We start from the raw sequence: 128,672 nt of genomic DNA, 5'->3' as shown, positions 1-128,672 counted from the left end.
ATATATCTTAATAAGCACGTCTTTATTTGTCTGTCCGTGCGCCTAGATCCGACCTATACGAAAGTTTTTCATATGGGCGAATAAGTCATAACAATCGCAAAAACAACGGTTTTGACACATTTGATATCATATGACAAATTTGATTTTAATTGATATGTTTCTAATCATACTAAATCGATCTGTGCCAATAGACATGTGTGAAAATGCAAAATAGAAGGTTTTGTTCTTTTTACTGAATATCGGGTGCGACTTTACCGATCTGCATATCCTTGCTACGTGAATCTACCATTGCCGTTTTGCGATCGTACTACATATTTCGATGCTATTGCTATATATCTAAAGCATATAATTAAAGCCGTACAACTGTAAATAGTATGTGTATGTATCTTATTAAGTATATCTTCCTTTGTCTGTCATTTCGCCTAATGTCTTCCTATACGATCGTTTTCCATACAGGTGAATAACTCATAACAATAGTAAATAAACCCCGATTTTGACAAATTTGATATAAATTGATAGGTTTCGCATCAGTCTAAATCGATCTGTGATAGTAGAAATGTAAGAAAATGCAATATGAAAGTTTTGGTATATTTGACTCTGTATCGCTTGTGAATTTAACAATCTTCATAACCTTGATACGTGCATCTTCCATTGCCGTTTGTCTCGGTATCACACACTTCAATGTTTATAGTATAAATCTGAAGCATACAAGGAGAGCTATACAACAGTATATAATATGTGTATGAATCTTATTAAATACATCTTCATGTGTCTGTATGTCCGCCCAATGTCTTCCACAGCGAGCGTTTTCCATATTGTGTATTGTTCCACTTCCTATTTTTACACTACCTAATTTTGACCTAGTTTAATAAACACCCATTTCTACAGAGGACACATCTGTCGCAGCCTCGACATTTTTTTACACTTATCAGCATTGAGTCACTCGGACAAAAAGATTTGTCAAAAGTCATATCATTATTATTAATGAAGTGAAACAAGGACACATACGATGAAAAAAATAATACATTTCTCCAATTCACTTTTTTCCAACCAGGAAGTCCTCTTAAAATCTTTACCAACTATTCTGACAAGGCAAATACAATTTGTTCCATACCAATCATCCAGTCTGCTACTCAACATGTGTTAGCTATGTGACTCACAGCTGATAACTGCATCTCCATCACCTTTTTAGAATTGTGTTTTGTGTTTTACGTGAATATGTCATTACTGATTTTCTGAGGTGGTTCTTGGGTATTTTACTTTGGAGTAATGAACATGAAACACACGTTTATGGTATATTTCATAAATAAATCAGCATCCTCTACATTACTGCTAATTTAAATAAAATTACGTGTATTACTATTAGGATGTTTCTCTCAAAAATAGGCAATTTTACTTTAATAGTAAATTTTCAAACGTCCATTAAACTAATCTTGATATTTAACTTATTTTGACAAATTAATTCTTTCTAAATGTCTTCTGTCTCCTATTATTTGCACTATTAGAGAAATAAGTTATGAAGTATGCAAAACAGTTTTGTACCTTAAACAGTACATGTACATTAAAGAATTGGGGTTCTGCATATTCACAATGCCATTTAATTATTGCAAGGATGTTGTACACTAAATCCAGTATTCTTTTATTATAAGTAAACAATTGTATTATTATACCATCATGATTTTCCCCCAATTTTATTCTTTCAGCTTTTCCAACAAAATATCTGTTCCAAAACAAATTTTTTGATAAATATAGGAACAAATTCTGAGTAAACACCATTTTTCTTTTGTTGTCGTTGTTAATGGTAGACTGAGAGAAGAAAATGCAGCAGCATATAATATGAACTTAAGTGAAGTTATGAACTTACTAAGCCTGGATTTAAATAAATGGTATCACTTGTATTTCTAATGACAGCCACAATCCTCTTAGTTTGGGCTCAAGACCAGCAATAGTGAATAGAGGTATTTCGAAAGACATATAACAGCTCACTCATTATAATGTTACTAATTAGCATTATTGAAAACTTCTTAGATATCAAAATAAATAGTATATATGTATGGTGCTTGTTGGCGACATTGGCAGATTATTCACTCCACATCCTGGTTCCCGGGCAGTTTTGATCTCTCACAATAATAATCACGGGCATAGTGGCTCGTTACAAAGAAAATCAACAGATTTGGGTTCTAACCTGTAACACTATTAACATATTATATTGTTACAGGTTAGAACCCCATCCCTTGATTTTCTTTGTAACGACCCCCTGTCATCATGGGCAGTAAATTTGAAACATACTACTTCCGGGTCAATCTATTTTTAAGGTGCAATATATACTAGTACATAATGGGAGGTAACTCAAGTTGTGCTATTCAATTCAATTCATTAATGAAAAAATGGAAATAAATAGATAAAAAGGCAATTATTTATTTTGCAGATGAATATTTATCGAATATTTAACATTCAGCAGCATAAATATGCATTTATTTTATTGATATTTGTGGCAAGAGTGCAGAAAAGGACGACGTGCTTCGTGGGCAGATGGAAATCTGCCCACGAACTTTTATCTGCCCACGAAACCGTCTGAGGACGACAAAACTGCCCACGACCCACCTTAAATAATAGTATATATATATATATATATATATATATATATATATATATATATATATGCATGCAACATTATCACGGCGATCCCATTGATATTTCAATTAACAAAAACACGTCTTACCAACTGAATCCTGTCTTAAAAGAGAGGTTCAGCACATGAAACAACTGCGTCTTGAGCGAGATAAAGCAGGCACATCATAATACTTGTCGGCTGTTCAGTAAGCCTAACAGGTAAATAGAGAAAAAGGTGAGTTTCTAATTATTTCGATTAAACGGAATCATTCCAGTTATTGTTAATTGTGTTGTAACTTTGCAACTTTAGTCCCCTGTCGCTGTTTTAACTCAGACTTGAACAATGTGCATTGTCTGATTATGGCATATGCTTTCTTGGACGGGTATTGGTTGAACTGTAAATTACTTTCCTATTACTATAGTTACACCTGTACAACCTTTATCCAGAGCCGACAATTGCTCTTTTACTACATGTAAATTGACAAGAATGATTCCTTTTTGTTGAATCATCTTATCACTTCAGCATGCCTTTCGTACTAGAATACTTAGGACTTTGATTTACAATGATTAAAAGTTGGAACAGATCGGTTCTTTTGGGGAAAGTTAGATCCATCTGTATCAAACTCCACAGAAATATCCATGTAGTTTCTAGTTTGGCCACCTGTATCATATTCTTGGCGGAGGCTGGAAGAAGGGGTAACAAATTACCCAAACTGATAAATTTGCAATCTCCCCGTAAGTGCTTTAGAGGTCAAACCTGTACGCAAGTGACCTCTGTATGCAGGTTCGCCATTCAGACTTGAATTTTCAAGAAATTTGATGCACCGAGTATCATTATTGTTATTCTTATTCCTTACTCATTAAACTTTTTATATGCACTATTTTAGAAAATCATAACACATATGTATATCTTATTCTCTCTTCAATTTATTATTATTATTATTATATATATATATATATATATATATATATATATATATATATATATATATATATATATAGATAGATAGATAGATAGATAGATAGATAGATAGATAGATAGACTGTAATTTTTCTCCTTGACATAATGTCTAATGCTGTTTTACTTTTGTCACTATTTATGAACCTTTTCAGATTTTGATTAATAAATACATAGCTTAAAATCTCTCTCTCTCGAGATCGATCGATCGATCGAGAGATTTATAATATTTGTAGATTTGGTGTCAAGCATAAAAATGTCAAATGTAAGTAATGTTAATGTACATTTTTCCGATATATTGTGGGAGTCGATTTCGCCTTTTGTAAGACAGGAATAATATTGATGACAGTGGCATATGTCGAATCAATAAAACTTAAACTTAAAGGATTTTTAAAATTATTATTTGACTGCAAAATGGCCTACGTATAGAATAAAACGATAGGTAACGGCTTTATGTAGAATTTTAATACAAGCAACAGGAATATATGAATATATACGCGCGCACGCAGACATACACAGACACACACTAAAACAAGCATGCACATTAGTGAAATTTCTTCAGACATAAACAGAATTAAGAAAAACATCCATGGCAGGAAAATATAAATCTGTATATAATCCTCTCAAAGATACCTAAATGTATATCATCATCTCAAAGGTACCTAAATGTATATCATCCTCTCAAAGATACATAAACGTATATAATCCTCTCAATGATACCTAAATGTATATAATCCTCTCAAAGATACCTACATGTATATCATCCTCTCAAAGATACCTAAATGTATATCATCCTCTCAAAGATACCTAAATGTATATCATCCTCTCAAAGATACATAAACGTATATAATCCTCTCAAAGATACCTAAACGTATATAATCCTCTCAATGATACCTAAATGTATATAATCCTCTCAAAGATACCTAAATGTATATCATCCTCTCAAAGATACCTAAATGTATATCATCCTCTCAAAGATACCTAAATGTATATCATCATCTCATTTGATACATAAATTATCATCTCATATATACCTAAATATATGCCATCATCTCATTTATTCCTAAATATATATCATCTCATTTATACCTAAATATATACCATCATCTCGTTTATACCTAAATATATACTATCATTTCATTTATACCTAAATGTATATCATCTCATATATACCTAAATCTATACCATCATCGCATTTTACCTAAGTATATATCATCTCATTTAATACCTAAATGAATATCATCAACTCGTTTGATAACCTAAATGTATATCATCATCTCATTTATACTTAAATGTATATCATCATATTATTGATTATATATATATATATATATATATATATATATATTCATCTCATTTATACCTAAATGTATATCATTATCTCTTTTGATTTCTTATTGTATATCATCATCTCATTTTATATCTGAATGTATATATCATCTCATTTAATACCTAAATGAATATCATCAACTCGTTTGATGCCTAAATGTTGTTGTTGTTGTTGTTGTTGTAGAGTTTAACGCCATTTTTCAGCACACGATAGGCTATACATGGCGGCCAGTATTAATGGTGGAGGAAGAACTCGGGGAAAACCCCGGAAAGAACCACCGACCCACGAGAAGCTACTGGCAAGCTTTCCCACATACCCACATTGGCCGAATCGGAGACTCGAACCCACGCAGACAGAGGTGAGATGGCAATGATCCGTAACGGAGAGCGCTTTAGACCACTCGGCCACTCGGGGCCCCCTTATACCTAAATGTATATCATCATCTTATTTATATTTAAATGTATATCATCATATTGATACCTAAATATATATCATCATCTCATGTTATACCTAACTGCATATCATTATCTCATTGATATAAAGGATATATGGACTATTCAACTGCATGCATTGATTAATCCTCATGTTCTTTTTTCTTTAATTGATATTTTCTACAGCAATCAACGATGTAGTAGACCACACAATCAAGCCCAATACTTGTTTACTAAAATAAGCAATTTTCACTTATCCCCAAGTCCATGATATATTGTTACAGCCTCATAAATTTACACCTCAGTGGCAAAATGCCCATTTAACTAAAATAAACACTCTTCACCTATCCCACTGTAAATTATCAGTTACCTCCTTATTACTGTCTTTACACCTGTCCAACCTATATCTTGAGCCGACAAATGCACAGGTAAATTGACAAGGATTATTAATTTTTGTTGAATTATCTTATCACTTCAGGCAGTTATCTATGCTTGAGTGTGACTTTCGCACTAGTAGTAAGTCATCATTCATTCGTGAACCTTTGTTAATTCCAGCTAACCTCAGAAGTACGTTGGTCATTTCTGAAGAAGCGTCGTGATCCATTATTTAGGTAATGTGATATTTTAAATTGTATTTTTTAACATTGGTTTACTGCATGAGGGGAGGAATTATTCTGATTTTGATTTTTCTTTTTGTTTCAGGACTGAGATCATAATATTCGTAGTAGCTTTCTCTTTCTTTCTTTATATTACATTTTCAAATGTAGATCGAATATGATAAAATTTTAGCACATATTACATGCAGTACCTAAAGCAGTTATCTCTTTCATGAATGATTACAGGGTCCAACTTTCCACGTGCACTAAAATGACTTGGATTAGTGGTATCCGACCTGTGGGCCGCGTAGCCCCGGGGATCCTATAAGTTATTCCAAGGAAGCCTAAAAGTACAACTATTAGCTCGTGAGGGTCGGCAACATTTTAGGAAGGAGTTCTTATACTCGAACAGAGTGGGGACCACTTACATACGGTATACTCTGGATGCCAAAATTTTCGGAGAGGTTATTTCTTTATGGCAACTGGTGTTTGATTGACTCAGGATATGGGAGACGAAAATATGTTTCTTTCTCTATTTTTGCATAGGGTGAGAGGTGCGCGTACTATCTCATTTCAGGTGTAATGTTCATATAGAAAATGGAAAATGTGATAAACTTGTTTGTAATTGGAGGTACTTACGTGTATTTAAATTTAATTTTTAAAACTAATGCTAAATAGTATCGGATGAGTTTCTAAGTGTCCACACCAAGATGTGGCGACCCTACTGTAATCATGGATGAGTTTCTGAGTGTCCACACCAAGATGTGGCAACCCTACTGTAATCATAGATGAGTTTCTAAGTGTCCACACCAAGATGTGGCAACCCTACTGGAATCATCAATCAATTTGTATGTCTGTCCGTCCAGTCACACCTCTTGTAACCACCTTACCTCTACAACCCTTACCTGTAGTTGGATGTCTTGTTGGTAGGCCCAATGCCAATGACAGGTACACGTGTCGTTTAATAGTTTTGTCTCTTCAGGTTCAATTTAGCAGGTGGCATGATAGAGTTATTAGGTACCGATTAAACCATCATTGCTATTAACATTACAATTTGTTTTCAAGTTTTATCTTTCATTTTTAACGAGTCATGTTAAATGTATCACAATTCACAATATTTGTGAGAATGCGCTTCATGGAAACCTGGCATTTACATTTTTTTTTAAATTTAAAAAAAAAATTTTTGTTGTTTTTTGTTATCTTTTTTTTTCTAATGACGATGTTTTGTCAAGTTTTAATAAAAATGTTGTTTTTTCAAGTTAAAATTTAATAACGATTGGATGAAAATTATTTAAGTTAAAATGAATTGAAGTTAAATTTGTTATTCTGACTTAATACCCGGGATGTTTCCGTAAGTAGTGATGAACTTTTTCAGTCACAGGCAGAAAGAAGTTTAGAATATTCATCACATGACTGCCTGATGGTGGCACAGACATTGCGCTTGGTATTTGGTAGCTCATGGTTCAATTTTAAGGTATGAACGGCATATATTACAGATAATCAGATACAGTCTTACAATAACACACCGTACTTTTAAGTTGGGTCCAACTGCAAACTACACAGACCCAGATCCGCCATCACAGAAGGCGAATTTATACAGAAGTCGATGCAGTTTTTTTAAGGAGTAATCGGCAGAATAAACAGCATAGACCCTTATCTGCATGCGCATTATTCCATGACAGATCAGCGTATATGTTTGTTGCATTTAGACCAGTCAAATAAGAGAGTCGATACGGTACTTGTCTATAATCTTTTTACTGTCTACAACAAAGTGTTGCCCTTTAGCTTGACTGCTAGGTGGTAGGCATGTAATGTAGTGTAAACGATGGTAATTAGTGCATGTACTCGTTTTATTGAATTTGCTGTCACTTTTAAATTTGTTTACATAAACATTGTTAACTTGGGAAACACTAGCGATTAAAATGTTGGACATATCTGAGGGCCTTGCATTGATATGTCACAAGTTAACCATCTTTTACGTATTCCGTTCTGTTAATCTGTTCACACTTCTTACAACCACCAAACTCTTAAACTTTTACGCATAACTGAATACGATTAATGGTAGGTGACACATTTAATACCATTATTGGTAGGCGAATTGTTTTTCGCATGCAGATGTTTTAAATGTTTATCTTTTCAAGTCTAACTTTGATGGAGTTATTTTTTTTTTTCCTTTTTCCATCAATTTTAAATTCCATTACAGCCACCAATCATCAGGAACCATGCAAAATAATATGATGCCCGTTTTGTAATTTGCCTCATCAACTCCATTTGGTACACAGTTGTGGATGGAGTTTGATGTGACTTAATGCATTTTGCCTCATCAACTCCATTTGGTACTGAGTTATGACCCTTTACAATTGACTTCGTATATTCACCTGGGATGTTACCTGCAACCAGTACAACTCAAGAACCATTGAACATATTTGGATACAATCTTGTATGTCAGTTGTCTCACACACCTAAATTTGCCTTCTATAGGTTTTGTCTCGTCCACTCCATTCTGAACAGAGTTATGTCTCTTTTCGATTGACTTCATGTTTTTTAATGGAATGTTCCTTATAATCAGCATAACTCAAGAATAATAAAAGTACATATATGTTAATATTATTTCTTAAGCATGTATGTCTATTTTATGGGGTTTCTTGCATCCGCACCATTTTGGACATTGTTTTGTCCCTTGTTGATCAACAATGTTCCATTACAAGAGCTGTTGATTGATGAGTCCTAGAGGAAATTGGATTGTAAGCATATTGCCATTTAAGAGAAGTCATGGCTCCTGATTGCCCATCTTGTCCTAACTTTTGAAGCCATCGATAATAATTTTGATCAGGAAATTACTCCTTTACCTGACATGTATTGGTCAGGCTTTTGATGAGGTCACTTTTACTTCTAGTTTGGATCAAATGCATTAATCACAGTGATCCTCCTTTTAACTACCCATTCTCTTTATTTTAATCAGGGTGACAAACAACAATCACTCATTGTCGAAAAGGAATATGATCCTGAGATCTCTTGTTTATTTCAGAGGACTAATACCGAACATGAAGCCATATAAATACATGTTTGTTATTTTGTTTACGTTAATGCTAACTTACTTCCCTAATTTATTTAGGTTCAACAATGCTGTATCAGAAGTTGATTTTAATGTTTGCTTTAATCTTGATACCATTCATGTCATTCATATAATCAAATGAATGACCATTTAAAAATCTGAACTGATTACAAGATCATGTTAAAATTGGGGTCATAATGAGAATATGGAGATCACCTGAGGTGCTCTCTGGTGACGAATGGTCAGTGAGCTATGAAATTGTTGTTCCTAAGTCGTATAGACAGGAAATTCTCATTTGGAACTCATTTGGATAGTGATTTAGGGGTCAATAGGACTTATGACAAGATTTTGAATCATTTGCATTGGCCGAAAATTAAAAGTGTTGTTTGTAAATATTGCAGATCATGTCACACTTTTCAAATGGTAGGAAAACCCAATCAGAAGATACCTAAGGCTCGCCATCTGCAACCTATTCCTGCACTTCACGAACCATTTAGCAGAATAATTGTAGACTGTCGGTCCCTTATCAAAGACCAAGTCAAAAATGAAATTAAGGTATGGCAGATATCCAAAGGAAAGGTGTTTTTGGCATAGTAATATAATTCCGTGTCTCTTCCCCACACCTGAAAGTCCTCTTCAGGCTAAGTATTATGGTTCTTAGACAATTGAAAAGAAAGTAAGTAACTTAAACTATATCATTAACACTCATGGGAGGCGAAAACAAAAAACAAATTGTGATACAAATATGTTAAGGAGTATGTTGCTTGAGGTACCCCTCTTAATCATTCAGTCAATTTAGCTGTACCTGTCCCACAATGTAAGGACTTTTGAAGTAACGGAATGAAATCGGACTGTAGTTAGAAAGAAGGTAAGTGACTTCAAGAAAAACTATAATATTCCTCCATATTGTTTAGAGTTATATTACTTTTATCATTATTTAAGAACATTTTCAGATTTTGATTTGTAAATGGATAACTGATAAAATTTCACTTGGTTTTTAATATTTTATTTCTTAGGACTGCCTGAAAACAAACATGTCAACTAAACAAATGTTATTAATGTAAAGATAATCTAGACAGCATTTTGTAAGAAACGAATAGTATGATTGATACAGTGATCTAACATTAAAAGTCACATTTTATTTTGTTTTTTTTTTAATTGGACTGTGCAAAAGTGGCCTACGTATAGAATCAAACGATAGGTAACAGCTTTAGGTACACTTTTAATAAGAGCAACAGGAAAATATGCACACACACACATACACACACACACACACACATTGACACGCACAGACACAGACCAACACACACACACACGCGCACACACACGCAAGCACATTCAGTTATAAACACAATTAAGAAAACCTTCATGGCAGGAAAATATCATTCTGTGAAAACGATGGCGTTTCTGAAGGATGAAACCTTGTCAATCAGAGAATACACGATTAAGATATCAATGCATACGGATAAAATGTTCCTAATGTTAAATTCAGCTGATTGCAATAACATGATCTTGTAATCAGTTCAGATTTTTAAATGGTCATTCATTTGATTACATGATATGGTTTTTAATTTGATGATAATCATCTTCACTTAATTAATAAAAATTGCACAATCATTTGAGAGACAGAGAGAGAGAGAGAGTTTTGACTCTGTGAAGATAAAAGCATTTATTCCTAGGAGCTAATAATCATATACTATTTGGAAAAACATCAGAACAGTAATGAATCTAAATTCATTCTCACAGTTCGCTTCTTAACATGATAATTTTTTGGGTGTCCGGTATTCTTGAGTTCAACCCTTATTTGCGGGACATATTTCTACAAATTATCAAATAAAAAATAACATTAGTTGTTGCACAGCTAATATGATGAACCATGAATTTTAAAATTTAACAAACTTTCCAAGAGCATACAACAATGAAGGTGAGAAAGCCCGTCTCCTTATCTCTTCTCTGTTACAAATCTTACAACTAAATTACTGCCCTGGGCTCTTTATTTTGAGGACACTAATATTAGTATCAGTCACCACTTTATGTGATGTGTGGGAGCGTGGCACTGCATTTATGACCTTATAACATTATATGTGTAGACGAGTCCCTTAACCGATGGAAAAGATAGAAGGAACTTTTCTGTCACCGTCAGACTCAACCAGAACATGTCTGCTAAGTAATATGTATTTTCGAGGTCAGATGTCTGCTAATTGATACAAATTATCCATTTTTTGTACACTATCCGTAAGGTTGAACATATTACATTTTAATGAAGTCTTGGTGTCCATTCATTGGAGTAAAATGCAGCCTGTTGTTTTCGAAATCAAAATGTCAAAGGTCAAGATCACTGTTACAAAGGCTGTCATGTTTACAAACAGAAAAATGCAAGCGTTTACACGATCACTGGAATACAAAACGATTTATTCCAAATGTAAATTGTTTCCATATACAAATAAACGCAAAGTTTTCTTAATTAAGTCCAAATATAAACATTTTCGACAATACTTCAAATTCCTTGACAGAACTATTTAGCAAGGCATTCACTTGAATTTTGACAGAATAACAACCACAATGTGTATCAAGAAACGTTAGCAACACGAGGTGTATACAAATGATTACATAAATGACATGAATGCTATCAAGATTAAAGCAAACATTAAAAATTCAATTTCTGATACAGCGTTGTTGAACCTAATCTGTTAAATGAATTAGGGAAGTAAGTTAGCATTAACGTAAACATAACATGACAAGTTTTTTCTGCATCTATAAAGTCAGCTACATATCTTTGTAATTTTTGTAGTTAACTCATCGAGTGTTATACGTCCACGTTTGCGTTGTCGCTACGGTGCACGTTTGGTTACACCGTTTTCCTATTTGGTTTTACAACCAGCTAGCTAAGACGTTTAGATTCTGTTTTAAACTTGTGTAATTCTTGCCATCTTTTCGTTTGCTCGTCTCGCCACTGTTTGTATTCTCCAGGTTAGCTACATTTGGGTCGAGATTGTTGTGCTAACCACCTGTTAAATTCTCTTAAGTTTATGTACTTCCTCTTGCATATGTTGTTCCTCTTTTTTGTTGTTGTTATAAATGGAATGCCAGGGTCGTGGCCTCCAGGAGTTTGCATCACGCTGAGGTACTGAATGTTCAACAAATCACTCCAGGACGAGTCACCTCTTTCAAGCTCCCCATTACTAAATGCATTCAGTATTTCTATATATAAAAAATGAGTCTGCAGAGCACGGGTATACTGTTTCTTTCCAGTAAACTCCTTCAATACCATTTTAGGCCATTCCCTATCCAAGTATTTATCACGTGTCTTTGATGGCATTTTTAGCATGAGCTCTTTCGAGTCAAGAGGTCAGTTAAGAGCAACGAATACACGATTTGAAAAGATCTACTGTCTAACCCCTTTATCAAGTTCACAAGTACCTTTACGAGTAAACCAACGGCCCCTCCAATTGCCTGTGGAAAACGCGTGATAGTCCATGCAGTGCCTTTGTTGCTTTTATGATAGCCTCGCTGAGTTTGGCTATCTTTTTTTTTTTTTTTGGGTGGGGGGGGGGGGAAACCGACAGATGCTCTCCCTCCCATTTCCCCAAAAAAAGGTGAAAAGTGTTTTACGTGTAAATATATCCCCCAGGTATGTTGTTTGTTTTATTTTTATAAAAAGAATTTTCAATCAAAATTTTAATTATTTTAAATTTTTGATGGGGTATTTATTTTCCTAGTGTTATTTATAGGGGTGTTCATCCGAGCCAAGTTTATTTCACCTAGCTCGAATTCGCTCCCCTAGTTCGTGTTTGTGGCCTTTGCAAGAAGTCTCCTAAGTTTCGTGTTTGCTATATGTGTATTTTTATGTATGTGAATGCTATATTAGTTTCCGTGTTGAGACAGCATATCAGTCAAATTTCCCCAGTTTGCCTTAGTACTATTTAAAAAAAATACTTTATTAATTTTTGAAAGGGCAACTAAGCGGTGTACTATTTTCAATATAAAAAAGAAAAAAGCCTAGTGTTTTATGTGCGTGCTTAAATATGTGTCGCTCATCGCGTAATTTTGAAATGAGGCGGGCTGCACTCGAGTGAGGACCCATACTTTATTTATTTGTCGCAGGGCCGGCGCCAGACCCGGCCAGACTATATGGCACCCTAGGCAAGGTTAGATTCTGGCGCACCCCCCCCCCCCGAAAATATCAATTTCAAAATTTATAAACAATACATCTTTTTTTTTTTTAAAATGCGCCCCCTTTGAAATCAGCGCCCTAGGCGGCTGCCTAGTTTGCCTATATGGTAGCGCCGGCCATGATTTGTCGTATTTCACCCGACTCGAGTTTTCGCCCCCTCTTTTATTTATTGTGGCCAAAAATTCCAATTTATATTAGTCAACTATACAGTACGGGGGCAAATTTATTAGTGTTTAACGGCATATTACATTTATATGTTTGTTGTGTTTTTTCGGGGGGTAGGGGCTAAATCCAGTTTATATTTAAATTTTGAGAGATGTCAAGTAATTTTTACTGGATTTAATTAGTCCATAATTTTTTTAATTTTAAATAATTCTATCGGTTATGATGGCCTATGTTAGTTATTTCTTAATTGTTATTACCTGGCCACAGGCCATCATTGTTTTTGTAATGTAATCTGTTATCTTAATTATTGGGGTTTTTTTGTCGAAATTCCCGTCCAAATATAGAATATGTTTCCTTTGATATCTCTTTTTTTTTTTTAAATATCTCCAAAATCAATTTAATCCGGTCATCCTTCCTTCTTTCACTTTGTGCGATGGCATTATATTTGGTGAAGTTGGATGATTTACACTTGGTACATTTGATTATTGTGCGAATCATCATTCTTCTCAAGGCAGTATCGCCTGTTAGCCACGCATTATGCAAATATTTAAATATGGGACTTTGTATTTTAATTGATCCGATGTTGGGCCAGTGCCTCAACACTCTATCCCACTCTATGTGGATGTTTTCCTCCTCTACTTTGTTTCTTTTATTTTTTGCTTCATATTCCCTAATCCAGTTATATGTCTTAGGTATGTCCTTTTCCCAGAGTTCCGTTTTGTCCCTAAACTTGCATAAAAGTTCTTTTGTTTGTCTGAAATGTCTAGGTACTTCTAACTTTTTGCATAACTTGTTATTTTGTATAAATATCTTGCCTGTTCCTTAAGGTGAAGCCGTACCAATATAGGTATGGGGCTTCCCATGGACTTTTTAGTATTGTCGGTAGTCTTTTGAATCTGTTTATAATATTTGTATAATTTTTTTTAAAATGGGGCATGGTAAGGCTAAGCGCCCTTTTGTTCTAGCTATATAACATTGATTTTTGGACGTAATGTGTCTTGAAGTTCCATATATAGTTTATAATTTCCTTATCCATCTTATCTAAATTTGTATTTTCTAAATCTACGGAGTTTATTATATAGTTCATGTTAGAGTACATGTATGTTTTTGCTACTTGTGCACGCTCCATTATGCATAATGGCGTTAGTGCCCAGATTTCGATTTTTTAAATATATTTTTATAGTTTTCTCTTTCTTCGTTTTTTCCAAAGAAGATTCCTAAAGCTTTAACAGTTACCTTGATCAAGTGTGTTAAACCGGGGTGGTTTCCCCTCCAGTTCCCTATTTTTAGTATTTCTGTTTTATCATGATTGTTTTGCGACCCTGATGCTTTTCCAAATGATTCGTATTCCTTTTGCAGGAATTTTGGTCTTTTATGAAGTTAGTATAGTCATCGGCATGTTGGATCATTTTGAAATCCTCTTTCAGATTGGGGATTTTTATACTATTTTTTTAAATTCCGTATTTTGATAACTTAGTATTTCAATTCCTATTACGTATAATAGCATAGATAGTGGGCAGCTTTGCCGCACCGATCTTTGAATATCAAATTTATCCGTGACAGCGCCGTTTACCTGTACTCTAGCTGTTATTTTATTGTACATGATTTTAGTCCAGTTTTGGAAGTTAATTCCAAATCCAAATTTCTCTAATACCTTATGGGTATAGTTATTTTCCAATCTGTCGAAAGCTTTCTCTTGGTCAAAAAGTACCATAGCACCTTGTTGACCTGTTTCGTTTACATAATCAATTATCGTTCTTATATTTAAGACATTATTTTGCACATTTCGTCCCTTCCCCCCACACGACTGGTTTACATTTATGATTTCATTTAGACATAATTTAACTCTATTTGCTAAAATTTTGCTCAAAATCTTGTAATCTATATTTAGGAGGGAGATGGGCCTCCAATTTTTTTTAGGTTTTCCCCATCCCCTTTCCCTTTGTATATAATTGTTATTAACCCTTCTCTCATTGTTTCCGTCATCATGTCATTTTTTAAAAGAATGTTGTTATTATAAATTTTCCAGAATCGGCGCTAACTCACTTTGGATTTTTTATTTTTAGAATTCCGCCGCGAGTCAATCGATCCCTGTGGATTTCCCTTCCGCTAGCTGACTGATTGTAATTTTTATTTCATTTTTTGATATGAAATCATCACATAGGTTACTGATGATATCTTATCACATATAATATAGTTTAGATATTCGTCTATATTTAGTTGATCAATGTTTTGTGAAGTTTACAAGTTGGTATACAAATCCTTAATTTTCTCAAGTATTTCGTTTTTCCCTGTTATTTCCCTCCCATTTTCATTTATTTTCTCTAGATGCCTCCCCCTCTCCTTAATTCCTCTCTTTTATATATTCCAGGTTAGACACTCCCAACCCCTTGATTCATGGATGGATACTCCTAATTTTCTTTGTAACGAACCCCGTAGTCATCATCACAAACTAGTCCTACATTGTAAGACATAGCACATGTTTTTTAGTGTTATGTCTTACTACCCAATTAGCGGCCTTGTATAGCGTGTTCCTATGTCGGTTGATATCGGAATGAGTAGTCAAACTTTCAGGAATATCTCACACATTTTGCAGCTTATGTCCACACTCTTACACAAATTTATGTGTAAGTAATATACTTACTGTGCTGTCTTTTTCCTGGCGGAATATAAATATGACACTTGCAAATGGACGCATTTTCATGTTCCGTTGATATACAGTTGAATTTGTTGCAATGCGATGGTCGTCGAGGTATGCCGAAGTATGTTTAAGTAGGTTCATGGTGGGGAATATAATTTTTGAACGAAACGAAACGTTGCTTCCAGTTCCAATAAGTATAATATATTTTAATTCGTTTTGTTAAAGAATAATATTTTAACTGAACCCGATTTCGGCATTCCCGGCTTTCATCGCTTTCCATCCAACTGAATAGTAGGCCAACGAAACTTGAAAATAAGGAACTTTTCTTTTGTGAGAATATGATTTTATTAAATAAAAGGCATCACGGTAAGTAAAGCCTGACAAAAACAGTATAACTTTAATTGTATAAAAACTTCGCTATTAGTTGTTTATTGTGTGTGATATTTCTGCAAATTTGACTCTCGTTACACTGTTAGTCGACATCAAAACACGCTACACAGCGCCGTTTGTTAGTCAGTAAGACCCATTTTCCCCTCCAAAAAAAATAACGGGTGATGTGTCTTAGGTTGTAGGGCCCCCCTCCCCCAAAATATCCGGTGATGTGACTTAGGTCTCACTGGACAGTTTATCTGGTGAATTTTCATCTGACAATGACCTTTTGCAGAAAAATGAGAATACTTTTACACTGAAGATGCAAATAAAAACAAACTAATGAATGTTGTAGAAAGCATACATGTGAGATTTTGACTGAGGCAACCAGAATAAAGTGCCTTGCCCATTGACACATCATGGTAACTGGCAGCAGATCTTATTCCGTTTGAATCCTGTTAAATAACCACTGTGCCAACACAGCCCCTGCCTTCTTTATTCATGTCTTGCAGGAATGCACAATGAGCATGTGATATGAAGCCAAGGGGGTTGATTGATAAGCTTAATATTTTGGTCAAATTCTGGCAAAATTTGTCAAACTTTTCTACTTGCCATGTATTCTGATTTACTTCAGAGTATGTTTACATTTGTGTTTACCTGATAGATTTTTGTTGCTAACATAACTCTTAATAAGGGCATAATAAAAGCAGTTTTAAGCCATTTTATTGTATCCAAACAGTTTTCAGTAAATATCCAAGAGAAAGATGGAAGGAAAATGTAAATGCTTTGATCAGTTTGTTCTGGAAATTCATCCTATCCTGCAATTAATTTATGCAATGATAAAAGCTGTGCTTGTTATGCAGCTTAAACTATTGTCTTGCCTCCAAAGCATAGGGATCACAATTCCAACAGAAATTCACTTGTTAGTACATTTGTCTCACCTGCAAAGTACTTATTTCCAACATTATTATTGTTGTTGTAGATGTTGTATCTATAGTGATGAAACTTAATGGGTTTACTCATCTTGGAAGTTGCTACTAATCATGGCCGCACCGGTGGCCTAATGGTTAGAGTGTCCACCTTGGAAGTGCAAGGTTGTGGGTTCGATTCCTGACAATTGGTCATACCAAAGACTTACAAAATTGGTACTAACAGCAGCCTTGCTTGGCGCTCAGCATTAAGAGGTTAGTGTTAGGATTGGTCGGCCAGGTGTCAGGATAATGTGACTGGGTGGGACATCATGCTACATGTTTGCAGCATGATGCGCCAGTGCTAGACATCACTATAAACTGCCACATTGCAGACATCGTAGCAATATAACTGAAAAATTGTTAAAGCTACGTAAAAAATCTAAATATCACACACACACACACACACGCTACTTATCATGGGCAAATGTATTCAATGTTTTTTATTTTTCATGCTGAAGTCATTATATTCAGTTTTTGCATTTTGCTTATTTTCTGTCGTGTTGTATGTGCAGACATAAAGCTTGATGGGTGGAATGCTTTTCATACTGCAGTGTTTATGTTAATCTATACATTTAGCTCAATTTCTTTGACACCATTTTATTATAGTCATGAAACTTGATCTTGGAGAGTACTTAGTACCAGGGACATAAAAGGTGGTCATATTGGTTTACTTTTTAGACTCCAGTGATTACGTCAATTACTTTTTAGACTCCATTGAATTGATCAAGTCAAGCTATTGCATTTAGCTGAGTTTCTCTGACACTGTTGGATGTAGATTCATGAAATTTGATGGGTGTATTCATTTCAGTGGGTACTACTCACGGTCACCATATACAAAAATAGGTTACTATAGCAGGTTTTAATTTTTTGTATGCAGGATTCTTGTACAGTTTATTTAAGTATGCAATACAGTCCTAATACAACAATCTGTAGGATTCTTGTACAGTTTATTTATGTATGCAATACAATCCTAATACAACAATCTAGGATTCATGTACAGTTTATTTATGTATGCAATACAGTCCTAATACAACATTCTGTAGGATTCTTGTACAGTTTATTTATGCATGCAATACAGTCCTAATACAACAATCTGTAGGATTCTTGTACAGTTTATTTATGCATGCAATACAGTCCTAATACAACAATCTGTAGGATTTATGTACAGTTTATTTATGCATGCAATACAGTCCTAATACAACAATCTGTAGGATTCTTGTACAGTTTATTTATGTATGCAATACAGCCCTAATACAGCAATCTGTAGGATTCTTGTACAGTTTATTTATGTATGCAATACAGTCCTAGTACAGCAGTCTGTAGTATTCTTGTGCAGTTTATTTATGTATGCAATTTTGTCTTGATACATACACATACTGTAATGCAGTTTGATAGACAAGACCCAGCTTAAGGTAGCATCATGCTCAGAGCCTGGTTTTCCACTCCTAACTTAAGGCACTTTAAAATAAGGAAACAATATAGTGCATGGCCACATTATATCGGAATTAAGACTTATAACTTTTCTGAATTCATTGATGGTATCATTCTCAAAAATATTTAGATTCTGTTCTGAAGAATTTGAAAGTTACGTAGTACTGTTTCTTGGTGATTTTTAGCTATACTGGTAATTGACCAGGAGAGAAGCTTGTGGGATGGCCTGTTGTCGTAAAATTAAAATGCTGCCAGTTACACATTCAATGTGGCTTTCACAGTGGCACTCATTCCCCCTTAATAAATGGTCTTTCAAAACACGGTTTTTAATAAAAGAATTCTTATGACCTTCAGTAGGTCCTATACTAATCATACATACCAAAATATGGCCACCATCGCAGCCATCATAATAATGTTATAACAACTCCTCCTGGATTGATGGTTATATCAGCATGGGGTTTTCAGCAAAATACTTGTTATGATGTCTAGTTGTTTGTATATGAAAATGGTGGCAGTCTGTCATCTGATATGGCCACTATGATGGCCTGCTTGAAAATCTTGTTATAGCTATCTTATCAAGAATGAAAAGTCATATCCAGATTGTTTTTATTTTACTAAAGACTTCTTATGATGTCTAGTTGGCGCTAAAAGAAAATGGGGCCCAGGGTGGCTGAGTGGTCTGTGGCCTAGGGTTGGCCAATATGGCTATGTGAGAAAGCTTGCCAGTAGCTTCCTGTGGGTTGGTGGTTCTTCCCAGGTTTTTCTCAGCTTCTTTCACCTTTATACTGGCCACCATGTATATCATATCATGTGCTGAAAATGGTATTAAACCCACAGACCTAAATTAAAAATGTGGCCATCACACACCCATCATGGCCACCACAATGGCGATAATTAAAATCTTGTTATTGCTCAAGAATCTCTGATGGTTACATCCCTCAGCAGTTATCATGGATACATACAATTTCTTGTCAGCCAATAGGGTGTTGGTCCCTTTGAAGGACTCTTACACCTTGTATTTCACAGTGACAGAAACTTGTATGTATACATCTTGCCATCTTGTCATGGCGATAGTTTTAAATGTACCTATATGTACTGTCTTTGACGCGATTCCTGAACTGTGTGATTGCAATTCCTGTACTGTGTGATTGCAATTCCTGTACTGTGTGATTGCAATTCCTGTACTGTGTGATTGCAATTCCTGTACTGTGTGATTGCAATTCCTGTACTGTGTGATTGCAATTCCTGTACTGTGTGATTGCAATTCCTGAACTGTGTGATTGCAATTCCTGTACTGTGTGATTGCAATTCCTGTACTGTGTGATTGCAAAATTCTTATTTATGTAAATTTAAAGCTCATCATTAAAAATGGCATGGTCACAAAGTCATAAGCAATTTCAATACGAGGTGCATGTCCATGCTAGAAAAGTTATCTCCCTTTTCACATATTTGGAATTCTCAACTGGGAAGTCATATCTCAGTCAAAATGGACTTGCGGAATAAAAGCACATCTGAAATTCGTTTTTGAAACTGAGTTTTTTTTACTTTTTTTTTGTTGTTGTCAAGTTACCATGAATCCCACAATCACACATCCTAGAATAGACCAAATATGACATTTTATATGTACATATAATGTGGACTCTTGGTTTGTGACCTGAATTAAGTGTACACTGTGGTTGATAGGAATAACAGCAAAATGCGCACATTTGTGCATTCTTCTGCTAATATATGCATCATTTGAGTTTAGTGTGGTGGTTGAATCCACCTGATTATCTTTTATGTCATATTCAGTTAGATAAATATTCAAGTCCCCTGGTCAAGAAACATCATCCAGCAATAAATAAAATCCATACTTTAAGTTTAAATTACCACGGAGTATGAATAGTTACCATAGATTGGTTTCAGTATGTATATTCAAACTTTTGAATGATAGTTCCAAATAAATCAAAATAATTGCATCTAGTGAACCTCTTGGTCATCAAGACCACTGTGTCATAAACTTAACATTGCCAACACTGGAATCCATGCACTTGTCTGTCCATACATCTGCATTCTCAGGCCATCTACACCTTCCACTAAACTGTTATATTTTGTTTTTACATAAAGTTAGTGTTAAAGTGCAAGTTTTTACTTTATTCCTTAAAAATGAGACAGGCTTGACAAAAACATTAGTGTTGCAACTTAAGCGAGTCTTGCACTCTCAACTATTGTTCCTTTCTCTTGATGATTATAGAAGGAAAGAGGTACTAAATATTCCTCTGATATTTCATGCAGGGTCCAAAAATGGTCATCTCTTGTGTTTAGTTGGTCAACGTTTGATATTGATCAGTCACTGGTAGGCTTTTGATCATAATTATTGATTGTTAGGCTTTTGATATTGATCAGTGATCGGTAGGCTTTTGATATTGATCAGTGATTGGTACGATATTGATCAGTGATTGGTAGGCTTTTGATATTGATCAGTGATCGGTAGGCTTTTTATATTGATCAGTGATTGGTAGGCTTTTGATATTGATGAGTGATTGGTAGACTTTTGATATTGATCAATTATTGGTAGGCTTTTGATATTGTTCAGTGATTGGATATGTAAGATAGGACAATGCCTAAGGATATGTAAGACCCCAAAAGAGAACAGGGTACACTCCAAATGAGCATGGTACAACTCAGAGAGTAGGGAGAACCACAAAGGGATGACAGGGTTCAGCATCCCTCTAAACAAGTTCGGGGCAACATTACCAGTATATTTTAAAGAATCATATTGATATTCTTGAGTAATATTGAGTTTGTATGTCAAAGCAGTGTAGAAGGGGCTGTGAGACATGAGTTTGTATGTCAAAGCAGTGTAGAAGAGGCTGTGAGACATGAATTTGTATGTCAAAGCAGTGTAGAAGAGGCTGTGAGACATGAATTTGTATGTCAAAGCAGTGTAGAAGAGGCTGTGAGACATGAATTTGTATGTCAAAGCAGTGTAGAAGAGGCTGTGAGACATGAATTTGTATGTCAAAGCAGTGTAGAAGAGGCTGTGAGACATGAGTTTGTATGTCAAAGCAGTGTAGAAGGGGCTGTGAGACATGAGTTTGTATGTCAAAGCAGTGTAGAAGGGCTGTGAGACATGAATTTGTATGTCAGAGTAGTGTTGAAGAGGCTGTGAGACATGAATTTTTATGTCAAAGCAGTGTAGAAGGGGCTGTGAGACCTGAGTTTGTATGTCAAATAAGTGTAGAAGGGGCTGTGAGACATGAATTTGTATGTCGGTTGTACATTGTAGCATCGACACCATCAGTGTTGCATATGATTTTGAATGTTGACCACACATGAGTTGCATCATCATCATGAAATTCTTTCTTATCATAACAATTACTTTCCATCGAGTTTCCGTCAGATCAACCAGAGCTTGTCTTCGTGGGTCAGGGGTTCTTCTATCAAGATTGAATCTATATTCAGAAGGTTTAATATTAATTTCTGATAATCTTAAACTCATCCATATTATAATTAAGACAAATATATATTTAAATTGAAATATATATATATATATATATATATATATATATATATATATATATATATATATATATATATATATATATATATATATATATTTATAATGATACAAACAAAGAATAAATGCAAATGGCTTCTGATAGGTTCTACAACTTCCAGTAACAAAGCTTGTGTAAATGAATTCTGTGGACTTCACTTACAAAGTGTACGGAGGGGAAGTTTAGGACCAAAACTGTGTTTGAAATGTGGTGTTGGGGTTAGAAGAAAAAAGGAGTTGCGTGTGCAATGTGGTGGTAAAAAACACAGAGCTGGAAAGATATTATGATAAAACAAGATTATCTCACCAGATTTTCAAAATAATCATTTAGACAAATGATATTATTATATAAATGGAGCAAAAAGAATTTGTAAAACATCAAGAATTATGAAGCATCACGTGATGGTGTAATGAGGCACTGTCGACTAAAAAACCAATTGGTTATGTCAGTAATACTGGGTATCTCATAGTCAGAACCGGGGGAATAAAGTTTATCTTGCTCATAAATTTATCTACAAGTGTTTCCACAGTCTAATCGGAAATGGTATTGTGATCAATCATATTGATTCAAATCCGAAAAATAATCCTTTGTATAATTTACGAGCTGTTACACATAGTCAAAAGTGCAAATTTGGAAATACTGGGAGATGTAAAACATTTGCAAAAAGGGTTGTTAAATCCGTAAATACAGAGACTGGTGAAGAAATAATATTTCAATCGATGAACGTAGCTGGCAAATATTTTGATATTTGCATGCCTTCAGTACAAAACGTCGCGAGTAATATTACAAGGTCTGCGTTTTCGAAGAAATATAAACAAAAATAATATTTCATTATTGCTGAAGGAAGATAACTCTGTTAAGGTAAGCTCTCTCCGGTAAACTAAGTAGTTATCTCGCTTGTTACTTCGTGACTAACTAGCGCGATTTTTTATGTGTCATTGTAAATAAATTATATACAATAATTTACATGTCTGCATGGTAATTAAGACAACACATTTCAAGAAAATATTTCACTTAACTCGTTCACTCCCGAATACTCTTCCAGACTGACTGGGAGAGAGAGATTCTGGCTGTCTATTATAGTCTACGCAGAATTTTCTAGAAAATTATGTGATTTTCTAAACCTATTTGAACTCCAGGCTCATTTTTGCACTTAATTTGTTGTATGTACTGATTTTTGGACCTAAGTTTGTGGCATAGACTGATTTTTGGACCTAAGTTGGACTCGAGAACTGAATGATGTGATTTTCTGGAAAATTCTGCGTAGACTATAAAAGACAGCCAGAATCTCTCTCCCAGTCAGTCTGGAAGTGTATTCGGGAGTGAAATATTTATTTGGTAATCTAGAGGTTGTGTTTGCGCTATACTACAAAATTGTATTATATCGTATTGGTTGAGGAATACAATTTAAATATATTTTTATTATATAATGAACTTTGAAAATATCAATGCTATTATTTCTGCAAGTAAAAAATTAAAACATGACGGTTTAATAATATCAGATGAAATTAATGCTGAAAAAATTATTTGTGATTTTAAGTCATTACGACAACATAATTCGAGGATAGATATACCAGCAGAATATATATTTATTAAGCTAATTCAACAGTCTATGTTACATTCCCTGGCTGTGGTCAAATATATAGAAGTTGAGAAATTTGTCTCGCTTTCACGTGCGATCGCAGAAAACTAAATTAGAATTGTCTCACGAAACGAAACAAAAAATTATGAACACACGTGTGAGACAATTAAGAAAGAGTATGTCAGATCGTGAAAGTGAAAGCGCTGTCATTAGTGATTGTGAAAGTAGTGACAGCGTTTCTAAAGAGGATTGTGAAAGTGAAAGTAGTGACAACATCACTAGTGATTGTGAAAGTTATGGCAACTGGGGTCCCTGTCGCTAGTGATTGTAAAAGTGAATAATTATCCTTTGACTTTATTTCTACCTGAGAAATCGAGAATCAGTATTTTAAAAAAATCGGTTGTTGTATTTGCCTGGACTTTATCAGGGATTATTATGTAATTTGTTTTCGATGAAATTGTTTGGTAATGAAATATTATGGTAATATACCCTGAAATTGTTAAGATCTTGATATACATTTATGCTCAGAATTGCTGGTCTTAAATCAAGAAGATGGCCGTTCTGATCAGTGAGTTTGAAATGTATTCTTGATAATAACGGATTATGACATCGTAGATAAACCGGATTAATAGGCTTTTGTAAGATCGAATATCCAGGGGGTACTTGAAGTGTAAATGTATATAAAACATATCCTTGGTGGGCCTGGCTGGATTTTTCAAGATGCCTTCAATTACGTCGCATACAAGATTAGGTGTGATTGTCGAAGTTTTATTTACAATTCCTGGCGAATTATGATGACCTTCACTGTACGGATCATTGTTATGTCTGAGAATAACTGCTAGTGGGGCTATTTTTCTCAACGACTCGAAGAATTTAGGAAAGTTTTTATTGACAAGATCGTTGACTGATTTTGTTAGTTCGTCGGTTCTAAATTCTGGTATTACAAATGTTGGTAATTTTGCTTCATTTATTTTGTAATGTTCAGCAAATAATTGTTTACGGGGTTTGCTAGGAAATATATATCGTCCAAAGATTACAGACTCAATAATAACTAAATTGCCGCACTCAAGGTCTGATGTAACTTGATTCAGATGTTGTATTGCTTCAAATTTTTATTGTTTTACGTCGTTATTGTAGTATTGTATGATACTAGAAAATAAATTTTGTACAGTATTAAATATAAGTTGATGTTCATTTTTTTATTCTATTAGCACATAAATTAATAAATTCTTCGTTCGGAGTTTCAGACAAATGAATCTTCAGGTAAGATAGAATGAACTCTAACAGTTTTGGGAGTAGGTAAAACTTTTGTTTGGTCAGAAACCTTTTCATCAAATTCAAAATGATGACATCCACTATTCCATGGATATTTTTTTTTTCTTCAATATTCTGGATCCTTTATGAATATTTTCTTGTCTATATTAAAATGATCCAAATTTGGTTCTGCTGGTCCTTGATGAATTTCTAGCCATCCTAAAACACTTTGGATTCATGAAGAATATTTATCTACAACGTAATCTTGTGCATTTATTTCTATCCTACCTGATAATGTTAGTTCGTGAGCAGTTATAGCTATTTTAGATTCTCTTCCTATTATTGATTATTTCTGCTCTTGAATTCATCGTTGATTTGTTCGATTTAATAATTACCTCTAGGAATTCCAGCAACATGCCAGTCAGGAGATCCATCATTTTTATTCTTATTTGCAAATACCAGTGAATTATTTGCTGTCATTCCACCAAATGATTTTGATCTGATATTTGACCAGCTGTAATATATTCGTAATTGTGCTAGCGCTATTTCTTTCGCTAGAATTGCAGTTGGAAAGTTAGTTGAGCTCACTGATATCATCGTTGTTTTTGATGAAGTTGTATTAACGACAGTTTGCTAATGTATCTCGTTCGGAGTTGACATTATTATTTAAATCCTGATTTTCTAAATCAGGCGTGAATTCTCTCACAGTCATTACTCTTGTAAATTTTAATCATCTCCGTGAACTCAGAATTTGATATTTTTCCATCACTAAGGTTTGATGATATTAACGAGGATAATTTGAAGTATGCTAGCGTCGCTGTGTGTAATTTTATTGCATTCGTCAACGATATTTTTTAGTTTCGGTTGATATTCATATGCGTGATTGTATCTAAAACATTGAACGTTGATTAGAATGCTCATATATTTTAAGTAGGTGGGAATTTGGCTACTAATTCTAGACACCAATAAAAAAATCAAGCCAATTTTTTTTTTTCTTTTGGTTCCGCTACAAATATTTTCTTGTTGTTTTGCTCCCACATCACTAACATATATCCAGATGATCCAGTTAGTGGATAACACCGTGAAATTGTGGTATATATCATAAATATTGTAATACCAAGTACTGGGAGCCTGTATATACTGGTAACTTCAGCGCGATGTTTTATAGATTTATTGAGTGGTGACCATAATGCTTGTCCAGATGCTACTGGATATACTACAGTCAGTAAAAAAAAATTATGTCAGAGAGGTTAATATCGATGGCTGGTGGACTTCCAAAATATTCATAAATTGATCTATTTATGTTTCTACGAAAACTCTAAACAATTGTACATGATTAGAATAATCAGCTCTAAATGAGATTATTTCATAATTAACTGAAACTAATGAGTTCATCATTATAAGGATGTATTTCTTCATGACAGCTGCATTGTTTAATTCTGGTTCCAGTAATTTTATTGCTAGACAATGAGAGAACCAATCATTTATCACGAATTTTGTACTCGACCACAAACATTATCTAACATTGTTGATATAATAACACTGGGTTTAATTTTCCCATTTCTATCAAACATAGCTATGCTGTTTTCAGTTACTCAATAGTATCTTTCAGTGAAAGATTGTTTGTTTTTAATTTTCCATGCTTATCTTGAAACACAACTTTGTTTGGATCCACATTTGCAAGATTTAATAATTCAGATATTTCATCACTAATCTGTTTACTTATATTTTCATGGGTTATTCCATCGGTTTTTATTTTTGGTTTAGAAGATCTTCTGTAAATATCAACCATTATACTTTAAGATCTGTTTAACATTATGCATCTACTTGTATAATCGTGCACGACTTTATGAGGTAGTGATGTTGATACAGCATCGAGTACATAAATTACTTCATAGCCACATATTGGCAGATCTGTTATTATCTGATTGGTAATGTTGAATACCAGACTGGAGTTTTTTTTTATTGTGTTTATGTAATTTGTAAATTCTTTTTGTGGCACCAGTCCATACAAATCAAAATAAATAATTCCATGTGGATCAGTTGTGTATGCCACCCAATGAGTACCAGGACCAGAACTTTTATAGAGATTAATGATACAGGTTTCAATATTGTTTGGTTGTTTTGATAATTGGTCATGCATAATATTTTTTTTAGCAGCATCAAGTAAATCAAAATTTGACATAGGAAGAATCAGTGTAGTGTCACTGGAAGTCTCAGACCTTTTCTGTACCAGTGAGGGGTTCCTGGTAATCTTAGACCCTTTACATTTTTTTAGAAGTCTTTATTCCTGTTCCTAGTACTTTTTTTTAACACTGCTAATCCACCAGCAGCTCCAATAGCACCAAGTGCAGAAGCTTTTGCAACAGTTGGGGCTGCAGCAGCTAATAAAACTGGTATAGCTGCAAGAATTGGAAATATACCACCAGTCTTGATTGAATCTTGGATGGCGCTCACAAGAAAGATTGAGTTTAACGCCTGTTTTTGATTGTTTGGCTTCATTGAAATGCCTGAGTTGACGTTCTGACAATGATAGTTTATTTTGATGACCTGTGATCTGATCTTTTTATTAGTGATATTTGTATTCCACAGTTTTTTGCTGAATTTGATTGAAGCTTTTTAATCTGACCAGGAGTCAGAATGACACTAAACGATGATATGCATGTGCTGCATGATTTTGTTCAAAATTTAACAATATATCTTCAGATGGATCTTGATGTCAGTTTATCCTTAATGAAACATCACTAACTCCAAGGTTGTAAAATATCATATGACTATGTAATTGTGAATTTACTTGTGCAGCATCTTGTAAAGCAATACATATATGTATTTGCACAATATGCCATGTAAGTAAACCATTAACATCATTCTGAATGGTATCTGTTGTCATTGTCAACCATGATAACAATGATTTTCCACCTGAATTCATAAAAGTAATCAGGTTTTCTTCTTCAGAAATTGATGGGGTCATTGCTGGCATCCACAGTGACAGTTTTGTTAATATTACTTTACCATCATCACCGATTAGATGGCATTGTGCATCATCATCAGTAGCCTTTCTTATTATATGCTAAAAAAAATTCTCCGTTAACTTTACATTGTCAGAATCATTCAATATTACCCGATACTGAACTAGTGTGCAAATACACATACTGCATTCACGTGCATAAGCGAACTACTTTTTATTGTAGACAAACAATGGACGCAGGCGCCAGCACTTTTAATTTGTAAACAGATCATATACACTCGCGTAAGAGGTGCTTTACATTGTGGTTGTTTAAATTTGATTCTGAATGAACTAAAACAGATGTTTCATGGACTGCCACATACCAGCTGCTTTGGCACATTCCATGTTAAATTTGTTAATACATTGTACAATGTTTCAGATTCAGGCTTGCTACAGTATACAACAGACACGAGAAAGGGTCCTTACAAATAACATACAAGTGACAAGTCATTATACTGTCTTCTTTAGCTGGTGACTTACATTTTTACATCCTGGATTTCCTCAAAATGTACTTTCTTAGTTCTGCAAACCTGAATTACATGAGCCATGTCATAGGTTCTCAATCTTGATATGCATTTCAAAATTGTACTGTAATTTCCATGATAAGTGCAATGACATCCTCCTTACTGCACTCAAAATGAAATAAGCATTTAATTCCATAGCATCTTTTTGAAAATTGCAATTGATAAACTTCATATTTTTCCCACATGATTTCAAACATTCAATGACAGAAACAGAAACACATTTGCAGATGTCAACACGCATCTCCCAAGCTTCTTCAATCCCATGTATTTCACATGGAATTGTCACATATAAATCCAGTCGATATTCACGAAATTTTGTCGAAATCGAAAAAAATACCAAAATCTATTTATTCCAGATCAATTGGAAAAGTTGTTGCAATGCACATTCATTCACAATATGACTCCATATTTCAATTTTAACTAGACATGCCATTTTTTCCTGAAAAGCTATGTTGAGCATGCGACTAAGTTCAAATTTATCTGGACGGAGTTATGTGCGCAGTTATAATGTTGTTGTGTAATAATGAATATTCGCTTGTGTATTTAGTTTGGAATGCAGCATACATTCACTTACTTTGTTTCGTTTAGTGTATTTTGTTAATACAATTAGCATTAAGTAGAATAATTTTTTTAGCATATAATAAAAAGGTTACTGCATTTGTATGGGAAAATATGAACTCGTTTTGTCAGATGGATATACTGCACTCTCAAGATCATGCAGTATTTCCATTCGAAAAACTCGTTCATATTTTCCCATACAAATGCAGTAACCTATAATTGCTATTACAACTGTATGTTTCACCCCAAAGTTAACTTTTCTAACATTTGTATAAAATTCAAAGATATATCACTGCGGAATTGCACATGAAATTCAGCGATTATCTTTTAACATTGATCGACATACATTGAATCCTAAGTTGAAATTTGCGTTCATCGATGCATTTAGTGTTTTGTTTATATATTCAGTATGATTAGTTGTATCTTTAGCAAACATCATTGATGGACCAGCTGATCTTGAAAAATCATCTGAATATCTTGCAAGACCAAGTATCGTAGCAGCATCAACATCATTTTAAATTGTTTCAATATTTCTTCCATCAATCATGTATGTAGCGTTGTCAATTAATGCCATGATACCATTGTTAACAAAACCAACTCTAACATCAATTGCATGTGTTGTATCATCTGCTCTTATAATTTCTCCTTCTACTTCAATAAACGCTTCAGCAGGCAAAAAATATCTTGTATCTTGAACTTGTAATTCAGTTTGGCCATGCTGATTTGGTTGTAGTGCATCATAAGAATAATATTGATAATCACGATCAGATTTTGTCTTTAAGAATCGGTGTGCCCATATAAAATGCTGCATCAAATATGCACTTGAACATTTTTATTATAATTGTTATCATCTAACACGAATCCCACTTCTGCTATTAAACTTGATGTTATATTTTTGTCTCTTCTGCTTCTGACTGAGGTATATCAACCAGTTCCAGTAATTTTTTCTTTGCAGCTTGATTTATTATTTTACTGATATTTGTAGGCATAATTTCAGTGCTGGGTAATTTTACTGGTTGTGGTTTTCTTCATACTAATCAAGTTAATCTTTCTTTTATTGCTGAAAATAATTTACCGGCAACATTACAATAGCACTGATACCTTTATCATGAGTAACGACAATAGCTTTCATTCCTAATTGTATTGCTTTTGGAGCTATTCTCTTCAGTAAACCTTGAACAACATCACCAAGTTGAATCTCTGTAAATAGCTTTGTATGTTGGTAATCACAATTTTACTATTACAGGTCCAATACATTTGCAATAGCACTAAAACCCTTAATCATAAATTACTTCTAAGTTCATCTAATTATTGCTGAGGAGATTGAGGTTGTTTTTGTTTTTGTTTTTTGTTTGTTTTAGGAGGTTGAGGTGGAGTTTGTTTTTGGAGTCCTCATACAATTTATTTATTTTTACAATATATTGTTGATATTTTAGATCACTATCTCTAGCCTGTTTTTTTTTTTTTTTTTTAATTTTTTGGGGCCCCGAGTGGTCGAGTGGTCTAAAGCGCTCTCCGTTACGGATCACTGCCATCTCACCTCTGTCTGCATGGGTTCGAGTCTCGGATTCAGCCAATGTGGGTATGTGAGAAAGCTTGCCAGTAGCTTCTCGTGGGTCGGTGGTTCTTTCTGGGGTTTTCCCGGGTTCTTCCTCCACCATTAATACTGGCCGCCATGTATAGCCTATCGTGTGCTGAAATATGGCGTTAAACCCTACAACAACTAGCCTGTTTTTTGTTGTAATATATACGATATGCCCATTAAATTTTTTTATCAGCGTTTACACCAACATACCCAGGTTTTAAAAGTTCTGACTTTCGAAGAAAACCTATCATTGCAGCTTGAGGTAAATTTTCTTCCTTAACATTTTAAAGTTCTTCAGTAGCACCGTCTCTACATTTTTTAATAAATTCAATATTTTCTTTTCTTACTTTAGGTTTTGGTGAAAGATCTTGTTTTATTTCACCAATACCTTCAAGTATATCTTCTTCTTTACCAGGTGGATGAGCAGCAACTATTTCACCTGGAAAATCTCATAAAATCTTTTTTGTCTGTTTAGTTATTCTTGCTATCTTTTCAGTTTGCTCAGCAGTTTGTTTTAACATGGGAAGAAGACCCTAAGAAGCTTCCGCAACTCTTTCAGTAACCTTTGTAACAGGTCTCAAAAAGTGTTCTTTATCTTCTGCATATTCAACTTATACTTCCTGGTGTTCTTACAGTTTTTGTTTAAGAGCATCATGAACAGGAAGAAATCTTCTGATTGCTTCTAATTTTCTCGAGCTAATCTACTAGTTTAAGATTCCATTATTGATATAATAATGATTTAATTAGTTACATAATACGGCATGCAGAGAGGGTGCAACCACAAATGAGTGTCATGGTGGGTAAATAAAACACACACAAATTTTGAAAAACACGAACGACAAAGATAGAAAAAAAAAAAAACTAACCCAATTAGAGAAACTCTCAGTTTTTATTATAGGCTTTGGTTTGACATTATTGACCTTTTATTTTCATTTTTCGTAGAAAGCTTTATTTTTCAAAACTGGACCTTCCAGCAAGTGATCTGTTCACATTCTCTGTTGCTGATTAGCACTAGATAATTACAGGCATTGATGCACACAAATATTTACATGTACTGTATGATGAATAATTGCATTGTACAAATTTCTTCTTTGCCCCAGGTGTTGTGTTGTTGAGTCACTCTCATCTTTCACCATTTGTTGATTTTGCACCTTTAAAGGCTGTACTATAAAGGCAGTGCAAATATGATTAAAACAGTAGCTGGGTGAGAAGATGATGGGAAAAGGTCAGTAAAGTTACTAACATGGAAGCTAATTATCACTTACCATAAACAAACTTGCATCTGTTCAAACACTGAGAGGTATGCTGAAATAACAATAAACCTTTGTTTCAGTGACAAAGAAAGGTGAGCAGTCTGATTGGGAAGTTGACGTACATGTAGTTAAAATTTAAACATACCTGGTTTGCCATTTGTGATGGAATCTGAATTCATGGGGAATACATATTGTATGACTGAATAATTAGGACTATGTATTAGGCTATATGTAATCAATAGGCATGTTTATGGGACTGCTGTGCATACTCTATGTAATCAATAGAAATGCTTATGGGACTGCTGTGCAGACTCCATGTAATCAATATAAATGCTTATGGGACTGCTGCACATACTCCATGTAATCAATATAAATACTTATGGGACTGCTGTGCAGACTCCATGTAATCAATAGAAATGCTTATGGGACTGCTGTGCAATTTTAGCTACATGGTTTTCTGATGTTTCTCTCCACTCTATTAAGTTTCTCTTGTTTCATCTCTCCCATCCTTCCCTTAATTTTCTTTCAAATCCATATATATATATATATATATATATATATATATATATATATATATATATATATATATATATATGCCAACACCCACTTCCCTTACATACAGATTATGGCTGGCTAACCCTTACTCAATGAAGGACAGGCTCTCAAGACCATACAGTAGGTAAATGGTGCGAACTGAGTATGTACAAAGAATACGACCCAGTTACCTAAATGACACAGATTTATGTGTATATGTTTTGGATCTTTTCCTTATCAGTAGTGATTAACAATATTAAGCCTCTTTATGCTGGGTAATACTTTTTCATTACAAATTTATTTACATTTTTTCATTTTCTTTTCCAGAAATGACATGGGCATTTGGAATGATCCTAGTCATTGTCACATTGCTATACACGGTTTTGGGTTGCTATGGATACAACTGGGACCAATTAAAACTACACCCAGAGCATATTCCATTTTTCTTCAACAGTAATCCTGAAATCAAGCTTCTCTGCAATCAGACTGAAACTTGTCCTTATAGGGTAAGTCATAGTAGAAAGACTTATCATGATAAGGTAAGTCATAGAAAGACTTGCCATGATATGGTAAGTCATAGAAGACTTGGCATGATACGATACATCATAATGGAAAGACTTGTCATGATAGGGTAAGTCATAGAAGACTTGTCATGATAGGATAAGTCATAGTTGAAAGACTTGACATATGGTCAGTCATAGAAGACTTGTCATGATAGGATAAGTCATAGTGGAAAGACTTGTCATACTAAGGAAATCGATTGTAGAAAGACTTAAACTTACAGCCTGAGCCACCATTAAAAGACTTGTCATTTTAGGTAAATACAAGTATAAGGACCTGTCATTGTAGGATAAGCCTAAATAAAAAGACTTGTCATTATAAGGTAAATACAAGTATAAGGACTTGTCCTTGTAGGATAAGCCTAAATAAAAAGACTTGTCATTATAAGGTAAATACAAGTATAAGGACTTGTCCTTGTAGGATAAGCCTAAATAAAAAGACTTGTCATTATAAGGTAAATACAAGTATAAGGACTTGTCCTTGTAGGATAAGCCTAAATAAAAAGACTTGTCATTATAAGGTAAATACAAGTATAAGGACCTGTCCTTGTAGGATAAGCCTAAATAAAAAGGTTTGTCATTATAAGGTAAATACAAGTATAAGGACTTGTCCTTGTAGGATAAGCCTAAATAAAAAGGTTTGTCATTATAAGGTAAATACAAGTATAAGGACTTGTCCTTGTAGGATAAGCCTAAATAAAAAGACTTGTCATTATAAGGTAAATACAAGTATAAGGACTTGTCCTTGTAGGATAAGCCTAAATAAAAAGACTTGTCATTATAAGGTAAATACAAGTATAAGGACTTGTCCTTGTAGGATAAGCCTAAATAAAAAGACTTGTCATTATAAGGTAAATACAAGTATAAGGACCTGTCCTTGTAGGATAAGCCTAAATAAAAAGGTTTGTCATTATAAGGTAAATACAAGTATAAGGACTTGTCCTTGTAGGATAAGCCTAAATAAAAAGGTTTGTCATTATAAGGTAAATACAAGTATAAGGACCTGTCCTTGTAGGATAAGCCTAAATAAAAAGACTTGTCATTATAAGGTAAATACAAGTATAAGGACCTGTCCTTGTAGGATAAGCCTAAATAAAAAGGTTTGTCATTATAAGGTAAATACAAGTATAAGGACTTGTCCTTGTAGGATAAGCCTAAATAAAAAGGTTTGTAATTATAAGGTAAATACAAGTATAAGGACCTGTCATTGTAGGATAAGCCTAAATAAAAAGGTTTGTCATTATAAGGTAAATACAAGTATAAGGACTTGTCCTTGTAGGATAAGCCTAAATAAAAAGGTTTGTCATTATAAGGTAAATACAAGTATAAGGACTTGTCCTTGTAGGATAAGCCTAAATAAAAAGACTTGTCATTATAAGGTAAATACAAGTATAAGGACTTGTCCTTGTAGGATAAGCCTAAATAAAAAGACTTGTCATTATAAGGTAAATACAAGTATAAGGACTTGTCCTTGTAGGATAAGTCATAGCAGAAAAACTTGTCTTTATAGGGTAAGTCATAGTCAAACTGAAAAGTGGATTGAAAACTAATGTCTGAAGAAAGACTGTGTTTATGCCGCCACTGCATGCAGCAAGGTAATATTGATTTTGTCCTCTTCATCTTGCCATGGTGCTCATTCACTATACTCAACAAATCGACAGTGTCAACAAATGAAATTTGGTAGACATTTATATATATACTGATTAGATTTTCAGGCCATTACATGAAATTGTCTAGACAATTTTTTATGAAAACCTGAATGTTGGCACAATGAAAAAAATGCAGAAAGTAATTTTTATTCATAAGTAGCTGATTGCAGATGAAAAAAAATATGTGGCTTATAGGTCGTTTATATTCATCATGTATTAAGGGCTGTTATGTGACCATCTACTATACTTAAATTATAGGTCACTTCTAAGTGAAGGATTAGGAGTTTATATGCAAATTAGGCATATAACTTGTAAATGAAGTATACTCAACTTATATGTGAGTTTTGCAGGTGCTACACTTATAGTTCATTTAGGTGACATTTAAATGCAAGTCATTCTCTTACTATACTTACATGCAAGATAAACGTTGAGTTCACACAAAATGCAGTGAATTATAGCTTTATAAAGCTACTCCCCCATTCAACAGGAAATAGTGTCCTAATATAAATAAAATCATCAGTTTTATTGACTGTCAACATAAAAAAAGTATACCTTGTAAGTTTTTTACCTTTTAAAAATTCTCGTACATTTCAATTTAAGTGAGAATTTGTGAGATGACACATTAACTGGCTGCCTTGAGCATCCAGATTTGAAACTGGTTGCACTGTATAAAAATATTAGTTGAAAAGACACAAATAGGTAATTTATTCTGCAAGTAATAAATAGTATTTCTCCTTCAAATACGTTCCCCGATCACATTAACGTTAGGGATATAAGCCTGCTACCTCTCGAATCCAGCCCTACTAAAAGATGAAAATTTGTCTTTTCTGTCTATCTCATATAGACCAAAGGGCAATAACTCTTGCCCCTTACCTACCCTTGCCACCGCCAGGTGTCACTAGTTTTTAAGCTTCGCTTGTACTGATAACACGTACATTATACCTCCAAACAATCCAAGCCATCTTAGTGTTAAATTGGACCATCCGAAGTTAAATTTGGATTTATTGCGTTGGACAATCATTCTTCTACAGGTTGTATACATTATTTTAACAATTTTTTTCAAAATTGAGTGACTTTGTCACCCTTACGGATTTGGTCTACTGAAAACCATGTTACTCATGCTATCGCTGAACTCGTGTTGTCAATTAAGAGTTAACGCGACACTGACTAATTTCGTTTCCTCCGTTAGTAACGGTTGTGGTATTAGCGAATTAATAACATGCTGAGTTGCTAATTTGTGCTTTGTTTTCTTTTCTTGTGTCGTTTCAGTAGAAATATCAACCAAATGCATGAAATGCAAAAAGTTCAAAGCAAAAGAAGACAACCATGACTCTTGTATTGTATGTACCAAGTGTACATCATCTATACCATGCAGCGTGTGTAATACTTGGACAGAGCAAATGTGGGCTGATGTAGTCCAGAAGGCAGCAAAAGGGAGGGATAGACGGAAGTCCTCAGTATACATCCGAAAACAGCCTCCATTGCGAGTCTTGTGGGGGACGTTGGGGTCCCCCCTCCATCTAAAGTTCGTCGTTTGCAACTGTCAGCCACAGTAACATCAGCGGCAATGGAGGAAAATAATGTTGACAGGATACAACAGTCCACCTTTGAACAGATGCGTCGTTTGGTCCAGGAAACGATGACGCAGCTATTGACATCAGGCCAGATATTACCCTTATTTCCCTTGCTTGCTTCCGCAGCTTTTTCTGACTCTTTGGGGGAATGTTCCCCCAATTTTAGGCTGCCCAGTGGACATAAGTCCACCCGCATGTCCAAGGATGGCCTTCGGGCCTGTAAGTCAGGACGCATGGGTTTTTTACCGGATCCAGCGGATCCATTTCATTATACAACCTCTACGTCACTGGCCGTCCAGCTGTCCCAGCATGGGGACCCTATTGCTAAAACGGTCCGACCAAATATGACTTATGGGGATCTTAGTGATAAATCCGTCTGTCAAGCTGTACCTCCGGCAACATACCAATACTATGGCGGAGATTTTAGTGAGAAATCTGTCCGTCCAGCCAGGCCATTGGAGCAGCCGGGACCGGTGATAGCAGGACCATCGCCAACATTCAGGCCAACCACAAGCCAGACAAACCATCCAGCAGGGCCGTCCGTCCATATGTTCACGGCTTATCCACAAGGGAGAGTTAGTGACAGTGTCAAGGATGACAGAATCGCGTCATCTATGCCACCTGGTATGCTCTATCCAGAAATGCAAGCTATTCCAGAACAGGACTCGGCACACAGTGAGGGTGACGAAACTCCTGCAAATCAGCCGTACACAGATCCAACCATGGAACGGACTGAGTTTGGCTTCAAGGCGGCAGTGGAAGAAATTTATAGAGTGTTGGTGTCTGTAGATCTTGACGGGGAGGAAAAGACGCCGTCCTTCCGGCTCCTTCCCCAGTCGGCAAAAATTAAGGAAAGCCAAGTACCAGCGACGTTCTCGTGTCACTGGTACAAAACTCATTCAGATGCGTTCAGTACGGATCTTCCGGCCCTGGACAAAAATATGGCAGCAGTTCACATGTCCGCTCCACTGTTTTACAGAGTGGACAAAAATGTGTTCCATGCCACGTCAAAGCTAGTCCGGAACGTAGTCGCTACGTCTTCAATGTTAGACTTGGCTTCATTAGCCATTTTCTGACTCGCAGAAAAATCCGACAATGACCACGCTTGGGAATCGACGGCCCAGATTGCTAGAGTTATTAACAGGGCAGCTTACCATTTCATGGCTAATGCGTTGGCTGCTTCTGCCAACTTAGACCTGATACGACGTGATGCATGTCTGCGGTCCACGTCACTCAAGCCCCATCATACTCTGTCTTTATGGATGACTCCGTTTGGGTCGCCTTTACTCTTTGGAGGAAAAAAAAAATTGAAGAAGTCCGGAAGCAGGCAGCTCAGGAACTGCCCCTCCAACTCGCCGCCAAACCCTCGCAGGCATTTAGAAAAAAATCAGCCCCTGCCACAGCGGAGGGATGATTGGCGGACCAGGGACAAGGGATCCTTACAATCAAATGTGCAGTATAGATCCCAACCCAATGCCAGGAGACAACAGTCTAATCAAGCTAGGAGGCAACCATACAGAGGCAGTAAGAAACAAAGTTTCTCCGTCTTCAAGGCTCCTAACTCTAAAAGTTGACATACCCTCCCCACCACCCACGGACAGCCTACTGAAATTTCAGGACCACTGGACCACCTTTTTTCCTCAGAACGATTGGGTGATCCAGGTCATTTCGGAGCGGCTTCAGATTTCATTTATCCAACCCCCTCCCCTGTCCTCCTCTCCCCTCTTCATGGACGTACTGTCCGGTTGGGAGAAGGATACCTTTCTACAACAGGAGATATGGTTGCTCATAGAAAAACGGGCGGTGGAGATTGTGAAAAAACCGCAATCGCCGGGGTTTTATTCCAGGCTGTTTCTTATCCAGAAGGCAAGTTGAGGCCGATCATCGACCTGAGTCGCCTCAACCAATACATGTTACCACCGAAATTCAAGATGGAAACGGCGAGATCAATCCGTCTTTCCATTCGGCGGGACAAGTATGCCGTCAGTCTAGATATGACCGATGCATATTTTCACGTCCCTATCTACCCCGTGTCACAGAAATTTCTCTGATTCGCTTACCGCAACGCGGTTTATCAGTTCCAGGTCCTACCCTTTGGCCTCAACATCAGCCCTTGGGCTTTTACCAAGGTTATGGATTGCATCGTCACCCTGTTCCGCTCGACTTCATCTACAGGGATGGCAGTGTACTTGGACGACATCCTCCAGAAACATATGGCAAGTTCTATTCTGCTCAAAGGCAGAAACGATCTTTTAGCACTTTTAGATCATCTAGGCTTTCTTGTGAACTGGAAAAAGTCCGATCTCCGTCCATCCCAGTGTTTTGTCCATCTGGGTGTGGAGTTCCTCACCGATCTGAATCTGGTACGGCTTCCGCGCGCTCGCGTAATCCGGATCGTCAAACTCGTCGAGTCCATTTCCAACAGGACGTGGATTTCAGCGAGAGAATTCTTGCAACTCCTCGAATTATTCAATGCAGCGGCTAACTTGATCCCGCTTGGCCGTCTTTTTATGCATCCCTTACAAATGACATTACTGGCACAATGGCGCCCCTTTTCAAGTCCCCTTAATCAAACAATAATGATCACGCCCAAGATACGATCATTCCTGCGTCAGTGGCACAACCCTGGTTGGCTGTCCATGGGGATTCCTCTGGAGATGCCCCAAGCGGAGATAACAGTATGTACCGACGCCAGTACCTACGGTTGGGGTGCCCACCTGTTGCCGGACTTCGCTACAGTCAGCGGTACGTGGGAGCCAGGGGAGAGGCCTCTCCACATCAACCTTTTAGAAATGAAGGCTGTCATCAATGCCTTTCATTTGTGGAATGTTCAACTCTCAGGAAAAAACTGTCCTCATTATGTCAGACAACTCTGTGGTGGTGACTTACCTCCTCAAACAAGGGGGCACCAAATCACCAGACCTGTGCATTCTGATCTGGCAGTTTCTACGTTGGTGCGACAACCTCCACATCAACATACAAATCAGACACATTCCCGGCAGACTCAATGTCTTGGCCGACACTCTGTCCAGGAAAGGTCAAGTCATTCACATGGAATGGTCACTCCATCAATCAGTCTTTCTTCGGATTTGCACACTTTGGTGGTGTCCGATGATCGATCTTTTTACGACAAGGTGGAATCGCAAGTTGCCCACCTTCATCTCTCCGGTTCCAGACCCAGATGCTTGGGCCGTGGACGCTCTGTCAATCAGCTGGGAGGGGTTGTGTGCATTCGCCTACCCTCCCATGGTTTTGGTACCAAAAATAATCCAGAGGTTAAGGGGTCAGAACTGTCGGATGATTCTGATTGCCCCTCTCAGATGGAACAAGTCCTGGGTCACAGATCTACTCGATCTAGTGATAGATCTACCCAGGAAGATTCCATCCAGCCCAGATCTTCTCAAACAACCGCGGTCACAGGTGTTCCACCCATGCCCGGACTGTCTTCTTCACGCTTGGCTCTTGTCCGGACAGCCTTGTGAGACAAACAATTTAAACCTTCGATTGTGGAGAGAATCTCAAGAGCAAGAAGGCCCTCCACTCTGAAGGTTTACGAGGGAAAGTGGCGTGTTTTCAGGGACTGGTGCCATATCAATAACATCGTCCCTTTGAGTGTTTCAATCCCTCAAGTGGCCGAATTTTTTCTCTGGTTTTTTCAAGGAGAAACAGTTGGCCCCAATTACTATCAAAGGCTACCACTCCATGATATCAGACACATTCTGCCATCATGGTAGATGTGATATTGGGCATAACAAAGATCTATCAGATCTTTTAGCCAATTTTGATTTCAATTGACCAAAATCCCTCACCCTGTTTCCAAAATGGAATTTGTCCTGGGTTTTAACATGGCTCAATTCAGACAAATTTGAACCTTTAGCCCACACTTCGTTAAAGCTACTATCATACAAAACATGTTTCTTGATAGCCTTAGCTTCAGCATGCAGGGTGAGCGAGTTACATGCCCTTTCCAGTGACCCGAACTTTCTTCAGTTTAGATCAGATGGTTCGGTGGTCCTTCTGATGCAACCAGGCTTTGTAGCCAAAAATAGGTTACCATCCATGGGCAATCAAAGAATCGTTATTCGCTCGCTCTCTTCCATAGATAAGTCAAGAGCAACAGCCATGCAAGATCCTGTCCGTGCACTCAAGCACTATTTAAAACGCACAGAGGCATGTCGGGACACACGTAAGCGCCTCTTTATTCCGGTCAAAGCTGGTAAACGGGATATCACCCCTCAAGCCCTTGCTTCATGGCTGAAGTGGGTTATACGCTCAGCGTACTCTGAGGTCTCACAAGATCAGAGTCGCCTCATGAAGATTACAGCTCATGAGATTAGAGCAATCTTGGCGAGCCTTGCATTTGAACGCAATGTTTCGATCCGAGATATAATAGAAGCTGTTGGCTGGCATGCAGAGTCAACCTTCTCCAGTTTTTATCTCAGAGATTTGGCTTTGCAGAGGCAAACCTTGAATCTGGTAGGTCCGGTGTCGGCAGCCCAGGTGACCACCAGACCCATTTAAAACAATCAGCACAGCCTATCAGCTTCGCTGGATTCGCCAGTGAAATTTCGGTAGGTAAGAAGATTTCAATAACTATCTTCTTAACTGTATATAGGGGTCACATATCATGGGACCGTAGGCTGTGTTACTTAAAAACCCTCCCAACCACCCCGCTATGTGAGCATCCTCGTATAATATATATCGCTCAGCTTAAAAAACTAGTGACACCTGGCGGTGGCAAGGGGAGGTAAGGGGCAAGAGTTATTGCTGTTTGGTCTATATGAGATAGACAGAAAAGACGAATTTTCGTCTTTTAGTAGGGCTGGATTCGAGAGGTAGCAGGCTTATATCCCTAACGTTAATGTGATCGGGTAAGTATTCTCGGAAAAACATAATTTACTAAAAAATTTGCTTTCTCTTTCAAACATGTATTTGGACAGAATCAGTCATCATCAAGTAGGCCCATATAACTGAATTCAAAAGTGGATTTTAACTCGAGGGTTTTTCAGAATCTGATAACCTTTCTACTTCAGCTGGTAAAAACAAGGCTGTCCCAGATTCAGTTGTCAACAGGCCAGCCTTGTATTTTTGTATGTACAATGTGATGCTGGAAAGCACAAACATGAACAAAACAAAACAGTGATAGGGAACAAGTCAGAATAACATAATTCATCTGATGCAGACCACCAACGGTTTAAAATCTGGAAATGGAGGCATGGCCAAGTCTAAATTATAATAGTGTTCACTGCAAAAACCTTTTGGGCTCAGGACTTGCCACTGAAACATGTTGCCAGTGTCAAATAATTTTAATGTCCGACAATGAATGACATGATTTCATTACTATATGCACAATTGAATTGTGGTGCCAAATAATATTGTTTTAAATGAAATTATAGAAAATAATAATAATAATGTTTTAATAAAATTATAGAAAATGATACTGTTGTTTTAATTGAAATTATAGAAAGTAATAATAGTATTGTTTTAAATGAAATTATAGAAAACAATAATATTATTTTAAATGAAATTATAGAAAATAATAATAAAATATTGTTGGGTGCTGTGAAACCCATGTTTACAAGCAGTATAGCCCATTTCATACTGAATTTAACCAAGTTGTTCCATAATTATCCGAATAACCTCCTGAGTTACTTTATACTCCAGCCAATCAAACGTTGGTGGGCACATGTACATAACAAAATGGCATCCATTGTTGTTTAGAAATATTTCAGAAATAAAATTAATTAAATGATTGAAATTTATATGTAAATTATCCACAGACTTTCAAAAACAAATCTAATAAACTCATACTTTCAAAAACAAATCTGATAAACTCATACTTTCAAAAACAAATCTGATAAACTCATATGAAACGCATTTTTTTATAGTGATGTTTCGGATGCACAGAAATAGTTTGAACAACTTGCTCTTTGATTGTCAGGATTAAATTTGTTTACTTCGACACTGTTTCCTTACTTACATGTACATGTCCAGATGTAAATAGCTCAAAGCTACTCTCTCATATGGGTTTGAAATCCGCCCTGGTTTCCAGAAAATAAGACAGGATGGTTCCAATATTAAATTTCGTCAGTATATGTGGCAGCATCGCTGTTGAATATGCATTTTTCAACTCGATAGACAATGTTGAAGTAGTTACAGAAGTTGAAGCTGATGCTGAAGCGTCCGCCATATTTTGCCCACCACCTATCAAGTGACTATTACAGTCAGCTGACCACCCGCCATGAAGTTCACCAAAGTCTGCATGAAATGGGCTATAGATATAATAGTTGTGTATGTACCCAATTTGAAATTCGCACACAAACACATTGCTTTATTCTATCTTTAAAAGTTGGAAGTTTGAAGTGTTTGTCACCTTTAATAGTGAAAATATTTAAAATAAAAAAGCTCATGTGTCTGTGTTGTTGTTGGTATGACTTTGTGAAATTGATAGATCTGGTGGGAAGTCAAGAATTTTGGAAAAGATTCATAGTAGCACCTTTCTTGACTAGTATTTAACATTCAACCTTGGACTTGAGAGAGTTGAACATTAAACCTTGTACTTGAGAGTATTTAACATTAAACCTTGAACTTGAGAGTATTTAACATTATACCTTGGACTTGAGAGTATTTAACATTAAACCTTGTACTTGAGAGTATTTAACATTAAACCTTGAACTTGAGAATATTTAGCATTAAACCCTGTACTTGAGAGTATTTAACATTAAACCTTGTACTTGAGAGTATTTAGCATTAAACCTTGGACTTGAGAGTGTTTAACATTAAACCTTGAACTTGAGAGTATTTAGCATTAAACCTTGTACTTGAGAATATTTAACATTAAACCTTGTACTTGAGAGTATTTAACATTAAACCTTGTACTTGAGAGTATTTAATATTAAACCTTGGACTTGAGAGTATTTAGTATTTAACCTTGAACTTAAGAGTATTTTGCATTTAACCTTGAACTTAAGAATATTTTGCATTAAACCTTGAACTTGAGAATATTTAGCATTACACCTTGCACTTGAGACTGCATTTTGCATGAAACCTTGGACTTGAGACTGTAATTTGCAATAAACCTTGAACTTGATACTATGTTTTGCATTAAACCTTGGACTTGAGACTTTTGTACTAAACCGTGGACTTGAGACTGTATTCAACATTAAACCTTGGACTTGAGACTATATTTAGCATTAAACCTTGGACTTGAGACTATTTTGCATTAAACCATGGACTTGAGACTGTAATTTGCCCGTGGTCAGAATCCAATTTTGTGTCCGGATTTTAGACTTTTTGGTCTCAGATCTAAGGCAAACTGGTATGAACTGCAAACAGACAGATGAACCTTTGCAAAAAGTAGGATGAGATGGGTATTTGGAATAAACAGTGGTCTCCATGCAAAAATAATTGCTCCGTTTAGCAAAAAAGAACTCCAACTTTAACCCTTCTGCTCATGCGCAAGTCAAATAGCCAACAAAAAACTATGTTTCTAACACATCTAGGCAGTATGTTATTGGAAGATCACAGGGGATTGGGTGTTTTGGGATCTATTCAGAAATAGCTTTCAAAATGTGTTTCCTACTCGATTATCAGGCGAAAATGACAAAAAGCTCCAGGAGTTAACATGTTAAAGGCTGCAACTGAATAGGCATCAGTTGTGAGGCAAGATTATGAAATTCAAATAACCACCCTCTGCTACTAGGCACTGAACAAGTACCACATTTAGGGCTCAATCAAAGGGTTGTCACAACAGAAAACAAAGAAGGTGCTGCCTTTGAAACCCAAGCAATTGAAGTCAAACATACAGAGAGTTGTAGGACTCTACTTGGCATCATCAGATCTGAAACCTAATTAAAAGGATTGTCTACAAAGTGAGTGGTGCCTTTACAAACCAAATGTTTATCATCCCATGTGCATCAGCAGATAACTTAAGATATATCACTTGGGAATTAGATCTGTATATGGAAAAGGAAAATATAAATAAAATGAAAACATTTATTGTATCAAACACGGTGTTTATAAAACAAAACACATATAATACAAATACAGGTTGTTACACAAAATGGAATGATAATAATCTGCCATCAAATATGGCCACTATTACTAAAAGTTGAAATAAAGACAATAAACATCTTCTCCAAAACTGCTGAACATAATTTGATCATGTTTAACAGAAATAACCCTGTCAAGAAGACCTTTCAGATTTGCAAACTTCTTGCCAATTCACCATCAGTTGATGTTAAAAGAATTATATAAATCTTGATGTGCCTTTTCCAAAACTATTGATTAGAATTTGACCAAACTTGACAGAAATGATACTGGCATGGAGACCTTCAGTTTGTGCAGAAGATTCCAATCTACCATCCAATATGGCAACTGTTACTAAAAATATAAAAGCTGTAAATAAGTTAAAACAGAATTTTTATTTAAACTATGTTACCAAAAACTGACAAAACAGAATTTGACCAGATTTAACTGAAAATATTTGGGCATAAAGACCTTTCTTGAATAATCGCAAATGATGTCATACCACATCAGTAATGGCTGGCATACAATAAATAGCCAAACCACCATTATAAATGGCTGGCATACTAGTAATTAAAAAAACCTTGTAAACAACTTCTTCCCAAAACTTGCTATACATGAATTTGATCAGATTTGAATGTAAAAATTTCGGCATTTAAGCCTTTTTAATCACTGGTTCCTAATTTGTATCTATCAAAGTAACACATATTTATGGATTTTTTTTAAAGGAAAAGAAAAAGTATCAAAATGGAAATATTTAATTCATTTTTTAAGAGAGTTGTTATGTCATTTATTAATGTAAAAATAAAATTTCATGATTGACCTGGGTTTGTTTTTAAAGTTCAATGGAGTATCAAATCTAAAAACACAAAACTAAACTGTAATCCTATACACAGATTATAAAATTTCATACAACATTTTTTTCCATGTTGAAAAAACATAAATGTTCAGTTCTTGAAAATATGTGTTCTGCAGTGGACCCTGTCAATGAAAAAATGTTGGGGATATGAAGAGAACTGTTCTGTGTTAGACAGAATGAAAACACCAGAGTGTGATGGTGACAGCCGTGGATGGTAAGTTATTTATGATTTATATTTTTGCAAAACAATCCAAAATAGCAACACAAATAATGTCTAGTCAGCCATCCCCAAATAGTAACTAGGTATATAATGTGCTGTTCACAGCAATTTTGTTGACCTTGGGACATTTTCATTTATCATAGACTTACATTGACCTTGCGACATTTTCATCAATAACATATATACCTCATTGACTGTGGAACATTTTCATCAATCAGTCATAGACATGCATTGACTGTGGAATATTTTTATCAATCAGTCATAGACTTGCATTGACTGTAGAATACTTTCATGAATTCTACATAGACTTACATTGACCTTGAAACATTTTCATCAATAACATATAGATTACATTGACCTTGGAACATTTTCATGACTTATACATAGACTTACATTGACTGTGGAACATTTTCATCAATCAGTCATAGACTTGCATTGACTGTGGAATATTTTTATCAATCAGTCATAGACTTGCATTGACTGTGGAATACTTTCATGAATTCTACATAGACTTACATTGACCTTGAAACATTTTCATCAATAACATGTAGATTACATTGACCTTGGAACATTTTCATGACTTATACATAGACTTACATTGACCTTGGAACATTTTCATCAATAACATATAGACTTACATTGACCTTGGAACATTATCAGGAACTATACGTAGACTTACATTGACTGTGGAACATTTTCATGAATTCTACATAGACTTACATTGACCTTGGAACATTTTCATCAATCATACATAGCCTTACATTGACAGTTGGACATTTTCATGAATAATACATTGACCTTGGGACATTTTCGTGAATCATACATAGACTTATACTGATTGGACATTTTAATACATTCTACATAGACTTATATTGATCTTGGGACAATTTCATGAATTATACATAGACTTACATTGGCCTTTGGACATTTTCATGAATCATACATACACTTATATTGACTCTGGGACATTTTCATGAATTCTACATAGAGTTAAAAAAAAATGGTACTGACAGTTGCCTCACTTGACACTCAGCACTGAGAGTTTATTGTTAGCACTGGTCAGCCTGGTGTCAAGATAATGTGACAGGGTGGGACATCATGCTACATGTCTGTGGCATGATGTCCCAGTGCTAGACATATAAACTGCCACACTGCAGACATTGTAGCGATATGAAAAATTGTTAAAGCTATGTTAAAAATTCTGATCACACACACACACACACACATTGAACTTTGGACATTTTTATGAATTCTACATAGACTTTAATTGGTCTTGGGACATTGTCATGAATTATACATGTACTCACATTGACCTTTGGACATTTTCATGAATCATACATAGACACATTGACCTTTGGACTTATTTATGAATCATTCATATACTCAAATTAACCTTTGGACATTTTCATGATTCATACATAGAATCACATTGACCTTTGGATATTTTCATGAAACATACATGGATTCACATTGACCTGTGAACATTTTCATTCATCATACATAGACACATTGACCTTTGGACATTTTCATGAATTATACATGTACTCACATTAACCTTTGGACATTTTCATACATCATACATATACACATTGACCTTTGGACATTTTCATGATTCATACATTGACCTTGGGACATTTTCATGAATCATACATGGACTCACATTGACCTGTGAACATTTTCATAACTCATACATGGACTCACATTGACTTGTGAACATTTTCATGAATCATATATGGACTCACATTGACCTGTGAACATTTTCATGACTCATACATGGACTTACATTGACCTGTGAACATTTTCATGACTCATACATGGACTCACATTGAACTGTGAACATTTTCATGACTCATACATGGACTCACATTGAACTGTGAACATTTTCATGAATCATACATGGACTCACATTGACCTGTGAACATTTTCATGAATCATACATGGACTCACATTGAACTGTGAACATTTTCATGAATCATACATGGACTCACAGTGACCTGTGAACATTTTCATGAATCATACATGGACTCACATTGAACTGTGAACATTTTCATGAATCATACATGGACTCACATTGACCTGTGAACATTTTCATGAATCATACATGGATTCACAGTGACCTGTGAACATTTTCATGACTCATACATGGACTCACATTGAACTGTGAACATTTTCATGACTCATACATGGACTCACATTGAACTGTGAACATTTTCATGAATCATACATGGACTCACATTGAACTGTGAACATTTTCATGAATCATACATGGACTCACATTGAACTGTGAACATTTTCATGAATCATACATGGACTCACAGTGACCTGTGAACATTTTCATGAATCATACATGGACTCACATTGAACTGTGAACATTTTCATGAATCATACATGGACTCACATTGACCTGTGAACATTTTCATGAATCATACATGGATTCACAGTGACCTGTGAACATTTTCATGACTCATACATGGACTCACATTGAACTGTGAACATTTTCATGAATCATACATGGATTCACAGTGACCTGTGAACATTTTCATGAATCATACATGGACTCGCATTGACCTGTGAACATTTTCATGAATCATACATGGACTCACATTATCCCAATTTAAGAAAGATTCAGATTGTGGGCATGATTCACACATTTTAATGAGTTTACTTTTTTGTCATCTAATTTGCAGAAATTGCAACCACATTTGGAGTCTTTATTTCTGGTCCAATTTCAGTTAAACCTAGAATATATGCTTATCTTGGCTAACCTGTCAGTGTGTGATTTGTAATAAATTTATGATACTGCATCTTAATTTTGAAATGGCATTTTCACTGTACAATTTGTGATGACAATTGCTACTGTCAGTGTTTCCTGTAGATGTGCAAGATTGTGAGTAAAAAATCCCCTTGGTGTCAGAGCTAGGATCAGATAGAATTATAAACAAACCTTGGTGTCAGAGCTAGGATCAGATAGAATTATAAACTAACATTGGTGTCAGAGCTAGGGTCAGACAGAATTATAAACAAACATTGGTTTCAGAACTGAGGGTTGTATAAACAAATATGCATGCAATGGCACAAATTCCATCCACAGACAAATCTAGTAATCAATGGCACAAATTCCATCCACAGACAAATCTAGTAATCAATAGCACAAATTTCATCCACAGACAAATCTAATAATCAATGGCACAAATTTCAACCACTGACAAATCTAATAATCAATGGCACGCATTTCAGTCACAAACAAATCTAATAATCAATGGCACGCGTTTCAGTCACAGACAAATGTAATAATCAATGGCACAAATTTCATCAATAGACACAGGGCTGAGCAAATTTTTTTTTTGACCACTAGTCCAGGACAAGTGGTTTCAGAAAATTCACTAGTCCCACCTTTCTCTTGACTAGTCCCACCTTACTCTTCACTAGTCCCACCTTACTTTTTACAACTCCCAAAATGGTAATCACTTGCCGAGATTTGATGAGACGTATGTACTTAATCCATAGAAAAAAAGAAACGAAATAATATACAATATAATAATTTCTTAAAAGAATTTAATTTTTCAAAAACATTGGTTGTTATACATTTGGCTTCTTCAGGTTCATGTATATATGTTTTTAGCTGATGGATTTGAAAATATGTTCATGTGTATGTCTGCCACAGGCACCAGCACTAAGCCAGTAGTTGACAGCTGTGTCTGGGTTAAAGTCCTCAAACTCTGGTCCATTTGCAGAAATGTTCATTAGCATTTGTAAACTCTCATGGTTTAAGGAATTTCTTAAAGAAGTATTGATTAAGTTCATTGAACTAAATCCTCGTTCACTCTTAGCAGTGGATGGGCTTATTACAAACATGATTTCTAATAGTTTGCATAATTGACTGAGGCTAGGTGGAGTATTTACTAAGAGTGTGCCAGTTTTGGATATTGTTTGCAGTAAATGCAAAACATCTTTCCTTCCGAGTCAATATATTCAAGCCCGGGATGACAATCAATCCAATGTGGCTGAAAATTTCTCTGTCTCTTAGTAGTGTCATATTTGACATTTTTTTCCATCACGGATTGTTGCTTGTGTCTCTTTGGAGAAATAGCTACCGCACACTGAGTATCTATCTTATGTTTTATCCCTCCATTTTCAAACAAATTTACCTTCTCCGAATCGCAGTTTTTACCTTCCTTGTGAAAATAATTTAACAAACTCATTTTATCCACAGAGTAACTATCAGCCTGCTTGACAATGACTTCTAAAGTGATCATAACATCAATTTTCTCTTTTAAATACGAATTGAAACAGCTCATTAATTAGCGTAATTGTTTCACTTCAAACACAATATCGCACGTGGAAGTTAATCATCTGTATAATCAATTATAATTTAAAGGATCATTAATGTCATTTAATCAGTTCATAAAGGAAACCAACACTGATGTCAGTAAAGTACCTTTCATTAATTTAATTACACTGACTCGCTGGATTAAAATCATAGTGAGCCGCTCGTTATGATCTAGATTGAGTAAACTCATTGCAACAAAACCGCATACAACACTGCTAATTGATCATACTGGCTTTCTTTTGTTTGACGTGTTTTGATTTGCCGATAATTTGGTCGTTTAGTCCAATATGCAGTCAAGCTGTAACAGGATGTAAATGTATACACGAAGAGGGGTAGAATCAAGTATTCAGTATGCCCGGAGGGCATGATTGGCCAAATAAAGATAGATACAGTGATTAAAGCACGAAAATAAGGACTAGCCCGACTTTTTTAAAAAGCACTTGTCCCAGACTAGCAACTTGGAAAATTTTACTTGCCCGACTTAAAAAATTACTAGTCCGGGATGTCGGGCTTTGGGATTCGCTCAGCCCTGAGACACAACTAATAATCTTTTTCACAAATTTCAACCACAGACAATTCTAATAATCAATGGCACAAATTTCATCAGTAGGTAAATCTAATAATCAATGGCACAGATTTCAACCACAGATGGGGCCCCGAGTGGCCGAGTGATCTAAAGCGCTCTCCGTTATGGATCACTGCCATCTCACCTCTATCTGCGTGGGTTCAAGTCATGGATTCGGCCAATGTTGGTATGTGAGAAAGCTTGCCGGTAGCTTTTCGTGGGTCGGTGGTTCTTTCCGGGGTTTTCCTGGGTTCTTCCTCCACCATTAATACTGGCCGCCATGTATAGCCTATCATGTGCTGAAAAATGGCGTTAAACCCAACAACAACATCAACTACAGACAAATCTAATAGGTCAGATGGCACAAACAGCTCTCTTAATTCATCCACACATACCGCTCCAGTGGCCTAGTGGTTAGAACATCCACCTCGAATGTGGGAGGTCATAAGTTTGATCCCCAGCTGAGTCATACCAAAGACTTACAAAAATGGTACTAACAGCTGCCTCACTGGGCATTCAACATTAAGAGGTTAGTGTTAGGACTGGTCAGCCTGGTGTCAGGATAATGTGATGGCTGGGACATCATGCTACATGTCTGCGGCATGATGCCCCAGTGCTAGACATCACTGTAAACTGCCACATTGCAGATTTTGTAGTGATATGACTGAAAAATTGTTAAAGCTATGTTCAGAATCAAAATCACATCACATCACATTATCCACGCATAAATTTAAAATATCAAATCACACAAATTTCATCCACAGACAAATCAATAAATGGTTCAGATGGCTTGTTTAGTTCCTCCACAGACAAACCTAGGAAATCAGCTTGTTCATATGACTTGCTTTTTGCATCCACAGATAAATAGAATAAATCATATGGCCCAAATTTTATTCGTCGACAAGTAGTAAATATAATTTCTGAAATGGCTTGTTTAATCCATCCATTGACAAATTAAATATTTCAAATGCCACAAATTTCATCCACAAATAAATTGTTCAAGTGGCATGTATAGTTCATTGAGAGATAAATTTATTAAATGGCTCAAATGCATGTTTGGTCAATTGACAGATAAATCTAATAAATCCAAAACACTGGCATCAGCTATGTGAGCATCTCACTGTTTACAACAGAAATTAGTTCCTAATACTCAGTACTCAGTTCTATTTTTAGACACATGTCATGCAGTAAGAAGGAGTTCAGAATGGAAAAATACTGTTTGATTCTGACAATGTAAAGTTAATGGGTTAAAAAATGCAATATAATAAATACTGTTTTGCCAGTTTTTTAATTTTGTTGAATCTGTTATTTGAACCAGTTAACCAATCATATTTTAAACCAGTAAGCCAGTCATATTTGGACCAGTAAGCCAATCATATTTTAAACCAGTAAGCCAATCATATTTGAACCAGTAAGCCAATCATATTTTAAACCAGTAAGCCAGTCATATTTGAACCAGTAAGCCAATCATATTTTAAACCAGTAAGCCAATCATATTTGAACCAGTAAGCCAATCATATTTTAAACCAGTGAACCTGTCATGTTTTAACCATTAAACTAATCAGGTTTGAAACAGTAAACCATTCATATTTCAATCATTGAACCTATTTTATTTGAACCAGTAAAACATATATATTTTACATCTGCTTTGCATTGGTCAGTTTGAGGTTTACTGGTTCAAGTTCACCTCAACACAGGTCAGTATCAAGACTGAGAAAAGTTTATGATGAGATGATCCAGCATCTGCTTTATTGAGCCTGTTATCACTCCTGATACTAATTTTTAAAATAGGATTTTGGTCATTCTTTGTAAATGTTGAGTTCTCAGATTAGGTGTAATTTTCTATTTTGATGATTAAGCTATCTTTGAACAATGCTGTTGCCGTATAGGGAAAGTTCGGATGAATGAAAGTTGAAATTAACAAGATTATTCATTACCTTAATTGTAGTATTTAGAAGTATTAACTGACATGTGAAACTGAATGTAGCACATGCCATCTTGACTTAAAACGGAATGTAGTTCATGCCATTTTGACTTAAAGCTGAATATAGTGCATTGTAGAATCATATGAATACAAGTATTTTTCAGTTTTGAGTGGATTGATGTGAAACTTAGTCCATTGTCAGATTTGTCTCATCTTGACAGTCACATCACAGGTCCCATGGATATGATGGTCATATCAACACTGTAGTATCAGCAACAGATTTCTTATGAAATCAGTTCGTCCTAAATATAAATGGTGCCCTGCAGTCATCCAGTAGGACTGCCAAAATACATATTGGAAGTATTGTTGTCATATATTTTCCTGAATGGATTTTTATATTGGAATTCGGTTTTCAAAAAATCATGTGCCATTGTTGTGGAGCACTTAATACAACTCTGCTGGTCAGGTACGTTCATAAAATTAAGAAGTTTGCAGCCTAATAAATGACTTCATTAAGCCAAAATTGTGTGGTCATTGTCCATACATATCATAATAGTTGGTGGTCTGGGCCAGAACTACAATGCCACACATAGCATGATAGTTGGTGGATTGGATTTAGCCAGAACTACAATGTTATGAATATTGTGATAGTTGGTGAATTGGGCCAGCACTACAATGTCATGTATATCATGATAGTTGGTGGATTGGATTGGTCCAGAACTACAATACCACACATAGCATGATAATTGGTGGATTGGATTGGGCCAGAACTACAATGTCATGAATATTGTGATAGTGGATTGGGCCAGTACTTCAATGACATGTATATCATGATAGTTGGTGGATTGGATTGGACCAGCACTACAGTACCATGTATATCATGATAGTTAGTGGATTGGGCCAGTACTTCAATGACATGTATATCATGATAGTTGGTGGATTGGATTGGACCAGCACTACAATACCATGCATATCGTGATAGTTGGTGGATTGGGCCAGCACTACAATACCATGCATATCATGATAGTTAGTGGATTATGGGCCAGCACTACAATACCATGCATGTCGTGATAGTGGATTGGGCCAGGACTACAATACCATGCATATCATGATAGTGGATTGGACCAGGACTACAATACCATGCATGTCGTGATAGTTAGTGGATTATGGGCCAGCACTACAATACCATGCATATTGTGATAGTGGATTGGGCCAGGACTACAATACCATGCATGACGTGATAGTGGATTGGGCCAGGACTACAATACCATGCATGACGTGATAGTTAGTGGATTGTGCCAGCACTACAATACCATGCATATCGTGATAGTGGATTGGACCAGCACTACAGTACCATGTATATCGTAATAGTTAGTGGATTATGAGCCAGCACTACAGTACCATGCATATCATGATAGTTAGTGGATTATGGACCAGCACTACAATACCATGCATATCGTGATAGTGGATTATGGGCCAGCACTACAGTACCATGCATATCGTGATAGTGGATTGGGCCAGGACTACAATACCATGCATATCGTGATAGTGGATTGGGCCGGGACTACAATACCATGCATGTCGTGATAGTGGATTGGGCCAGCACTACAATGTCATCTATATCATGACAGGTTAATTTTGGCTGAAAGCCAGTCATATCTTGTTATTGTGCTATGACTAGTAATACCTTAGTGCTAAAATTCCATTAAAAAAAATATCACCACTATCATCTTCAGCAGCTGTGTGCTGATTAGTATAGGTGAATTCCTAAATGCCTTTAAATTCATTCAAAAACAATAAACATTTTATTATAAGTATACATATTTTGGGTGTGTGTGTATAAAATGCAAGTAAATGAATATGATTTGTTTATGAAAAGAAAGTACAAAACAAAGGAGATTTTAATAAATGTGCATCTCTGTCATGCTAGTAGGGGTGGGATATTGGAGGGGCACTGTTATATTTATGTGAGAAAATTGTGCACCATACCTCTTGCTTACATGCAATACTTTCTTTCCTTGACAGGACAGCAGACCCTGCCAGTCAGTTGGACATGTTCTGGAAGCAAACAGACTTTGGTTATGTAAACGAGAGACTAAAAGAGATGAAGAGTCTCTGTACACCAAATACTCAGGTACTTAGAAGAGATGAAAACACTGTGCATGTCAAACACAGGTATTTAGGAGAGATGAAATCACTGTGCATGTCAAACACAGGTATTTAGGAGAGATGAAAACACTGTGCATGTCAAACACAGGTATTTAGAAGGGATGACAACACTGTATATATCAAACTCAGGTATTCAGAAGAGATTAAAACACTGTATGTAAAGCACAGGTATTCAGAAGAGATGAAAACACCGTTTAACAAACACAGGCATTTAGAAGAGATGAAAACACTGTATTTAACAAACACAGGCATTTAGAAGAGATGAAAACACTGTATTTAACAAACACAGGCATTTAGAAGAGATGAAAACACTGTATTTAACAAACACAGGCATTTAGAAGAGGTGAAAACACAGGCATTTAGAAGAGATATAAACACTGTATGTCAGACACATGTATTCAGAAGAGATGAAAACACTATTTATTAAACACAGGTATTCAGAAGAGATGACATTCTATATATAAGAAACACAGGTAGTCAGAAGAGATGAAAACACTGTAAATCAAATACAAGTATTTATAAAAGATGAAAAACAATGTGTATGTCAAAAACCAGTATTCAGAAGAGATAAAAACACTGGATATCAAACACAGGTATCTAGAAGAGATGAAAATACTATGTCAAATACAGGTACATGTATTTTGAATAGACCTACATTCCACAGCCAAGGATGTAATTTAAACAGACCTACATTCTATTACAAAGTATGTAATTTGAATAGACCTACATTCTGTTGCAAAGGATGTAATTTGAATAGACCTACATTCCATTGCAAAGGATGCAATTTATATAGACCTACATTCCATTGCAAAGGATGCAATTTATATAGACCTACATTCCATTGCAAAGGATGTAAGTTAAACAGACCTACATTCCATTGCAAAGGATGTAATTTAAACAGGCCTACATTCCATTGCAAAGGAATAGACCTACATTCTATTGCAAAGGATTGCAATACATTTTCACTTGCAGTGATTTCACCCTCTATGTCTGTGGAATAGTATCCATTCTCTTTTTATCAAATATGGTTTGTATTGATAATTATTTTAATAAAATTTATGAACTTACTAAAATTAGATATGAAGCATAGAACCAATGGTTTTTCTTGTCAATTTTGTATGTCAAGAGAGGGAGGCAACTCAGGTTTAGTTGATTAATTAGATGCCATGGTAGTTATCTCCTTTGAATATTTTCTGCTGCTTGTGGCACTTGCCACAATAGTAGGAAATGTTTTATCAAATATTTTTGGTTTTTAATATAATTGTCTAGTTAAACATACTGAAAATGAAAACATATAGAAAATATATTTAAAGGCAGTTTGTTTATGATAGTAGAAAGGAGTGATATCTCTCGAATTCTTTCAATCAGGTAAATTAGTGTCACTTCAACTAGACCTGAATACCACATAATAAATGTATTTTTTTGGTTTACCATGGCATGACACACCATGATATGTACCACTGTATACTGCAATTATATTAGGGACCAACTATTTAATATTCTCAGGTAATGGCCAGACTCCTCTTGTTTCCTTTTTTAGCATTTTCATCTTTCAGTAGCTGGAAAGAGTATATCACTCTGATTTATAGCAAAAATTGTATCTAATATATCATTCAAAGAAAGAAAAAAATAAAATATCTCATTTGAACAGAAATCACCCACCCCCAGTTGAGTTTTTGCCCGAATATCTTTCACAACATCCAATTTGACCATGTTGGCATATATGACAGTTGTCAACTTTGATTAAAGAATTGTAAATATAATTATATTCAAAATTATTTTATAACACATGCAGCTGCTGTGAAAAAAAATGAAATCATTTTTTTCATTATTATGTCCTGAATATAAAAACATGCAGTTAAATTTGTAATAAGATTACTCTTGAATTTCTGTACATTTCTTACTGACAGAAAGAAACTAATGAAGTATATTTACAGTGAAAACATACAACTGGAAGAATACATTGGTATACTGGCAATATGATGGAACTCTAACTTCTATCCTGTAAGCCACTGTTTTCATTACTCCTTGACTTTTTGCAAGAAAGAAGTAATAGTTCAGAAATGTAGATCAGAATATGATCTCTAGTTGGTCCAAAATGAAAATGGCACTAATCAAACATTTATTATGGCCACAGTGGCAGCCATCTTGAAATTCTTGCTGTTGCTAGGCATCATGAACATCAAGGCATGTCAAAATGGAGTTTTCATCAAAAGACTGCTAATGAAGTCTCATTTGTCCTAAATGAAAATGGTTGTTTGGATGTCCAGTATGGCCACCACAGTGGATCTTTATATTAACAAAGACTTCTGATGATGTCTGCTTGGTTCCAGCTGAAAATAGTTTCAAATCGACATCTTGTATGGCCAACACAGGAGCTATCTTGAAAATGTTGTTATTGTTTTGTCTCCTGAACAGAATGCCATATTAACATTAAAGGTTTTCACCAGAAGATTTTGCATCTATATAAGATATGGCCACCACAGCAGCCATCTTGAAAATTGTATCATGTCATGTCTACATTGGGTTTTTACCAGACTTCTCATTATGTCTACTTGGTCTTGATTGAAAATGGTACCAATCTGTTACCCAATATGGCCACCATGGCAGCCATCTTGAAAATCTTTTATTACTATTCCTCATAAATGTAAAGTCAAAGTGATATGGTATTTTCACAAGAAGACTCATTGGGGTTTCAGTTGGAGCTGAATAGAAATGGTATTGTTTTCACCACAAATATGGTTGCATATTGAAAATTTACCACTAATTTTTCTGAATTGATGATCATATCAACATGGATTTTAACTAACAGCCTTGTAATTGTGCCTAGTATGTCCTAAATGAAGATAGTGCTAATCCGACATCTAGTATGAATGCAACTGTGGGTAATTTGAAAATCCTGTCACTATTGAATATCAGAGATGGTTTTTACATTTATCAGTTATAAAGAAGAAATAATCTTATCTTGAATTCCTGGATTTTTTTTCAAACAGCATAGAGGGAAAGGACGATATTTGAAAACATATGCAAAGGAGTAAATTTGAATGGCTTTGACATGAAAATTAACAACAGATGAATTTTTGGAAATAATATAACCACTTTGAGATCCTTCTGGATCTGAAACACAGCTTTAAACACTTTAGGGTCACCATGGTTTTGAAAATTCTTTGCATTGTTAAAGAAAATCCAACTCAAGCTGTAGACTTCAAAATATTTTTCCTGGTCTAAAAGCCATTGAAATTAGAAGAATCTTGGAATAATGAGGAAGTTAGAAGAATCTTGGAATAATGAGGAAATACATTCAGGGGATTTGATAATTAAAGTAGTTGGCTGCCAAGTAAATTCTATAGTTATTCCAAAAAATATAGTTATTAGCAAATGATTATTATGGTGTCTGTTTGGTCCTTAATCATAATATTTTCTGTCTGATCTACAATATGGCTACATTGGTAGCCATCTTGACAATCTTGTTATCACTAATCCATCTGGATGGATGGTTGTCTAAGAATTTTGTTTTCAACAAAGACTTTTCATGGTGTCTATTTGGTCCTAAATGAAAATTGTCCTGATTTGACATCCAATATGGCCACTCAGCAGTCATCTTGAAAATCTTATTATTACTACTTTCCTAAAGAAATATCATATCGGCATATTGTTTTCACCTGAATATTCTTATGGTGCATAGTTGGTCCCAAATGAAAATGATGCCAATTTAATATCCAATTTAACCACCATAGTGACAGTCTTGAATTTTGTTTATTGCTACTTCTCTAGAAATGATGGCCATATCAACATAGTGTTTTCACCAGAAGACTTCTTATGATGTGTGGATGGTATTGAATGAAAATGATGTTGATCATTGTAAAACATGGTTTCCATGGTCACCATCTTGAAATCTTGTCACTCAAGAATAGCAGAGATGGTTTCAACAATCAGGTGTATAAAAAAAAAGTCCCCAGTCTTATTTTGGATTCCTGAAAATTGTTTTTGGTCAGCAGAGCATCTGTCCCATCAATGAATCATCATTAAAACTTTAGTAAGAATCATAAATGTGCTTTAGGATGTGTGAAAAAATTAAAATGGAACTATTTGGCTGCATTCTGAAGACCTCATAGAGATGTTATAACAGCCATCATAGTGCATGTTTTAAGGACAGAAAAGCTTACAGAATATAAAATATTGTCACCTTGTATGATTCAGATGAATGAGCATTTAGTGTACAAAATTTAAAGATATTTTTTTATGTTTCAGAATGACTCCAGTTTGGAATGTGTTAGATATACTCGCTTTTGCAGAGGAAAGAATATTTATTTTGATTTTAGAGATGCCAGTTTTTCTCAATCAAGAGAAAGGTATTTATGAAATATTTCCACATTTTAAAAGTTATAAATTTACTAGCTTTTATCCATAAAGTTTTTGTGTTAGGTTTCGTAAGGTCTAAATGGAATCCAAACTTAGGTGAATGTTAATGGCATGGATATGACCTATACCCTTTGGCATGATGGCATGGATATGACCTATGCCCTTTGGCATGATGGCATGGATATGACCTATGCCCTTTGGCATGATGGCATGGATATGGGCAATACCCTCTGGCATGATGGCATGGATATGGGCAATACCCTCTGGCATGATGGCATGGATATGGGCAATACCCTCTGGCATGATGGCATGGATATGGGCAATACCCTCTGGCATGATGGCATGGATATGGGCAATACCCTTTGGCATGATGGCATGGATATGAGCAATACCCTTTGGCATGATGGCATGGATATGGGCAATACCCTCTGGCATGATGGCATGGATATGGGCAATACCCTCTGGCATGATGGCATGGATATGGGCAATACCCTCTGGCATGATGGCATGGATATGGGCAATACCCTTTGGCATGATGGCATGGATATGAGCAATACCCTTTGGCATGATGGCATGGATATGGGCAATACCCTCTGGCATGATGGCATGGATATGGGCAATACCCTCTGGCATGATGGCATGGATATGGGCAATACCCTTTGGCCTGATGGCATGGATATGGGCAATACCCTTTGGCATGATGGCATGGATATGGGCAATACCCTTTGGCATGATGGCATGGATATGGGCAATACCCTTTGGCATGATGGCATGGATATGAGCAATACCCTTTGGCATGGTGGCATGGATATGACCTATACCCTCTGGCATGGTGGCATGGATATGACCTATACCCTTTGGCATGATGGCATGGATATGAGCAATACCCTTTGGCATGGTGGCATGGATATGACCTATGCCCTTTGGCATGATGGCATGGATATGGGCAATACCCTCTGGCATGATGGCATGGATATGGGCAATACCCTCTGGCATGATGGCATGGATATGACCTATACCCTCTGGCATGATGGCATGGATATGGGCGATACCCTCTGGCATGGTGGCATGGATATGGGCGATACCCTCTGGCATGGTGGCATGGATATGGGCAATACCCTCTGGCATGGTGGCATGGTTATGGGCAATACCCTCTGGCATGGTGGCATGGATATGGGCAATACCCTCTGGCATGATGGCATGGATATGGGCAATACCCTCTGGCATGTTGGCATGGATATGGGCAATACCCTCTGGCATGATGGCATGGATATGGGCAATACCCTCTGGCATGGTGGCATGGATATGGGCATTACCCTCTGGCATGATGGCATGGATATGGGCAATACCCTCTGGCATGATGGCATGGATATGGGCAATACCCTCTGGCATGATGGCATGGATATGGGCAATACCCTCTGGCATGATGGCATGGATATGACCTATACCCTCTGGCATGATGGCATGGATATGGGCAATACCCTCTGGCATGGTGGCATGGATATGGGCAATACCCTCTGGCATGATGGCATGGATATGGGCAATACCCTCTGGCATGATGGCATGGATATGGGCAACACCCTCTGGCATGATGGCATGGATATGGGCAATACCCTCTGGCATGATGGCATGGATATTGGCAATACCCTCTGGCATGATGGCATGGATATGGGCAATACCCTCTGGCATGGTGGCATGGATATGGGCAATACCCTCTGGCATGATGGCATGGATATGGGCAATACCCTCTGGCATGGTGGCATGGATATGGGCAATACCCTCTGGCATGATGGCATGGATATGGGCAATACCCTCTGGCATGATGGCATGGATATGAGCTATACCCTCTGGCATGATGGCATGGATATGGGCAATACCCTCTGGCATGGTGGCATGGATATGGGCAATACCCTCTGGCATGGTGGCATGGATATGGGCAATACCCTCTGGCATGTTGGCATGGATATGGGCAATACCCTCTGGCATGATGGCATGGATATGGGCAATACCCTCTGGCATGGTGGCATGGATATGGGCATTACCCTCTGGCATGATGGCATGGATATGGGCAATACCCTCTGGCATGATGGCATGGATATGGGCAATACCCTCTGGCATGATGGCATGGATATGGGCAATACCCTCTGGCATGATGGCATGGATATGACCTATACCCTCTGGCATGATGGCATGGATATGGGCAATACCCTCTGGCATGGTGGCATGGATATGGGCAATACCCTCTGGCATGATGGCATGGATATGGGCAATACCCTCTGGCATGATGGCATGGATATGGGCAATACCCTCTGGCATGATGGCATGGATATGGGCAATACCCTCTGGCATGATGGCATGGATATGAGCAATACCCTCTGGCATGATGGCATGGATATGGGCAATACCCTCTGGCATGGTGGCATGGATATGGGCAATACCCTCTGGCATGATGGCATGGATATGGGCAATACCCTCTGGCATGGTGGCATGGATATGGGCAATACCCTCTGGCATGATGGCATGGATATGGGCAATACCCTCTGGCATGATGGCATGGATATGAGCTATACCCTCTGGCATGATGGCATGGATATGGGCAATACCCTCTGGCATGATGGCATGGATATGGGCAATACCCTCTGGCATGATGGCATGGATATGGGTGATACCCTCTGGCATGGTGGCATGGATATGACCTATACCCTCTGGCATGGTGGCATGGATATGAGCTATACCCTCTGGCATGAAGGCATGGATTTGAGCAATACCATCTGGAATGATGTCTTGGATATGAGCAATACCCTCTGGCATGATGGCATGGATATGAGCGATACCCTCTGGCATGATGGCATGGATATGAGCAATCCATGCCATCATGCCACAGGGATATGAGCAATACCCTCTGGCATGATGGCATGGATATGAGCAATACCCTCTGGCATGATGGCATGGATATGAGCTATACCCTCTGGCATGATGGCACAAATGAAAGCTAAACCCATGGTAATTAGTGTATTCGTGTAAAAAGCTATAATTGCAGAGTAAGAGGAAATTTGGATCCTTCATGTAGTTGTTAGTTTGTCAAAGATTTTGAAAAATGTGGCAGATATTGTTCTCAGCATGCTATTCTTAAAGTCATTGATGGAACAGACCTTAGCTGCTGCACTTGTCACTGACAACCTGGAAAAGCTGTTCATATGCTGTGCATGACTTTTTTTTGGAGTAAACTGTAACCATTAGTAACATAGGCATTTGTGAATGGGACTCTCATGGTATATCTGTGAAAACAGTGGTTGGACCATGTCAGAGGTACTGTCCATGAAGATGGTTACAGCTTTACCTGAGGGTATTTTTTATATAGCTATTTTAACAATGGTTTTTTAAAAATACCAAGTTCAGTTTACCTACTGCTTCACGTGCAAATGTCTGCAGTGAGAAACCCAATTACCACGAGTTCTCTGGTGACATCGTAGATTTTACTACAACCAGGGTACTTATAGCCTATGATATCTCTGTATAATCTTAGTAAGAGTTCCATCAGGAATCAGTCAACAGCTCCATATTTCTTTATAAATCTATATGTTGATCATCCATGGTGATACATTGATTTAAGTACACATTTATGGTCTGATTAATTCCATTTAGCAACGATATCATTTCCGTGCATTGGTTGTTGAACTCAGTGCACATCATTTTTTTAAATCCATTGTTAGACCTTATGTGTATGAATGTGGTATCAGATTCATTAGTCATTCAATTAAATTGTAAATAAACATCTTGTTAATGAAATTGTGTTCAAAGTCTATGCTAGATCCAATTCCAGTTGACTTCATCCAGTTACAATAAAACATTTCTCCATATTTAAGAAAATTTGTAACTGTTTAAGGAGTTTGTTGATACTTTTGTTATTGGTTCAAAGCAAAGTTTTGCCCATCTTCACCTGGTTGCTTGAGCCCTATTTTTCAATCTTTTTAAACATGGTGAATACAATTTTAAATATTGAACAGTTTAGATCGATGGCCCAAGAATTAAAAACTCAACATATGGTGAACAAAATCTTTTACACAAGAATCTCCCATTTTATGGAATGAACTACCTAATCACTTTAGAGACCATGAACTACCTAATCACTTAGAGGCCATGAGCTACCTAATCACTTTAGAGACCATGAACTACCTAATCACTTTAGAGACCATGAGCTACCTAATCACTTTAGAGACCATGAGCTACCTAATCACTTTAGAGACCATGAGCTACCTAATCACTTTAGAGACCATGAACTACCTAATCACTTAGAGACCATGAGCTACCTAATCACATTAGAGACCATGAGCTACCTAATCACTTTAGAGACCATTCAAATTTTAATTTATTTAGATCATTGATTTTATCATGGAATTTTAAAGACAGTAAATGTAATATCTGCAAAAAATACTTTCCCCCATGCCAATTCTCTTGCAGTGATGACAGCAACTGATAGTATTTGTTACCATTTTGTTTTACTGTCCTTGTCTTATCTGTCATGAAGTGTCCGTCTTTCTTTTTATGTAAAGCTGAATCTGTGTCTCAGCACACTTCTAGTCCTAAATTGGTACTTGGTCCTAGATTGTACTTTTAGTCCTAAATTGGTAATTGGTCCTAAATTGGTACTTAATCAAATTTAAATTTTGATTGAAATCTGTAGTTGATAGTTACTGAGACATCTTGTTATTTATCTGTTTGTATGGGTCCTTTTGCATTCTTCATGTTTTAACCTTTGTTGTTTTCTGCCACTTGTTTGGTTTTGATTTTTAGCTCACCTATATGTTAAAGTTAGTGTTTTTCAAAATGAGTTTTGCAATCTTCTAACAACTCCATATCTTGTTTTGTTTATAAAAGGAGATTTGCAGCCCTGTCATTTTTTTGCAGTCTTATCATTTTTTTTCTTTTGGTTGTCCAAAGAGATTGCAATCATACCTTCTCACAAGACCACTCATTCTGCATGAAAAACCAGCCTTATAAATGGGGTAGCCTCTCATAAGGGGGACAAAATAGATAAACTATACTGTTTTATGGTTGGACAAGGTGGCCTCTCTCAATAAGGTCAACTCTGATGGGTACCACAGTTGTAAGAAAATTGTTTTCTGTTTTGTCCAACAAGCAAAGTCATAGTATGGACCTCTATTTGCATCTTGACAAAATCTTGTGTAGTTTGCTGCTATTATCAAAAGCAGGGCTGTTTTTGTCTAGATACAAAATATGTCTATTTGAGAGAAAATATGGCTTTTTGATATGCTCTTGACAGAAATTCTATTTGGATCAATTGAAAAACCAAATCTCTCCAGCTGGTTATCAGAGTTTTTTTTAAACAGCTAATTTAGTAATATAAATTTTCATTTAAATAAGATTGAATTTTTGTTGTTGAAACGATTACTGAATATTAAACACTTTTTTATGCTGTTTTCAGATTCCGTGAGGATATATTTAAAGCAGGTCAAATAGGTGGTCACTGTACACTAGATAGTGAAGTACTGAAAGCTGAAGGAGAACACAAAAGTGCCTTACAATCATGGTAGAGTAGTCCCTCAGTATACCACTACCCCCTTATAATGCACACATAATATTATGGATCTTTTAAGAATTGTTCGGTTTTGTCTTATCATTGCTGTTTAATTTATTTCACTGTATTTCAGTAATGAGAACCAATTATAATATGATTGTGTTTTTATGGACAACTGTGACACAGCTTTTTTATTGGACTTAATTTTATGTATTGGCTCATGACAACCTTATGATTTTACATCAATAAAAATACCTTCCATTGGTGTGATTTTATGCACAACTATGACAGCTTTATTATTGGACTTAATTTTATGTTTTGGCTCATGACAACCTTGTTATTTTATGTTAGCAAATACCTCCCTGGGGTGTTTTTATACACGATTATGACAGCTTTGTTATTGGACTTAATCTTACATTTTGGCTCAGACTACCATGTGATTTCTTTATATCAATAAATACCTTTGGTGTTTCATGCTGCATGTCTGCGGCATGGTGCCCCAGTGCTAGACATCACTATAAACTGCCACATTGCAAACATCGTAGCGATATGACTGAAAAATTGTTAAAGGTACGTTAAAAATCCAATTCACATCACTTCACTGCTTTGGTGTTTTTGTAGACAACTATGATACAGCTTTGTTGGAAAATCCCTCAGTATAAGACTTCCTCACTTATCTTGCAAGTCAGTTTATGGTAGCCATGAAAATCATTAGAAATATAGCCTTATAGTACAGGGAATATTTTCAGCTTGTCTTCTGCTGTGTCATATGTTAAACTGGTTCTTGTTAAGAAGAATATTCGGTATTGATTTTTTTACATTCTGTTCAGGACGCAATTTTATTAAATGTCATCACAGGGCTATGAAAGTATTATGAATCAGAAGATGTGAGAAATACAGATGTTTTAAATTCGTCAGTCTGTGTTCCTATTAACCAATGAGTGACTAAAATAGTTTACACTTTTTATCATTAAAACGTCTAAATTTTGTAACATTTAATAATTATTAATACACTTTTGTAATTAAAGCATTTAAATTTTGTAACATTTAACAATTATTAATACACTTTTGTCATTAAAGCATCTCAATTTTGTAACATTTAACAATTATTAATACACTTTTGCACTGAAATATGTGTGCACTTTTATGTTTACACTCATCTATGTGTATTTTCATATGTGCATACTATTATGTGTGCGATGATCTATATGGGTACTTTTATGTGTACTCTGAGCTATTTGTGTACTTTTATATGTGTAACTGATTTATATGTATACTTTTTGTGTAATCTAATATGTGTACTTTTCTGCTTACTCTGATCTATGTCTGTACTTTTCTGTGTACTCTGATCTATGTGTGTACTTTTATGAGTATTTTGATCTATGTGTGTATGTTATGTGTACATGGATCTGTTTGTCCTTTTCTGTGTACTCTGATCTATGTGTGTACTTTCTGTGTACTGTATAATCTATGTGTGTATGTTATGTGTACACAGATCAGTTTGTGTCCTTTTATGTGTACTCTGATCTATGTGTGTATGTTTATATGTGTACACTGATCTCTATGAGTATGTTTATATGTGTACTCTGATCTATGTGTGTATGTTTATATGTGTATGCTGATCTATATGTGTACTTTTATGTGTACACAGATCTATGTAAGTTTATATGTGTACACAGACATATGTGTGTAGGTTTATATGTGTACACAGATCTATATGTGTACTTTTAAATCTTTGCAAACCACTTTAAGAGATTGTGACAATATTGATTATTTGGCAAGGACATATAATTAACTAAAATATTACATACACTAAAGCGTAATGATGAAAATAAAGGATGCATTAAAACCTGGCCATGAAAATCAAGGAATTGTATTTTGAGACGCATTTGCTAATCATTAAAATTTATTTAAAACTGGAAAGAAAATTATATGATGTTGATAGATTACTTTATTGATTAGAAATCTCCAGCATCTTTATTTCGTACCATAAAAACTTGACTTTTAGTTGCTTCATTGACAGGTTTGCAGAGTTAGAGCAATTTACTTCCCTTCCTTTTCATCCTGTTGATGGTCAACAGTGTGATGTCATCATAGACAAGCCGACGTATTTGATGAAGCTTGATGCTGGTATGATCTCATGTTTTTTTTGTTTGTCTCCTTGTCTGCTGGTGCATAATGTGATGGCAAATCAGGTCTTTGTTGTTTGCACTTGGATTTGACTTATAAGCAAGTATATGCAGTACATATTAATACCCTAATGGCCAGACAGGTATGAAAAGATTTTTTATTCATCCTGCATTCACTAACCTCTCCTTCATGAGTTTGTAAAACAATTGTTTCATTTGATATAATACCACTGAGACATCATAGTTTCCATAATCTCATTCATTTAGACTGTCACATGATTCTCATTCATTTAGGCTGTCACATGATTCACAATCATTGAGACTGTCACATGATTCTCATTCATTTAGACTGTCATATGATTCACAAAGATCAATGCTGAACGTCAATCTGGTAAAGGTCTTTACAATTGATTATCATCCCTCAAAGACTATGGCAAGTGGTCTGCTCTCTGTTACTAAGAATAGTTTGTGTTTCTAATAATAAGGTACTTAATATATTTAGTTCTTGAAAGACTAGTCAAGATATGTAAAGGGACTAAAACTAGTCAAGATATGTAAAGGGATTAAGGACTAGTCAAAATATATAAAGGGACTAAGAATAGTATGTAAAGGGACTAAGACTGGTCAAGATATATAAAGGGACTGAGACTAGTCAAGATATGTAAAGGGACTAAGACTAATCAAGATATGTAAAGGGACTGAGACTAGTCAAGATATGTAAAGGGACTAAAACTAGTCAAGATATATAAAGGAAATATGGACTAGTCAAGATATGTAAAGGGACTAAGACTAGTCAAGATATGTAAAGGGACTGAGACTAGTCATATGAAGGGACTATGGACTAGTCAAGATATGTAAAGGGACTAAGACTAGTCAAGATATGTAAAGGGACTAAAACCAGTCAAGATATTCAAAGGGAACTCATGTTTCCATGTTCAGTTTATGTCCGATAACATGGAGTATCTGTCCGTATATCTGAATCATCTTCCATGGACACTTTCGGCCAGGCCGTGGTTGGCACAGTTGGCGGGTACCTAGTCAGTATTCAGGCTAGCATTTGTACAGCCACCATATACCTGTACGGAGCGAGGAGCTATTCTGATCTAGGTATACTTTACCATGTTTGACGAGGGTGCCTTCTGAAGAGACATAACCCTCTCATGGTAGGCTACTGTTATGTGACCAATAGTTTGTCTAATCTGTGATTTGTCTATTCAGGTTGTTTCGAGTCTATGATCAGTATATTATTTTTCTGGTGTATGAGATGGTGTTGTTGCTTCCCCCATTTCCTTCATGGTGCATTTAAGCCATCAATTCCTGCTATGCCACTTTGGAATGGGGCCTGCTGTCAGCACCACTCTATTGTTCTGCCTCGCATTCTAGGATGGGGGCAGGCACTGTTCCTCTGTGGCTAAGTTGGCTTGGTTGTCAGCATGCTCAGTTACAGTTGGAGCTGCATGCCCCCCTATACCTAGGTATCCTCGTCACCCTCCAGCTTGATGACCTAGGTCTCTTGGTCTGCCTCTGGGTTTAGGGTTTCTCCAATGTCTGGGACCTGGTCTCTGCAGCTAAGCCCTGAAAATGCTTTTAAACTGCGAATTGAGTATTTTAGTACCCATTCGCACAGATCAGTGATGAAAGTCTCCTCACGAATCATGCAGTCTGTAAAGTCATCTGTGCCCTGAATGCAGAGGACCAAGCCAAACGCCCCAAAACATATAGTGTCAGTTTGTCTTTCCACCACATCCCAGAGGCAATCATATTTCCTACTCTTTTCTGCCTTTGCATGATTTGCCCTTTCTTGGAAGTTGTTCCCCTCCCAGATGACCGTGGGGTCAATGATCCATGATGGGCCTTGCTTCGTAAACATGAGATCTGGTTTTAGCAAGGATCCATTGACATGCTAGTGTGGCTCCTCATATACCATGAAGCCTTTACGTCTTAGCCTGGCTGCTATTAGTTGCACTACCTTATCATGTCTCTGGATTCTTAGTCCTAGTGTCTAAGGGCAGGCATATAGGACATGGCAGATGGTCTCTCTGGGTGCTTTACAATGTCGACACCTCACATTCTTGGCCTGTTTATGAATGCCCCTGTTTGCTGTGACTCTTGTGGGGAAAGTGCTGGTACATATGATCATATGGGGATTATAACAGAAAATAAATCCATGATCATATGGCGATTATAACAGAAAATGAATCCATGATCATATGGGGATTATAACAGAAATATTTTCCATGCCTAACATTTTACATAGAATATGGTTGCACAGACATATTTGGCACAGAAGGCCATGAATTTGAATACATCAAATTAACACCTTCATATCGTTCTTCAAGCACTTTACCTGATCACATTACCTTAGAAGAACTATTACTTCCTCACAAGCCCAGTCTCCCAGATTAAAACCTTTTGCCTAAAAATCTAAAGGCTTTCTGCCCACCTAGGTGGCAGTTAGGTAGAGTGATCTCCCCTTGATACTGGGATTGGTATGAAATGATCAGTTACTACCATCCATTCATGTTCAGTAGCAAGCTGTCTACAAACAGTGAGGCCTCATAAAATACAAGCAAGCAGTTTTCTACCTTATAAAAAGTTGGAGGAGTTAAATCTTCAAAGCAAAATATACTCCATCTGTAAATTTCCAACTTTTCTCTTCTTTATATTGTTGATGACAAAGTTTCTGGCTCTTTAGTCTGAAATATCACTGTGCCATTGTCGTATACTTAGGTTCCTTGGTACATACCTGCACAGGTTGCGATGGCATCCCCTCACATTGCTATAACCATAGTAATAAATTCATATCTGTTATGTCATTTAGAAAACTCACTAATATTGCTTTATAATTTCTGCTACATAGGGATACATGTAAGTTTTCTATATTGTCTTAGTGTCCACTTCATAGTTATATATGTGCTACTTTACTGATCTCAACTGTATAGAATTCACCTGGCCTTTCCTACAGGTAACTGTTTCATAATGGATATTGCAGCTAGAATTGATTATTTAGTGTCCACTTCATAAGTATTAATAGATTAATAGCAATGCTCTAATTCTCTACCTGTATAGGTCATGTGCACCCTTTTAAGGTATTTGTCATAGTGCAGAACTCAAAATGGACACTTCTAAGTTCATAAGGCAGGACACTACACCTGTATATATTCTGCTCTGTTTTGTGTTAGAGATTTAGACCATGGGCCAAACCAGACTGGCAACCACTCTACATGTTTAGTTTTCTCTGGTTGTCATTCTTTGAATACATGTCAGACTTTCATATTATTGACCGAAGTCAATGGGCAGCAATTCTACGGGTGCTAATTGGGAAGGTATGGAAGCAAACCTTGAAGGACAAAGACATTATTAGCTTGTATGGAAAAGTTCAAGAGTATTTACTCGGAAGTGAGATATAGACCAACAACGGTTACCTTATCCCATACTAGAATTATGGATCAATATCTCATGTCCGATCCCAACCTTACAACTGGACATCATCATGCCAGCCAAAAGATAGTCATGTTAATTCACGACTGGACTTCCATATAACCCATATTGCAGTGGGCATTGACAACAATTAATCATACAGTCCAATAGGCCATGACAACAATTAATCATACAGTCCAATAGGCCATGACAACAATTAATCATACTGTCCAATAGGCCATGACAACAATTAATCATACAGTCCAAGAGGCCATGACCACAATCAATCATACAGTCCAGTTCTGTGACTCATTGTGCTACTGGGCACTTCCTGTATATGATATCTAGCTTAGTGTCTCAGTACCCAAGAACCCAATTCATAACCCAAGTTATACAGCAGTGTAACCCACATAGTGCTGCTAGTCACTTCCTGAGGATAACATCCAGTTTATATAGGCATTCTCATGGATCAGTCTAACCAGCATAATATCTCTAGACATTTCTGATATATGATGTCCACTTGGTGCTGCAGTTTCCAAGATGTCTCTTCACTCTTCCTCGTGTCTTTGTCACCCATAGCGAGCCTTTACTTAGTGACACCTTGGAAGTATCAAGATCGAACTGGTACTGTGCTGAAAGTGTAGTGAGCCACCAACCTAGACATTCTTCTGCAACTACTTTGCAGGTAGCACAAGAGACAATGGCTTCACTAACTTAATCCAGAAATGACAAAAACTGGTTCTTAAGTTCCCTCCTCATTATTAGATCCTATATTGATGTGTGAAGACTCGGTTTTATAGGCTTGGACTGAAGATTTCTATTAACTCCCATCAGAGCTCTGTCCTCATTCCTCTACAAAACCTGCCTGGTCTATTCCAGCATCAGGTAATCAGTGACTAAGGAAGAATCTACTTTCAATTGCTTCCACAATCTTACTTAGTTACTGACATTTTGGGCTCCTTACTTCATCAGTTACAAATCCCAAGCATCAATGGAATGCTTTTTCTCACAGATGCCTTCCCTTGAACTGTTGTCAGCAGTTATGCAAGCCCCACACACCAGTGTTCAATCCGGATACCCATCCGTGAGCAAGGGATTAACATTAGCTTCTGTGGCAATCTTTCAAAAGGCAGAACACAGCCGACCTTCTCCCTACTCAGAATCTCACTGGATATGCATGATAGTCTGTTGATAGAATGACCCACTTCATAAAGGCCCAACATAATATGGATATGGTCATAATAGCCACTAAGAACTTTCAACTGGTGTAACAAGATTCAATGCTCTCTATTTCTACCTTCTTAAAGACCATCATATGCCGTACTACACTCCCAACCTTAATCATATAATCTCTTGAGTGGTCAGATTGACACAATTCAAAACAAGCTACCAAGGATACCTTCTTTCCATCCTTCATAGTCTCAGCTACAAGTAAATCAACAAAAGATCACATGGACATACCTAGAGCACTGGCCATTGGAAAACAGGCTTACCAAATTTACAACCATTGAAAACCACAGTTTTCCTGAATGTAATCAGAAAAGAGGCAATGGGATGGTGGTCATTTTCACCTGTGTTTCTCTCCATGAGACCCTCCCTGTTTCAGATTTGATCATTTTCTTGTCCTTCATGCTAATCACAGATTGCACTAATGGGAAGGCTCCAGCCATCACTGCTGAATGGGGAAGATTTGCCATGACAACATTTGGACATGATAAGTGGTTTCTGGGGGACTCTGTATCATGTTCAACACACCTACAAAGCACACCTTTGTCCAGAGTTTCTTCGGCTACAAACATGGCAGTCTTCCTGTGGTTGTCAACGTATGTGCATTCGTTTGGTTCATTCATGATTTTGGGTTCATGATGGAATGCAACAATAGGTTCTAAATGCCATCAATTGGGGGACTACACAATCATTGTGGATTTTAAAGAAGTGTGACTTTATGTCCTACTCACATGGGTTCAGTAAGTCATGTGATTTGTCTACAAAAGCAGCTGACTACAACAGCAGGAAAATTATATCTCAGAGGAAGACATGATATCATTTATTACAGCCTTTCACTGCAGGAATTTTGGGGGCATATGGGTAAAGCCAAGTGATAAGTGCTGTGTGTATATGTAAAGCAAAGTGATAAATCAAGTCCTTTATTGTGGGTAAGGCCAAGTGATGGGGCCCAGAGCGTCTGAGTGGTCTAAAGCACTCACTGTTACAGATCACTGCCATCTCACCTCTGTCTGTGTGGGTTCAGATCTCGGGTTTGGCCAATGAGAGTATGTGGGAAAGTTTGCCAGTAGCTTCTCGTGGGTCGGTGGTTCTTTCCAGGGTTTTCTTGGGTTCTTCTTCCGCCATTTATACTCGCTGCCATGTATATCCTATCAAGTGCTGCAAAATGGCATTAAACCCAAGAACAACAAGGCCAAGTGATAAATCAAGTCCTTTGTGTATGGGTCAAGCCAAGTGATAAATCAGATGCTGTGAATATGGGTAAGGCCTAGTGATAAATCAGGTGCTGTGAATATGGGTAAAGCCCAGTGATAAATCAAGTGCTGTGTATATGCGTAAAGCCAAGTGATAAATCAGGTGTTGTATATTTGGGTAAGGCCAAGTGATAAATCAAGTCCTTTGTGTATGGGTAAGGCCAGGTCATAAATCAAGTGCTTTGTTTATGGGTAAGGCCAAGTGATAAATCAAGTTTTTTGTATATGGGTATGGCGGAATGATAAATCAAGTGCTGTGTCTTGTGTTTGTTGAAAGTTGTTGGATCAAAGATTGCTCTACAAGTCCCCAAGTTTTACTGATGGTGGGGACAATGCTGTTGACTTACACATAAAAAAAGTCTCAAAATGGTTGCTTTGATTATGGAATACAGTAAAATATTTATTGTTAAAATTGGTCAAAAAATACCAAATAGAACTAGCACAGAATATTAGAGTGTGGGGATCTGCAACTCTGTGAAAACTAATCATGTATTTTAGTTTACATTATCTCAAAAGTCACCCACCATCGGTATAACTTGCAACTTAGAGAGCTATGGTAATGTCCACTAAATCCGTGAGTGAAAAAGCTCTGAAGTCCCGTAGCAAGGGTATAAAGCATAGTATGAATGAAATATTTTGACAAAGCTCTGAAGTCCTGTAGCAAGGGTATAAAGCATAGTATGAATGAAATATTTTGACAAAGCTCTGAAGTCCTGTAGCAAGGGTATAAAGCATAGTATGAATGAAATATTTTGACAAAGCTCTGAAGTCCCATAGCAAGGGTATAAAGCATAGTATGAATGAAATATTTTGACAAAGCTCTGAAGTCCCGTAGCAAGGGTGTAAAGCATAATATGAATGAAATATTGACAGTAGGAATGAATTAGAATATTTTTGCCTAAACTTTAAAAAAACTCATGGAGTCAGAAACTCTGGTAAATGGGAATGTTAACACGACACTGATGTAGATGAGATGGTACCACCTCAACCCTTTTGCCCCAAAGTCCGCTTAACTTCAGCTACTTCTCAGAGGCATGAATTAGAAATAAATATTCTAGAGTTGTCGTTTAAGAATGAAATGTTTAATTTTGAAATTTTGTGTCTCAGCATACCATAATGAGCATTTGTCCTAAGTTTATACATAGTAAATGAATTATACGGCTTGAAAATAAAATGTTCATCCTTGAAGAGGCTTTAAAGACTGCTTGAATTTCTTGATGAAATATCTGTATGAACCATGATTAAGATCTTGGACAGGTTCAATAATGTGCTAGATTATTGCATGTTAATCAGGTGATCTTGGATCTGGTTGAGGTTATTACCACCATGGAGGCCATATTTCTGATCTGATTTTGCAATATTATTTCATTTAGATCTTGGACAAGTTTAGTATTAACTGAGATGTGTATGTTAATGAGGTGGTCTTACTTCTGATTGGCCAAGATTATTACCAATCCAGAAGCCATATTTCTAACCTGATTTTAACCAAACTTGGAATATGGGCTGATCTTGCTTCTGATTGAGCTTGTTACCACTCTGGAGGCCATATTTTCTGTTTGAGCTTGTTACCACTCTGGAGGCCATATTTTCTGATTGAGCTTGTTACCACTCTGGAGATCGTATTTTCCAATTGAGCTTATTACCACTCTGGAGGTCGTATTTTCCAATTGAGTTTATTACCACTCTGGAGGACATATTTTCTGTTTGAGCTTGTTACCACTCTGGAGGCCATATTTTCTGATTGAGCTTGTTACCACTCTGGAGGCCATATTTTCTGATTGAGCTTATTACCACTCTGGAGGCCATATTTTCCAGTTGAGCTTATTACCACTCTGGAGGCCACATTTTCTGATTGAGCATATTACCACTCTGGAGGCTATAATTTCTGATTGAGCCTCTGGAGGCCATATTTTCTGACTGAGCTTGTTACCAAACTGGAGGCCACATTTTCTGATCAGATTTTGATCAAACTTGGAATATAGGCTCATGTGATCAATATCTCACACAACTTTTATCAAGAGTACAAAGCATGGATAATAATGAGATCCTGCATCTGTTTGGCTGAATTGATATCATTCATTGACTATATTTCTGATTCAGTTTTAAAAAATCTTCATAAATAGAAATAAATCCTCATGATGTCAGGTAAGTTTTGATGTCAGCAAGATCTGCATGTATTAATCAAAATCAGTCAAATTAAAAATAGCTGTCAAATTGTTTGCAATGTAAAATTTAAAAAAGGAATGCCAACCGATGATATTATACACTGAGAATCACAGGTTTGATTACAGAGTTCTCACTGCAAAAATATACAAGATGCATTAATTCTAATTGAACAGTTTATACAAATTAGCAAATCAATACACCTTTGGGATTAAAAAAATATTTGTTATTTATAAATGAAGAAAAAGGAGGGTAAGAAATATGGTCAGAGAAAATATACAAGATATGCCTGTGCATTGTTGTAGTTAAGGATCAGAATTTCTTTAGGCAATTTTAGATTTGAAAAAATTACAAGCTGTTTTCTAAAGAGAACAGATTTCTTGTAAAAACCATGTTTATAAATTTATAATTTAAAGAGTTTATAAATTTATTTCTAAGATTTTTGCCACATTTGAAAGTTAAATTATTTGAAAGCCGGTTTTGTATGCTTGGTAAAATAAAATTTGACTGTCTTTTAATTAAAAAAATACTTCAGGATGCTTTTCTCTTAAAAGATTACCCGATTTTTTTAATAAGAATAATTAACTTGTTATATAAACCAAAAAACACCTGAATTATAATTTCATTTTCTGTGAAAGCCAGGTGACTCTTTCAGGATGTAGTACAAGAGGTAAAATCAACAAGTTTACAAACTTGGGAGACAGTTTATACAGGCTTTATTTTATAATACTTCATGTCTACACCAACTTAGTGAAATGGTCAACTGTTAATTTTATGCTAACCCATCATTTATATAGGTCAATTTTGGCCTCTTGTATTATAAACATTTTTCTTTTTTAAAACAAGTTATTAAAGAATGCATTTTTCATATTGAATAATCATTTTTTCTTGATGATTTCATCACTTATTTTCTTTCCGGCTGTTGGGTACATATAAATAAAGTATGCAGCTAGCTGTATTTTAAATCAAAATTGCCTATGTCTACAAAATAAAATAAAAAAGGATTTCTAAAAAAGTAATCTTCTTTTTTCAGGAGTGAACCTGTTTCATCATTTCTGTGATTTTATCAACCTGTATATAACACAGCATGTAAACAACTCCTTTTCAACTGATGTCAATATTATAATGTGGGATACCGTAAGTCTAATTTTAGCATCATTCATTATGTGTAGGTCAATTTCCATTTTGTTAAATTTCCACAAATATTCTATTTTTGAGACATAACAATATGCATTTACTTCTATTGGTCATAGACCAGAAAAACTTATTGGATGGCCTGTGTTCCTTCATCTGTTGTCCATTGACTTTCTATCTGTTAGCACAAGTTTGTTGTTGCTACTCCTCCTAAGCTACTTTGAAGATTGCCATCAACCATTACAGACACATTTATCCCTTGGTCCAGTTGGTCCTAAATGGTACTGCTTTGACATCCAATTTGGCTACTAAAGTTTTCCATTTTTAAAATCATGTTATCACTACTTATCCTGAGTAGAATGGTCATATCAACATAAACTTCTTTTGATGTCTAGCTGTAACAGAATTTGTACAAATTTGGCAGAAAGCATCCTGGCGTGAAGGGTGTTCAGTTTTGTACAAATGCTGATTCACCATTAAATACGTCCACAGTTACTGAAAATAGAAAAGCCTATGAAACTATTTCTTCTAAAAAAAATTGCTGAACAGAATTTTACTAAAAGCATTTTGAAGTGAAATGCTTTTGTGTCAGTATATAAGTGGCTGATTCTCCATTAAATATGCCACTTTTACTAGAAATACAAGAAACTTTAAATGACTTATTAGAACACATACAATAAAATCTAAATGAAAGAAAGTATCCTGGTATGGTATCTTTTCAGTTGTCACCCATAATGCCAGTCTGGCATCAGTACTGACAGTAGAAAGAAAACTTCCAATTGCTTCTGATCTGCCTTCAGTTATTAAAAATAGAACAATCTTTAAATACTACTTATCAAATGCTGCTCAACACAACTTTACCATATTTCATAAAACTTGACCAGACTTCAGAGAAATAGACTGAATTTCACAGAACATGACCAGATTTCACAGAAAGCACCTTAGCTTGAAGGCCTTACAGGTTTTTACTAGAAAATTGTACAGGAAACACCCTACTGCCCCATACTTCTTGACCAACTGCTTTATTTTCATCCGGTTATTAGGCAAACATTAGCCAGATGAGCAATCTCAGGCCCACCTGGACCTCTTGTTCTTATATTGTTTTATTGTCAAATACGTGCCAGTAGATTTTGTATGAGTTTGGAATTCAGTCAGAATATAGAATGTAAGTAAATTGCATTTATTGCTACAGTTATTGTTGTTATCTCCCCTCATTGTAAGTTAAACTAATTTAGTTATTGTAATTGGTTACTTAATGTCTGAAATTGAAAAATGATAGAATGACTTTTGTTGTCAATACATTTTTTTCTTTTCTTCAGAGCCTTATGGCTTACAGAGACTTCTTTGAGGACACATGGCGGGCTTTCACAGATTACTCTGTTAAACCATTGAGCAGCTATGATGGAAAGAGGGTAAATAAAGTTATGACATAATAAAATATAAATTTTAAAACTTAAGTGTTTTAGGTGTGAGTATTTGGTTGTTTTATGTTTCAAAGTTTATGCTGGGACTGAGTGAGTCCATTACTAATACAGAGTATTCAGTTTATTCATGATATTTGCATTTATAAGTCTTTAACATAAGGTAGCAATTTTGGCCACATTTAGAACTACATGTATTAAAACTTTCCAATGTGCACTTGAGTTGAGAACCGATGCCATATTTCAGTATGACGATGTGTGTAACATCTGTATCTTCATGCTTTACAGTTAAAGCATTGAGCAGTAAGTAAAGAAAATTATACTTGCTCTGGCTGGAGAATAAATATATAAATATATTGAGCTTTTGATAATTCTGAGTTTTTTTAAATACTTTATATCACAGAACTTTAGTGCTTTAGTACTTGGTCATTGCTTTTTATTTGGACTTTGTTTAGCACTTTCTTGAGTTTGGATGATTAGAATTATGGCTATATAGGCTTCAGTATCAATGTAGGCAACACTGACTTTGATATATTTATGAAATTCATGTGATTAAGTGATACAGATGTAGACCACACACCAGTAGATTTAGAGTTTGAGAAAGGTTGGCTTTGGTTGTTCACACAGCTTCACTAACTTGATAGAGAATGACTTCTCACAGGATTTTAAAACATATAAAACAATTCTTTTTTGAAAAATTATTATACAGCCACAGGGATCAGATTTTACTCTTAAACCTGTCAGTAGACACCAAACATGTACAAAAAACGTAAAATGGTTCAAATTTGTGTTGAATGTAACATATCCTGCACTGCTATCAATTTTACAGGCAGACGTATTTGCATAGAGTCATTTAGGTAACAGGTGTTCTATTTATAGCACACGGTTCTCTTCGGTTTTGGCACATGTATATCAAGAGCCTAGACAGTAACAGACACAGATAAGTAAAGGGCTTTCAGTCAGTCCTTGTAGCATTACACAATGAAGTAAAGGGCTTTCAGTCAGTCCTTGTAGCATTACACAATGAAGTAAAGGGCTTTCAGTCAGTCCTTGTAGCATTACACAATGAAGTAAAGGGCTTTCAGTCAGTCCTTGTAGCATTACACAATGAATAGAAGGGATTTCAGTCAGTCCTTGTAGCATTATACAGATAAGTAAAGGGCTTTCAGTCAGTCCTTGTAGCATTACACAATGAAGTAAAGGGCTTTCAGTCAGTCCTTGTAGCATTACACAATGAAGTAAAGGGCTTTCAGTCAGTCCTTGTAGCACTGCACAATGAAGTAAAGGACTTTCAGTCAGTCCTTGTAGCATTACACAATGAAGTAAAGGGCTTTCAGTCAGTCCTTGTAGCATTACACAATGAAGTAAAGGGCTTTCAGTCAGTCCTTGTAGCACTGCACAATGAAGTAAAGGACTTTCAGTCAGTCCTTGTAGCATTACACAATGAAGTAAAGGGCTTTCAGTCAGTTTTTTTAGCATTACACAATGAAGAGAAGGGATTTCAGTCAGTCCTTGTAGCATTACACAATGAAGTAAAGGGCTTTCAGTCAGTCCTTGTAGCATTACACAATGAAGTAAAGAGCTTTCAGTCAGTCCTTGTAGCATTGCACAACAAAGTAAAGGGCTTTCCATCAGTCCATGTAGCATTGCACAATGAAGTAAAGGACTTTATCAGTAATTGTAGCATTACACAGGAGGGAAGTAAAGGGCTTTCAGTCAGTCCTTGTAGCATTACACAATGAAGTAAATGGCATTATGTAGCATTCATGTAGTCCATGTAGCATTGCAAAATTAAGTAAAGGGCTTTCAGTCAGTCCATGTAGCATTACACAATGAAGAGAAGGGGTTATTGTCAGTCCCTGTAGCATTACACAATGAAGTAAAGGGCTTTCAGTCAGTCCTTGTAGCATTACACAGATAAGTAAAGGGCTTCCAGTCAGTCCTTGTAGCATTACACAATGAAGTAAAGGGCTTTCAGTCAGTCCTTGTAGCATTACACAATGAATAGAAGGGATTTCAGTCAGTCCTTGTAGCATTATACAGATAAGTAAAGGGCTTTCAGTCAGTCCTTGTAGCATTACACAATGAAGTAAAGGGCTTTCAGTCAGTCCTTGTAGCATTACACAAGAGAAGGGCTTTCAGTCAGTCCTTATAGCATTACACAATGAAGTAAAGGGCTTTCAGTAAGTCCTTGTAGCATTACACAGATAAGTAAAGGGCTTTCAGTCAGTCCTTGTAGCATTACACAATGAAGAGAAGGGATTTCAGTCAGTCCTTGTAGCATTACACAGATAAGTAAAGGGCTTTCAGTCAGTCCTTGTAGCATTACACAATGAAGAGAAGGGCTTTCAGTCAGTCCTTGTAGCATTACACAGATAAGTAAAGGGCTTTCAGTCAGTCCTTGTAGCATTACACAATGAAGTAAAGGGCTTTCAGTCAGTCCTTGTAGCATTGCACAACAAACTAAAGAGCTTTCAGTCAGTCCATGTAGCATAGCACAACAAAAGTAAAGGGATTTCAGTCAGTCCTTGTGGTATTACAATGACATTCCAATGATGTAAAATCAAAGAATTTGGTAAATCCTGGTGGTGACTGCTCCATTGGTCCAAGTGGTTAGAGCATCTGCCTCAGATCCAGGAAGTCATGGGTTCAAACCCTGGCTGATTCATACCTGAAGCTTCTAAAAATGCTGCTAGCAGCTGCCTCACTTTGCACTCAGCATTAAATGGTTTGAGTTTGGACTGATTGGCCTAGTGTCAGTATAATGTGACTGGGTGGGACATGATGCTAAATGTTGGTGGCATTATGCCCCAGTGCTAGACATCACTATAAACTGCCACACTGCAGACATCATTGTGATGTGACTGAAAATTTGTTAAAGCTATGGTAAAAATCTAAAGCACATGCACACACACAGACACACACACAACTCTTTGTGCCATTAGTGCCTGCAGTGTGGCAGTACTACTACTATTACCATTACTATTATTACTACTACTAACTACTACTACTACTGTTACTATTAATACTATTAGTACTACAACTATTACCACTACTGTTACTACTAATAATACTACTACTAATACCACTGTTACTATTACTACTATTACTGCTACTACTATTACTACTACTACTATCACTGTTGCTATTACTACTATTACTACTAGTAATGTTACTACTATTACTACTGTTACTATTACTACTATTGCTTCTATTGTTACTACTACTATTATTACTATAACTACTACTACTACTACTACTAATACTATATTGATAGAATGTAGCTCAATTAGTAAAACTATTCTCCATTGAGGTTTTCTCAACTTAAGTACAATATACAGATAATTTAACATGATTTGAAAATGAACACTAATTTTGTATTTAACATATAGTCTAAGCATTTATTTTTAAAAGCAATGAGAGAATTAATTGTTTTATATTAAAAGGCATGTAGTTCCAGACAAGAACCCCTGACAAATTCTAGCTCTATTGAATTGCTGTATTTTAGGTTTTGGCATCAAGAGATCTCCAGCTCCTACTGACCATAGTAGATAACTATACTGCATCTAGTTTTAAAACATGTCTTATAGGTAGTGTGTGTGTTCCATCTAGATGTCTGGCTAAATGTCATGTATATATTGTTGTGCAATGCCTTGTTTACTAAAGCACCTTTACTCTTGTAAATTCTTTAGTTAATTTGCATCCAATACTTTTTTAATGGGTTCTGAAGGTGCATCAGATGGACTCTCTAGAAATATAAATGCTGCTCAATTTGTAATGTTAAATTCTGTCTGTCTGGAGTAGTTTCCCCTTACAATAAGGCAATAAACTAGCATTGGTTGAATAATATGCATTAAAATAATAAGATCCTGACATCAGGAGGGAGGTATTTCTTAATTTTGGCAAACAGTGCTGTCTTATAATAAAGCAATTTATGTACATTATTAACCTGTACACTTTACTGAAGAAAACTGTCAGCTTGAATACCAAGAAGTTTATGATTTGAAACAGTTTTTGTGGTTGTTTTCTTAATATTTTAGATCCAGATGCTTCTGGCCCATGTGGAGCCAATTTCTGAGATATGATTATTAACATGTAGTTAGTAACATGCATTTGGTCATATTTTGATAAAAAAAGCATGTTGTTATTCTCACACCATTGTTCAATAATCTCCACAACTTGAAAATGTAGCATGTTTGAAATAACAGTTTCAAGTTTTGTTGGGTTTTCTGTGTGTTTGTTTCTTCAAGTTAGTACCTGTTTTATTTGCAGGTCTGTATTAAAGATGTTGTTTTCACACTATTGCCCAGAATGAGATATGGTCTTTATTACAATATGCCCTTGGTAAGTCAGCTTTATTTATAATAATCTTATTAAAAACCATGTGACATGTCAGCGAGATATAGTCTTTACTACAATATACTTTTTGTAAGTCAGCTTTATTTAAAATAATGTCATTAAAACCATGTGACATGTTTGTGAGATGTGGATTTTATTACAATATGCCCTTGGTAAGTCAGCTTTGTTTTATAATAATGCAATTAAAAAGCATGTGACATGCCTTTGATATACCTTTTATTACAATATGCCATATGCCCTTGGTAAGTTAGCTTTATTTATGAAAATGCAGTTAAAATGTATGTTATATGTCTGATATCCATGCATCTTGTACACAGACACATAGGGCATTAATTATACGGCAGAACTCCCATGTATCCAAACTTTGTACAAAGACACATAGAGTATTAGAACCCCAATGGATACAAATTTTGTTCATGATATATTTGGTTTATCAGTGTTATGTATATCTATTTTTTTAACTCCTGATACATGGTTTTATCTATAAATTTTGTAAATTCTTATTCATGGTTTGGCTGTAATGTGTACAGAATGTCTTTTGTTCAGTCTGGCCTATGTGACGAGTATAGCATTAGAAAGGATTTACATACAGCATTAGAAAGAATTTATGAATAGATGTTTACATATGTGTTGACAGTTAGTAGTAATCTTAATAATAAGACTTAAAATGGCACTTGTGTAGTTTCTTAGTGGCTGATGGGATTTCTATATTTCCAGAATAATTACGTAGCTTCCCATTGGTTGCACGAGTTCACATGAATATTTCTAATTGATGCAAAATCAATAGTGTATGATGTCACTTGGGGTCTGTTGCAAAGTACACTCATGATATGCAATGTGTATTAGGGAAAAGTTAAGCAATCAGATTCATTCAAGTTTTTGGAGTCATTCACATTTATTGAGTTCCTGTTGTAAGTATGCAGACATATTTTATGTTGTTAGATATTTTTGAAGAGGAAAAACATTTGTTTGGACTGTTCATTGGAAATAGAAAGTACTCGTTATTTGGACTATAATATTAGTCTGGAACTGTTTTAAATTATTCAGAATAATTCTGGACAACACCATCTTGACAATATCACGGTTATTAGAGTACCAGTACATTTCCAGTATTGAAATTTATAAGGAGCATTTCATTCATTTAGGACTTTCATAGACATTTATAGGGACTAGTTTGGATTCGTGTCATAATACCGTAAGTTCCTCTCATATTTTTCATTTATAACTGTGATAATTAAACTGTTAAGTTTTATAAAACTTGTTGGTTTTGCTTCTTTTCTGTTACTTAAGATTATGACCATAGAGTTGTAACACAGAACCTTAGTTATATATGCTAGCATGCAAATTTTGTTAGCCAGATTCTCATTTATCCTAACATTTATGGTGTTCTGTGACTTCAAATAAAGCAGGCTGTAGGTTGTACAAGTTTTATGTGCATTCCTCATAAATTTGATAGGAAAATTTAAAAAATGTATTGTTGCATTTTCTAAACTCTTAAATGACATTAACTTATAACTCCACGCTACCTCTGTGACTGCCACTCTTCCTTTGCCATCAATCTTCAAATCGCTGTTCAGTTATTAAAATTCTAAGCTACGCTGTCAAACCTGTCCATTGCTATTCATCATTGTCTGCCATTGTCTAAAGTCATGAATAATTCATCATTCCAGTTGTTGTGAATTATCTGCATTTTGTGCCATATGATTGGCTGTAAACTGTCACATGATACTGCCCTCAATTTTTTGCACATAGGTAAATTTTAGAGAGTACATTAGGGTTCCAGTAGGTTTCTAATGTACTTTAGATCAAGCTTTGTCTGTATCAACTCCAAAATAATAACAATAAGAATCCCACTTCACCACCCTCATGACTTAGATAAACTTTATGGAAAGCATATTTGCTACGTAAAAAATGTCACTATAACCCTCCTTGACTATTGTGTTGTGATTCTGTATAAGCTTGATTATCTTAACCAGTCGTTGGTACACTTTATTCCATCAGTATTGAACTAACTGGATTGACAACCCATGGCTAGCAAAGATGGGACTAGATTTATTCTGATGCCATGTGAAGATGCAACAGAATTCTTTCTTTTTAAAGCCCTGCCAAGCAATTTTTACTATGACAAATAGTCAATCAAGCATGAAATGATGCATGTTAGACCATTCTATTTGCTTTTAGGAACAAACTTGAAAACCAGACCTGCTTGACCTTGGGATCAAGGTAGAGGAAGCTGCCTGAAAATTGAATTCTTTGATCTTTGTAACACAATAATTGGTGCATATACAATTGAAGTCTGATCCAACATTGTATTTCATTGTTTTCAGCAAGTTGATAGCACTCGGTCATTAATCTTGTTTCAGGTGTTTGGTTTGTATGTAATGTCTTACAAATAAATATGAATTGGTTTGTATCAAACCTAGTGGATATATCTGTAGAATACATGGAATGATACCAGTTAAATAGCTTATTTGTTGTTTTCATTAGCTCTACTGGTCATAGACCAGGAGAACTTATGTGATGGCCTGTTATCCATCATTTGTCTTCAGTCTTACTGTATGTTAGTGCAAGTTTGTCACACCTAAACTGCTTGTAGGATTGCCATGGAATTTTGTACAAATTCATCTCATGGTCTAGTTTGTCACCGCTACACCTCCTAATCTACTTGTAGGTTTGCCATGGAACTTTATACAAATTCATATCATGATCTAGTTGGTTCTAAATGAAAATGGTACCACTTGGATATCCAGCATGGCTGTGACAGTGGCCATCTTGAAAATCTTGTTAGTCATAATTTAAATGATGGTGATCTGATGTCTATAATGGCTTCCACAAAAATCATCTTGAAACTCTTAAAGGCCTCCACAACAATCATCTTGAAACTCTTAATGGCCTCCACAACAGTTATCTTGAAACTCTTAATGGCCTCCACAACAGTCATCTTGAAACTCTTAATGGCCTCCACAACAGTCATCTTGAAACTCTTAATGGCCTCCACAACAGTCATCTTGAAACTCTTAATGGCCTCCACAACAGTCATCTTGAAACTCTTAATGGCCTCCACAACAGTCATCTTGAAACTCTTAATGGCCTCCACAACAGTTATCTTGAAACTCTTAATGGCCTCCACAACAGTTATCTTGAAACTCTTAATGGCCTCCACAACAGTCATCTTGAAACTCTTAAGGCCTCCACAACAGTCATCTTGAAACTCTTAATGGCCTCCACAACAGTCATCTTGAAACTCTTAATAGCCTCCACACCAGTCATCTTGAAACTCTTAAGGCCTCCACAACAGTCATCTTGAAACTCTTAATGGCCTCCACAACAGTCATCTTGAAACTCTTAAGGCCTCCACAACAGTCATCTTGAAACTCTTAATGGCCTCCACAACAGTCATCTTGAAACTCTTAATGGCCTCCACAACAGTAATCTTGAAACTCTTGTTATTACTATTCCTCCAAAACAGTCATATTGAGATGGGGTTTTCACCAGAAGACAGAAGACTTCATATGATATCCAGCTGGTCCTTAATGAAAATGGTGCCATTTGGACAGTCAATAAAGCCAATAATGATGGACATAAATACTCTTATTATTGCTTCTGCTCCTGACTGGATGGTCGTATAAACATGGGGTTATCACTAAAAGACTTCTTATCATGTCTAATTGGTTAAAAATGGTAATGATCTTATGTCCAGTATGAAAATCTTGTTGCTAAATATATAAAGACTTACAATGTAAACTTGAGCCTAAACAAAAATTGTACCAATCTGATTTCCAATATGGCCATCGTGGCAGCCTTCTTGAAACTTTTCCTAAATGTAGTCCATCTACATGGAGTTTTACTAGAAGGTTTCATATGATGTCTAGTTCATCTTAATCGAAAATTGTGCTAATTGGACAGCAAATATGACCACCATGGCAGACTTCTTGAATAGCTTGTTATCTCTACTCCTTCAGAACCAAAAATCATATTGATTCTGGGTTTTCACTGGAAGATTTCAGATGATGTCTAGTTGTTTTAAATAAAAATGGGGTTGATCTGCCCTCCAATGTGGCCAGCACATAGCCATATTGATAATCTTGTTATAGCTTGTCCCTCTTGATGGGTAGTCATAAATTTATTGGGTTTTCACCAAAAGACTTTTGTGATGTCTAGTTGGACCTAAATAAATATGGTGCTGATCTGACATCTAATATGGCCATAATGGCAGCCATCTTGAAAATCTTGTTATAACTATTTGTCCTAATAGAAAGTCTTATTAACAGGAGCATTTAACTTGAAGACTTTGTATTATGTCTAGTTGGACCTAAATGAATATGATGCCGTTCTGATATCATACATGGCCACAATAATGGCGATTTTGAAAACCACTACTCATCTTGAATAGATGGTCGTAGTTGCATGGGGTTTGTAATGATGTCAAGTTGGACCTAAATGAAATTATGCTATCTTAAATAGAATATGGCTACAACAGTGGCTAATTTGAAAATTAGAAATGTCAGAAATGGTTTCAACACTCAGCAGTTAAAAGAAGAAATGGCCTTATTTTGAATTCCTGGATATTCTTGTTGGTCAGGAGATCATTGTCTGTTTGCATGGATTTTCATAGATACATTTGCATTTTTATTCAATTTTCTTTTCATTGTGTTGGCATGATAACCAGATTAAGTGTAAAGTTCACAATAATGCTAAAAGGTATCCAATTGTAGAGGTGATGTCTTGATGATGTAATACTGCATTTTTATACATGTATGTGGATAAAGGACAGTCAAAGTTGATTTGTGTTATAAAATGGAAAATACAGTTCAATGGCCAATCTTTATGGACAAGGTCATCTTAATACATAAGTAAAGATGGTGATGCTTATATTCACATGTATGATAGAATTGAATTTTTATGATCACATCTTTCAGATTCCAATATTTTGGTCATATAAAACTTAAACACTTGTATTATTTAGATCATTGAAATGCAAGTAATGTGTAAGTGTAGTACAGTGTGAAAGTGTACCTCTATTAAAAGTGTGTTAATGATCAGGTGATGTTTATATGAAGAATAACAAAAATTAATTTTTATTTACATGGAACCCAAGAATCTTGGACTTAATATACAGGTGGTCCTTATATTCAGGCTGTTGTTTGAGCAAATTTTTTAAATTTTATTTCAGAATATGCCAATTCCACTTTGTGTATAGTCTAATTATTCATGTTTGACCAGTTTTACATTAGTAATATTTTGTTTATATCCCAGATTCCTGGTTGCAGTGGAAGTGGCCTGGTGCGTGCATTCTCACAGCATTTGATGCATCGACTTCATATTTCTCAGGAAGGACCAATTGTAAGCACAGAATAATATTTTGCCCATATTTCCTTTAACTATCTTGGACCAGCATAGTGGAAGACATAATTAGGGATGGCTCTGAACAGCATAGTGGGACACATAATTGAGATGGTTCTTAACAGCATAGTGGGACATATAATTAGGGGTGGCTCTTAACAGCATAGTGGGACACATAATTGAGATGGTTCTTAACAGCATAGTGGAAGACTATTAGGAGTGGCTCTGAACAGCATAGTGGGACATATAATTAAGGGTGGCTGTTAACAGCATAGTGGAAGACATAATTAGGGGTGGCTCTGAACAGTATAGTGGGATACATAATTGAGATGACTCTTAACATCATAGTAGAAGACATAATATGGGGTGGCTCTGAACAGTATAGTGGGACACATAATTGAGATGGCTCTTAACAGCATAGTGGAAGACATAATTAGGGGTGGCTCTGAACAGTATAGTGGGACACATAATTGAGATGGCTCTTAACAGCATAGTGGAAGACATAATTAGGGGTGGCTCTTAACAGCATAATAGACAACATAATTGAGGGTGGTACTGTATCATTGATGCATCAAGAATTCAGAATATTTTCTCAGGAAATAGTGCATCACAGTACAGATTCAGACTATGGTACAGGATGGTAGTTGAATTCAATATTGAGCAAAGAGATAAAATTTGTTTGGAAATAAATATTTTCTTATCATCTTTCCATCTGACATGTTTGAATGAAGTAAACAAGGCCACTTATACCATGTATAAAAATGGTTTGTTGTTCAGATACCTACTGTATGACTGACATTACTATAAATGCCTTCCAGTATGACTGGCATTACTATAAATGCCATCCAGTATGACTGGCATTACTATAAATGCCATCCAGTATGACTGGCATTACTATAAATGCCTTCCAGTATGACTGGCATTACTACAAATGCCTTCCAGTATGACTGGCATTGCTATAAATGCCTTCCAGTATGACTGGCATTATATGAATAGAAAAGCCTTCAAGTATGACTGGCATTACTATAAATGTAAAAGCCTTCCAGTATGACTGGCATTACTATAAATGCCTTCCAGTATGACTGGCATTACTATAAATGCCTTCCAGTATGACTAGCATTACTATAAATGCCTTCCAGTATGACTGGCATTACTATAAATATTAAAGTCTTATAGTATGACTGTTGTTAAATATAAAAGCCCTCAAGTATGACTGGCATTACTAAAAATAGAAAAGCTATCAAGTATGACTGGCATTGCATTAAATAGAAAAGCCTTTAAATGTTTTTTACTTCAGTATCAGTTCGACAGAATTGGACCAATTTTGACAAAAACATTCTGGCATTTAGGCTTTTCATATTTGTACATTGGATGCCAGTCTGCTATCATATATGGTCACCATTAACAAATAATAGAAAAATCTTGAAATGACATCTTTAAAAAGCACTCAACAGAATATAGCCATATTCATCAGAAAACATGCTAGAATAAGGGCCATACAAATGCATTCAGGGATGCTGATTACCTATGAAATCAAAAACCTTTTGCTCTCAAAACACTGCATGACAGAATTAAACCGATTTTGACAGAATGATTCCTAGCCTACATACATTTAATATTTACTTGCCAAATACAAGACAGAGCATACAGTTTTTGATGTTACCAAGCCTGGAATTAGCATAAATTTTATTGTGGCCATCAGGACAGTCTAGTAGTTCTGCTGAATGTTAACTAGTCCTTTTTCACTAGCAGACTGGCAACAATTGACAGTTTAATAATGATACGACTTCACTAACAATTTGACTACTGAAATCATACATGAAAACTAACAGTACTTGTGTGACAGGATATATACTAGCCTTAGACTGGTGTGTTACTGCTTATTATTTTAGCCCTGTGTTGTCCATCCATCCATCTTACAGTCTATCTGCTCCCTATGTTGTGTCTGCACAGTAATGTGACTTATCAACCATATACCATCACCAAACTACGTAAGTTGCTTGCATTTTGGGGCAAGGAATACACCTGTTGATTTTTGGCTATAAAGGTCATATGTCAGGGTCACATGGACTGAAAATAGGAAAGTTGTTTCCACACAGTAACTTGTATAACAGTTATGACCAAGTATTATAAATGACTGGCATGTGATATAAGACAGATAGCTATTGATTTTGGGGTCAAAGTCTAAGGTCGAGATCAGTGTGAGTCCAAGGATAAAATTGGTTTCCACATAGTATATTGAGTTCTCATTCACCTACCTTGACTGAACTTTGTGGATGGCTTGCATTGGAGACAAGGAGGACACCTATTCGAAAGGTCAGGTATCTGACAAATGAAATCATGTTTTACATGCAAAAAATATAATGGTAATTACCATACAGTGCATGTTATGTACTGTTTTTGGCATGCAAATAAAGCTGATCTGCCATCAGATAAAGGTACAAAAAAATATAGAGACACTTCCAAGCAAATGATTTTATACTAATCAACAGAATTTGAATACATCTTTACAGAAATCATCATAATTACCCAGATTTCTTGCCAGCTGTTCTTACATTCAGATATTGTACACATGACAGTCATGTGAGTGATCTCAGGCCCATTTTAACTTTTTGTTTCAACCCCCTAATCACAAAAATTACCATCTCCTGTTAATGTATTATCAACAATACATGCTTTTTGTTTCAATACCCTAATCACAAAAATTACCATCTCCTGTTAATATATTATGAACAATACATGCTTTTTGTTTCAATACCCTGATCACAAAAATTACCATCTCCTGTTAATATATTATCAACAATACATGCTTTTTGTTTCAATACCCTAATCACAAAAATTACCATCTCCTGTTAATATATTATCAACAATACATGCTTTTTGTTTCAATACCCTAATCACAAAAATTACCATCTCCTGTTAATATATTATCAACAATACATGCTTTTTGTTTCAATATCCTAATCACAAAAATTACCATCTCCTGTTAATGTATTATCAACAATACATGCTTTTTGTTTCAATACCCTAATCACAATAATTACCATCTCCTGTTAATGTATTATCAACAATACATGCTTTTTGTTTCAATACCCTAATCACAAAAATTACCATCTCCTGTTAATGTATTATCAACAATACATGCTTTTTGTTTCAATACCCTAATCACAGAAATTACCATCTCCTGTTAATGTATTATCAACAATACATGCTTTTTGTTTCAATACCCTAATCACAAAAATTACCATCTCCTGTTAATGTATTATCAACAATACATGCTTTTTGTTTCAATACCCTAATCACAAAAATTACCATCTCATCTCCTGTTAATGTATTATTAACAACACATACTTTTTGTTTGATTTTAGAAATACTCAATCAGGGTCACACTGCTCTCAAGAAATACAAAATACAGAAATATATTGAACCAGGATGAGGTATGTTGTAGTATATATAGTGTGGATGATTCACTGTTTTCAGTATCTTCTCTTTGTCTCTGACTTCATTGTTAAGTTTCAAGTATGAAGAGGTGATATCTTTTATAACTGGCTCTTTTGGAGTTTTATCATTTCCAGGCATGGTCACATGGTCAGAAGCTATGACAATGAGACTAGGTTTGGTCTTAAATAAAGTCAAATAAAATTTATTTCATCTTGTTCTTATACAGTGAGTGAAATGATATTATATTTTTTATCATAAACAATTGTACGCGCTCTTTGACCAATTACAACCAGTACATATCACATGCTTACCAAGCCTTTTTGCTCAAACAGCTAGTGTACAGAGAGAGTACAAATAATACTGGTGGAATTAGGGCCAGTTTACTGACAGAGTACAAAATATACTGGTGGAATTAGGGCCAGTTTACAGACAGAGTGCAAATAATACTGGTGGAATTAGGGCCAGTTTACTGACAGAGTACAAATAGTACTGGTGGAATTAGGGCCAGTTTCTGACAGACTACAAATAATACTGGTGGAATTAGGGCCAGTTTACTGATGGAATGCAAATAATACTGGTGGAATTGGGGCCAGTTTACTGACAGGGTACAAATAATACTGGTGGAATTAGGGCCAGTTTACTGATGGAACGCAAATAATACTGGTGGAATTGGGGCCAGTTTACTGACAGAGTACAAATAATACTGGTGGAATTAGGGCCAGTTTACTGACAGAGAAATAAAGGCTATAAAGAAAAAGAGCAATCTCAGTGGATCTTACCATCCTCCCCATTTCCAGCCTCTGACTGGAGTGTGCAATATTTGGTGGGAAAGAATTTTTCATCAAACAGCAATGAGGTATTTAATAAATTGTTCACATTTCTTTCCAGCTTGTTTCAGCCTTGAAAACTGTTGGAGAGTTTGAAGTAAAGTTAGTGGAGTATAATCTGTAAGTAAAATTAGTGGAGTGTAATTGGTTATTAAAATTAATGGAGTATAATAAGTAAAGTCAGTGGAGTAGAATCTATTATAATCTGTAAGTAAAGTAGTGGAGTGCAGTTTGTAAGTGAAATGAGGGGAGTATGTATAATTGGTAAGTAAAATGAGTGAAGTATTATCAGTGAGTGAAGTGAGTGGACAGTAATCTGTACTTAAAATGAATGGAGTATAATCTGCAAGTAAAATAGTGGAGTGTAATCTTTAAGTGAAATGAGTGGAGTATAATCCGTAAGTAAAATAAGTGGAGTTTAATCCATAAGTGAAATGAGTGGAGCATAATCTGTAAGTAAAATGAGTGGAGTTTGATCTGTAAGTAAAATGAGTGGAGCATAATCTGTAAGTAAAATAAGTGGAGTGTAATCTGTAAGTGAAATGAGTGGAGTATAATCTGTAAGTGAAATAAGTGGAGTATAATCTGCAAGTGAAATAAGTGGAGTATAATCTGTAAGTGAAATGAGTGGAGTATAATCTGTAAGTGAAATAAGTGGAGTATAATCTGTAAGTGAAATGAGTGGAGTTTAATCTGTAAGTGAAATGAGTGGAGTATAATCTGTAAGTGAAATAAGTGGAGTTTAATCTGTAAGTGAAATAAGTGGAGTATAATCTATAAGTGAAATAAGTGGAGTATAATCTATAAGTGAAATAAGTGGAGTGTAATCTGTAAGTGAAATGAGTGGAGTTTAATCAATAAGTGAAATAAGTGGAGTTTAATCTGTAAGTGAAATGAGTGGAGTTTAATCTATAAGTGAAATGATCTACTGGCACATTACATGTCAGCAGATCTACAGATCCATAAATCTACTGACATGTAATGCAGTCAGTAGATCTGGATCTACATCATTTGAATATGATTATAGTTTTATTCCCATAATAGTCTTATGAGATGATATGGGGGGAGGCACATGCTCCTCCCCCAGCATGGGCACATCAACACATAAATGTTGTTTGCTGTTGTGGGTTTCATGTCATATTTCAGCACATGATAAGCTTTACATGGCAGAAAAATGTAAAATTGGTACAAGTCAAAATGAGCCATGAAGACCATTGTACTGTCTGTGCACAGTGCATCAGCATTTCTGGTTCAGTACACTTTGCAGTTGGGTTAGTACTTTACAATGTTATAAATGATTAAAACAATTTTGTTGTTTCAAAGTGCTTATAGTCATCTGCTAATTTTCAGCAGTTGCCAATATGAATCTTAATATTTTCTTAACATTGTTAATTAGAAAAAAGTTTATCTTTCCTTTCTTTTAAAGGAACATGCCATTTCTGGAGCAGATGAAGGTAAGATAGTGTCATAACTGTTTCACACAGTTTATTTTTGATGTTCTTGTTCCACATACTGTTCACAATCATGTCATACAACTTGGTAGTTGTTGCATCTCAGTGAGTATTACAACCTACCATGAATTAGGCCACTGTAACTTATATCCCATGTTTCTTTTTTGAATATGTTACCCAATCATAGTACTTTAGGAGAACTACTATGACTTCACAAATCTAGCCATCCCAGATATTACTTTCAACTAAAGGGAGATTAAAGTCGTCTGCCAACCTATGTGGTGATCAGGTATAAGACTTGGCGGCATAGCCTAAGAAATGTGTCAGTTTCACTAGTGCCAAGAAGCATGCTCTCATCATGAGAAACCTTGCAAAAGCCACAATTTATATGGAAGGTATACCATTACAAGTTGGAGGAGTTTTTGACTCCATCTATATTTCCAACTTTTTCAACCTATCCTAACAAACTTCTGCCTTTACAAATTTGCTAACCATTTGTCTTCATCACACATTTAGGTACTTGCATGTTGAGCCTAAACCACCTCACATTCAGTTCAGGTTATAATTATTTTGTACGTGGAGGTCTTTAGCACTTATAAAAAGTTCTAATATATTTGTAATTCAGTTGCAAACGGGTACACATTGATGAGTTTCTATTGCAAGGCATTTGTAGCATCCAGGTTTTTGCTTATACAGGTGGCCTTTTTGCCTACAGGTAATTGCTTTATGGTGGATATTGTCACACCTACTTTGTATGTATCCATAATGGCGCCTGAGTTCACTTTTATGTGAAGGTTGCTTGTTGTGTAATGTAGACACTTGTGTGAATTTCTTTATTGCTTCCACTGTGGTCGAACAAGTACAGGTCAGCATTCTGTACACGGTTTACTCAGTTGTGTCCTGCTCATGCATGTTTCTGTAGGTGACACTTGAGTCATGTTCATCTCCATAGCATTCCATCGTATTTAAAGTGCACTTAGCCCCATGCATGGATAGCCTATGTGACTTCACAAGATAGGTTCGGGCTACAAAATTTATATGTGTGCATGTTTTTATGCCCTTAAGAAAATCCTTATTTATGCATAATTTTGTCATTTCTGGTACAAGTAGGTGAGTTGCCTCTACCACAGCATCCTTAGCCTTGGAATGCCATGCTTCAGTGATTATACCTGTACATGCCATGCTTGACATTCCCTATGGGTAGCATCATAATTGAAATTGTCTGCTATCACTTTTTTCCAGGTAACCATCTTTGAGTATAGCTCAGTGCTCACACATTCTAGCTTCACATGTGCAGGCCCACAGAATTACACCTGTCCTCCTTACAGGTGGTATTGTCATTATATTTTACCTGTATGCTTGATTGTTTTATTAGATGTTCTTTTATCAGTTTCGGGGCCCCGAGTGGCCGAGTGGTCTAAAGCGCTCTTCGTTACGGATCTCACCTATGTCTGCGGCGGTTCGAGTCTAAGATTCAGCCAATGTGGGCATGTGAGAAAGCTTGCCAGTAGCTTCTCGTGGGTCGGTGGTTCTTTCCGGGGTTTTCTGGGTTCTTCCTCCACCATTAATACTGGCCACCATGTATAGCCCTATCGTGCTGAAAAATGGCGTTAAACCCCACAACAACAACAACTTTTATCAGTTTCTGGGTCAACTTTTCAAGATTTAGCTCTGCACCGACATTGCGTTTTAAAAGACAGGTGCAGGGCTACAGTTTTATGTTTTGCTCTATTTGTTTACAGATTAGACCTATGAGCAAATTGCAACAAAAAAAAAACAGTTCAGGATGAAAACATCACCAGTCTGCATGATGACCTTTCCTCAGTGTTATGATTTCTGGCAAACAAGAGAGATAAATTAACTTACCCTCCAGCCAAGATGCACCTGACATTGACATGTTCTGAAACAGCTTAGAGACCCAAGTCACTGCCATAGGACTCAGCATTTTTGTCAACTCCATCTACCTTGCCTCCTCAGGGTTCAACTTAATTCCTAATGCAGAACAGCAAGGGAAAGTTCCCTCTCACTCAGAAGACATATGTATAGGTTATTTGAATCAAACATTAATCACTAACAGCCCAGCTTCCAATACATCAAACTCGACTTTTGCAGACATGTGTAGGTCATGTCTATCCCTCATACCACCTCGAGACACTCATCAACGTGATGCCGAGAATTCCTCATGCTTCAACAGATGTCATTTCGCAATTTCTCTACACTCTGCCATGATAAGAGACTCTTTACTCAGCGACTGTCTTGAAGTCAATTTCTAATTCAGGGTGTTCTATGAGTTTAGTGAGCAACAGACCTCATCAGTTAACTCTGAAACATTACAGGTGACCTTAGCAACCAAGATGCTTGTCCTCCATTGTTGTAATCTATTCAACATCTGATGGCACAGGAAGATTCAGCCTTCCAAGCCTCCATTGAGGACGTTTTCGACCTTTGACCTCCAGAGTTTTTTCTTCCTCCCACTCCTTCAGCAACCTGAACCAGAAGTCCAGTATCTGTTGATCATACAATGGAACTAAAACTGTCCTATTGAAACTCCACCCAGCAAAATCCACAGTTCTCACATATGGAAGTGGATATAGTACGAAGATGGCCCTATTGTTCATTCCAGACTTTGCATGGTCCCAAAGGCAATGGCATTATGCATTTGGTCATTGACCTCAGTGCCCTCAATCAATTCATTCATGCCGCTTGGTTCTAAATGGAAACACCACAATGCATTAAATGCCATCCATATGGATTTGTGGATTGAAATGGTGCATACCTTCATGTCCCTATTCACAATGTTTCCAGGGCATTCTTGCAATTCGCCTACAACATCCTTTGCCTGCTTTGCTTGTTCAGTGTGGCAGCAGATCTGCCCACTGGACCATACTCTCGTCATCTGCATACAATTGAGGTACCATCTGTGGAACTGGGTAACCTAACTTGGCTCATGTTGGATATGCATCTACAAGTACAACCACCCAAGATAACAGTCTGTACCAAAGCAAGTATGGAAGGCAGAGGAGCCCACCTAGTACCATCATTTTGGGAAACCAGTGGTGCATGCCCTCCCCAGAAATGACATCTTTATATCAATAAACCCTGGAGATGACAGCCATTGTGAAATCCTTTCACTGGTGACAGAAATATCTGCATGGCAAGGAAGTTCTCATTCTGTCCACAACTGTGGTCACTTATCTCAAATGACAAGGAGGAACCAAGTCCCAAAACTTTCATGTCATGGTGTGAAACTTTCTAGAGTGGTGTTTTCAACAGCAAATCCATGTACAAGTTCACCATAACCCAGGACTTCTAACCTACCAGCTGAATCTTTGCCCTGGAACAATCAACTAATACGGACAGAATGGTCTCTTCATTCCTTGAATTTCATATAAGACATGTACATGATGGGACAGACCACTGGTGGACCTGTTAGCAACAAAGTGGAATACCAACTCCCAATCTTTGTATCTCCACTCCTGGACTTAAACCTTGGACAGTCAATGCTTTGTCTACCCTTCAACACCTCTGATTCCATAAGTGATACAGTAAGCAAGAGAATCAGAGTGTCACCTTATGCACATTGCATCACTCAGATGGGAGAAGTTGTGGCTAAACAACTCATCAGTCTTGCAGTGGGAACTCCTTTCAGAGATTTCAGATTTTTCCTCATCTACTCAAATAACCATGATGGCAGTTCTTTCATTCTTTCTCAGAGCTATGAAACCTGCACATCTGGATCATATGAAACAGGCATTCAGAATGAAACAATTCTCACAAACAGTCATGGAGAGAATTACTCTTGCAAGAAGGCCCTCCACTCTGAAAGCAGATGAAGGCAGCTGGCACCTTTTCACCCAGTGGTACACAAATGAACTTACACTGGATTGGGGGGTGTCTCTATTTGAAGCCACACCTGAACAAATGGAGTCCCCTCCAGTTAGGTTACCTAAGGTTACCCTTAGGGGACAGAAGATGGTATCTCCAGGGAAAGGGGATGTACATCCCTCCACCTCTTACCTATTCTCTGAAGGTATTATGATTGGGTAACGTATTTAAAGAAGACACAAATTTTTCCTAGTAAAGTGTATTTCCTTGAGAATACTTACCCAATCATAATACACTTAAACCCCCAGGCCTCCCGCAGTTGCATCCATAAAGAGCATGCCTTCTGCTCTGGTCATAACTAACACATTCATAGGCTTTGCCATCAAGTCTTACATGTAAGGGGACATCACTCTGCCAGACCGTAATTTTGGTCAACAGACAACATTAGCTCCCTTTAGCTAAAGCAGTATCTGGGAGGGCTGGATTGTAAGATAGTAGTAGTTCTCCTAAGGTATTATGACTGGGAAAGTATTCACAAAGAAACATATTTTACTAGGAAGAACTGGTTTCACTGACCTTAGTTTGAAATTGTTTTTATCCCTTCATTGTGTAATGTGGGTGGGCATATATAGTTATTACTCAGTCTGTCTGTAAGTCCGTGTATGTTTTTGTTTCCAGAGCATATCTCTCAAACTACACAGTGTACCTCTTTCAGACTAGGTATGCTCAGACTGTACAATGTACCTTTTTGAGACTTCGTATGCTCAAACCATTTGTTTATTGTATCTCTTTGAGACTTGGTACACTCATACTGTTTGTTCAGTGTACCTCTTTGAGACTTGGTATGTTCAAACCATTTGTTCAGTATACCTCTTTGAGACTTGGTACACTCATACTGTTTGTACAATGTACCTCTTTGAGACTTGGTACATTCAAACCATTTGTTCAGTGTACCTCTTCGAGACTTAATACAATCATACTGTTTGTTCAATGTTTCTTTTTGAGACTTGGTACACTCATACTCTTTGTTCGGTGTACCTCTAATACTGTTTGTTCAGTGTATCTCTTTGAGGCTTGGTACACTCATATTGTTTGTTCAATGTACCTCTTTGAGACTTGGTACTCGTACTGTTCAATGTACATCTTTGAGACTTGGTACTCTAATGCTGTTTGTTCTTTGTACTTCTTTGAGACTTGGTACACTCAAACCATTTATTCAGTGTACCTCTTTGAGACTTGGTACACTCATACTGTTTGTTCAGTGTACCTCTTTGAAACTTGGTACAGTCATAGTGTTTGTTCAGTGTATCTCTTTGAGACTTGGTACACTCAAACCATTTGTTCAATATACCTTTTTGAGACTTGGAACTCTGATACTGTTTGTTCATTGTACCTCTGTGATTTGGTACACACTAGTACTGTTTGTTCAATGTACCTCTTTGAGACTTGGTACTCTAATACTGTTTGTTCAGTGTACCTCTTTGAGACTTGGTACACTCAAACCATTTGTTCAGCGTACTTCTTTCAGACTTACTATTCTCAAACCATTTGTTCAGTGTACTTCTTTCAGACTTGGTATTCTCAAACTGTTTGTTCAGCGTACATGTACTTCTTTCAGGCTTGGTATTCTCAAACCGTTTGTTCAGTTATTCTCAAACCGCTTGTTCAGGGTACTTCTTTCAGACTTGGTATTCTGAAACTGTTTGTTCAGCATACTTGTACTTCTTTCAGACTTGGTATTCCCCAACCATTTGTTCAGTGTACCTCTTTGAAGATTTTGTACACTCAAACCATTCAGTATACATCTTTGAGACTTTGTATTTACTATAGTTACAGGTCCAGATATGTCTCTTGCTTTTTGCAGTTTTTGACTTTCTGTATTTTGGGGGAATCTCATCTATTTTTCTGTCCATCAGTTATCTACATTTTCATTTCTAAGATAAAACTCTAAAATCATTCATCATATTTCAAGTTCTGAAAAATAGAATGATATTTTAAGTTTCTATAAAGTAATATTTTAAGTTCCAAAAAAGAGACTTATATTTTAAGTTCTGAAAAATAGACATATTTTAAGTTCCAAAAAGTAAACATATTTTTGGTTACGAAAAATAGACTGATATTTTAAGTTCTGAAAAATAGTCTAATATTTTAAGTTCTGAAAAATAGACATATTTTAAGTTCCAAAAAGTAAACATATTTTTGGTTACGAAAAATAGACTGATATTTTAAGTTCAGAAAAATAGTCTAATATTTTAAGTTCTGAAAAATATACTGATATTTTAAGTTCTGAAAAATATACTGATATTTTAAGTTCTGAAAAATATACTGATATTTTAAGTTCTGAAAAATATACTGATATTTTAAGTTCCAAAAATAGACTGATATTTTAAGTTCCAAAAATGGACTGATATTTTAAGTTCCATAAAATAGACTGATATTTTGAGTTCTGAAAAATAGATTGATTTTTTTAAGTTCCAAAAAATTATAGATATTTTAAGTTTCGAAAATACACACATTTTAAGTTAAAAAAAATAGGCTGATATTTTAAGCTCAGAAAAATACTTATATTTTAAGTTCTGAAAAGTAGACTGATATTTAAGTTCAAAAAAAAAATAGACTGATATTTTAAGCTCCAAATATAGACTGTATTTTGTTTGTATGTGACAACTTTTGAAGAACTACATCAAGAATTCAACAAAAATTCTGTATGGCCCTTATTATTGAATAGACCTTGGTCAAGTTAAATATTCCATTTTGTCTATCAAAATTGTGATTTATGACTTCAGAAAGTTTTTCCTTACATCTCCACATTGGGGTATCCATGTCAACCAGAAACATGTCTCATATCTAATGCAGTAAATCAAGCATAAATGGTGTCTTGTTTCTAGTGCAATAAATCAAGAGTAAATAATGTCTCATTTCTAAAGAAATAAATTGGGCATAAATGATGTCTCATTTCTAATGCAGAAAATCAAGAGTAAATGATGTCTCATTTCTAATGCAAAAAATCAAGAGTAAATGATGACTCATTTCTAATGCAATAAATCAAAAGTAAATGGTGTCTCATTTCTAATGAAATAAATCAGGCATAAATGACATCTCATTTCTAATGCAAAAAATCAAGAATAAATGATATCTCATTTCTAATACAATAAATCAAGAGTAAATAATGTATCATTTCTAATGAAATAAATCGGGCATAAATGATGTCTCATTTCTAATGCAATAAATCAAGCATACATGATGTCTCATTTCTAAGGCAATAAATCAAGCATACATGATGTCTCATTTCTAATGCAATAAATCAAGCATACATGATGTCTCATTTCTAATGCAATAAATCAAGCATGCATGAGGTCTCATTTCTAATGCAATAAATCAAGCATACATGATGTCTCATTTCTAATGCAATAAATCAAGCATGCATGATGTCTCATTTCTAATACAGTAAATCAAGCATACATGATGTCTCATTTCTAATGCAATAAATCAAGCATGCATGATGTCTCATTTCTAATGCAATAAATCAAGCATACATGATGTCTCATTTCTAATGCAATAAATCAAGCATACATGATGTCTCATTTCTAATGCAATAAATCAAGCATGCATGATGTCTCATTTCTAATGCAATAAATCAAGCATGCATGAGGTCTCATTTCTAATGCAATAAATCAAGCATGCATGATGTCTCATTTCTAATGCAATAAATCAAGCATACATGATGTCTCATTTCTAATGCAATAAATCAAGCATGCATGATGTCTCATTTCTAATGCAATAAATCAAGCATGCATGAGGTCTCATTTCTAATGCAATAAATCAAGCATGCATGAGGTCTCATTTCTAATGCAATAAATCAAGCATACATGATGTCTCATTTCTAATGCAATAAATCAAGCGTGCATGAGGTCTCATTTCTAATGCAATAAATCAAGCATGCATGATGTCTCATTTCTAATGCAATAAATCAAGCATGCATGATGTCTCATTTCTAATACAGTAAATCAAGAGTATATGATGTCTCATTTTGAATGCAATAAGTCAAGCGTAAATGATGTCTCATTTTTAAATGCAATAAATCAAGCATAAATGTCTCATTTTGAATGCAATAAATCAAGAGTATATGATGTCTCATTTTGAATGCAATAAGTCAAGCGTAAATGATGTCTCATTTTTAAATGCAATAAATCAAGCATAAATGTCTCATTTTGAATGCAATAAATCAAGCATAGATGATGTCTCATTTCTAATGCAATATATGAAGAGTAAATGATATCAGACACATCAAGCAGAATTTGAAGAAGACATTAGAATACAAAACCTATTATCCATCTTTACTTTTCCAGATCAGCCACAATTCAGATATCTTGATTGGGATCCATGGTGCCGGACTGACACATTTATTATTTCAGCCTGACTGGGCTGTCATATTTGAAATGTGAGTATAAAAGCCCTGGTATGTATTCGACGATAAAGTAGAATATTGTGTCTCACTCATAGCTTTCTTTCTTGGCATAACTTGTGTGGATTGTATCACATTTCCATTGTATCCATATTTGGCTTCAAACATGGCTGCCACTGCTACAAACAGAGATACCTATAAATGACTTCACAAAAACACTCAGTAGAATTTAACCAATTGTGACAGAAAGAATCCTGGTATAGAACTCTTTTAAATTTTTACAAAAGATGGTGATTCACCATTAAATATGGACACCATTAAAATGGCCACCATTAACAGGATTCCATCTAATATGTATAGTTTAAAAGCATGATAAGATTTTCATGAAAATTATTTTAATCTTTGAAGGCATATAATGCAAAAAATTTAGTGCAATTTCATGAATTATGCATGATTTGTTTCCAAGAAATGTAGAAGTTACCAGTGTTGCTCCTGTACAGTGTTTATGATTGGTTCCTGTGTGTCACATGCTGAATTCTGATTGGATATTGCATGGCTTAGAGTCTGATCACTTTATTAATCCTATACTCTGATGTCTTTTTCACCATTTCATTTAGTTGAAGAGTGATAGTAGACAAGAAATCCAAAATTTGCTTGAATAAACAGTTGAGTTTCTTTAATGAAATAAATATGTCTAATCAAATATGGCTCAGTTTGATTAGATCTATTCTGTATATGATTAAAGATAATGTACCCCAAAGTTCAGTAAATTTCAGCATTCATCTGCTACCATTGCTCATCAGCCAGCTGAAATGGCAGTCAGCAGATTTTGTAAAACATAACCACTTGATTGTGACAGGATTTATCTCAGAAAGGAAGAAGGCATCTAAGTAAGTATAGTGCCGATAGAGCAATTATACTGAAAGCTGTGAGACAGTATCAGCATGGGCTGCCAACTGTGTGAGATATTCTTAAGATCTGGCATCCATTTTCACTCTTAGCACACTTGGAACAGAGCTACACAGTACCAATTGTTATGACAGATGTCAACTTTAGTCCATCATACATATCAGGGTCAATATCTCACCTTGCAGAACTATATTTGACATAAACACTAATGATAGTATTGCAGGTGCATCATATCTTGGTCTCTGTTTTAGAAGTTGAACTGTCCCTGTACATAAAATAATATGGTATTCAGTTAACCCTGCCTTAGGTAAACCACATGAGTCAAGAAGAAAAAAAAACTTTTATCTATACTATAAATATACAGTAAAAGTGCAAGTGAGACCCCACCCCTGTTTGACTATCATGTCATTATTTTTTTGCCCTAAAATCCTATGAAGTTTGAAAAAGTCTCCATTCAGCAGGCATGAAGATACATAATCTAGGAAAGCTATGAAATCAAATCCGGTAAATCAGCCTTTTTTTTCAGTGTTGTCCATAAACTTTTTCTTAATGACTGCATCAGATGCAAGTAATTTGGTTAAACTTTGCATTTAGCATATCCTCTTAGGCACTCTTGCTTTTAGAATTACTTAACTTCATCAGTAATTGCTTCATGAGGTCACTCTGCCCCACAAATCAGTGTTGAGTAATTGTGCCTATGCTCAGTTTCTTAAGGCTAGTGCTTGCATTTAGCTAAGTTCTCTGACACTGCTGCTTGGAGAATCATGTAACTTAGGATTGAGAGGCACCATAAAGACTTCTACATCCTTCAGTCAAAGCTAGGTCACTGCTACCTGCATTTCCACATGACATAAACCTGCATTATTTTTTTACATTTAACTTTATTTAATAGACATTGATGCCTGCAGAGTCGTGTAGCTTAGTATATGCATCTTGAAGACTGCTAACCCTAAAATCAGAATGAGGTCAACGTGATCTGTATTTCATGCTTTTCAGTGACCTTAATACACCTTTGTGTATAGCCCAGTTTCTTAGACACATGCCTGCAGAGTCATTTAACTGGGCATATAATACTCTTTTCTGTCAAATCTTGGTCACTGTGACCTGCATTTTGCACTCCTGTGATATGCATTAGCCATTGCATTTAATTTGGATTCTTCATCACTGTTACTACCAAGTCATGTGACTTGACACAGGCTGCATAATAAGAAGTATACACCATGCAGAGAAAATAAAGACATGCAGTCTGGCCATAGCACCTTTAGTTTTCTTGCTGTAGTATGAATATCATATATGTACTGGTCATCGGCTCAACTCTGTCCACTGTAAATCATTCCAAAGGTATATAGTGTCTATATATGAGGTTCCGGTATGTTTCAACAGGGTCAAAAGAGATTGTATGTTCATTGTTGTTCCTGACAACACTTTGTATATTCATTGTTGTTCCTGACAACACTTTGTATTTCCTTTGTTGTTCCTGACAACACTTTGTATATTCATTGTTATTCATGACAACACTTTGTTAATCCTTTGTTGTTCCTGACAGTTCATTGAAGAATTTTGTACCTTATAAAGTGACCCTTCACCAGAAAGTTAAATCTTTAACTAAAACCGGGTATGTAAAGTCAGAACGTTTCAAAAGCTGGAGATGTTTATATTTCTGCCACAATATTTCTGTCAGGACAAGTCCATGGAACTCTGTGAAGTACACATGACTGCAAGCATCGATCAGAAAAATCACAGAAGTCTTGAACTTTAATTCTAAAATGTATTCAAACCTGGGTTTAGATTCATACATTTATGGTTAAAAAGAGCCCCACCCATCACTCCTCATTCTCCATACTATCTCTCTCTCTCTTTCTCAGAATCAATCTCACACTGGCAATAAGTCAGCCTTACTCTGGGTAATTCTGGGCACACCCTTTCACCATTGCCATAATTAAATTGAAAAACCCGAGGCACACCTTTTCACCATTGCCATAATTAAATTGAAAAACCCAAGGCACACCTTTTCACCATTGCCATAATTAAATTAAATGCCCTAGGCACACCTTTTCACCATTGGCATAATGAAATGTAGCTCATCACAAGAATAATCAACAAAATAAATTCACTGTTGTCGATGTTTTGTTTCTGAATGATGAAAAATGGAAGATGGCTAAACAGCTGGAGGTGTGTCACTTAAATGTTCATTGATTGGTTAAAAACATTAGCATGAATGGCAGTTTGCATGTGGTCAATTATCTCAGCAAAATAAGTCACATATGTATAGTTTCATTGGCACAAGTTCCTGAAATAAATACTGTAATAGCAATCATCACATAAAGACAGAATTTACTGGTGTAAATGTTATCAGTCAACTTAGACAAGAGTGCATTTATCTTTCCACTAATAATACAGCTATGAAGCATGTCAGTTCAAAGCAGGTTTGCTCCACTTCACCCTGTCACTTCAACCAAAATATTGATGTTTCAAATAGGCATTTCTTTACACTTTTAATGAAAATAGTTACTTCTTTCACTGATTTTGAACAAGTTCCCATGACATTAGACCAGAATATGCAAACATTTCTTAAATAATTCATTTTTGTGGTTTGGAATTTGTACATTTTTAGTCAAGAATTACTTTAATATCTGATTTGCTTGCATTGGATTGAAAATATTCTTATATACTGTGAATATTTTTGATTTCTACAGAATTTTAGATTTTTTCAAAAATATCTTTTCCATCTTTAAAAGCATTCATAACAGGTCCAATACTTGATCCTCATCTGCATAATTTTCAGTGTGAGCTTGGTCAGCTGATCTTAACCTCCATTTTAAATGCCAATTTTTTTTACTTTACTTTAAACTATTTTTGTCTTCAGCTATAACTGTGAGGATGAGCATTGTTATCTTGATTTGGCCCGGCTCCGAGGAATTAAGTATATGACCTGGGAGAAGAAAGAAAAAATGGTACAAGAGGATGAGGTACAATTTTAGGAGTTATGTCCCTTTCATTGCTTCTCATGCATGTCACATAATATTGGTAAAGTTATGTAACTATTTTATTGTCTCTCATGTAACAAACAAATTGTATGCAAACACTGTTCATGTTTTTTTATGTTTTTATACATGCATTTAGCACTTGTCATCCTTTAACTAGCTTGACTGCAAGGCTAATGCCATGGCAATTATCATACTATAAGCTTCTTACCAGGCCAATGCAACTGAACAGAGCATCTTAGTATGTAAGTTTATACAAATGATAAGCCATCAAAAACGGCTGCCATTATTAAAAATAGACCTTTCAACATCCTCATGTCATAAACCAATCAAGAAAATTAAACCAAATTTGAGAAGCAAAATAGCATCCTGAGTTGAGAGATATTAAAGTTTTTTCAACAAATGAGGCCCATCAGTCATCAAATATGGCTGCCTTTACTAAAAATAGAAACTATTTGAGTTTTTAAAAACAACTAAATGACCTCAAAATGCACACTTCAGACTTTTACAAAAACTGCTGACAGAAGCCTCCTAGCATGAATGGCTTTCAAGTTTTTACATTTGATGATCTGCAATAAAATATGACAAACGTTACAAAAAAATAGAACAACCTTTCAGTGATCTCATCTCAAACACTGCTAAACTGAGATTGATCAAATGTGAGAGAAAGCATCTGGGTCTGAAGCAAATTAAAGTTTTCAGATATAGGTAACTTATGGTGTGGTTCCTTGTCCATTGTATTGTAGGCACAAAACCCACTTGACCAGTCTACGAATAACATGACAGGGCATTCTGACATCAAGACCTTTCAGATTTGATTCTCATCTTATATGGCCACCATTACAAAATAATTTTGAAAAATTATTTTAAATGCTTCTCTAAAACAGCTGAACTGAATTTGTAGACCAAATTTGACAGAAATGAAAATCTTTTAGGTGTTCAAATGATGCAAGTCTACTATTAAATGTAACTGCCGGTTCTAAAAATAGAATAACCTTTAAACTCCAAAACCATTCAGTTGATTAAAATCATCCTAGCATAAAAGCGATCTGTCAGCAAAAATGGCCACCAATACTAATAATTGTAAAACCTTTAAATGACTTTTCAACAAAATTGGACCAAAGCAACAGAAAACATCCTGTCATGTAGGGCTTCAATTTCTTACACATGATGCCAATCCACCATCAAATGTTGTTGCAAAAACACATTTAAATGTTTTCAATAAAAAATACCACTCATTATTAATTGACTTGTTTTGATATCATCCTTGAACAGAATTTGACTTGTTTTGATATCATCCTTGGACAGGATTTGACTTGTTTTGATATCATCCTTGGACAGAATTTGACTTGTTTTGACATCATCCTTGGACAGAATTTGACTTGCTTTGTTATCATCCTAGGACAGACTTTGACTTGCTTTGATATCATCCTTGGACAGAATTTGACTTGTTTTGACATCATCCTTGGACAGAATTTGACTTGCTTTGATATCATCCTTGGACAGAATTTGACTTGTTTTAATATCATCCTTGGACAGAATTTGACTTGTTTTGACATCATCCTTGGACAGAATTTGACTTGTTTTGACATCATCCTAGGACAGACTTTGACTTGCTTTGATATCATCCTTGGACAGAATTTGAATCATCCTTGGACAGAATTTGACTTGCTTTGATATCATCCTTGGACAGAATTTGACTTGTTTTAATATCATCCTTGGACAGAATTTGACTTGTTTTGACATCATCCTTGGACAGAATTTGACTTGTTTTGATATCATCCTTGGACAGAATTCGACAAATTTTGATTCAAGGCATTCTGACACAAGGGACTTAAAATTTGGACAAATTATTCCAGTCTGCCATCAAATTTGGCCTCATTTGCTTCAAATATAAAACTTGACTAAACAACTTGATTTCAAAGCCTGGATTGGTCCAAATTTTACAAACAGCAACCTATTTTTTTTTTAAATGGTGCTGATCTACAATTAAATAGTGCCATTGTTGCTAAATATAGATATATCTTGAAACAATTTTTTTTCTCAAAAATCACTCATCAGAGTCGTTCAAAATTTGACTGAAAGCATCCTAGAATACAGGGTGGTATGTCGGAAAACTAACAGAGCAGTAAACATCAACATTTTCCTCAATGCAGAGTTGCAGCACATAAAAGTACAAATGCATTAGAGCTATTAAAGGTGGGAAGATGCTTCCTGTTCCAGAATCAGGCAGATTTTACAAAAATTTACACATGTAGCAAAGAGAAGGAAGATTTCATTAGGATAAATGGAATCTCCCTCACCCCTGGGCTTTTTCTCCCTTGTTTTTTCCCAGGTTTTATTTGGATTGGGTCTTTGAGTGAGGGGTTGATTGACACTGGGCTTACACTGACAAGGGGCTGATTGACACTGGGTTTAAACTGATAGGGGGTTGATTGACTGGGCTTAAACTGATACAGGGTGATTGAAGCTGGGCTTAAAATGATACTGGGTATTTGACGCTGTGTTTACACTGATAGAGAGTTGATTGACAGTGGACTTAAACTGATATAAGGTGACTGACACTGGGCTTACACTGATAAAAGGTTGATTGACACTGGGTTTACTCTAATAGGGTGTTGATTGACACTGAGCTTACGCTGATAAGAGGTTGATCAACACTGGGCTTAAAATGATAAGGGGTTGATTGACACTTGGCTTACACTGATACAGGGTGATCGACACTGTGTTTACACTCGTCTTAAGCTGATAGGGGGTTGATTGACACTGGGCTAACTGATACAGGGTGATTGACACTGGGCTTAAACTGATACAAGATGATTGACACTGGGCTTAAGCTGATACAAGATGATTGACACTTGGCTTACACTGATACAGGGTGATCAACACTGTGTTTACACTAGTCTTAAGCTGATAGAGGGTTGATTGACACTGGGCTAACTGATACAGGGTGATTGACACTGGGCTTAAGCTGATACAAGATGATTGACACTGGGTTTACACTGGTCTTAAGCTTGTAGGGGGTTGATTGACACTGGGCTAACTGATACAGGGTGATTGACACTGGGCTTACACTCATAGGGGGTTGATTGATACTGGGTTTAAACTGATACAAGATGATTGACAAAGGGCTTACACTGATACAGGGTGACTGACACTGGGCTTAAACTGATACAAGATGATTGACACAGGGCTTACACTGATACAGGGTGATTGACTCTGTGTTTACACTAGTCTTAAGCTGATGGGTTGATTGATACTGGGCTAACTGATACAGGGTGATTGACACTGGGCTTAAACTGATAGGGGGTTAAATTGGTCCTTCATGAAAATGGCATTGCTCTCACATTCAATATGGCCATGACAGTGGATATCTTGAAAATCTTATTGCTACTTCTAAATGGATGGTCTTACCAGGCACTGAATGCCTTCTGATGATGTCTAGTCAGGCCTAAATAGGAATGGTGCTGATCTGGCTGCCATCTAGAGAATCTTGCTATTGGTACTCAACCTAAGTGGATGGTTATATCAGTTAAAATACTTCTTATGATATCTGGTTGGTTCTTAATGAAAATGGTGCCTGTCTGATATTCAATATGGCCACCACACCAGTCATCTTGAGAGTCTAGTTATTGCTACTCCTGCTCAATGGAAATTCATATTAATATAAGTTTTTGTTACTAAAAGACTTTATGATATCTAGTTAACTCTACTAGAAAAGTCTGATATCTTATATGGCAGCCATCTTGAAAATCATTTTGCTATTTTTCCTGAATGGACAGTCAACATGGGGTTTTCTCTAAAGGACTTTTTGTGATGTCTGGTTGGTTCTAAATGAAAATGTATCATCAAAGTAACCATCTTGAAAATCTTTTTGCATGGCTAGTCATATCAATATGGGTATTTTACTGTGAGATTTCTTATTAGGTCTAGTTAGTCATAAATGAAAATGATTCTGATCTGACTTCCAAGATGGCTGCAACAACAGCCATCTTGAAAATCATCCTATTGGTACTTTTCCTAGATGGATGGTCATATCAAAATTGTGTTTTCAACAAAAGACTTCTTATGATGTCTAGCTAGTTCTAAATGGAAATGGTGCCAATATGATACCCAATATGTCAACCATGGCAGACATCATTAAAATCTTGTTATTGTTTATCATTCAAAATGGAAAGATGTCAAAATGGGGTTTCTGCCAGAAGACTTCTTATGATGCCTTGTTCCTAAACTCAGAGTTTGCCAATCTGACAGCCATTGTCTACCACAACAGCTAATTGGAAAAAAATTTATTGCTGAAGAATATCAGAGAGAGATTTCAACACTCAGCAGTTAAAGGAAGAAAGGGTTTTATTTTGAATTCAGGGAGATTCTTTTCTACCAATAGAGTGTTAGTCCCTTTGAGGGACTCTTGTTTCATGATCAAACAGGAAACATGATTTTGAACCTAGTTCTCACCTTGTGAAAAGAAACATTAGGTTTTTGAATCATTGAATTTTGACCAACCACATTGCCTTAAAATGACTTGTTCTCAAAAACTACATGACAGATAAACACTTCATTTGGCGGAAATCATCCAGGCATGAAGTCCTTTCACGTTTTGATAATTATTCTGACCTACCTTCAAAACATTCCCGCTATTATCCAAAATATCAAAGTTTTAAAAGTACTTATGCTCACAAGCCACATAACAGAATTATCAAAATTTTACTGAAGGCATCTTGGCATAAAAACCTTTGGCATCTTGACAAATGTTGTCAGTCTGTCATCAAATATGGTCACTACTTTAGTACTATGAAAAATATAGAAAGCATTTAATGATTTTTCTTGCTCAACAACTAAACTTGACCACTTTTGATAGAATGTCATGAATTCCTGTCACATTTATACCACTGATGCCATCCTGATTTCCAGTATAGCAACTGTTACTAGAAAGTGAAAATCCTTTTAATTAATTCTTTTCTCAAAACTGCTTAAAATAATTTTGAACAAATTTTAAAGAAAGCATTCTAAAATGAAGGCCTTTAAAGTTTATGATGCCAGTGCACCAATAACTATGGGTTCCTTTACAGAAAAGTAGAAACACATTTAAATGACTTTTACTAAACAGAATTTCACCAAATTTGAAAGGAAACATTATGGCTTCCAGGCTTTCTAAAGCTACAGATATCCCACTCCCAAAAGTCATATGATTCAATTTGGCCAAATGTAACAGAATTTAGGCATCATGAAGTTTTTCTCAAACTCTACTCAACATAATTTTATCACATTTGACAAATGTATAAATGATGCCAGCTCAGAGCTGTTTGTTATGATTTCACCTTTGTTTATATGGAATATTTTTTAAAAAAATCAAGGAAGCAGTTGAATTCATCAGTGTTATGGGCAGATCCATTTTATTCAGTGATGCTATCGCCAGAGTACATGAAGTTTATTAGACTGTCATTTTATTCAAGATGCTAGTGCCAGAGTACATGAAGTTTATTAGATTGTCATTTTATTCTAGATGCTGTAGCAGAGTACATAACGTTTATTGGATCCACTTTATTTGATGATGCTATAGTCAGAGTACATGAAGTTTATTTAACTGTGATTTTATTCAATGATGCTATAGCCAGAGTACATGAAGTTTATTAGACTGTCATTTTATTCAAAGGTGCTATAGCCAGAGTACATGAAGTTTATTAGACCGTCATTTTATTCTAGATGCTGTAGCCAGGGTACATGAAGTTTATTTGACTCATTTTATTCAAAGATGCTATAGCCAGAGTACATGAAGTTTATTAGACTCATTTTATTCTAGATGCTGTAACCAGAGTACATCAAGTTTATTAGACGTATTTTATTCAAAGATGCTATAGCCAGAGTACATGAAGTTTATTAGACTCATTTTATTCTAGATGCTGTAACCAGAGTACATCAAGTTTATTAGACTCATTTTATTCAAAGATTCTATAGCCAGAGTACATGAAGTTTATTAGACTCTATCACATAAACACTTCCAAATGCTATACTGCATTGCAGTCACAATGAATGTCATCATTGGTCACCAGACAGGGATCTTGTGAAAAAAACTAAAAGCTATTGCATTTTTTAAAAAAATCTTTACAGTGAACTTTGAAATAAACAGCTCTTTTTTTTCTTCGTTAATTGACAATATATTGACTCATATTAATTATCATTGTCACATTTTTCATCAGAATCTGAGTCATTTTCACAAAATTACTATTTTATTATTGTATGAAGAGATTACATATTATGGTATAATAAACAATGCATTTGTTTTGTTTTCAGTCACTGTAAAACATGTAAAATTTAAACCAGTGAAAAATCTTCCAGTTTAAAAGTCAATCTGCTGATCAAAATTTTATAAGGTTTGAAATCCTGTTTCTGCAAAGTGTTTTGTAAGCCTGTTGGTTTGAAATCCTGGTTTTGTAAAGTATTTTGTAAGCCTGTTGGTTTGAAAGCTTGGTTCTGTAAAGTATTTTGCAAGACTGTTGGTTTGAAATCTTGATTTTGATAAGTGTTTTGTAAGAATGTTGGTTTGAAATCATGGTTCTGTAGAGCATTTTGTAAGCCTATTGGTTTGAAATCTTAGTTCTGTAAAGTGTTTTGTAAGAACGTTGGTTTGAAATCCTGGTTCTGTAAAGCATTTTATAGGCTTGTTGTTTTGAAATCCTGATTCTGTAAAGCATTTTGTAAGCCCGCAGGTTTGAAATCCTGGTTCTGTAAAGCATTTGGTAAGCCTGTTGCTTTTAAATCCTGTTTCTGTAAAGTGCTTTGTAAGCTTGTTGGTTTGAAATCCTGGTTCTATAAAGCATTTGGTAAGCCTGTTGGTTTGAAATCCTGTTTCTGTAAAGCATTTGGTAAGCCTGTTGGTTTGAAATCCTGTTTCTGTAAAGCATTTGGTAGGCCTGTTGCTTTTAAATCCTGTTTCTGTAAAGTGTTTTGTAAGCTTGTTGGTTTGAAATCCTGGTTTTATAAAGCATTTGGTAAGCCTATTGGTTTGAAATCCTGTTTCTGTAAAGCATTTTGTAAGCCTGCAGGTTTGAAATCCTGTTTCTGTAAAGTATTTTGTAAGCCTGCAGGTTTGAAATCCTGGTTCTGTAATATGTATGGGATCGCAATCTTAAAACTGTTTTACAGATTATTTTTTAACAGTTCAATAGATTGATATTTGATGGTGCAAAAAGAAGTCTTTTTACTGTGATTTAAAAACAGTTTCATTTTATTCAAGGAAGTTACATATTGTGAATGTGTAACTTAAAAGAACAATAAATTGATTGGCTGTATGTAAAATAAAGGAACAATTAGCTGATTGGCTGTTAGCTCCATTTTGTATGTGTATGATGGAAGAAAACAATAAATTGATTGGCTGTATGTAAAATAAAGGAACAATTAGTTGATTGGCTGTTAGCTCCATTTTGTATGTGTATGATGGAAGAAAACAATAAATTGACTAGTTGTCAACTCCATATGGTATGTGTGTAATGTAAGGAAGCAATAATTTGGTTGTTATGTTTAAATCACAAATAACATGTACCGAGCATAGTCAGTGTAAAACAAAATTGGTGCTCTTTTACCTTCCAATTTATTATGCCCATAATGCAGGCCTGTCAACTCTCCTGGTGGGAGAATAAAACTCCTGATTTTGGGGTTCATTCTACACCTAACTCCCGATTTCATATTATCTCCCAATTTTTGTAGAGAACTCCCGATTATTACATTTTTCTTCAGTAGATAGAATGCTATGTTTAAACATTATTCTAGTCAATTTATGAATGTTTCTAACATTACAACAATACTAAAATCAGAAAAAATAAACCACAGCAAACAATAAACCTCATCAATAAAATTATCAGCAATTAGTTTCAATCCCAAGAATGATCAGCTTATGTGCCCACAAAAACTTATTCAGAATATGTTATTTATTAAACAATGTTAAATGCCTTTCAAGTTGAGAAAAAAAAGGATATAAAACGTGAAAAGATAAGTTGCCACATGTATGGTGTATATATAGCTTGAGTCTGTGTATTTAGGTATCAGTCATTAAAATGAAATAGGGCATTGTTTTTTTGACAATCAGTTACTGGTGCTTACATGACCTACACAGTAGAATATGGTTTCTTCAAATTATGTTGTAGTGCCAGTCTTTTTCACAAGATAATTGCAGTGATAAGAATGAACTGTTAATTAATCACACTGGTTTTCTTACTTGTTTATTTAAGATTAACCTTTAGCTTTTATGCAGTTTGGCCACAGTTGACCAGAATATCCAGGGAGAAAAATAAGATGTAGGGACAAATGGCGCATCCATGAGTATTGGACCTGGAAGATCAATCAATATTTAGTGATGCTTAAAAATGCAGCGAAAAACCTTCCGATTTTAGGACCCAAATCTCCCTATTCTTTCATTCAATCTCCCTACTTGGCTTTTGAAAAGTTGACAGGTATGATAATGCTCTGCAAATTTACAGTCTCTCAGAAAAAGGTATTAAAAAATGATGTCATGAAACTTAAGTAATTAACAATTACTATAGTATTTTTTGCTATGCAGCATACATTAACTTGAAACATAACATAATTACATTTTTTTACATGTCATTATACAATGTGGAAAAAGAGACTTAATTTGCATAGAAAACCAAAAGATTCCTGGCTTTAAAAATAACATTAGTGTTTACATGTATACTGTCTATTTAGAACGTTAATTACTCCTTTAACCTGATTCTTTTGTAGGGTCATCATCCAACACTAGGTGCCCATTCTAAGTTCACTAACTATGCTTTTGATGTATCCGAGTTCATGAGGCTGATGCTTAAAGCTGCCCATTATGTCCGCACTCATCCTGACTTTATAAAAGCTTGGAAAGAGAAGTATGAGATGAGGAAAGAAGAAACATATGTCAAAGAAGAATTATGACAATGTTTATTCCTAGCATTTGCATGATCGTAAATTTTGTAATATATAATGTCTAAGTTAATGTATGAGTACATTTTGTAATATGGAATATCTAGGTTAATATACGAGTACATTTTATAATATGGAATCTCTAGGTTAATATACAAGTACATTTTGTAATATGGAATATCTAGGTTAATATACGAGTACATTTTGTAATATGGAATATCTAGGTTAATATACGAGTACATTTTATAATATGGAATCTCTAGGTTAATATTCGAGTACATTTTGTAATTTGGAATGTCTAGGTTAATATACAAGTACATTTTGTAATTTGGAATGTCTAGGTTAATGTACAAGTACATTTTATAATATGAAATGCCTTGGTTAATGTACAAGTACATTTTGTAATATGGAAAGCTAGGTTAATGTATGAGTACATTTTGTATTATGGAATGCCTTTGTTAATGTATGAATGCATTTTGTAATGAGGAAAGTCTAGATTAATGTACAAGTATATTTTGTTATATCAAGATTATAGGTTAAAGTATGAGTACATTTGTAATATGGAATGCCTCTGTTGATGTATGAATACATTTTGTAATGAGGAAAGTCTAGATTAATGTACAAGTATATTTTGTTATATCAAGATTATAGGTTAAAGTATGAGTACATTTGTAATATGGAATGCCTCTGTTGATGTATGAATACATTTTGTAATGAGGAAAGTCTAGATTAATGTACAAGTATATTTTGTTATATCAAGATTATAGGTTAAAGTATGAGTACATTTGTAATATGGAATGCCTCTGTTAATGTATGAATGCATTTTGTTTCTGGAATGTCTGCATGAGTACATTTCGTGCATTTTACAGGTTTCCACAATTGTTTACTTGGTCAGACTAGTTACCAAGATTATGAAATGAGTTTTCCTTTCTTCCTTGTTATGAGTTTAAGGTCAGTTTTATTGATCAGATCTGGTTACATTAATCCAGGTCTGCATAACTGATCCAGGTCTGGTTATATTAACCCAGTTCTGGTAATATTGCTGTATTTGCCTGCCTATAAGACAATACTTTTTACCAGAAAATATTAGTTTTGTCTTATACTCCAAATCGACTTATGGATTTCATCATCCAAATCACTTTATTGTATGTCTGATAATTTTTCATATAGAAACAATTTTCCAAAAGTATGGAAAAAATGTGTAAAAATATATTTCATTTTGGGGAAGAGATCATGTATGACAAAATACATTACTCAACATTGAGGATTTGAAACAATTACATGATTATCAGTATTAAATATCAGATGTAATTGTGCTAAAACAGCATGCATTAGTAATTTATGTTGTTTGTAATTTACATTGTTTAAATTTGATATGGGTACATTAGAATTGAGAAGTTAGAAGATGAATAACCATGACAGAGACAGATATTGGATCACAATTTTCTTACTGCATTTCATGATCAAATAAAATTTACGCCCCATTATTAGAGAAAGAGAGAGAGATATGTATTTACGATTGTATGGTAATCTTTTATTGTTCACTTACTTCATGACTGTGATCATACTCATGTACAAAAGTGTAGTACCATATTCCATTATGAATTAATATCACTAGTTAAGCAATTCCTTCTAGTTTTAGTTATCCATTCCATTGTTCACGAATTATGTGGCTTTGTAGTGGTATGTACATGCTAATTAAATATGCTACAGCTGTAGTCAGGTTTTCCAAAGTTAACACGTGTTTGAGGTCCAGATTTGGCAGACCAGATGAGATTAGTAAGACTACCAATAGGGAAATGAGGCTAACCATGGGTATTATGAATATGGTACCATATAATGAAAGGAAATGCCAGGTGTTACTCATGCAAATTTCTCAAACAATGACATCTTTGAACTTACCGACAGGACTGGGGCCCCGAATGGCCGAGTGGTCTAAAGCGCTCTCTGTTACGGATCACTGCATTGGTTCGAGTCTCGGATTCAGCCAATGTGGGTATGTGAGAAAGCTTGCCAGTAGCTTCTCAATGGTCGGTGGTTCTTTCTGGGGATTTCCTGGGTTCTTCCTCCACCATTAATACTGGCCATGATGTATAGCCTATCGTGTGCTGAAAAATGGCATTAAACCCTACAATTTAAAGTAACACATATCATGAGAAAAGATAAAAACAATTGCTGCCTAAGTACAGGAAGAGTACTTGCATTTAAAATAAATCATCTTATTTGTTGGGAATGGAGATGTCGTTATAACTGCAAAGAAAATTAGACATCATGTGAAATGGTCATTCTTGGGATTTAAAATAGTAAATGGACTCTATATGGATATAACTATTGTAACTATTTAAACCCTGAAAGGGTAGGTTACATTTACTATATAATTTATTAATGTTTTCTCTCTTTGACAAAAGCTTCAGCTAAACAGGGGCAATAAGGTGAAGAAAAGCCCACAAAGACCTGGAATCTTTCTCTCTCTCTCTCTCTCTCTCTCTCATATATCAGGCCATATTTGTTTTTGGATCATGAGTGCAAGAAGAAAAATGTGAGGCAATATACTTGCATCTCTCAGCCCCCCCCAAAAAAAAAATTGTGGGAAAAGCATTTTAGCATCAATGATGCGATTTCCCTATTGCTGGTGATCTAAAATAGCATACATTGATACCTTTAATATTTATGAAACCTGAAGTTATATAGTTTTAATACCACACAGCATCGTGAATTTTATCCTATCTGTAGCTCAAAATATTTTCAGGTCAACGTCATTATCTGTAGATAAAAGTACATAATACATTTAAAATACTTCGTGTGAAAAAATTAGGTACTTTTAGTTACATTTATTGATCCAGACTGAAAAGGTTACTGAGTTACATAGAGGATAAAATTTGTGAAGCTGTGAGGAACAAAGTGAAAAAGATGAAGCCTAGATATTGATCTGGCCTCATCTTATACTCTGCATCGACTTATATATAGATGAAGGATGGAAAATTTGCCAAATTTGCTCGTTTGACTTGTACTCCACATGGACTTATCGGCTGCAAAATAAGGTCACTCAGGTCTGGTTATATTAACCCAGTTTGGTTATATTAATCTAGGTCTGGTTATATTAACCCAGGCTTTTTTATATTAACCCAGGTCTGGTTATATTAATCCAGTTTGGTTATATTAATCTAGGTCTGGTTATATTAACCCAGTTCTGGTTTTATTAATCCAATTTGGTTATATTATCCCAGGCTTTTTTTTATTAACCCAGTTCTGGTTATATTAATCCAAATCTGGTTATATTAATCCAGTTTGGTTATATTAATCTAGGTCTGGTTATATTAACACAGGCTTTTTTATATTAATCCAGGTCTGGTTATATTAATCCAAGTCTGGTTATATTAACCCAGGTCTAGTTATATTAATCTAGGTCTGGTTATTTAACCCAGTTCTGGTTATATTAATCCAGGTCTGGTTATATTAACCCAGGTTTGTTTATATTAACCCAGTTCTGGTTATATTAATCCAAAGCAGTGCTGAAGGCCTATTCATGCAGACAAGGATCAATGCAACTGAATTGGAACGTTCAACAAGACCTGTACAAAAACACACCTTGTATGACATTTTATTGATAAACTTGATACAGTGCAGTATCCTTGTTTGATGTAACTATTTTAAGTACTCTACGACCTTTGTAATACATTGAAAACAGCCTCACTAATTGATTTGTCATGCCCTTTATTTTCAAAACCTTAGATAAATTAAATAATGAGCAATATCGATGTATATTAATGACATGATCTTACATCTGATCTTGGATGACTTCGATAATGAGAAAGAGAGCATGCATATTATCTATGACTTTATCTTTTATTCAACCATGTCACAAGCTTTCCATTAATCTACAACTGTTGTTGATCTAAATCTATTGATCAATTAGTGAGCTCAGTGCAGACTCACATGAATGATTCTGTCTAAATCTTGACTGATTAGTGTGTAATGGTGAGTGCTTTGTGAAATATGACATGAATTAATCAGTGATATGTTTTTCAATCAATTTTGGAATATTTGATTGCATCAAAATTGGTTGGTAGCTATCTACATCTTTTTGTTAGAATCTCTTCTGTGAAGCAGCGTTCTGTTCACAGTTTTCCATCTCATCAAATACATTACCCAACCATCTCAACAAGGCCAGAAAGTTTTAGGTAAAACGCTAAACAGCTGCCCACCTAGGTGGCAGTTAGATGGAGTGAAATCCCATTGATACAGGGATTGGTGGCAGTTAGATGGAGTGAAATCCCATTGATACAGGGATTGGTGGCAATTAGATGGAGTGAAATCCCATTGATACAGGGATTGGTGGCAGTTAGATGGAGTGAAATCCCATTAATACAGGGATTGGTGCCAGTTTGATGGAGTGATCTCCCATTGATACAGGGATTGGTGCCAAATCCTGTGGAATCATTAGTTACTAATTTCTATCAAGTAGCATGCTCTCTATGGACAGAGAAGCCTCACAAAATCAGTACAAGCAGTTTGAAAGTTTTCTACCTCAAAACAAATTGGAGGAGTTTCATCTTTGAAGGGAAGTATACCGATCTGTAAATTTACAAATTTCCTAACCTTCTATGCTACCGCTTTATAGTTTTTCACACACACATGGGTCACAATGGCATACCTCCACTAATAGAATCTATGTTGGGGTTTGCACCAAAACAAGGAAGTCCCTGTCAGTGGATCAAAAAATTTGAATCCCCATTCAGCCAAACCTCATGGGGAGACAAGTAATGTAACCCCAAAACTGGGTTTTCTTTGTCTTTGGTACAAAAACCAAATTAGATTATTATGTACTTGGATGTTTCGATTGGAGTATGTTGCTGGCCACTGTGTCACATTGTACTTGGATGTTTTGATTGGAGTATGTTGCTGGCCACTGTATCCTATTGGACTAATGTGTTTTGTTTGGAGTATGTTGCTGGCCACTGTATCCTATTGGACTAATGTGTTTTGATTGGAGTATGTTGCTGGCCACTGTATCCTATTGGACTAATATGTTTTGATTGGAGTATGTTGCTGGCAACCATGTCAAATTGGACATGAGATATCACTAATTTAGGCTGTTTTACAGCAAAATTAATGCCAAATTATGCACATTGTTCCTAATGCTATGCTACTTATTTCATATCAAGTGATATCATAATACAGATGTAATCATGATTAATCTTGATTTGTACAGCCAGTGTACATGTATCATCACTGATCATAAGGAGTGACACAATAATGATTAATCTTGTACAGCCAATGTACATTGGTCATCATTGATTATAAGGAGTGACACAATAATGATTAATCTTCAGTTGTACCACCAGTTTACTTTTGTCACCAGAAATCATCTGAACTAGAATATATTTTCCTTGGAGAAAAGTTCATGACCACATTAATCTTCATCTAGTTTTGAGTTTTTCGTAGTCTAAATGAATTTGAAATTATTAAAGTTTTTCATAGCCTAAGTGAGTTCGAAAATGATAAAGGAGTTGGGGTAGGTGGGCATAGGGGTGGCTTTTTAATATATAACTATGTTATATTTAGAAGTTTTTTTATTTGGAGATCCCCAAGTGGCTAAATGGTATAAGGCAATGACCAATGTAAGTATGTGAGTGGTATAAGACAATGACCAATGTAGGTATGTGAGTGGTATAAGGCAATGACCAATGTAAGTATGTGAGTGGCATAAGGCAATGACCAATGTAAGTATGTGAGTGGCATAAGGCAATGACCAATGTGAGTATGTGAGAAAACTTGCCAGTAACTTACTTAATAACTAATATTCATGAAAGCAAAACATTGACATTACAGTGATTTCCACTTGATACTACCTTCTGACTTTTTACACAGTGATTGCCACTGGGCATAAGCACCTTCCACCCCACCCCACAGACAGTTGTGAGGGTGGTGCTTGAGTGATTGCTGCACCACTGAGTGGACTGCAGATCATGTACAGGGAAAATATGTTAACTAATACTGTATTTGTGAAAGTAAAACATTGACTTTACACAGTGATTTACACTTTACACAGTGATTTACACTTTATAAAGTGATTTACACTTTACACAGTGATTTACAGTTGACAGTACATGTACCTACTGACTTTACACAGTGATTTAAACTACCTAATACTGTATTTGAATGGGATAGTGACCAGTACATTTGCAATACATACATTCCTCCTGTAGATTTTCCATATTTTACAGATCAGTTTGATATATCAGAAGAAGAAATAACCTGTATAATGTGGATATATATTTATCATTGGTGACCTACTGAACACAATAAAGATGAATGTATAGTTGATTTCATATGTAGAAATAATCATGGACAATGCCATAAACTAATGATGGACAAAGCCTAAAAATAAACCCTAATGACAAGGCCTAAAACTAAACACTAATTGCAAGGCCTAAAACTAAACACTAATGATGAGGCCTAAAACTAAACAATAATGATGAGGCCTAAAACTAAACACTAATGACAAGGCCTAAAACTAAACACTAATGACAAGGCCAAAAACTAAACACTAATGACAAGGCCTAAAACTAAACACTAACGATAAGGCCTAAAACTAAACCCTAATGACAAGGCCTAAAACTAAACCCTAATTACAAGGCCTAAAACTAAACACTAATGACAAGGGCTAAAACTAAACACTAATGACAAGGCCTAAACTACATACTAATCGCAAGGCCTAAAACTAAACACTAATGATAAGGCCTAAAACTAAACCCTAATTACAAGGCCTAAAACTAAACACTAATTGCAAGGCATAAAACTAAACACTAATGATGAGGCCTAAAACTAAACCCTAATGACAAGGCCTAAAACTAAACCCTAATTACAAGGCCTAAAACTAAACATTAATGACAAGGCCTATACTACACACTAATCACAAGGCCTAAAACTAAACACTAATGATAAGGCCTAAAACTAAATCCTAATGACAAGGCCTAAAACTAAACCCTAATTACAAGGCCTAAAACTAAACACTAATGACAAGGCCTATACTACACACTAATTGCAAGGCCTAAAACTAAACACTAATGATAAGGCCTAAAACTAAATCCTAATGACAAGGCCTAAAACTAAACCCTAATTACAAGGCCTAAAACTAAATCCTAATGCCAAGGCCTAAAACTAAACACTAATGATAAGGCCTAAAACTAAATCCTAATGACAAGGCCTAAAACTAAACCCTAATTACAAGGCCTAAACTAAACCCTAATGCCAAGGCCTAAATCTAAACACTAATGACAAGGTCTAAAACTAAACCCTAATGCCAAGGCCTAAAACTAAACACTAATGACAAGGCCTAAAACTAACACTAATCACAAGGCCTAAAACTAAACACTAATAACAAGGCATAACACTAGACACAAATGACAAGGCCTAATACTAAACACTAATGACAAGGCATAACACTAAAGACTAATGACAAGGCCTAAAACTAAACACTAATGAGACGGACTGAAACTAAACACTAATAAGAAGGCCTAAAACTAAACACTAATCACAAGGCCTACATCTAAACACTAATGGCAGGAATAAAACTAAACACTAATGACAAGATAGTGACTGTCAGGTGTAAAATCTTGTGAGACTTGTGAAAACAAATGTATCAGCAGTCAGTTATTAAAGTTTGTATTCAGAAAAACGTGTATGCCATCTTTCAAAATGGTTTCAGTATAGCTGACTAAGTAGTCATCAGTAAACAGTTTGTCTAATATCTTCTTTCAGGCTGGTCAGATAAATGGACAATGGAAAAGGATTTCATCCCTTCAGTTTCAGAACTAGACCAGACACTGTTCTATAAATTACCTAGGCTGTACTATACATTCCAAATGAATACACTTAGACTGTTCTATAAATTCCAATTGAATTTACTTATGCTGTGTTATAAATTCCACTGCACCGCTGGCCTAGTGGTTAGAGCATCCACTTCGGATTTGTGAGAGATTGCGGGTTGGATCCCCAGCCAAGTCATACCAAAGACTTACAAAAATGGTACTAACAGCTGCCTTGCTTGGCGCTCAACATTAAGAGGTTAGTGTTAGGACTGGTCGGCCAGGTGCCAGGATAATGTGACTGGGTGGGACATCATGCTACATGTTTGCGGCATGATGCCCCAGTGCTAGACATCACTATAAACTGCCACACTACAGACAACATAGCAATATGACTGAAAAATTGTTAAAGCTATGTTACACACCCACTATAAATTCCAAATCAATACACTTTATACTATATGTTCCAAATCAATACACTTTATACTATAAATAAACATCAATACATGTATGCTGTTCTATAAATTCCAAATGATTATGTATTGGCTGTACTATAAATTCTAAATCAGTACACTTAAGTTGGCTCTACTATATTTTCCAAATGTTGTTTTTTCCTTGAAGAATTTGCACATGAGTTGTCTTGTACTCGAAAAATTGCATATAAGATATTGTGTACTAGAAAATTTACATGTGAGATGTTTTGTACTTGAGAAATAGCATATGAGATATTTTGTACCATGAAAATTGCATGAGATATTTTGTACTGGAACAATTGAATATGAACTATTTTGTACTAGAATATTTGCATGAGATGTTTTGTACTTGAGAAATTGCATATGAGATATTTTTACTTGAGAAATTGCATATGAGATGCTTGTACTGTAGAATTTGCATAGGAACTGTTTTGTACTAGAGAAGTTGCACATGAGATGCTTGTACCATAGAATTTTGCATAGGAACTGTTTTGTACTAGAGAAATTGCACATGAGATGTTTTTACTTGAGAAATTGCATTTGAGATGTTTTGTACTAGAGAAATTGCACGAGATCTTGTGTACTAGAAAAATTGCATATGAGATATTGTGTACTTGAGAAATTGCATATGAGACATTGTGTACTTGAGAAGTAGCAGCATGTAATTACCTTGGTCAGATACAACTTCCTTCTGCAAATAACATAGTACTGGATGCAAACAGTGTGGTGTGTCAGAATATCATCAATCATGTATGTATATATACATTGATTATGAAATAAACTTGAAAAAATATTTTTTTACTGTTTGTACAGGTGGTTTTCATGGTCTTAATGTTGGTACATGGCCCTTCTTATGTGCCCACTTGTGTACTCAAGCTAAATGTTATGCTCACATTTGTACTTAAGACTTCCTGTTATACCTATATTAGTACTCAAGCTACATTTTATGAATACCTTGGTACCAGACCTTCATTTGTGCCCATCTGTGTACGCATGCTTAATGTTGTCCCCACCTTTGCTCATACAGTACACATTAAGAACACCTTTAATGTCATTAGAGAAACACTGTATTCTTTTGACCATCAGGTGTATTGGGAAAAAGCCGTAATACATGGATGATACTAAGGGACAATGTTTTGAACTCCACTTTTCAGTAGTGGATTAATTTCTGTCTTATAAATAAGTAATACAGATTTTAATTTCTTTCTTTTCAGTAAATCCCATCCATCTTGTTGATGGACACCTTTTTCAACCAAGTTTAATTCTTCATTTTAGATTTAGCTTGTACATGCATTTTTAACATCTTTTAGCTCGCCTGGCCCAAAGACCATCTAAGTTTATGGTATGGTTATACATATATTGTGTCATACATCCGTCAACAATTGCCTGTTACCACACTGGAGTCAATATTTCTGATCTGAGTCAAACTTGAAATATGGATTTGTTTGTTCAAAATCTTGAACATGTTTGATGATGAGCAAGGTCAGTCCATAGTAAGGATATTATCTTACATCTGATTGGTTACCACTCTGGAGGCCATATTCATGATCCACCTACTGATAAAACTTGGAATATTTATGTCCATCATTAAGGTCTCAAAAATGTTCAGTAATGAGTGATATCCATGGATACTGATGAGGTCATCATGCATCAGAATGAGCTGATTACCACTCTGAAGGTCACATTTCTACCACTCTGAAGGTCACATTTCTACCACTCTGAAGGTCACATTTCTAACTTAGTTTTAATGAAACTTGGAATATATGCTTTTGTCATCAAGATCTTATTGAAGTTAAAAATGAGTAAGATGCAGACATTATTAATTTTGGTCTTTCATCTTACACTGGACAACAAATTTTTACAAAAGTCATGTTACTGAAATAAAATTAGTCAATTCTTATCAATTTTTATGTGCTGAACACGAATATGACAGTCAAATTGCAAAATTGGCTCTAGTTTTTTTTGTAATCTGCAAGAAATTAATGTTTACATAACGAAATGCATTCCAATAGTAAAAGGTCAACTGTAATAGCCTACCTATAAAAAATCAAGTCATTGACTACATCTTAGATTTCTTCGCCTGTCTCTTGTACAGCTGTTCGGGAGCATCTCTGAGGAGTGTCCAGCAGTAGTCAGCCAGCATTGTAGTGGACCATTTTCCCTGGTATCTTTGTTCCATTGTTGCGATATCTTGATGAAAACGTTCGCCGTGTTCATCACTAACAATACCACAGTTGCTAGGAAAGAAATCCAAATGGGAATGAAGGAAGTGAATCTTTAGAGACATATTGCAGCCAAGTTTCTTATACTTCATCAACATGTCTTCTACTAGTTCCTTATAGTTTTCTGCCCTAACATTTCCGAGGAAGTTTGTAGAAACTAGGCGAAAAGCATTCCATGCTTGTTTCGCGTCACCTTCCAGCAAGTTGTTGAACCGGTCATCTTTGAAAAGCTCTCGAATCTGAGGACCCACAAAAACTCCCTCTTTAATCTTTGCTTCGCTGAGTCGAGGGAATTTTTCATGCAGGTATCGGAATGCTGGCAAAGTCCGGTCAATGGCTTTCACGAAGTTCTTCATCAAACCTAGTTTGATGTGAAGGGGTGGTAGCAAGATTTTCTGAGCCTCAACCAGAGCTGGGTGTTGGATATTCTTCTCTCCAATGGCTACGTTCTGCCTGTGAGTCCATTCCTTCCTCATGTAGTGCATTTCCCTTGCTCGGCTATCCCACTCGCATAAGAAACACATGTATTTTGTATATCCTTGCTGCAGTCCCATTAAAAGGGCAACTACCTTCAAATCACCACAGAGGTGCCAGCTGTACTTGTTATACTCAATGGAATTCAGTAGCTGCCTTAAGTTATCGTATGTCTCTTTCATGTGGACAGCATACGCTACTGGAATAGATGGAAGAATGTTTCCATTGTGCAAAAGCACAGCCTTGAGACTCAGTTTCGAAGAGTCCACAAATAGTCTCCATTCTTGTGGGTCATGAGTGATTTTTAAAGCATTCATGAGGCCCTCAATATCGGAACAGAATATCAGATTACTTTCCTTTCTGAAGAAAGGCTCCAATTGCTGGTGGCGCTTTCGATATGCAGTAATTGTGACATCTTCTTCTAGAAGATTCCATTGTTGGAGTCTTGATCCTAGCAATTCTGCCTTGTTCTTTGATAAGTCCAAATCACGAATCAGGTCATTTAGTTCTTCCTGTGTTATTCTGTGTGGGGTTGATGATGCACCACAGTGAAAATCTGGATCACTGCATGCTGATGGACCAGGAGAAGAACAGGTCGACTCACCTTTGTCTTCGTCAGATGAATCAAGAGAATATTCTGCTGGAGGTTCTGGAATAGGAAGTCCCTCACCATGTGGAACTGGTCTAAATGCAGACGGAATGTTTGGGTAGACTATTCTAGACTTCTTTCGCTTCGTTATTCCGCCGGAAAGAGGAGGAACCAAGCAGAAGTAACAGTCATTTAGGTGGTTGCTTGGCTCTCTCCACACCATTGGGACTGCAAACGGCATTGATGACCTTTTGCAATTCAACCACTGTGAAAGCTGTGTTGTACATGTAGCACAGCATATATGCGGAGCCCAAGGCTTGTCTTGGTCACCAACCTTGCATCCGAAGTAAAGATGATATGCCTTCTTCACTTGAGAATTGATACTTTTCTTCTGGTTGGCAAATGTCACTTCCCCACAAATATAGCAAAAATTGTCCGCGGTATTAACACACTTTCGAGGCATTACTGTTCTTTATTGTACGTAAATGGATAAAATAATAAGTTTTATGTAACAGTAGCTTGAACTGTCTCGCACAACGTCTAAAATATTTTAAATGCTGAACCTATCTGATTGGGCTTTATATAGTACACTGCTTACGTCAGCTTCAGCAGCCGCCTGGCATTAGTATAATAGGCCTACACATGTATAGTACACTGCTGACGTCAACTTACTTCAGCAGCCGCATGGCATTAGTATTGCATTGCATCAGAAAATGATGCAATCAACTGTGGATGATGTGAGCATGATGGTATTATGCAATGTTACATCATTATTCCGGATGTTGCTGCAGTCCTACTGGAGAAATTTACACAGTGAAACATAGAAAATGAGGTATATGAATATCTTCAAAACGAGAGCCAATACAAATTTTTCAGGGTTATATTCGTGTTCGGCACACCAAAATACTACAGATTAGGGCCTTTTCAAGTCAGTAATGATTTCACTGTTGACCAGTGTTATTGGCAGAGCATGTTGCCACTCAGGAAGGCATATTTCCAATCCAGTTTGGATCAGACTTGAAATCTGGGCCTGTATCATCAAGATCTTTGATTGGTTGATAATGAGTGAAATACACACATATTAATGATGTAATCCTGGATATGATTGGCTTATCTTCTTACCACTTTTGAAGCCATATTTGCTCTCTGATTTTGATGAGATTTAATATATATGCTTATATCATGAAGATCACACATTATTTGAATAATGATTGAGGTTTATGCATATTTATCAGATGATCTTGCATGCGATTGGCTGAGTAAAGGCTATGCATATTTATCAGATGATCTTGCATGTGATTGGCTGAGGTTCATTCATATTTATCAGACAATCTTGTACGTGATTGGCTGAGTGAGGTTCATGCATATTTATCAGATGATCTTCCATGTGATTGGCTGAGTGAGGTTCATGCATATTTATCAGATGATCTTGTATGTGATTGGCAAAGGTTATTATTACTCTGGAAGCCATACTTCTGATATCATTTGGATTAAAATTCAAAGAATATTTGTATCATCAGGATCTTGTGCAATTTCATAAGTAAGTTGGACCAACAAATATTAATGATGGTGTCTTGCATTTGAATGGCTAACCTTGTTATGATCTGAATAACTTGGGTTATGAGCAGAAGACTGCATGTTAATTATGCCTTTAGAAAAAAACCATCTTAAGCTATAGGAAAATGGTAAAATGAACATCATATGAAGTTTGGGAGATAATTTACATATATTTTGTTCAAGCTTGCTTAGTGGAATGGTCATCTATAAGCCAGGGATTTAATACCAGGCAAAATGAAGCCTCTATTTGTTTTTGTTTTGTTGTTGTAATTTTTATTTATTTTTTTAATGACTGGTAAATAACATTATTCTAGGATTCATTACCATAATCTGATTGCTTACACAAATATCAATCAGTTGTGATAACAAATAAGATGGAAGAAAAGAAAATAAGTTACACTGAATTAAAAGAATGGCTAATTGAGCAAACTACATTTGCTTTACATAGCAAGCAAAGAGAAGATTTTAGAACAGAAAGGTCAATGTTGATCACAGGCTGATAACCAATTGCAAAGAAGACTGTTGGCATGCAGAAAAAAAAACAGCAAGTGCAATTACATTGTGACAGTAATAGATATTTTCTCTACATTCTTTTAAGCAGAGTAAGTAAATACAAAAAAGAGAGATGGCCTGTATAGTGCTTTTAGTGAAATATTCATGGAGTAAAACAGGAAAAGATAGATTTTAATGAAAGAAAAGAGACAACTGGAAAGTTCAGGATATACTGGAAAATGAAACTGATTTATATTTCTCTGCATGTTCAGACAAAACATATATAATGGAAATGATTAACACCGTCTAGGATATGGAATTGTGTTACTCAAAATGAAACCTTAGAATGGATGGATGCAATAGGAAATTGATGGTTTGCAATACACTCATGTCAGATTAGCATCCCTGACTTTGATTTAAACAAGCAAATAGAAAAACCAAAATAGCTTGTTTCAACCTGTATGACTAACTGACTTTATAGTTTGTGTCATCCTATATGACTACTTGACGCAATAGTTTGTATCAACCTGCTGGACTACTTAACAGTTGTTTCAATCTTCCTGTTTGACTACTTGAAACACAATAGTTCGTATCAACCTATATGACTACTTGACACACGATAGTTTGTATCAACCTGCTTGACTACTTGACAGTAGTTTCAATCTTCCTATTTGACTGCTTGACACAAAATAGTTTTTATCATTCTCTATGACTACTTCACACAACAGTCTGGATCAATCATTTTAGCTACTTGACACACAATAGTTTGGATCAAACTTTGACTAATCAACACTGTAGATTGTATCACCATGTTTTACTACTTGACATAAAAATTTGTATCACCATGTTTGACTGCTTGACATAATAGTTTGTATCAGCCTGTTTGACTGCTTGACACAATAGTTTGTATCACCATGTTTTACTACTTGACACAATAGTTTGTATCACCAAGTTTGACTACTTGACAATAGTTTGTATCACCATGTTTGACTACTTGACATAATAGTTTGTATCACCATGTTTGACTGCTTGACATTATAGTTTGTATCAGCCTGTTTTACTACTTGACACATTTGTTTGTATCATCATGTTTGACTACTTGACAATAGTTTGTATCACCATGTTTGACTACTTGACATAATAGTTTGTATCAGCCTGTTTTACTACTTGACACAATAGTTTGTATCACCATGTTTGACTACTTGACTTAATAGTTTGTATCACTGTGTTTGACTACTTGACACAATAGTTTGTATCAGCCTGTTTTACTAATTGATATACACAATACTTTGGTTCAACCTATTTAGCTGCTTGTCAAAATGTATACTTTTAATGCTTATATTTAAAGTGATTGAAACAATCAGAAATATAAAATAATTTCTGAAAAGGCTACCTTACTTTACAGAGGAAATAGTTAGGATGAGCAAATAATTTAAGGTGATTCAGTTATTTACAAACTGATGGACTTTTTTCATGTACCATGTTTTATGAATTGAAGTTCAGCTTA

At 35.6% G+C, this 128,672-nt stretch overlaps 1 protein-coding gene across 1 annotated transcript; it reads left to right on the top strand.

Annotated features, from left to right (window-relative positions):
* Nucleotides 1-16,250: 16,250 nt before the first annotated feature.
* On the top strand, nt 16,251-122,624 carry LOC149788510 (EGF domain-specific O-linked N-acetylglucosamine transferase-like). Its single transcript, XM_089974508.1, has 17 exons — nt 16,251-16,329; nt 32,898-33,076; nt 45,354-45,451; nt 54,302-54,410; nt 58,697-58,797; nt 64,254-64,358; nt 66,370-66,476; nt 75,572-75,675; nt 76,992-77,084; nt 81,366-81,437; nt 86,709-86,795; nt 90,164-90,232; nt 91,125-91,183; nt 92,490-92,517; nt 100,689-100,780; nt 104,520-104,622; nt 113,377-122,624. The coding sequence occupies exons 1-17, from the start codon at nt 16,302-16,304 to the stop codon at nt 113,557-113,559; spliced, it is 1,617 nt and encodes a 538-aa protein (XP_089830634.1). The 5' UTR covers nt 16,251-16,301; the 3' UTR covers nt 113,560-122,624.
* The last annotated feature ends 6,048 nt before the right edge of the window (nt 122,625-128,672 follow it).

The sequence above is a fragment of the Sinohyriopsis cumingii genome, chromosome 11 (genome assembly GCF_028554795.1).
Source record: "Sinohyriopsis cumingii isolate HCF-2022 chromosome 11, ASM2855479v2, whole genome shotgun sequence".
Classification (NCBI taxonomy): domain Eukaryota; kingdom Metazoa; phylum Mollusca; class Bivalvia; order Unionida; family Unionidae; genus Sinohyriopsis; species Sinohyriopsis cumingii.
This window is presented reverse-complemented; position numbering and strand designations above follow the sequence as displayed.

Bases quoted from the DNA above. Each gene is read 5' to 3' on its own strand.
- LOC149788510 (XM_089974508.1), top strand. From the start codon at position 16,302: ATGATTTTATTAAATAAAAGGCATCACG. The intron at 58,798-64,253 runs GTATTTATGAAA...TGCTGTTTTCAG, and splicing joins TTTTCTCAATCAAGAGAAAG to ATTCCGTGAGGATATATTTA. The intron at 86,796-90,163 runs GTAAGCACAGAA...GTTTGATTTTAG, and splicing joins TTTCTCAGGAAGGACCAATT to AAATACTCAATCAGGGTCAC.